This window comes from Vanellus vanellus (assembly GCF_965231255.1).
Source record: "Vanellus vanellus genome assembly, chromosome: 4".
Classification (NCBI taxonomy): Eukaryota; Metazoa; Chordata; class Aves; order Charadriiformes; family Charadriidae; genus Vanellus; species Vanellus vanellus.
Genome location: NC_138909.1, coordinates 26279195 through 26423373, shown reverse-complemented (window position 1 = coordinate 26423373; position 144179 = coordinate 26279195). Strand labels below are relative to the sequence as shown.

General features: G+C 45.2%; 1 protein-coding gene across 1 annotated transcript; it reads right to left on the bottom strand.

The window, feature by feature from the left end:
* Positions 1–40911: 40911 nt before the first annotated feature.
* On the bottom strand, positions 40912–117309 carry ELOVL6 (ELOVL fatty acid elongase 6; the record flags this gene model as incomplete). The annotated part of the gene is made up of 4 exons (XM_082482521.1): positions 40912–42042; positions 44011–44162; positions 66367–66498; positions 117221–117309. 4 exons carry the CDS (start codon positions 117307–117309, stop codon positions 41618–41620), a joined length of 798 nt encoding a protein of 265 aa, XP_082338647.1. The 3' UTR covers positions 40912–41617.
* Positions 117310–144179: the final 26870 nt, after the last annotated feature.

Here is a 144179-nt window from a genome sequence, read left to right as displayed (position 1 = left end):
CTCTAATTAAAAAGGAGGTGGAAAGAAAGGGAGAGGGAGAAAGGCACAAGAATTCTTACCTATATTCTGATAGCTCTCAGTGTGGCGTGGGTTTTGATCTTTGAAAGAAATTCCCACAGAAGGTCTATTCTTATAAACAAAACTAACATTAATATCAATGGACTTGGCATCGGGCTGATTGAGATTTATGTTTCTTGCTGATCCAGAGACAGATTAAGACATGTTTGAAGTGGACACAGCTTTAGCACAGTTGTTAATGTTGACTCTTTTACACCAGATTTGAATCTAACACCATTCACACGTTACTATACACGAAGAGTGGGTTACTGTACACCATAACTCACTCAATATTTTATTTTTGAGTAATATTACTTTATCTTTCTTGGTAAAACTCAGCCCTTTGTCTACAGCCTGTTCACCATAGAGTTCAACTTAAATCCTGAAACGGTTAAACTGTGCTAACGTTTTGTGTAGAAGTGAATTTGCCCTCTGTTTATGCGTGTAATGATAAGCAGATCCAGATCTAAGATTTTAGAAATGCTTTACAGAACAGAGGTGCCGAAGCTCCGCATCAGGGGGCTTCAACAAGCAAAACACAGGTATGTTTGCCTCGGTGTATGTTTTAGGATGAAGGGAGCATTAGAAGCATTTGAACGTATTGGTGCAAGGTCTTCTGATCTGCAGTAACACAAGGCATGCAGTGTGAAGTCTGGTTCAAGAGTCTTTTCAATTAAAGATTTCAGCCAAACCCGTAGCGTGTAAGCTGGGGTATGCGAAAGTGTTGTATACCACCCAGCTTGCTATGAGCAAAGGAGGGAAGGGTGGCTGGGTTCTTTAAACAGTTAGACCTAACAAATGACTCGTTTTGAAGTCTTAGGAAAGAATGTGTGCCAGAGTGCACTAATACTGGCAAAAACAGAAGAGAAACGGATACGGCCAAAAGTTGGCAGATCTTCTCTTGGAATGTAAAAGGGGGGGGAAAAAGAAGCCAAGAATAAAAAGGCTAGGTGTTATTCTTTCCACATGTGTTTATAGAAAAAGGATAGATTTCACGTTTCACCTTTTTCCAGTTTAATGTGTGTTTTTTCTTCTGGTTTGGTTTTTGCTACTTTTTTTCACCATCCATTGTTCTATTACAGGTCATTCGGCCTTATGTTTAGATGGCTTTGTAACCCAGGTAGTATCCCTCTTCTTCCCATCTGCAAAATCAAAGGGTCATATTTAGTACACTACTAAACCTTCGCATTCGTCCTGCATGCTGTGCACAGATAACAAGCATCCACAGTCTGCTTTTTCAAAAACTTAAAAGCCAAATGAGGGCCCAGAAGTACAGGAAACAAAGAACTATGGCTGGCAGGTTTCAAATCTTCCTCATCATAAAAATACGAATGAAATGGGGAGTTTATTTATACTGCAAATGGTCTAGAAGAGGGAGAGGGAATGAAGAAAGAGTGGTTAAAGGCAATGGTTCATCAGAACAGGCCTTCCTGGAGACAAATCTAGATCATCTCTCAAATGACATAAATGAATGTAAACTCTTCTCTATAGACCTCTCCTTCTATTATTTCCATGTGTGAAACTACCACTTCTGGTGCAACATTTTGAGGTTCTTTTGTATGCCTGTTTGTGTGTTTCTGTCTTTACATTAGCACGTAGTGAATTAGTTTAAGGATTTAATAGAGCAGATTATGTTATTGTACTAATGGGCAATGGATCTACCCAAGAAATATCATGAAGCTGAATGTAGCATTCAGAGGAACTAAGCTCTTTCTGAGGGTGCAGAGGCTCACTCTTGCCCCAGCCTGTGGACCAATGCAATCTGTGCTACCACTGTGGGTTCAGTTCAGTAGCTCTGGGCAGGGCAGTAATTGAGCCACTCTGCAACCTTTATTCACGCTGGATTGTGCTTTACACACGTGCCCACTGTTGCACTCAAGCTAACGGAGAGTTTAGATCAAATATCCGCACCCTTTTATTGTTTACCTACCTGAACTGTATCCACTTACCATGTACCGTCTATCTTACTGAGTGACCACCTAGCCCCATTGAAACACACAGATTTATGCAGGAAGACCATTTGTCGTCTTCACCACCATGGCTAAGAAGCAATATCAATCGACGCTTTCTCAAATAGGAACTTTAGATGTTCCCAGAAATGTGTTACTTAATTTACCATTTTCCATCCTATCAGGTGAAAGGGACACAGCAGTGAATTGCTTCAGTGTTTCAGATGTTAGAAGGAAGTGGCATCCATCTACTGATACTCTGAGCTGTAGGATATGTTTTCTTTAAAACTTTAAAAGGTAAATATAATTGTGAGTGTATGATTTGTCATCTTGGCTGCTGGATAGAGAAGTGACACTAAGTTTGCTGTAGCATCTCCCTCTTCCTGAACGTATATAATCAGTGTGGCGAAACCTGAGAGCCCGGGTAAACATATGCAAGATTTCCAGTCACAGCTTCAGTCCTGCGGGGTATAATACTTACAGCTACTTTTTTTTCCTTCAGGACTTTCTGAAAAGTTTTTTCTTGCAGAATGTTGCAAATCACAAAGGGGTTATGGCTAAGCTTCAGAGAAGAGTCATGTGTATGTATAGGATCATATCTGAAAGGAACCTGTCAAGGTTCCCTTTAAGTATCTGGTGAATGCCATTGAAGCCCCTGGTTTTGTGGCTCTCTCAATTGTTTTTTGATTTTAAGAGTGTTTGCATTCATTAAAATTTCTTCCTATGCTTTGAAACTCCATTTATTTTCTTGGTGAGGGTTTTGGGGTCTATTTTTTAATCAAATTCTAGCTGAGGGCATGCCTCAGCCATAGGAGCAGAGAAAAGCCCCCCTCCCCAAGAAAAAGATTGAAATGAATGATTGAATGAGTAGAACACTCATAAAAAAAAACAAAAAAAAAAACCACAAATGAAAATACATTTATTTACTTGCAAAGCTGATCAATTGAAAATTATTAAACATTGTATTCAAAACTGTCTAACATTAATTCAGCCACTTTGTTCATGTGCATTGCATTCATTTATGGATTTTTGCTTCACTCATGAACAAAAAGATTTGGAATAGAAGTATACTAAATCTGTGTGCTTCTATTGGGGCTCAATCCTGATTGTATTTTACCAGCAAAATCCCTGCTATGGTTTTAGAGAAAGGAAGTGTTAAATTCATTTAAACAAAATCTTAGGAAGTATTAAACCATTTTCAGGTAGTGCTTGGGTTTGAAAGTTGAGTTCAAACGTGCCTGCTTCGCAACATTAACGCCATTGTGTAAACTATTAGCAATGGTGTTCTGTGTTGTCTCTTTGTCCTGCTTTACTACCCTTATTCAAGTTGCTCCATCAGGAAGCCTCAAAAAGTGGAACTGCCCCTGATACATCCCCTAATTCCAAACCTGTATGCCTGTTGTGCTTAGCTTTCAGGAGGGGCAGTGAGACTTCTGTAGAACCTGTTCACATCTGAGTTGCAGAAGTTAAACACAATGAGTTTAGGAAAGGATGGAGTTCCAGCTCGAACTGTGAATTTCCTGACTTCTGATTAAAACCAGATGCTCGGTACTGTTATAACACAGAGTTTTATGGGTGAATACAGCAATATTTTATTTCATAAATGTGTGCTTTACAACAAATCTGATGGGAATTGTAAAGTAGTACCTGACAATATCGATGTTTAAATGTCCCAGTGTAGCATATTAAAACAATAGCAATTCTTTGCTCGTGACACAGCTGAGGTGCAAATCCATATGCTGATACCCTCTGTAAAACGTGTCAGATGGAAGAGAGCAACACAGTCTCTCAGGACGATATTTCAGGGCCAAATGCAGTCTCTTATGGGATGTCTTTAGAGATCGATTTCTCGGGGCTATGAAAAATAAATGTAAACATTCTTGCAAAAGTCTGTAAGCGTTTATGGCTTTGCATTATGTATAACTTCTGTCCATGTATGGCAGAAAGAAACACCACAGTGTGTCATACAGACTTTTCTATATTATATGCTATTACATCGGTGTGTCAATGGGATTTCAAAGAAAATCTTGCCTAGCTCAATGTTTGCTTTCTTGGAAAGAATTAATTGCACATCCACATCCTTCTCCAATGGGAAAATCCCATGTAAAGCAATTTTTTCTTTTTTTTCTTTTTTTTCCCCTGCCTCCCTGCTCTGGGAAGGTATCCAGCCGTGTAGCAAGAAAAGAAAAAGCATTGAGAGATGCACTCCCAGCCAAAAAGTGGTGGAGCTGACCTGGCAGCTGTCAGTCCAGTTGCTGTTCCCCCTGCCTGACCTGTTCATTCCGGTATCAGGCCCAGTGGCCCATATAGGAAATAAGAAGGCTTTGGTTGCGTCAAGGCTGCTTGAACTTGGGGCCTCAATTTTTCACCCTATACTGCATTTTACAACAGATGAAACTGATGCCTCTGCGCTAAGGCAAGGGCTGGACCTACTCTACAAATAGGGGTCAGCGTGCCATGAGCTGTGATTTGTGACTGAAACAGCTGTAATGGCAAAAATTCCTCATGTGAATGCATATACACAGATTAAACTTTCCTTTAATTAGGGCTGGTGGTGAGGTGTGGTGCAAAACTGGCTTTCTGTGTCCCCCTTTGCTTTTTCCTCTTTTGCAGGAGCCACTCCCTCTATTTTCATTGATGTTTCTCCAAATCCAGTATGAACATGAGCGTATGAAGGCAGATTTCAAAGCCACAAACAGCGTGCCATGTAAGCAGCAGATTTAAGAGCTATAGTGCTTACTCTATGGTGTTTACTCCAAAATATTAGCGGAAGAGGGCTGATGCAAAGCATCAAACACCATTCTTTAGGAATGGTAGTCAGGACAAAACACCACCGTGCAGTGTCTTCCTCTTATCAGAGTTACAGCGGTCAAAATGTTGCAGTTCTTCACCTGTAAAACTCAATTCCTAAATTTCTCCTTATGCTTTGTTCCACTTTACAGCTGATATGGCTGAGATCGAAATTGCTGGAATGGATTGGTACCTTCAACCTGTCTCCCGATTTCTGTGCCAGTCAGCCTGTATTTCTGTGGGGAGTGCAAATGAAGGCATTATATGGATGAAAGTCTGGATCATCCTGGGCAAGGTCCACCAGTGTAACCTTTTGATCTGTGGGGGGAAAAAATGTCCTCTTATGTTAGATCTATTTGGTGTTTGTGAAGACATATGGAGTGAGAATACTGGAAACCACATGCCCGCATTTATCTGAAGGTTGGGGATTACCTTCCTGACGGGTGAGAAAGAAGTTGTCTCAAATCTCATTCAAATGTTTCCTTTGTTTCAGTAAATCTTGGAAGAGAGACAAATTATAGCAAATATGTAATTTTGACATGAAAAACAGTCCAAAGGGGTTTGAAATGAAACCACAAATTCCCTTCAGCTAGGCACAGAGAGTGAGTGTGGCTCTCTTGCAAATGATCTGCTCTCGCCTGTTGAAATTCCAAAGCTTGGTCTCTCTCCTTTCTTTTCTCTTTTTAATTGGAAAAAAGGATCATTGCTCCCATACTTCATTAACTTTGCCAGTCTCCAGTGGTATTAAATCTCTCTTCCTAGTAGTTAAAAGCAACCCTTTTAAACATATACCAACATGAATTTGTTGTTGTGTCCAGGTGTCAAGCTGCTGGGGTGGTGGTAAGAGCAGAACCTCGAGGAGGGGATCTTCATGTTCTGTCAAACTCTTTCTGGCTTTGACATTAACAGAGAAAATGTGTCTTAAGGGACTGCATGAATCAACATAATCCAGCAACTTTCTGTTCTTGTCCCAGGTTCGCCGCTTAATTGCTCTTTGATGTTGGACACTGTGGTGCTTTATCTGCATCTCTTTTCTTCGCTTTGTCTGTACCTCTTGAGACAGCCACAGCTCTTTGGGTGCACGAGACTGCCCTCCTGTGCAAAGCCTACTTATGCCATGTCCTGCAGTGCTGTGCCCAGAGACTTGCCCAGGTCTACCTGAGCCAGGGCCAGAGCAAGATCACCCTCGTTGGTGGAGCAGGACGAGCACGGGGCTGGGCCACATCATTGCTGGGTTGGGAGCAGACCAGAAGAGTGTGGATGCTACTGCAGCATGGTATGGCTTAAAAATGCCCTAGCTGTTCCACAAATGGTAATAATAAAAATAAGGAGTACTGTGTTGCTGTAGGGTGCGGCACTAGTGTTTATCTAGAAAATAGAATATGGGGGGTTTTGTCCACTTATGTTCCACTGAAAATGGCAGATGTGTTCTTGTTAAGAAAAAAGCATACCACTGAAAGAGCTACAAAAATTACCCATCTGAACAATCATTTGCTCTCTGGTCCTGCTGCAAGTTCTAACGTTAAACATTAATATATTTCAGTGACTGTCAGCTGCCAGCATATTTTTTATTAGTACATAGGCTGTCACATCATTGCTCTCAACACTAGAAAATGACTGCGGACTGAGAAACGGAGAAAGCTGGTTATTTCATCATCCTCTCCTTCCCCACTGAAGGTCCCTTTCCTTTACGTTGTATCATTTGAACTGGAGAGCCGCGTTTTGCCTTGCTGTGGATTTCCTTAGACGTTGGTGTGATAGGAATCAGTGACAGGCATTCTGCTCACAACTGTGGTGCCACAGCAACTTTGTGACCGTTTCACTTCTGTTTTTGACTTCTCTGACATCACCCTTCAGGACGTGCTGGGGAAAAATAAACCAAACCCAACCATAAAGTTCCTATGTAAGCAAAATAGGATGTTAGGTTAAACAGTCTGCTAGAACTGACTGAAAGCTCTGCATTAAGGGGCAAGCCGCTTGTTGAACGGGTTGGAAATGGTGCGAGGAGGAATTTGCAAAACAAGGCGGTACTTCTGTGAGCTTTTTGCAGGCCTCCAGAGGGAGGGAGGTCTCCTCTTTTATTATCTGATGAACATCAGTCCCTTTGGTCAGACTGCTAGGCGCCTCCTGGAGCTTAACCTCAGATTAACATCTGCTTCATTTCAGTGTCTGTCTGATAGTGATATCAATAAACATCATCATCTTACAGTCAAAACTGATAATTAAATCTGTGCCTGCTGACTCACTATCTATTGTGCCCTGGGGAATAATTGCAGATAGTGAAGATGTAATAGATTAAAACCCCATATATTTCACTGAATAATGAATATGAAGTTCTTGTAAGCACGATTAACCACATGTAACGTGTATCTATAGATCACATGAAGTGCAGTCAGAGGCAGGCTGAGTTTCCTTGTGTTGGTTTAGACCGGCTGTAAATGGGTAAGTCCTGTTGACCAAATCAAATTTGGACCTGTTACACCAGGGTCGTACCTGCAGGTCTGACCCCTGCCTCCTTTCTGCTTTGCAAAGATCTGTGGCAACAGAAAAGAGTGTATTGGAGAAAAACCACAGGTGAGCACGGTGTCACGTTGCATATACATTTGCAAGTAAGAGCTCTTGCACTGTCTAGTAGGCAAATCCACTGTCGGGCTTTAGTCGGACAGGCACGCTTTTGAGCTACAAAAATCCATTTTTCATGACTTTCCTCTGGTGCCTGCCCCATGATGCCTGGCAAACAGCCTCTTGAAATGATGGGGCTGCACCTCCCACCAGCGACGAGGAGTGAGAACCGTCCTGAAGGAAAGCGTAAGGCACAAAATGCTTTGCGAAAGGCGAGGGCTGACGAGCACTTACTAGTATTACATGTGAGGCCCTGTTAAGAACCGAGCGTGGTTCAGCGGGGAGACTCCTTGCCGGCAGAAATAGCTCTCCTAGGGCCCTCCGCACGGTAGCGGCCGAGCATCCTGCTGACAGCAGTGCGCAGCCCCCAGCGGAGTGACCGAGCGGTGCTCCTGTCACCCTCCATTCATCACCCGCCCCGTCTCCTACGGTTAGTGCCATGCCGAACCGTAGAAGCCTAGGAGCCAGAGAGGGCTCAGTCCCCAGCCTTGGAGAGGCGTTTGTAGGGTGTTCAACTTTGTGCACTGCCGGCAGTTTCTTGAGTGGTGCCGCAGGCAAGATCAGAGCCTTGAGCTGAGGGGTTTTGGCTGGTTTGTCGAGAAGACAGAATAGGAAAAAGAGAGAGCGAGACAGACATTGAGTATTTCATTTTGCTTTTCTAAACAGCCAGCTTACGTGTTTGTATATTCAGAAAAAGTCACTGTCAGGAAACAAAAACTCAGAGTGAATCGGAATGAAGTACAATAACATAGTTCTGCCATAAGCAAGAGAAAATGAGACTTCTTTCTTGAATTTTATATCAAATTCTGTCCTGCTGGTTTGGGAAAAAAGATACAGTAGGGGAGATAAACTGCTTGCATAAGCCCTGATTATCGTTTTTTTTAATAACTAGAAGTGTAAAAACCAGTTAAAATACTTTAATTGCGTGCACATTTATCTTCTTCAGTCTTCCTGTTCAAGAGGGGTTTGTGCAACTCACCAGACTTCTGGAGATGGACCAAGGGACACAATTTGATCCTCCTGTGACTGGGGCACCACACCGCTGAACCTGCATGAAGATTTGGGTTCGCTTCTGAAATGGTGTGTGCAGGGCATTTGGGGTGCTGTTAGCAAGTGGTGCACACCGGTACACCGAAAATGTACCTTTGAGTTTGGAATCTGCTCTGCAGCCCGGATCACGGAGCCAGAGTCATACCTGGAACTGCCCCTGGAATCTTTCAGGGTTTAATTTGAAGATCTGAATCTGGTGCAGCTTGAATTGCTTATGAGTGAGGATATTTAAATGCCTTTGCTAGACATTCCTAGCTTACACTACGGTTAAAGTTTATCTAGATTTAATTAAAAAACCCGAACACTGACAACCCCCGACCCTAAAACACCTCAGTTCTGCACTACCACTGACCATCATAAGATTAAAGCAGAGGTAGGTGAAATATCACAGTACTCTAACGCGAGAACCCACAAAATAGGGATCTGGGGGCCCATATTTAAGGAATCTTCAGAGATCTGAGATAAGCTGTTCCTACTTTAGCTAATCTCCATCATTAAAACATGTGCGTTTATCATGGATTAATACATATAATGTCGTGAAGGCCTGAGCCTGTTAAAATCAAAGGCAATTTGGCCCTTGACCTTGATGGGCTATCATTTCAGTTATTTAAATAATTTCTTTTTTTTGTGTGTGTGTGTATGCAATGCAGAGACCCAGCCAGAGATTAGTAGCTTGTACCAATATTTTATGTCACGCTTCAAAATAAGGCTCAGTTGGCAGTGAAATGGGGGACTGAGAAAAGACAGTAGGGCACATTCACCAAAGTTTTCATTGACAGGACAAATCTCCTTTGCCGAGGTTTAGGCTAAAAGCTTTTGCTTCATTTTTCCCATGTGGACGGTACCTGCGGTTCAGCCGTGTGCATTAACCCATTTAGCAGCCCAAACGCCTCTGTTGAGAGAAGGGAGAAACCCTCGCTCTTACCCTCTCCCCAGAGGAGAGGAGGGGACACTTGAGCTTTGTTTGGCTTAGCCTGTTTATAATTGTATTTTGCATTAGGAAAAGAAGCTTTATGTTTAGTGGTAGGTAAGAGGGGCAAAGCTTTGGGGAGGCTGTGTGTGGTCTTGGTGGGTCTGAGCTTTGAATTGCGCTTCGCTGCAGATTGAGAGGTCTCCCATCCTGCAGCGATGCCCTGGGCAACTTGGAGGGAACCAGGGGCTCCTCTACTGCTTTGAGCACGTGGGGCACCTTGCAGTTTTGGCTTTCAGGGACATTCTCACCTGTAAACTGAGGATAGGGTACGGTGGGAGGACAAAGCCCATCCTGCCCTACTTGCTGAGTCTGAGGCTCAGACAAGGGTTTGCCCTTTCTCTGGGGCCACATCTCATGAGCTTGCAATGCCACACTATGGCCTCCTCCCTGCTCCAGGGGCTGATAGACCCCGTGAGGGTGTTTATCCGGTCCTGCGAGCTGCTGTCTAGCTTTGGCCAGCACACGAGGCCACAGCGCTGCTTTGCAGCCCGGGGAGGGACAGCTTCTGGTAAGTGGCCATGCATGGAAAAGCTTGCTAGAAGAGGTGGTCTTTGGCTTGACGGAATAACACGGGTGGGCTTGAGGCAGGTGGCCAGCAGGCACAAGGTCGTACCATCCATCTTGCTCCTGGCATGGGGTCCTGGGCCACGCCGGCAGGCACGGAGCTGGCCAGGGCAACAGAGCAGGAGAATCCCAAGCAGCTGGGATTAACTGGGTAATTTGTGCATGTTGCTTTGAACATATGAAAAGATATAAAATACCGATTAATATTATGAGGTGTCTAACCTTTTTAATTTACTGGTGGTGCTTTCTTTAGTGCGCACTTGTAAAGGGCTCCTGGCAAAAGGGACTGTTATTGTTAATGTTCAGAAAGGAAAATTTTGGGTTACGCATCCACTGCTGACTTGGAAAAATTATATCTTATAACTTGCCTGACTAAAGTGAGACCAAAATTAATGGAGCAGGGCTTACATTAGTGGAGCAGAGCCAGCTCATAGCCTTTGCTCTCTGAGCCCTTTTGAAATTGCTGGAAGCATACAGATCCCCCAGAAACCTTTCTACTTCACTAAATGTGTTTCAGTTACGTTTCTTCAAGGAATGGCACCTCAGTGTGCAGTTTTATTGGCCTGTATTTATATTTATAGAGAAAACACTTCCATCTGAGCTCTTAAGTGCTTTACTGATGTTAGTGAATCCTGGCTGGAGAGAAAAACTATTTGTATTTATGAACAGGGCACCTGAGACATGGAAAGAGTGTGTTAATTTTCGTGAGTGCAGAAAGGGACTAGCATCCACCCACACATCATGCTCTTCTTTGTGGCTGCATTGACGAAAGCTGGGTGGCTTCTAAAACATGCCTGTAGCTCAGCAGCGCACTCATGGATCCTATCAGCATTAACCCTCCTCTGTCCTTCTCTCCTTGTCTTCACTTCTCTCATACCTAATGTAAAAATGCCATGCAGGTTTCATGGTGCATTTTCATTGCTTTCAGTGGTGTGTGGTTGGGCTGGAGCTTCCACAAATAGACAAAGTAGAAAAAAAAAAGTCATTCATGATACCAGGAATTGTGTCTAAACTGGGATCGCTCCCCAGCTCCTAGGTCTCCTGCTTGCTTTGGCCAAACCTGTCGCCATTGCTCGATGAGACCTGCCCTCATCCATGCTGCTGGGCAACCTGTTTTCCAAGTGATGCAAACCAAAACCTAAGTGCACAGGAGAGAAAGGAGCTGTGGCAGCTTCCACCAGGGCCCTGCGTGGATCGTCAGGGCGATACGACCCTGGGCCATGCAAGCAGCACCTGTGCCAGAGAGCAGGAGCATAGTCAGAGAGTTGTTCAGCAGCACCTTGCTGAATCTGAGTATGGTCCTCCAGGCTTCTGACTTTTTTTTTTTTCATCCCCCTGAAGTGCATCTGAGGAAGCCCAAGGGACCTGATAAGGGAGGCATGGCAGCATCACAGCCTGCAGGCGACTGTTCAGCAAGGGAATGGTACAGGCTCTCTTCCAGCAGGTGGTTTTCCATGAGCTCGGTGAACCAGAAGAGAAATGGCTTGTAAACCACTGTTATTGAGAAAGTGTCTATTTCTCTTCTAGATCCTGCTTCTAGTTCCTGGGTTACCACTCGGATATTTTTTTGCGTCTGAAACACAGCTTAAGCATAAGAAACATTGCTCTGAGGCAGCAGCGAGGCAGTGGCATCTCAGGTGAGTTTCCTGTTGGCTTTATGCTAACACACCGTTTCCTCCCTTGTTTTCTCTTTCCTTTTCCCCAGGCAATACGTATTCCTGGTATTGACAACTAGCATGTCAAAATGCACAAGTTCAGGTTGCAAAGCCAGGGAACTTACTTTTCCTTTGAAGCTGTAAAATAAGGTATTATAAGTCCAGCCGGTACTGCTGCCAGACAGTGCCATTAAACAAAGAGATGTGAACTAATCCATGTAACTTAAAAACGTATGCAATGTTTCTCCCAAAGCTCATATCAAACCTTTTGGGGATGTGTTGGGAGAATTTGACAACTTGACATATATTTGAGAAAATGCATAGCTACAGCCTCGAGTACGTTTGGGAATTTGTGCGGATTTTTTTTCCTTTTTGGAAGGAAAAAAAGGAGGTATCTACAGCAAGTTTTTTGTGTTACATCCTCCCCAAACTGTCAATTGGGAAGATATGTGGTGAAACGTGCACAAGAGGAATAGAAACTAAAGTTATTGTTTTAATGTGGCAGGTATGGAGGTGAAGAGATGAAGAACCGATTTAATTTCTATACAGAAATGTTTAGCTGGAAGGGGGGAAAAAAGGGATTTAGGGAGCTTGGTTTAGAAAGAAGTTCTTTTTCCTACAGGAAAACTTGATGATTCGTGTTCAAAACATTCAAAAAGTGTCTGGCCACAGACAGTTCTTAATCCTATGGGCTAAAAGGAAATAAATTGGGTAAAGTCAAAACTGATAATACATACCATATAAAATTGGGCTAGTCACAAGTTACATACACTCACCTTTAAAAAGCTTGTGAAGAGATTTTGGTAGATATCAAGAGCCTTTATAAACTGCAAGAGGCAGCAGGGTGACTGACGCAAATGCCGTGCTCAGTGTAGTGGCCAGAGACTTTTTTTGGAAAGCAGAACCCCACGGAGCCACAACCTGGATAAGCTTTCCATGGACAACCAGGAGTTAACTGTAACTCTGATAAAACTAGCTGCTTAGTTTGCCAAGGGGTTCCGTGTCTCTCAAGATTTCAGTGTGAGCGTCTTGCAGGGAGGTGAGGAAATTGGGCTCTAAACTCCGTTGGAGGCACCTAATGTAATTTTTATTTGTAAAAGAATTGTGTACTGGGGTTTGGTTTTGGACATTTGTACTCAGTGCTAACACCTCCTTTCGTTTTTTTTTGGCTAAACACAGATTAAATTAGGATATAACAGCCATTGTTTAGTCCGCCATTCCGAAGTAAGTAGGTTTCAAGAAAAGAAGCTGTAGCATTTAAATAAAGGAGAGCAACAAGCGTACACCCAGAGGGGCTGTCACTGCAGATGAGTGCAAAGGCAAGTTCTGTAGCGTGCTAACACGGAGAGCTGGTTTCTTCATGTGTTAGTTTTGCTCACTACTTGATATAATCAGGAATCCAGGAGCTGTTCAACCTGACCCAGTAGAATAAAAGATATATTGAAGTATAATTCTGATAGGTGCTTGGGATCTAATATATATCCGCTAATATATAGGGAAACAGTGACTCCAGCCTGCGTTCAGCACATAATAGTAAACACAGATCCGTGCTCTAAACACAGACCGTGTTCTAATAGCGTGTATATTCAGTAACAACAAATATGCCTGGATGACTGGGTTAATCTTTTCACCTGGGTTTATGAACCTGCTAACAAGCCTTCCCATTCTCTCTGAAGGAGGCTGGTATAAACACTGTAATTTAATCACGAAGATTTTGGCCTTAGCACCATCGGTGAGAGGCCTTGCTGCTGGCTGAGGATGTACAGCCATACGCTTGAAAGTGGGTATTGCAAAAATACGTTTGCCATGAATTAACATTTGAGTGAGTTTTGGCAACTAGTTTTATGTCTGCTTTTGTTCTCTGGTTAAAAAACTTCGTCGGGGAAATATTTGAGATGAGTTGAATTCCAACTCCAACGCAAAAATATTTGGTGAAACAGAAGTGTGTATAAGCTACACAATTATTTTTGCTCTCGCAGCCAAGGGCTGGAACCAGTCCCAAGCGTGACCAATAATAGCTGAACAAGCCTCAGACTGGAACATTAAGTATTTGTTTACAAGCTGACTTGGTAGATAATTATACATGTATTTATTGAAATAATTGGGAAATTAAACAGTTGCATAGATGTTTGCAGGGTGGTGTTTACAACTACAGCTTTACGGAACAAAATAATTCTCTTGGCAGTGGTAGAACAACAAATACATTTGAGGAAATTAGAACTGGTCTCAAATTTTCTGCAGATGGAAGGAGACTCTTCCATCACGGGATGCATTATTTGTTGAGAATGAGTTGTTCCAGCTCCAGTTGTGGATGAAAGACAGAATCTAAATCGATCACAAATCGCACAGTCGTAACTGTGAGGTTTAAAATCCAAGTAGGCAAAAGCTCAGAAGTGAAAAAGAGCTATTTCCACATGGCTGAATTGAGATAACGACTTAAGATGAGATCTCTTTGACACAGCCTTGGTCAAAGCAAGAAATTGCTTGGAGGGAATGAAAGAGACGAATTTGTAGAGCGCAACAAGGAGGAGACAAAAGGGTAAAGTTAGCTGCGCTCTTTCAGGCTTCAGTGAATGCTTTGGAGGTCAAGGAGTTGAGCTGTGAAAGCTTCGGTCATACCCTCTTCTGCCTGATTTTTCTTTTGTTTCCCGTTTCGAGGAATTTAAAGAAGAACTGGGGACATATCATGTTAGCTAACACTGCTGACCAAGAATTGTGAGGGTTTTTTGGTCACAAAGTCAGTGAGCTTTAAAAGTACGTTTTGAAGTGGGTTTTACTGATCTGTTTGATTTCCACCTGGAAATGCTCTTCTGAGACTGGCCTGCAGGGAGGGATGGCAACTACTACAGCAAAGCGGAAAACAGTGCCTCTTCTTCTGTCTCAGAGGGGTAGGATGTTTATTTTTGGAGCAGAAGGCCTGGTAAAAGTGCTCTGTATTCATTGCTTTCAGGATATCACTGTACCCAAGCCCTCGCAATCTCCGCGTATTTATCCTTGTGAAGGTCTAATAAAGCAGGATAGTACTATTATTCTCATTTCACAGGTGGTGGAGTCAGGAAGAGAAAGAATAAGTACCTTTCGCCCACTGTGACAGAAGCATATTTGAGGCAGAAAGCTGAGTCTTGTTATCTCGCACTTTGCCACGTGGAACACATATTCCAGAAAATAAACCATTTGAGCGCTCAAATTAATATACTGATTTACAGTGTATTTGCCAAAGTAAAGGGGCGTTAATTATTTTCATTGCTTTCCAGGTGTGGTGGTTCACAGTGAATAGTTTGGACAGCTGTATGGACCACTCCTCCTCCAGCACTGTGATGCTCCTCTGTGAAACCATGACACCTCCTCTACACTGATCAGTCTCCCTCTTCTCCTACATCTTGATGTCCCTCTGCCATTTTTACCTGTGCTGAAAATGTTGGTGAAATTTCTTCCTCTACTAATGACTCCGTATGCAAAGTTATAATTGTAAGCCTTTCCTTGAGTACCTTGCCTCACATTTTTTTCCCATAATCCCTCACAAAATTATGGGCCTCCTTTCTCCTCAATCATATGTTTCAGCTCCTTTTTAGTCTCACCTTTCAACGGTTTGTGGACCTTTCTTCTCCAGTTCTTCCCTTTCCTCACTGGGAATGCGTCCTCTTTTGCCTTTGTGAGATGCTGTCACACAGCTCCAGCAAGCCACGTGTAGGAGACATTCATTGCAAATTAACAATAGTCCCCATGTTTATTTGAGTTGCTGTCGTGTTTAGTCTGTATCAAGTCAGAGTGAGTGGCCGCATCCCTGGTTCTCACTTACAGGCTTGTGTTAAATGTCATTTTCAGCATGTGTTATAAAACATTGCATGGTGAAGATAATCCGTTCTGTTGGTTCTGAAACATGAAGCTCCTTTCACCAGCCATCAGGAAGAACCTTGCGTAGGTTGTATAAATGCCTTTGTTATGGCCAGGCTAGATGCTGAACTCATAGATCTGGACCATTGTTAACTGCTTAAGCAGGAAAATTCACGCTGACAGTATAGCATCGCTTGGTTTACTGCAAAGTCAGGTGGTAACAGTGTCCAGTGTTGTCCAGCAAGGACCCACAGGTCTTCCACAGCTACCCCTGCTCTAGACAGTAGCTTGTTGAAAAGAGCTGTATTAACTGATGTCCTAATGCATTATTGAGCTCGTGGACAGGAGTCCTCCCTGGGTGCAGCTTCGATAGTGGGTGGGAGCCCCAGCAAGGAGAAGAGACAATTGGGAAGCTTTCCTGGGAGTCAAGATGCAGCCAAAAGAAGGCAACCTGTAATGGTGGAGCTTGTCTAAAGAATCAGATAGCCACGGGGACCTGTCTGGGGAGGTGTTTTGGCTTCAGAGGCTCTTGAGTAAAGGGGGACATACACAACACTGAGCTAAACCAGAGTGAAGAGGCTGGAGTGCTACAGCTTTATTTCTTAGTATCTCTCTCTGAACAGAGTAAATTATTCTTTTAACCTCATGTTTAGGAAAATAATCATCTTTACTTTTACTCTAGGTCTTCTCTGACACTGAGTGATTTCAAGGTGGCAGAGCAGTGCGCTCAATTCACTGGGACGCATATTCTCCAGCTTCCTGACATCTCACCCAGTTTAGAAGTTCCTCGGTATTTGGAGGATCATCTCCACAAAGATGAAAGGATTGGTACTACAAGACGTCTCTTGGGGAATGTCATCTCCCTCAGCTAGATCAAAACCTTCTTGGCATGCAGTGGGACGTCAGGAAACAGTCTGAAACTTGGGAGTCCTACAAAATTTGGAGAAAAGGCCTTCTGCTTACCTCATGCGTGGGATAGATAAGGTATGTGTTCATCAAAGCATGCTGCATTTTAGAAAACTTGGCCAAGCCCGTGAGTCATATTGCATTGGTCAGGAAAAGAGCTCCCTGCTGAAGGGGCAGCTGATGGAGAATCGCTTCACCGACTTGCCCGTTTTTGGGGGGAGGGGAGATGATCTGTAGTTTCATGTATTGCTTACATGTCAGGCTGGTCCAGCAGAGGGGGCTTTTACACAGAGGAGAGACAGTTTTATGCGCGCAGTTCCTAACACCCAGGTGCAAGTGCTCCTGCAGCAGGAAACAGCAGTCTGACCAGAATTCACTTACAGCACTTAGTACGTAAACACAGTGATGGGTTTATTAGATTAAATTTGTGCTGCAGGAGACACTTGGCATTTCTTATTTGTGCCTGGACCAGTCAGCTCAAGATGACTGATGTAGTATTGTTATGTCTGGTAACAAAACGTTCCCCCGCTGTCACTCCACCTTCCCAATCACAGGATGTTTCGGTAACCGCAATAAAATACGCTCCTGCTGAAATGTAGCAACAGTGCTATGATCTTGGAGGAAGTAATGATCTAAAACCTCAAAAGGTTTTATAATTAAATTTATGCAGCACCTCTAAATTTGTGCAGACCCTCCATAACATAGAATAATCTTTATTTATTGCTCTGAAATGTCTCATTTGATTATTAAGTCTGTTGCCTGCACATGAAAAATTAAAACTCCACAAAATGAAAATTGGTCCTTTGTGCAAGCAGGGCCTGGGTGGATAGGAGAAGCTTATGACCTTGGTTTTGACCACAAAACCCCATTCCTTGCAGCCGGCCCCACTGTGGGTACACTGCCTTCTTCAGATTTCGTTTATACATCCCAAAATCATGCGCCAGACCTGCAAATAGCCATACACGTGCTTACAGCAGCCCCTGGCTGCTCCTCTCGTCAGCCAGTCTCTGTGCAGAGCTATGGGCAAGCGCCTCCTTGGGCATGACTGGCCTTTAAAATTCACCCTCTGCCAAATAAAAAAAAAAGTTGACTGTTTTCTTTCATGCAGAGGCACATCTGAGTTATAATCCAAAAAATTAATATCTTTTCAGATATTCCCAGCGTTATTGAAGGTTTGGTATAGTTCATTTTAGATGCAGAGTGAGAAATGACAGTTCAGCTAAGGTGGCTTCTACTGTGGAGTGACCGTGGCTATTGAAATCCAGATGTGACTCCCACTGGCTTTGTATGTCCCTGTGCAATGTATATTTTAATCTGCTGCTTACAAGCTATTAGTTTTCTAAGATTTCTATATACTGCTGCATATACAGTGGTAAGCATTCTGGGCAGACTAATCTCAACATCTTAATTATGTTAATTTCTTTGTACTTGCTGGTTTGTTTTTTTGTTTGTTTGTTTTTCTTGCTGTAAATCCAGCCTTTTCATTTGAACTGGTTTGCAACCTGCATATTTCTTAGCACTGCCTCCTCAAATAGGGTATTGTCAAATAACATTCAACACGAAAACAGTGTGAAGAAAAATGTATTTTAGCAACAAAGTGAGGGGGAAAGATGGAGAAAGGTGTAGGACATCCTTAAAGCCTTACTGAGAGCGTTGTAGGAAGGCTGTGGTTGCTGCAATGGAGGAGTTGATGGGAAGGTGAAATCTGCATTTCATGAAAAACTCCCCATGCAATTCACTTTCAGAGTGATCATTTTTTTCCCTAAACATTTCTGCGCATTGTATTTATTATCAGTTTGGCAAAAATTTTAATCAGGAAGTCCATATACTCATGGAAAAATCTGGGAAACTATCTGAGACTTTGGACCCAGGATTCTGCAAGGCAGAGAGATTTATACAAGGGAATGCAGATGAAATAGGTTGAGTTTGTGAGCTGCTTCCACAATGGAGAAATAATATGATGTCCAAACTGAGATGGAATGCACTTGCTTGGGAAAAAAACGCTTGAGCAATTTGAGTTTTTTGGCACCCCTTTCTCCCTTTCGAGAGTTTGACTCCTTGTGACAGAGTGGAATCCATATTGCTATGAATTATAGCGCAGCCGCAAAGAATAACAAGGTAGCACAGCATGGTTTGTTCAAGTAATCCAAATCTGACAGTGCTTCTCTCAGCTTCTTCTTTCTGCCTCAGATTTTTTCTTTCTTCTCAGGCACGTTCAACAGCAAGAAGCAAAACTCCTGTGCAAGTAAGTAAGAAAATGAGCTTTACTTATTAAACATGTTATTTTAATATAGCAAGTTTTCAGCAATGCACAAAGATCATGCATTGCAATTTAATATCGGAACTTATTCTTCAGGTGTAGTCCTGCACTATCTAAGTTGTGGTAGTGGTTTAATCCTTTGTCTCCATGCTGAACCTCAGTAGGAAGACAGGAGATCCCGCATTATGTTAAAAATAAAAATAAAAATTGACACCTAATCTTATACCAAGCACGGAATACCTTAATACTTGCTATTGAAAATCCTTATAAATTCTGCCACCATCACTGGCCCAGGATAACTGTTGGAGAAACACCAGTTGCTTTTCAGAGTTTCTGTTTTTCCACTGTAATTTGCTATTGATTTCATATATGACATATAGATTGATTATGCTTTTAATACCATTTTGCCTAGTAGCTGCTTGAGGGTTTCTTTTGGCCATTTCTGCATGTTAAGTACACTTTCTTTGTCATATCTGATCCTCCGGAATGAAACCCATCTGTTCATTTTTAGAAAGTGGACTTTTGCAGCTTTATTACCAAGCATACAACTTGGTAATCATGAGTTTTATGTTTCTTAGCAAATGCTTTGTACAGCTCTAGCTTGGAAAAAAATACCAGGAAAACCCATTGAGGGTTGCAATAAAATTCATAGAAGCACCACCTGGCTGAAAGGCAATCCAATAGTTCGCCCGGTTCTTTCTGCTCCAGCGTAAGGCCAATTACCTTTATAATAATATTGGATTCTGTTATCATATTATATCTTCCTAATACGTTCCTCAATACTTCCAGTGATGGAAACACCACACCGCAGCCTTGCCCTGCAATACACTGCGGTGCTTCTCTCCTCTCCCCACTACCTTATGCCTAACCTTGAAACAGTGTGTGCTATAAATCCTCCACTCATTCTGTGGATGCTTTGAAGTATAATAGCTGAGCCTGAAAAGGTCAAACCACCTGTCTTTTTCAGAACAAAACTTTCTGAATGACCTTCCTCAAAATGGCAGTTTTGCAAAAACAGCATCACTGAAATTGTCGGGGCTTTCTGTTTTATGAATAATCAGGACTATGATCAAGAAACATGATTTCGGTTTAGCAAATGACAATATGACTGAGTAGTGAAAAAAATCCCCAAAGGAAAAGCCTTTGTACATCCTCTGAAATGAAAAACAACATTGCAACTTGCATATATGTGCATGTGTATGTTTGAAAACAGGATTAGTTTCCTATTCATCTCCAGAGAAGGAGCTGCTCTGTGGTTTGCACAATTCAGAAGAAGTTCCATGAGCAATATTTCACAGTTTTGAAATTACTCAACAGCGCAGAACAAGATGTCCCACTGTGTTCAATCATTTTGACTGAAAGCCACTGTGATATATTAAAAACTATCGCTGCCTCTGCAAAATTTCCAGCTATCCCCAGGATGTGTTTATAAAGAATTAAGGTAAAGGAAAAAAAAAATTCAAATCTCAGCTGATACACTAGTAGCTAATGACCGAGTTGCTATCTGTAACTTAGGAATAGCAGCAAACCACTGATCCTTATTTGTTCTTTGTCACACTGAATAGCTGCTGTGTTTGGATAAATGGCAGCGACTTTGCCCAGATTCCCTATGAGCTGTTTTTGTGATTTGATACTCTAAGGGAAAAAATTATACCAGGGTGAATTAACAGAAGAGCTCAGCCTGCGTTACGGCTTGGTACACTGACAAGAGGGGGATATACGTTCAAAACATACCTGCTATACATTTATTAGAACAGCCTAGCATCAAAATTTGTCATAAAAACAGATTGCCTACTTTTGGGCATTGGGCAACTAAAGACCTGCCCATCTTGTGGCAAAGCCCAACCAGCCCTGCAGCTTAGGTGAGGCTTGCAAATGCTAATTCAACACAGAGGTTTACTAGGCAGGTGTGCAGGAGGCATCTTCAGCACCTCAAGGTTTTTTGGGCAGAGCAAGCCTGGGGCCAGAAAGACCCCGACGACAACTCCACCAGCCTGGCACTGAGAGCAAAGAAACTGGAGGAGGAAGAACTTCAACTGCCATATACTTGCTCAGAGCCTACTGGAGCTGGTGCAGTCCTGCTGTGTAGCATTGCTGCGGATGTACTGCCTGGTTGGATCAAAACCGAGGAGAAGCCTCGGTTACCACTGTCCCAGACCACCCACTAAACTCCAACACCAGTGTGCTGCAATATAATACCCCTGCTAGGGGTGTTAGCAGGTTAGTAGATAGGCCTAGGAGTTACATCTCCTCCTCTTCCTCATTCTTTTTCTCTGGATTAAAAATAGAAGGGGGTGAGCAATGCTGGTTTATTCCTGCACAAGGGTTTTGGGGCATAAGCAAACAAACCCTATCTAATTTGCTGTGTTTTACACACAGATATCGTAGTTAATGCTATGGACATAATTCTAGTGATGCTCTTTGATCCTGCTCCATTTGCAAGATCTTTATAGTCTTAACAGTAACTGAGTGATGTCTTAGAATAAGGATTCTTTCCTCATTTTTTAGAATTGTCATTTTAAGCTATTTTTTTGATCAATAGCATAGTTTGTTTTTTTTTTTTTTTAAATGTAGCTGCTGAAGTTCCATGTGGTAGTCAAGCTATTAGGAAAGATATATTTGTTTCAGTATACTTTATGTCAGATTCCCAGAAAATAAATAACTGCATCGTAAGAAAATAAAATAGTGGTTTCTGTTCTTTTTCCAAAACAAGAGCCTGTCTTGTTGAAACCTCTGAGCATCCACTTCACTTTGAGCGCTTATGTTCATTCTTTCTTTGATGACTTCATTAAAGATGGAGAAATGATTGATTTGCTCTACTTTGTTCTGGCCTTAACAACTTTGCAAGGTGTGTGATACAAACAAAGACTCCTCAGAAAGGGGAAAAAAGAAAATGAGAAGGAAAGAAAATGCTGAAAGCTCTCCTGGCACTGTGAATTGAAGCAAAGTAAGTTGATTATGACAGTTCTTCTTGTGATAAAGCATAGACCTGTAGAAACCAAGTGTGTAACGTCTCAGGAGGTTGGTCTCTTGGCTGACGTATTGCCATATGGATTGAGCTGTCCTGACAGCAACGCGTGCCATTCATGCTACCCTGCAGACACTTCACCTGGCTTGTACTGGTCCTTTCTGGGGAGGGAAGGATCAAAGATTGCTCCCTTACTTCAGAAAAAAATGGCTTGATCCTGCTAAAATCCCTTACATCATTACATAACTGCTGGACTCTTCCAATAGCACAATGTATGGGCTCTTCGTAAACTGAAACAAATAACTCTTTTCCTTCCTTCCTTTTTTTTTTTTTTTTGGATTAATCACATGCAATCATGTATTATTTCTTGTTCTTCCTTAACACATTGTATGTTAGTGTTGTAATTTATTTCCCCGGTGACTTCAACTCCTGAATCAAACCCTAACTGCTAGGCCTGTGATCGGAGTTTTTCCTCCTACGTTGTAACTCAAATTAAAAGAGAAAGTAACATCCACAGACTGTGCAGGTATTAGAGCAACCTGCTTCCTCTCTCTCATAGATAAAATGAAAAAACTTGAAACCCATTAGCCTAGAATAGACAAGTGCTGAACAAAAGGATTGGCAAATAGTACACTTTACAGCATCTGAGTCAATTTCCTGTAACAGCTCTGCAGACTAATTTCACCAAAGAACAACTTCTCATCATTCTCAAACACATTTACAATTGTTGTTAGGTTTTTTTTTTTCAATATTTCTGAAAAAAAAAAAGAAAGGAAAAAGAATAATAATAAAAAAGGAATACCCCTCCCTCCTTCCCTAGGAAGCCCTGTTAGCAATTTCCCACTGCTTTAGAAGGAAAAGGGAAGAAGACAGGAGAGGTGCGATGCGGAAAGGGATGTGAAGCACTGGAGAGCAATTTGTGGTAGGTGGTCCCATGCTGTGAGATGAACTCCTCCTCAATTTTAAGTAGAGCCTCTGTTTGCTCTTCGTGCCACCCTTCTGCAGAGTTATTCCAGTCTCAGTGCCTCTGTCTTGACACTGGGTGAGCAGCGTTACACTCCCAGAGGATTAGCCCCACTTCTGCCTTTACCATTTCCTAAGGGCTGGTCTGTCCCCTTGAGCTGCTGGCTTTCTGGGTAGCTCCTTCAAGGACAAATTTTCACGAGACATTATTAATGGCAGTATGTTATACTAATCTATGAAATATCCAGAAGTCTTGCTTGAAGGGCAAAAACTTTTAAGAGGAAAAGTGACACTGGAGCTTTTAATCCCTAGTGAATGGGAAGAAACTCTGGTCTGGGAACCTTTTTGCCCCAGTAAAATTTTCTGAATCTTCTGAGGGGGATGCTGTCATCTTTGCCAATTTACACTGGGTGCGTGGTTCCCCGCTGACTCACCTGCTGACCTGTATTATTTATGCAGCATGAGCAAAAATTTGCCAGCCTTGCCTTCTCTCTTTTGGCTTAGCAGCTGGCCCTAGCTACAGGGATGCTATTAGCAGGTTGCACTGACTTGCTAAATTACAAGCTTACATGAGTGCCTCCTACTCTGTTATACACTTCCTCAAATCACATATACACCACATTTAGCATAGAGAAACCCCTGCGGCTAGCTCAGACTTGTTTGTATTTCGCAGGTGTTGAGGACTAACCCAAAAGCATGACTGATGTCTGAGACCTGAAATGTTGTTTTGTGCATCGGATGAGAGAAGAGAACCACTGGGTTGACCCATCTACCATGTATGTGCAATCTCCTCCTGGCCTGCTTGCCTGGGGCAGTGGGCAGGAGGAGTGAAAAGGGAGCTGCCATGAAAGGGACAACAGGTGGGAGCAAGGACATGCACCTTAAATGCAGTCTTAGTAGGAGTCATTGAGGGACGTGACCCCAACACACCAGCATATCAGGTAAGGGCATTCCACCATGCTGTCAGCTCTAAGCTCATACAAGTTTCCCTGGCTTGCAGTTTTTCTTCTGGTGCTCTGAATGCTGCCAAAGAAATCGTAGAGCCATGACCATCTTTGGAGAAAGGTTTTGTCCATCCCCTTACGTACAATCAGCCAACACTTGTGTCCACGTCTTACTGTCCTTTTCCTTAGTGGAAGGATGCCGGCAGGTGGCACTAGGGACACTTCACCAGAGCCCTGCTGGGTGATCCAGCCTCTCAGGGGCACCAGCAGGGAGAAATTCCCAGTACTCCAGCCTGTCTGCTCCACCTGCCAAAGGCAACACGGGGCTGCTAGATGTGACTGAGTAGGAGGAGAGCAGGAGCGAGACAGCAGGGCTGTCGGGCAGGGATTTCCCAGAGGTGTGGGAAACACCGCTGCCAGACCCCACTCGGCTTGATTCATATCAGACTTGGTCAAAAATGGTGTTACTCATCAATCAGCCAAACCTCCAGGCTACTAATTGAAAAGTGAGCAGGGCAGGATTTCTTCGCAGCTTCTTCATACACAGTCCTTCCCTTTTATATACAAAATATATTTATGGCAGCAGGAACGTGAACTATGGTCATTTACACAGGAAAACCAGATCCACCAGGCCCTCGAATGAGCTGCTCCATTGCAAACTCTCTCTGCTCTCCCACGTAACAAATTTTAACTGTCCAGCAGGAAGCGGCTATTTAATGCCTGTAAAAAAATGGAACCGAAAAGTGCTGAAAGAAGCTGTGGGGCAAGCGGCACTGAGCCAGCACTTACTCAGTTCCCTTTCTCTGGATTTGTTGAGTTTAGTGCCTGTCACCTTGTCCTGCTGTGTGAGGATTTAGAGAGGAAAATCAGTTTTGCTAACCTTTCTTCCAACTGAATTTCTGAGAACTCCATTGAGAAAAGTCTGCAGGCAGGAGGAGAAACATGACTTCTTTTTTTTTCTTTTTAATTTGAAGGCCTTAAATTTTCATTCAAGAGACCGGCGTTTTACTAGCTAGTGAAGTAGGCCGATTAGCAAATTCAGGAATTTTGCTTTCAGTCATGCAAAAGAAAAACAGGGCAGCTGTCGCTTTCCAGGCCCACGTTGCTTTTAGCAAGGTCTCTGCACTCAGGTTGGTGTCCCACAGAGCATCCAAATTACTGCTGAGATGTCTTTCACATTTTGCAGTGTTAGATGGCAGGACTGACCACGCTGCTGTGAAAGAGCAGGGCTGGGGCCCAGCTTCATCCAGCCGCCGGCTGGGCAGGCGCCATGGCTGTCTCCATGGCAGGTCATGTTTCTGCAGCGGGGCTGTGGCAGCTCTGCCTGTGAGTGCCCGTGTTGGTATGGAGGTGGGTGTTGTGCCCTGCAACCGCCTGCCTTCCTTCTGAAGGGGCGAGCCTTTGGGTGCTCAAAGCAATTCCCTCCATCACCACTTGCCTAACCCTTTTCAAGGGATAATAGGAAAGCAAGGGGGCCTGTGGGCTTTTACTCACACAAGTATACAGGGAGTGTAGCGATAGGACCGAGGGGTAATGGTTTTAAACTGGAGAGGGTAGATTTAGATTAGATATTAGGAAGAAATTCTTTACTGTGAGGGTGGTGAGGCACTGGCACAGGTTGCCCAGAGAAGCTGTGGAGGCCCCATCCCTGGAGGTGTTCAAGGCCAGGATGGGGCTTTGAGCAACCTGGTCTGGTGGGAGGTGTCTCTGCCCATGGCAGCGGGGTGGAACTCGATGATCTTTAAGGTGCCTTCCAACCTAAAGCATCCTATGATATGTTTTAAGGCCTGCCTATTACTAGTGCTTCACAGCCCACGGCTGTCTGCTCTGCACTGCCTGGCAGACAACGTTAAGGGAGGAGTGCAGAATTGTAGCACACAGCATCCACTGGTTTTCATTTTTAATTTCCAGAGCAAAATAAAATAAGGATTCCTTCCCCCTCAAAATGTCTGATGTCCTCCTTTTAAGGGCTATATATCTGGATGCTCAAAGAAAGCCACAGAGACATTCACTTTCTTGAGACGATACATGTGTTGTCACAAATATTTGTTATGTGCTCATTTGCAGTCACTGCCTAACTCCCACCTGATTTCAGCTCTTTTGTCTAGAATGCAGGAATTTTGGGGAATGGGAGGTTTTTCACCTTATTAGACTGCCTGAGATGGTTGTCAAATAGGTATTTTTCCTCTGGAAGCTATGCAGCTTTTAGCAGTCAGGTACTCTCCCAGTCACTTTCTCTCCCAGCTTTTGCACATTACTTAACTGTAGGCTTTGCTCATGGATCACAGAGTACCATGCTGCATGGTGGAAGCGTGCCCAGAATTACATCTCATCCACACCCTCCGCTGTACAGGTTCACTATAACACAGTGCTCCTGGTGGAAACTTGCGTCTTTTTCTTTCCAGAAAACTGTTTTTTCTGTCCGGAAAACTTCAAATAGGCTTATGTGGGAAGGAAGAAAAGGAATATATAAGGGAAAATACTCCTTCCTCCCTGCCATGTCCCTGCTGAGTCTCCACGCGTTTCCTTCCATCAGTGCTAACTTTCCACAGGAATATCCCTTTACAGACTTGAAATATCCTACAAAGGCAAACATACAACAATCCCTCTCCAGAGCCCGAGGAAGTATCACTTCCTCCGTCCTGTAACTGAGTATCATGAGACAGAGTATGAAATAACATCAGGGCAGGCAAATTAAAGCCCTTTTGATACCTACTCGTGCACTGGCTTGCTTGGTCTCCTTTTGTAGGCTGAGCTGCCTAAGCTATTAATTTCCCCCTGTAGTAGCGACCCTGGGCCCCCCGGCTCCTCCAAAATAACTGCCTCGGGAGTTTGGCTGGAGCGCCTGCTTCCTCTCCTCCTGGGCTGCAATAGCGAAACCCTAGGCACACTGTGATTTTAGGATCGGCGCCTTCCGCTTTTAGCCAAAATTGTAGTAAAGAAATGTATTTCTAGGAAGAAAAAGCACCGGCTGCTGAAACCGAGGGCTTCTTTTCCAGCCCACAGCGGTCCTCGGTGCTACGAGCTGCCGGGGCTCTTTGCTCAGGTACTCAGAGACACGGGCTCTGCTTGCAGGCAATGGACGCTTCCCCCAGCACGCGTTGCCTTGGCAGTGAGAAGCAAGGCTTTTCAAAACGCCAAGGCACGGATTTGTGTTGACCTGCTCGTGCCCGTGCTGCTGGCAGGGGATGGGAGGCTGGCACTGAGGCTGCACCTCCACGCCGTGTGGTGAAAAGGAAGCTGACGCTGGAACGGGCATGGTATTTCTCAGTTGGAAAGTGTTTCAGAAAAAGGGTCTTGGAGGTCAACTTCTTCCACACGCCGTATGTCTGAAGTAAACACCTTTGTCAACAGGTCTGTCACCCCACTTGCTAGCTTCTCACCCAGTCATGCTCTCTTTTGGCAAGAAAATCCTAGCAGCTATCTGATTACTTCCCCCATGGGAATAAAACTTGTCCCAAGCATGAATAGAGATTGTTTTCCCTTCAATCTTAAAAAAAAGAAAAAAAGAAAATTTTTTCAAAGTTTCCTTTAAATCCTGGAGCTGAAGAAATGGCAAGAGGAGTTAGCACAAGAACAAAACTAAGCTTCCCCCAAAGTTCAGTCCCAGAAAGTTGAAAACCTAGTAGCTTAGGATCCAAGCTTGTGATAAAAGCTGTGAAGTATTTTTCCTGAAATGGCAGATTCTAGAAAGTTTTAAGTGGGAAAACATGCTTTTACATTTTCCAGGTTCAGCTGGCAGAAGGAAGTTTCCCAAAATACCATCTGTGGAGAGAAGGAACTTGTGAAGAGCAACAGTCACTAGTCGGTCAGGTGCAATCCAGGTGTAGGACTGCAGGCCACTGCAGAGCCCACGCTCCCTTTTGCTCAGCGCATGAACACACAGATTCCAACCTATCCAGTGCCTCTGCCTCTCAAATCCCATTTTTGGAAAGACTGGATGGAATAGAGAAAGGCAGGTCAGTAGAAAGCTTGTGGAAAGCACCATGCATCTGCAGTGATTTTGCATTTCAGAGCAGAGACTGGTAATACCAGTATGGTCTCTCATAAACCAGGAGAGGTTCTTCGAGGCATTTCTCGTGCACATCTTCTAGGTGACCTCTAAGGGGAGAGCTGTCAGGCTGAGTGAGGACAGCCATGTTCAAGTGAAACATGAGTTTCACTGGCGTACAAGTATCTAAAGGGTGGGTTGAAGGAGGATGGAGCCAGGCTCTTTTCAATGGTTCCCAGTGACAGGCCGAGAGGCAATGGGCACAAGTTAGAACATAGGAAGTTCCGTTCAAATACACGGAAACACTTCTTTACGGTGAGGGTGACAGAGCACTGGAACAGGCTGCCCAGGGAGGTTGTGGAGTCCCCTTCCCTGGAGATTTTCAAGACCCTCCTGGATGCAGTCCTGAGTAACGTGCTCTGGGCAATCCTGCTTTAGCAGGGGAGTTGGACTAGATGATCTCTAGAGGTCCCTTCCAACTCTGATAATTCTTTGATTCTGTGATTCTGTGAGTTAAGTAATGAGTGGCAAAAACTATGTTAGAAGAGGGTTCATGCTTAGAGAGTAGGTCACATAAATGCTGTAATTATGTCCTATCCTCTAATTACAACATCAGATTTTCACTTTATGTCTTTGAAAACAAGTTGAAGAAGTGCTGATGCAATAGTTACTCCAAAGTTTAGGATTCATAAATAAGTCACGCTGGTGAAATATCTTTTTTTAAGGAAAACATTGGCTCCCATTCCACCATTTACATGACCAATGGAGAGATTAGCCTTAGTTAAAATACCAAAATATTTTCTTCTGGGTCTGTCTATATATTGGCTTTGGAAGTCTTCCCAGTTAATAATAATTATAACAGTACCTGGCTCAAGCTGCACTTGAGGAAGATGCTTAAAGAACGAACTGATGAGTCCCTCTTTAATGAATGTTACTTTCTAAATTTAAAGTTTTAAAGTTTAACTTGACTTTGTTATTCTAACTATTCCTCCCTCTACAGAGTTATAATCCCCATAAGGTATATATTACTTATCAGGATAAACAGTCTCTATGAATTCATGAAGGACTATTTGTACTACTCTTGCACAATTTATGACTACTGCCATGGACGTCAGTAGGTACAGGGAAGTGTGACCTGGAATAGCTCAACCAAACAGCAAGCAGGATTGGAAGTTTCACGCTTGCAGCTCTTGTAAAGAATTATGAAAGTCAGTGGATAATATTAGCTAACTTTTTGGAACCAGTAAAAGACATTAAATGGAGCATGCCAACAAAAGGAGTAACAAATGATGACATAAAGAGGTAGCTTGTAGATACCTGAGCAGAACTTTGAGGGAGAAGTTACATAAATAGTTTAACCTCTGGAGACCCATAGAATTACAGCCATTCCCTTACTGAGATGATGTCTGTCTTATCTAGGCAACTTCAGTAAAAACTAAAGTCTGAAAAGTTTAACCTGTCTAATTAACACCAATTATGAGGGGAAAGGTAACTGCATTTGGTACACTGACATAAATGGGGCCATCAGTGTTGAGACCTCATCAGTAACTGCACTTGAGCCCAGTGTTATCAGGAGGAAAAAAAAAAAAAAAGAAAAAATAATCTATTAACAAACATATTGTGGCTAACAGCAGGTTCACAACTGACCAGCTACATGTGCTTATAATCACGTCACTAAGCCATGGATATAAATAATCCTACATCCAGGGTTTGGGAAATGAACTAGTTCAGTACATTGCAATGCCATTGTTATTCTTCATACTTTCATTTCTGTGTTTTGTTTCAGGATGTGCCTCAGACTCACTTTTTCTAACTTATCAGAGCAGAGAGGATACAAGTGCCCAGCCAGCCTGGGCCTTTGGGAGCCCAGGCACCTGCTTTGAAGACGTGGATGCCCCATTTCAGAACCCCCGGTGGCAATGAAGTGACCGTGAGCAGCCTCCACACCTGCATCTCCTTGGACGCATGAAGCAACTTCAGGTGACGACCCTTTTGCTATTTCATCAGGCAGCAAGTAAGTTCTGAAAAACAACTCATTTCCTCTCCCCTCTTTTCCCTTTTTTTAGACCTTGCCAGTATGTTACAGAGGAACTGGACTGGGAGAAGCATTTGCCTAAAGTAATAGACACAAAGCCAGATGTAACCTGTGTGCTTCACTCCTCTTCAGCAGGGGATGACTCAGGAGCAGGAGGACATGTGTAGTAGAATTACACTGTAGAATTACAGCGAATAAGAGATTACATAGAAAGGTCTACATAAATACAATGCAGATCTTAAACCTGGGGTGCCTGCCATACTGCAGCATTAAGCTTATCAGTAGGAGTGAAGAACAGTTTACTTGAAGCGATAGTCAGCACTTTTTCTATTAAACTGCCATTATTGTTTAATTTTAAAAAAAGAAAAGTGACAGCTGCAAAAAGCCCCAAGTTGCTCATGTCTGATGAGCACCCTTCCCTCTGCAGGCAGCTGACCAGCACCGTGGGGTTTTAACTGCTGAGACCTTTCCCGCTGCGAGAGCGCATTCAGAGAGGAGTGGTAAGTGCACGCTGCACGCCGAGTTACGCAAACCCTTTTTGAAGGCAGCATCAAGAGCGTTACCTTATACTTTGGTTGCCATTTCACAGCTCTGCTTGCAACACTGCAAATTCAAATTTTGCATAGGGTACTCTCAAGCTGTCATTAAAATGAGTCTTATATTCCTTTAAAAATATCCTGATTTTAAGAAAAAGCTCCATTGCTACCTTTAAAGAAAATAACTCCAGAAACTTCTATACATCAAATGTTCATGTATGAGACCTTTTTGGTTAAAATATTGGTATTTTTATATATAAATGCACACATACTTTTGATGAGTTTTCTAGATTTCTACAGAAGCGGAGCAGTAAAGTTAGTTCCTGGTGCCTCATACTGTCACTATCTTACACAGAGGAGGATGAGAAAATAACAAAAAAAAAAAAAAAAAGAAAATTAAAAAAACCAAACAGGCAGTTGAGAGCAATTGAGAGCATCTCCTAGAGACCCTTGTACAGCTTGGACTTACTGAAGCTGTGCCCATTTGAAGTTCACTCCTTTAAAAGATGGGAAGAGTCTCCCCATTGAGGAGCGATGCTTGCCGGCGCTCCGTGGCGGGCAGCAGCCCTGGGCAGCCGGAAAGCCGGGCACTGGCACTGCTCAGCCTCCCCGGACGCGCGGGCGAGCAGGTGGCTCTGGATGTACTGACATACAGTACCGGAGATGCTGCAGCATGTGCTGGTTTTCCAAGCCGTGACAGAGATTTTTGGTCAGATTTGCAGTTATAAAAAAGCAGGCTTAGGAAAGACTGCCTGGGTAATAACAACTTGTTTGTCCTCTTAATATCAGCAACTTTTTTTTTTTCTTTTTTACACCTGAAGTTGTTTAATTTTTTCAGTAATTTGGTGCTTTTATTTCCCAGAGTAAGACCCTCAAGATCACTAGCATTGCTCTGCTGAGGGAGGTGGAAGGGAAAGGAGCCTTTTCCTTGCCCGTATTTTGATGGCTCCTTCACTAGATCCTCCCTAAGGTCTTGTATGATGCCAGAAAACAAAGATGTCTTTGTTTCTAAGGCTTCTGTGCAGTATTTCCTTGCCAAGCTTGCTTTCTCTGAGACGTGCCGTTTCATGCAGGTGGCCTGGAGCCCCTAGCAGTCCCACAGGCAGCGCACAGGACCTGCCACCAGCACTGCTGCTGCTTTCCGGGACAGTACACAGCTGTAACACAGCAGCCACCTCCTTCACTGCTACAAAAGAATAATTTCTTCTGCTTAGAGCAAAGCCCTTTGCCTTACTCAGCAATGCGCAGAGAGAGGCCACATCTTGAGGCTGCACAGCAGGGAGCAAGCAATATTTTGTCAAGGCGGCGCAAGAAGCGAGCAGCCCCTGGGTGCTCGAGTGCGACCACATGTTGCCCACCAGCTCTTACAACAGCAGGGATGGGCGATTTAGCAAAGGAAGGCTGACGCTGCTTACAGCTGCAGGGAAGAAAGCAACCTGGCGCCAAGGCTGTGCGGGTCCTTGGTAGTTGTCTACCAGGGAGTTCTACCTGATCTGCTCACACTGAGCAAGTCAGGTGTTCCCAGCCTCTGTATGCAAATCTGTACGAGCCACCGATATCATACTCGGCATGCAATGACCCTGGCCAACTGCCACATCTCATTTCCTGGGTTCTTCTTTCGCTTGAAGGAACAGGTTTTGCCTGATTTAATTCAAACAAGTCTAGGATCAAGCAGAGAAAATACCAGCTCGAAGGTGTCCTCTTGAAGATACACATATTGCACAGGAACAGATATTCTGGAAGTTTGTTCCCCGTGTGTAGTCATACTTAACTGTGTTCAACTCACGCAAATTTTTCTCCTGCCCCACAAGATGTATCGCCCTAGATGGTTTTGTACTGACAAGGCCGGCTGCAGTGGTGAAGAGTGGGGTGGGAGTTCACGGAGGATCTCAGCTGGAACCGAGACCTTAGGCTGGAGCCTTTGCAATTTTTGCAGTTTTCTCTTGAATGCCCCATCAGCTAAAACCAGCAGATGTTTCCGAGCAGCCAAGTTGCCTGTATGCACCCTCCTTTTCTGCTTTATGTAAGCCCTGTGAAGAATATGACCATCTAGACCACCCTCAACATACTACCAGCATTAGCAGCCGCACACTTGAATTGCATCTGACATCTTGCAGTCACTCTGCATGGGTGGGTGAAGATCCTCTACTGCCAACCTAAAAAAACAGTTGCATGGCACAAACCAAAGGGGAGAAGTCTCACCAAGAGCAGCTCCCATAATGCACCTCGTGGTCAGCCTACTCGACAAGGTGGGCTAGGTCTTCTCCAGGCTCCCTGGGAGAATCTGTGTCCCCCTCTGCAGTGGAGATGCTGCCAGGGACTGCCTGGAATGGGTATTTCTCACAACTGCGGGGTGCTAGGCCCAGCACATCTCCTGCAGGCACGCTCTCTCTAGCTTTTGTGTGTGGCTCCAGGCCCCACGCCAGTAGCATGCTGGTTGCCAGATGTGGGGCTCATGAGGTGATGTTTACTTGAGGCTTGCAAAAGTTCTACCTGAAGCAACAGTTCCATGAGCGATGCTTGAAGTGATGTAACGTCCTTCCAGCCTAAAAGTCTACAGGCGCCAGTAGTCATGAATTAAACTCCGAAACGGCACAGAGTTGCATTCATGAAATGTATAACCCTCTAAAATGATAACAGGCCTGAATTGCTTTTATGTCCCTAGACCTAACCTCTATTATACAACAGAAAAAATATTCCCAAGCAAACCGTGCTCCCCCAAACAGCTGTGACCTTACCTATCTTGCAGACAGATACCCTGAATGGTCATCAGCTGACATGTGTTCAGTTTATCTCATACAGATAAAGCCACGTTGAAAGAAAAGCTTTAGTGAGAAAGCAGAAGAGGTGAACAGCAAAGTCTTTGTTAACTGTATCGAGCCGTCTGTCTACTGAATACTTGGGAAAAAGGATTTAAATGCCCTCAGCAGTTCCAGTGCCACCATTTGGGTGTACGTGCCAGCATTGTACTGACCAAACCTAGGATCCCTGGTATTTCTAGTAAAATTTAAAAGGACTGACCCCCAAAAATCCTTTATGTGTGACCTTTAAGGTTCTTTAAACCAAAATAAATTATTCAATATAACACATTCCAAAATTGATATTTTCTATTACTTTTTCCTTTATTATAACTTTACCCACTACCATTTCTATGGTTAGGTGAGTTAGACGTCAAACACACAAGAAACCACATGGCTCATTCTTAATGGGTAAAACCAAATTTCTGCATTGTTTGACACTGCAGCTGACACTGTTAAGTGTTGGTACTTCATTAATAATTTTGCATGGAAATGCACTATATCTTTTAATGGTGAATCCCATTAACATCCCTAAACCAGCATGACCTGAACAAGCGACATCACGCTTTGCAATCTCATTCCTATTGGAAGAGCAACACAGGTTGGGGAGAAGCTTAGTGCAATTTTCTTTGTCACCTGCCCTGTAGGCTGGTGGAGGTGCCAGCGGCGCCGGGTGGAAGCAGCTGAGGTGCATTGGTGGCATGTGAAGAATTACAGTGCCTGCAGTGGCAGAAAGGATTCCAGCAATGAATCACAAATGCAATTCAAGGGGCTGCAGCTGGTGATAGTGGGATGAGGACTAAAGCCAGTAGTCTCACAGGTGGACGGAAAAGTCCTCCTTCACATCTAGCCCAGGGCAGCTCAGGAATGAGGAGGAATCTTTTGAGCAAAGCAGTGGAATTCAGCCTGGGCTGACCAGGCAGACCACCAAAATCCACAAACCGGCAGAGCCCGGCGCTGTCTTCACAGTCATTGCGTAGAGCAGAGAGGAAAGCTGAAGAGCGGTGCAGATGAGAGGCAAGACAGAGCACCATGCCCCAGCAGAGTTCATCTGGCTCCACCTCTGTTGCCCAGATCAGTAATTTAGGCAATGCAGCCTATTCCTTTGCCCTGAGAGATGTTATAACTAACTCCTTTTTAAGCTTGTCTGGTGAGCTTGTCACAGAGCAGCAGAAGGCTTTGCTCCCTGCCAAACCCTCAGGCCTCCGAAGGGCTGGATGGTGGCAGAGCAGGCGCAGCTGAAGAAGTTTATGTGGCTTTTTCCAGAAGGGATTTTTGTGGGCACATCACTCTGAGGGAGCACAGAGGGCACCAAGCTGCTTGGAGGGGAACGGACAAAGAATGTTTATTTGGCATTTTCACATTAAGCAATGTGGCAAAGCCTCAAGAAACTCCTCAGTCAAGCCCAGCATCACCGTGAAATCTGTGTTTGCTTGCATGGACTTACCGTCAGCCTAGAGAAAGGCTTCAGCTTTGTGTCGGAGGCAATCGCTACGCGTGAGGTGCAGAGCATAGCTGAAGGTAAGGCCGTGCAGTGCTCCTGGACAAGCAGGCAGGAGAGCAGCCGCTACGGCCCCGTGGCTCCCCTCCGCTGTGGTTGGGCTTCTGCATGGGGTCAGCTTCAGTCTTTCGTGCCTGGCACCTGCTCTGGGCCAGAAAATGTTTTTTCTCGGGATGGTGACAAGCAGAGCTCTGCTAGAGCCAAGTGGTGATGGATACCTACTCGGCTACGCAGTGCTAAAGGACAAGCACGACACAATTTCTTTTGTCCCAGTACCATCTTTCTGGGTAAGCGGCAGCCCATGTTTGGTGGGACGTCAGGATGACCGATTCTGCTGGGGACTTTCAGCACAAGGTCATTGCAAATCATGGCAGCTTGACAGAGGAAACTAGAGAGGGGAGCTCATTTCTGCTTGGGCTATAAAGGATGACCCTCCCTACCCACAGCCTTGCCAAGGGGACTGGCAGAGTGTGTAGTACGTCCACAAAAGCTGTACCCCATTGCTTTCCACAGATTCTTACTAAAAGAAGGATTTACATGCTTCATTTCCACTCCTATCTCGAACACAGCTGTAATCCAGCCTGGGTCACAGGTAGCTGTCAGAAGCATAGAGAGCTGGGTAGTGAAGCCAAGGAAATGTATATTCTGCCATAAGCCTGAAACAATCCTATACTGCCTACATCCTAATGTTTTTCTCCCCAGTTCTTGAGTTCTTCCCAACAGCAGAGCTGCACCTACCTTGGAAATCCCCCTCTGCTTTGCTACTTTGGTCCTTCCACTCTCTTCTCTTCCACTGTGATAATATTGAAGATGGTAGGCAGCACTTCCCGGTCCGTATAGCCAATTCCCTCTTCTTGCTGCTCCACTTCCCAGCTGTTCCTCGGGCTGGTTCCCAAACCAGTCATCAGGTAGGTCACCAGGGTTTCTCACAGCCCCATGCGTGCCCATTGTGGGTTCCCACTCTGCTTTACTCTCCCCGTTCCACCTCCGGCTCATGCTGCCCTTGCTCAGAAACCTGTTGTGGGGCTGGACACCATCATGGGAAGGGATTTTGGTTCTTACCAGAGATGCAGAGATTAGGATTTCCAAGCTGTAAGCATGTAGAAACAGGGCATTCAAGCACTGATTATCTGTGTGATATGCAGTCATATCATACAGATGCACGTGCACACATGCACACAAAGAAAAAAAACCCACTTCTATGTGGTACACAAAAAATATGAACTTTATGATAGAAACTTGCTGGGAGGTGAAAGACAGAGTACCCACGCTGTAGTCTCATAGCTGGAGAACCACTTCTCTCAATAGCTGGGCTTGGTGGCAGTATAGAGAACGAAATGGATGCTACAGATCAATAAAACACAGAGACAGATTTTATTTTGAACCAAAAGTTAAAATTTTATTTGGAATATCAATATACCCCAAAAAATAAAAATAAAAACTTCCTTTTATGTAGTGAAATAGCCATTTGAAAATGGTAAAATAAAGATATTTCTCATACTATTCTCTCCTAGTTACTGTACACATATTTAAGGTTGTTTTTTTTCTGAATATAAATCTAGCTTGAGCTTTAAGGCTTCAAAAAGCCCAAAGCAAGTAGTGGCTCTTTTGAGAAAGCAGATAAGTCAATCAGAGCTGTGTTTTTTCAGCAGACAGGCCTGTTTGAAGCTGTCCAGGACTGGACAGAAGTGAGACTTCTCAGGAAGGTCACTGTTTCAGGGGAGTATTATTTTATACCCATTGGGAAACGCACTCTAACCCCACTTCATGCAGCATTTTATTGAGCTTTATGATGTACTGGGGAGGGCCCTGGTTCCCCTTAGCTGTCGACTTCTTGTGCAGATCCTACCTTATTTGTGTTGGTACCATCGGTTTAATTTAAGAAATCAAATCCTACCCTGTGGTGTTTGCTCTGATAGAAATTAAGTCTGTAACAAGGCACTGATCCTGCCTTTAGCCCCGTGAGCAAAAGGTTTCTGCGCCCATGTATAGCTGCGCTGACCGCAACAGGGCGTTTATGATAGTAGGATCACGGACTTGTTCATTAGCTTGCTTTTAATAAAATAAATGGAATGGAAAACGTCTTGAAACAAACCAGTAGAAACCCACAAGCAATTCTTCCCTTTTAGAGGGCTCATTGACTCTAAGGCTGGAAAATATGACTGAAGGGCCGTGTCAGGGCCCGAGTGATGCCCCGCGTGGTTCACGTCACCCCTAAGCAAACAAGAAGGGGATTTAGGTCTTGCATCGCCCTCTGCAACTGGGCTGCAGCGGGCTGAAGCAAAGCTCACTGAAGTCACTGGACACCTCACCAACAATCTCACTTTCAGTAAGCATTGGACCAAGTCCTGAACTTATGCGGTATGGTGTGCAATTTGCTCTGATTCCTTCTTTGATCAAAGTGATGTTTATTACTTTAGGTACGTTTGTATTTATGATTTGTATATAAACATGTTATACTTCTGTTACTGGTTCTGAAGTCCAGGATAGACTACAACTACTAGAGATATTACTGCACTACTGTATTGTATCTGGCACTGCTTACAAAGGCTGCTGTTTCATGGTCACAATAATTGGTGTTTTATGCTCTTTGTTGCCTGAAAACCACCTGAATATTGATCCCTGAGGTACCATTGCTCGCAACTAAAATGTTGCCCCGGGTTTTTACTTTCAGGAGAGAAAAACGAAATACACCCAGGCCTTGAAGTTCAGAAGTTGTTAGACCATGGATGTTCCTCCAAACAAATCCGCAGACCAACGCGTGCACTCGGGGAGCCACTGCGTAATTAACTTCCACAGGAAGCCTTATTCCAGCAGCCACCCCATGCTGGCTGCCTGGCACTACGCAGCCCAGCTCCTCCCGCTTCGCCCTTCCTCATCTTCGGAACGAGTAAGTGTTCAGCCTGGAAATACTTTCTCCCAGGATACGGAATAGATCTTCCCCCTCCTTGTCTCTCCTGCAACTCGTGCTCAACACTTTCATTCCTACTACCCAGCTTGGCTCTTTCGAGTGATTCCTTTTGCATGCTTTGGCCCTTATCTTGTAAGTAAAAGCTTGTATTAGTTTACTGTGAGATTCTGGTGAGAAGTCTCTTTTGGAGCCAGCCACAGTTAGTCGAGTGTTATCAGTGAGCCCAGACATAAACCATTTGTGACTCTGAGTTACAGAAGGTCTCTGAGCACGAGGGGCTGCCTTCTCATCATAGGCACAATTTAAAGAGACTCCAAAATTACCCAAGTTTTTCTTCTTCCACTAACTAGCTGAAAATATTTTCCTTAAAGTATTCACTACACAGAAGTAGTGTTCAGGAAGAGCCAAATTCTGCTCGCAGCTGCCTAAGCCTAAATCCATACCAACCTTTCTGGTTTTATTTCAGTACATTGGATTAATGCATCAAAACATAAAACACAGACTTCAACCCTGGCAGACTGACCTTATCAGCAGTGTAACTTTCCTGACTTTAATAGTGAATCCCATAAGAGCATTTCAAGTATCTCTGGTGGTTGTCACAGGTCCCATAGTGCTTGATAATTTCTATAAAGTTTGAGTTCCCCATGGCATGTGTGAATGCAACACAACTACAGCTTTATTTAAAATAAGTAGGGAAAAAAGGGTTCTGCAAGTGGACAGGAAAATCTAAAAGTGTGACCCCAAGGTTCAAAAAAAAGGGACATAAATAGGACCCAATTAGTTGTGTTTATATCTTGTAGCTCACAGGTTGGAACAGCTGGAGTATTGTTGAGGTGTCATTACATTAGGGTTGACTGGCTCAGTGTTTAAGTACATGTGAGTGGGTTAAATGTGATGTCTAAATATCATGTGTGTATGTTTTAGGAAGAAAAAAAAAAAGTAACAGTCTAAGTTGGTTTTGGCCTTATCCTCAATTTCTTTAATGCCGGTTACCACGTTTGACTCCGGTGGAAAACCTCAGAGGAAAAGCCCAATGGTATAGTAGGGCCATTGGACCTGTGTAAATGCGTGTGTGATGTGTCACCTCCTGAAGCAAACGGCAGCGTGACAGCTAATTTCCAGCGTAAACGTACCCTAATTTACCACTGTCCCTTACGTGCCTGACCTTGCCGCCCCTTCCCTACACATACGCTTGCCTGCAGCCTAAGTCACCCACCAGGACGCCCACTGAATTCAGTGCCGTGTTCCCCCTGCACGCCAGCGGTACACATGCACCGCGTTTTGAGGGGGTCGCTCAGGCTGGTTTCTGCCCTGGTGCTGCTTCCCAGGCAGTAAGGAAGGTGGCCCTCACCTGCCCGGCCCTGGCTGGTGGGGTGGTGGGCATGTTGGGAGCAGGTCCTGGGAAGGGTGCAGAGGTACCAGCGAGGGCTTTGGGAGGATAGGGTAAGAGCAGGTGAAATTCTTGCTCTGCTGAAGTCAGTGTCGGCGCTGCCATCGTTGCCGTCCAGCATGCACAGATGTGGGTTTGTTTCTCTTAGGCAATTAAGGAAAACTGTGTATGAAACACGGTAGGTTGTTTGCAACCCACCCTGTTTTCTGCCTGTCTTAATACATGTCTCTACGCTGCTGTGGTGTGGTGTCACTTCTTATTGATGAAGTTCATGGGGCCTTTAAGTCATTAGCCATCAGCCTCGAATTAGCAGGGGACGTGTGCAGTTCCTTCCCCTCTGCTCAGATAAAAGGCAGTCGGACACACCGGCTCTGTTCAAAGCAGAGCAAAGCCTCCACTGACTTCACAGGGTCCAAGATTTCTGCTCCAGCTTCAGCTCCAGACACCGGACCACTTCCACCCCTCTTGCTTTATTTGAGAGACCTCAGACACACAGGACCGAGGGTCTAAATGGCACGATGGTGGGCTTCTACCAATGCTTCTCGCCTAATGGCAGTCAACTCTAATTTAGCCTTTTCCACTCTTAACCGGACTTCTTAACCTGCTTCTTAGCCAGGGCAAAATTAAGCATGAGGAAAAAGGCTTATTCAGCGTTATAATTATCTACTCCCAAGCTGTATAACAAAATGGTTTACACATTTAATTGGTTTTGTCTAATATTTCCACGTATACAGTAGTCCTATTAATGAATATCATAGCTTCATTACTGCATATCACATTTTGCTATTTGTTGTGTAGCATAAAATAACGTCAGCACATCAATAACTTAAATAACACAAATGTAAACTTTTTTTCTGCTTGTTATAATTATGATTTTAGCCTGAAAAGGCTTTTTGATTTGTAAGACCATTGACATAACATGGAATGTAACTTTATTTGATTTTCTGTTGTATATAATGAGACACCGAAAGCCCTTGTCATCTTTTAACAGGATACTAAAGCAGCTCTGTTTCATGAATGACAGCACAATTAAAGCTAAAAATCAAAATAAAAAAAAACCCAAACCCTTTGTACTGTACAATCTCAAATTAAAGCAAGAAAGATAATGACAATCTTTTGCATTAGCCAGGAAACGTGATTCTCTGCCACTGGGCTTTTTTTTTCTTGTTGACAAATCACAGAATGTGTATATGGGTGTAGTTATAGGTGTGTGTATATCCTATGCAGAACAGCAGTCCCTATTTTGTTGATCTAGTTCTTCTAATTGTTTAGTTAAACTACCTAACTGATACAATTTAGAATACTACATTAACACATTTAACATCAAGTTTACATACTTGCGTCTTTGAAATACTAGGAACTTTTACACATTGTATTTGGCTTTGTAAGGACTGGAATATCACAGATAATGCAATCTACTTGTCTTTGAAAGAATATGGCTGTTCTCAACTAACTCTCTAAGGTTCAGAGTGAAATACGTTTCTCCTTATATCTGTAGCTGACTTCAGAGAAGAAAGTGTCTTCTTAAGTGGTCAGTCTGATGTTACAGTACAGATTCTGCAGAGAGATATATATTTAATGCAGGATAATTCTCTCTGGACTTTAGAGTTAAGCTGTTGCAGCAAAATTACTCCATTTAGACTAATTTTTTCTATACAAATCTCAAGAAAAACCTATTCCAAGTATGTTTTGTAGTAGTATCTCCACATGACCAGAGGAGGGCACTTTGAACATCTTTGCACTGCCCAGGAGGCAGATGCAGAAGCACAGTGTTACCCAATGTCGCGCAGTCCTGCCACCTCTTCCCACCCAGGCAGGTATCCTTATTTCCACAAAAACGCAGAATCTGTATTGTACCACAGGGCTCTGTTCTGAAAACAGTGGGCAGATACATCACTCTCTTCTCGCTAACTAGGATTTCCTCCGATTTCCCCCAATTAATTCAGTGTCGCTGCAGGTTAAATTGAGACTGATGGATAATTCCTAAAAATCACGCAAGGGGAGTTGTCTCCCTCTTCTTCCTGAACATCCCTCTGCTATTAGCCCCTGGTAATTTAGCAAGTATTGATTGATTTAACCCTCTATGACTTATCCTGCTGCAGAAATTCCTTGCCTTTAACTGAAAAATGCACTTGGAAAATGCACTCTCTGAGATATGTATTGCAACAGTGCATCTTTTCACATTAAACTCTTGTAAAAGTACTGCTCCTTTCAGCCTTCTGAGGGAGGTGACTCTGCGTCCCAGATCTGCTCCCCCAGCAGAGTACATAGCAGAGAAATCAATCTCTTCTCTTTTCCATTCGTGACCACAGTGTGGAGTTCAGCCACTTCCCATGCAGGAAACATCCTTCTGGGTTTCGTTTTGGCTAAAGGTATCAACCTTCTATGGAAAAAGATTTTAATTTTTCAATCTTACTGTTATCATAGACAGATTTTTTTGTCACCTCTCTGCTTTGCTTTGTTCAAGTTTAATGCTGAAAAATCATCAGAAATTATTTAGAAATTCCTATTATTTTTTTTTTTAAATAAAAGTCCCTTCTCCACCCAGGGGAAACACACTGCTTATTTAATGTACTTCTTTTTCCCTCAATATTATTCCTTTTCTCTTTTCTTTTCTTCTCTTTTTTCTTTCCTGTTTTCTTTTCTTTTTTCTCTTCTTTCTTTTCTCCTTTCTTTTCTAGAGCAGACAGGTACAAGAAGGAAGTTGTCTTTCATCAGCAGTCCTTTGAGATAGAGTAGAATTCAGTGAGTCCTCACCATGATAGGATCATAAACTTACTGGGTTAAACCAAGCTAACTTTCCCTAAGCTGCCAAGTTTTAGCTGCACCATACATATATATGTGTTTCCTTGTGCCATTTTCTTTTCTTATAATTTTGTTTTTCTGGATGACCCTGAGCTATGGCTTCTCCTTTCTATCACTAGTCAACCTTCCTTTCTTTTCTGGTTTTGCCGATATAGGCCTCAAAGAAAAAATGGCAGAAGAGCACAAAGTAGCTGAGGTACATGAGAGAGGACCAGATGATGTTCTGCACGTGGGAATGGCACTGGCCCTGCTGCATCCAGGAGAAGACCAGGTAATTGATCACGCAACCGATCAACATCTGAGTGATCTGTGACAAGGTGATGAACATGGCAAACTTGCGTGAGACTCTGAAGCCAGCAGCCCGCAAGGCATAGTAAGAGTACATAACGGCGTGTACTCCATAGTTCATGGTCATGAACCAGCCACCGCCAGCCACCATGTCCTTGTAGGAATACCAAGAATAAAGTAACACAGTAATGTGATGGTACCAGTGTAAGAAGATGAGCTTCTGTTTCCTAAGAATAATGAATATTGTATCACCTGTAAAAAAAAAAAAAAAAAAAAAAAAAGGGGAGGGGGAGGAAATGAGAAACATACTGAACAATTCCATAATTACCGCAGCGCTCTCTTCCCTTTGCTGATGCTGCTGGACTATACATTATTTTTGAGCACGAAAAAACACCTCAGCTCTGGATCTGAGAGCCTGTCTGATCTGAAAGCCAGCTTGGCCCCTAATCTCTATGCAATCTTTGGAAAACCAACATATCCCCATTTTCCTGTGTATATAGTCCCCGTTTGAAAACTCCATTGGTTTACTTGGTAACCCATTGCTGCAAACATCATCCATGAAAGTCTGAGGTGAGTTAGGTGGATGTACGTGTGTCATCTCTGTGAGGTTGTCCATTATATACTGTGACCAGAAGAGAGATGTAGCTTGACAGAGAACAGAAAACCTGAAAAGGATGCAGCAGTGTCCTCCAATTCAAATGCCTACTCGCAAACTGAACCGAGTTAAACTCAGTACAGCCTTTTGAGCTACTATGCAAAAAGCTACTGCATATGCAACCTACAATACTGAAAGGTATGTAACTGCCAGAAAAAAAAGGCTTCTAGAAAGAAATTTGGTTTATGTTGAAATGCACATCCTTTGCGTGTTGCTATTGTAGAAAAGTAAATTTTATTACTCTTTCCTGCTTTTTTCTTCCTTCTGCTTCTCATGATTGCACTGAGCATCTCAGCTAGAGAGAAATACATATACACGTATGCTACTTGTCTTCTATTGTTATAGACACAGTGTTTCCAAAAAGATCCCTGAGATTTGCACCTGGGGACTTAGTTCTACATATATGTACCCCAGGAAATCCAAATCATGAATATTAGTGATGGGTGGAACCAAAACGGCACTATCTGCACAAGGTCAGTAATAAGCCGTAATGCTTAGCTGCAAGATGTTCACTCACATTTTAATAAGCAGTCATATGTTCAATTTATTGTTGCTGTGCAGTTCTAGCTGATGTTTTCCAATTTTAACAACTAAATTTCTGTGGGTTTGAAGTAATTTAAGCAGCAGGAAACCAATGGATTCTGACACAGCAAGGCAACTGGTGTCTGTCTCTTTCCAGTTTTTATGCTGACAAATTGCTGTCCTGTAATTTGCTGAATCAAATTCTCTGCTGAAAGGTAAAGACTTATTTTTGCTGTATGGCTGAACACAGTGAGTGCTGCAGCCCTTTGAGGTTTACTAAGGGCATCCTCCGAAATGAAAGCTGGAGGGCTGCTAAATCTCTGCCTCCTCCTTCCTGTTAAAACAATCCTTTCTTACACTAATAAGCCGCGGGATGAGGACACGTGCAGACTGGCCATTAAGTTGGCTTTGTCATGTATATCACAAGTATCCTTACCAAAAAAATTGCTGGAGAGACAGGAGTTTATAAGAATCAGGGCTGGAAAAGCTACGGATATGATGGGAAATTGGTTTGTATTTGGAGGAAGCAGACAGCCACAGCTTTCAATGTTTAGGGAGGAAGCACGTTGCTGTTCATAATCGTACGCCTACATGTGTATTTAAGGACGAATGCTTCAGAATCGAGGCAGAACCTGACTCAAAACTTGTTGCTGACACAGCTGCTGTAACCCACCCTTCAATTCTGTACCCACAGGGCGAGCGACTGCTTGATTACGCTATTCGTATTTGCCTACGAGTAGCTACGGAAGAGGTATGGACCAGACTGCTCTTACCTCTAGACCGCCCTGCTGTGTATCATCATTGCGGTTTATTCCTGGGCTGGGAATGGTCTTGTTCAACTGCACATTACTCTGACTTCAACCAAGCTAGACTTAATCACTAGAGACTGAAACGTGCCGAGTTTTGGGTTGGTTTTGTTTACTCAGTTTTTTCTAAGACTAAAACAAGGTTTCACCAGCACTGAGGCCCTTCTTGTGCTTCCCGCACAGACATTTCTGCTCTAAATGTGTGCATAGTGAGAGAAAGGGAGAGAGGGTACTCACCTAGTTCGGGCGCTTTGCTTAGCACAAATGCATATGCCCAGAATTTGCTGACAGGTCCAATGTAAAAACTCTGGTCACACACTGACTGCTTCAGGCCTTTGGTCATCAAAATGTAGAGCATATAAGCACCAGTTCGAACAGCACCGAATATACTTTAAAACAAAAAGAGAAAATTAAGAAAGTTGAGTGGACACTTGAAATCTACATGCCATCACTTCAAACAATTATGAGAAGGCAGCCATAAATGTGCTGAAATACTAAGTTTGAGACAGCCTTAAAGCTGGGGCAACTCTGCTGGCTTCTAGGAAGTCATTCTGAACTCAGATTTGTAAAATGGACTGCAGCCGTATCTCCCGGTGAAAGTCTGGAACAGTAATGTCAATGGTTTTTATTTCACTACTACGGGAATGATCCTTCAGCTTTCAGGAGCAGTGGAAGACACCTACGTCAGCTGAAAACAACATGCAGAGTTTTGATGCTGAGAGCTGGGAGACAACAAGAAATGAGTTGATAAAGGGCTGTCATCAACATCATCAAGACCAATTCCCTCTTCTGATTTCCTCCGAGTTCTCTCTCGTCTTGTTTGTTACACCCACGGGAGCTCTGCGCACAGACAAACCCAGGCAGGGCAAACAGATTTTGATGGGGGGGTCTCAGTCAGGGCTGGTGTTTTGGTGCACATTGCTGACTTCACACGTCAGCTCTTAACAGGTCATTGCTAACAGACGAATTGACTAGTTGAATGGAGTCGTAAACAGCAGATTCACCCTCACCTTGTCAAAGTGAGATGCAAGGTAACAGTGCTCCGTAAATGAGAAACATCAAGAGATTTGCACCGGTATTAATTACTGCAATTACAGAGGGGATAGGTTAAGATAACAAAAGCTGATGTAGGAAACAAAGGCTTCTGTCTCCGCATCAAGGAGCTCCGCAGACGGAATTGCCTTGCTGTTTTATGGCAAGAACATGCTTGCACGTTTTCTGCCATTGTAGCTTGTCGGCCCTTAAAAAGTTGTGATGAATACTGGGTGAAACGAGCAGCTTTCAGAAAAATGGAGCAAAGAAAGACCCTATCTCCTCTGAGGTTGAGTATATCTCACTTCATGCCTACATCATTATGTCCCTGTGCCTCTACCCAGCTCCATCTTATCTCCCGTCACAACTTTTCTTCTCCTCCACAACTTCTTTGTGACCTTGTCCAAGTCATGAATCATTTGGTTCCTGCTCGGCCTTGGTGTCCTTCGTGATTATCACATGGCAGCAAGCAGACCAAGCCACCTAAAACTGATGTGTAGACACATGTGGGCAATGCAAGCTACCATTTCTGCAAAGTGTGTGAAATAAGGAACAGTTAATCTGAAGTTCTAGATTCTCTGTAACTTGTCCTTGTCTTGTGAAGTCAGTATTCTTTAAAATCATCAAGGCAGCCTCAAAAGTTGAGGTCTACAGCAGTTCTTACAGCACTTGGTCAGACTAGATGGTTCAAGTAAGCCTGCCGAGCGTGAAAACTGTTGACCGAAATTTTGATATTTTTTGCCCAAAGTATTTAGATTTCCAAATCTGCAGCATCGATATACCCAGTCAAACCTGCTTGCTGCTAAGGAGCAATGCACCTTGCTCTCCCCCGTCTACTGCATGCACTCCGCAACTGAGTGGAGTACCACAGTGCCTGGTGTTCTTCGGGCTCTGTCAGTGGCATCACAGATGGGGCTCTACAGCCAGGTCACACCCGGGGAGAAGTGCTACATCTTGGCTTCTGCACCATTACATTTTGATGCCGGAGGTTTCACTGGGCCATCAGGAAATTCAGAGAACAGCGAGCGCTTAAGAAACTACTGTTATTATCTGCTACTTGTATGGTGGCATTTGCTCATGTGCGCTGCTGCCACATGAGGCCTCTTGTGCTCTGTGCAAATAAAAAACCATCCTGCGGTGGTACAGGTGTACCAAAGCAGTTCAGCTGAGTCCGGGTTTCCCATCAGCACTGACCAAGGCAATGCACATATTCCCAGGCTGAGGCGAGACAGCCGTCGCAGTCTCTCACGTTCATCCACCCCTGCGTGCAGAAGAGATAGTGTGCAGTATTCTTAGCATCTACGCAGCCCGTAGTGCATTCTCTCCGGGTAGGATTGCTGCCTCCCAGAAATGCTCTCTCAGCATGCTTTTCTCATGCCTCTTTCAGGGATGGGTCCTTTTAATTCGGCAGAGAGTGCCAAAGCCTGCAGGAGGAGTTTTGAAACAAGGTGCAACTCGTTCTGTGTCTTCTCTCTGGCATTTAACACGTTCTTTTTTTTTTTTTTTTTTTCTCAGGAGCTGCATTTCTCATTCCCAAGAAGACAAGATATCCCGACAGAGATGTGATCCAATCGCTTTCTGAGGCAGTGCACTCCTCAAGCTAGCCAGGGCAGGCTGCTGCTTGCACTTACGTTTTGGGTGGTGGCAAAACTGGGTGGAGAAAGATTAGGCAGAATATCTAATGATATGCTGGTGATCCCATTAGCAAATACCTCAGTGGTGACATTAAAATGGGGGAAAAAAAGGAAATTTTAAATTATGAAATCAAATAGCTGCAAGCAATACGCCTTTCCTTGTACAGAAGCTGTATTGCTTTTCTAAAATATCATTTATTATTAAAGTTTTTAAACTAGAGAGAATTCTGTGCCACGAGCACAAACTCATATGAGAAGAGCGCCTGTTTGAGCAGCAGGCAAACGTTGACTTAACTGTAAGCGATTGAGTATGGACCCCCAGGGATTTAATCGGGACTGATAACAGAGGCAAAGAGTATTTGCCCTGTGGGGATTACAGAGTTTCACTTTGCTGTCCTTGAGACTATAATGATGTAATTCTTCCCGTCTTTCTGTTTAGCAACTACTGCAGAGCTCTCCCTGGAGTGCACGCGCACACGCACTCACGCTCACACACACTTACTTTTCTATAATTACGCAGCACGCTGTCTTCCTTTAGTTCCATGACTCTAGAAGAAGTGACTCCAGATACCACTCTATATAGTGTGAGTCAGACTAATCTGAATTTTTTTATCAGTAAAAAACAACTTACATTTTCACATAGCTCAACAAGGGAAGACTTTATAAATAAGGAGGATGGCAAAATGGAAGTAACCGATTCAATCACCTAAACAGACGCCATGAGCAGGTAGCTGTTTATGAGATGTGCTGCGTGCCAAAACACTACCGTGCCAACAAGCACAGGCCACCACAGACAGAAAAAGATCTAACGCACGCCTGCAAACGTGCCTTGGACCCACAGAGCCAGGACTGCTTTTTGTGCCTCTGCCACTTAATCTTGTTTGTTCTGTAAGGTAAGATCAACCAGCAAATTTCTATCTTGCAAAGACGTGATGTGCAGCAGAGTGATGACATTGCTTGCTCAGTAAATCACTTCTGCTTCGTTTTGTCCTCGCCCTGCTCTCTGCTGTAGCTTTTGTGAGGCATTGAAATGAACTGCTTACCAAAGCAGTCTGTCTGGTGGGAATCATCTGCAGGGATTTTAGAAATAAGGTAGCAGTGAATTACTGTACAATTACAGCCTTTTTACAACTAGAGAGACTGATCAGAAACAAACCGCACTGGCTAATGCAGCCTTCTCATCTATTCAGGCTCAAAATGTCCTACATTCTCCTCCCTTCAGGCAGTGACTTCTCTGGTAGATTAACAAATGCTCAATTGATATTTTACTGTCCGTAACATGACCAAAACGTATCCATGAGTAAAATAAAAACGAACACTTCTTCTTCACAAACTTGTTTTCAGACGAGGGCCTCAAAACATGTCCCATGCATGGGTCAGATGCCGCATGAAGGAGGGAAACTGAGGGCTGGGGTTCTAGCTGGTGGGAAGACAAAGCCAGAGTTAGTGGCCAAAGCCTATTGCTGCCTTCTGTTCCCTCCATCCTACTTACCAGGAGGGAGTGAAGTACTTGTTTGCCCATTTTTGCTAGGGCTGCTTTCTATGCAGACGCATCACTGCATTTGGCTCCTGACACCTCTGGACCTCCCAGTCCAGGATCAACACTGCAGAATTAAGCGGGGAATGTGCCTTCCACGTAAAAAAATAAAAATAAAAATTAACAGTTCAGCACAGAATATAGCAACATTTCCTAAAGGATTTTAGTGCTGTGATAATCACAGAGTGGAAATTCTCTGCTCTGGTTTGTGTCTTAAAAAAACACTTTAGCTTACCAAACACACCATGCAAACTGTATCTGCAGAACTAGGTCAAGATGGCATCGAAGGGTATAACATTCTCCACTACAGCTAAGGTGAGTGCAAAGTACGTTCGCTACAAGCTATATGTCAAAAGTGAAATATCTTTATTTTGAAAAGCATGCCATCCTGTGTACACAGCACCAGCAGAGAGCAGCAGGGAGCCTGAAGCCAGCAAGACCCAGCAGTGCTGCGCAAAATTAAGGGCTGGTAGGGACTTCAAGCAGAGCTCTCCATACCCAGGCCCACAGGCTCTTCAACACTGGCCCAAACCACCGGCGCCCAGCTGGTTTGACCAGTCTCTGAGGTGCCATGGGTGTGCTGGGCTGGTCCGGCAGCAGCTGGCCGGACACACAGCCGGAGCTCCCATGGGTTCAGCTCCAGCTCCCAGCCTGGGGCCTTGGCTGCAGAAGAGAAGAAATCTTAATTCTGCCCTGACCTGCTTACATGGCGACTCACGGGAGTCCCAGCAGGTGAGTCTGTGCCCCGGGAGCACAGGGAGGTGGTGGAGAGCACATGGTCCTCCTCCACAAAAGGCATATTGAACAGAGGGCGGTCCTGGGAGAGCAGCCAAGATCCCATTACATGTGGAGTCACAGCCCTCAGACTGCAGCCTGCTTGCATCGGAACGGCAAGAAAAAAGGGGAGCAGGTTCTTTGATTGGGTTTTTTTGGTGCGTTTGTTTTTTTTTTTTTTTTTTTTTTTTTTTTTCATTTTAGCATGCAAAATATTTCCAGAGGAAGCACTCTGAATTAGAAAGAACTGTTTCAAGGTCAGCAGGTGAAGAACATGGAGCTTCCTACACCTTCCTTCGTGACAAATCAAACCGCATTCACCTTTCCGTTCTGTTCAGCAGGAGCAATTCAGCGGTCAGCTCAAGTTTCCCTTCTGCTGCTGAAGAGCTGGTCTCTTAACACAACCAAGCGGCCTTTCGGTGTCCTGCTGATTTAAAACCCGAGGTTCCTCAGACAAGAGGAACAAGTTGTGGTGCTACTGCTGTGGCACAGGAGTGCGGGATGCACAGGGAGCCCTCGGTCAGACAGGTCGGAGCGACAGGGTAGTCCGAGAGCAGGCCTAGAGAAAGCACTTACTGTGAAAAGAGCAGCAGAGTATTTCTGTGCTCAGCCAAGCAACAGAAAACACGTAAAATGCGACCCGATACTGGGAAAATGCACAAAGAAAGCATCTGTAAGAGAAACAACTCTCTGAACTGAGTTTTGTGAAAAGAAATGCAGCTGAAGCCACCTTCATCAGACAGCTCTGAACTTCCCAACAGGGCAGTTACCCTCAAATCAGTAAAGAAACTCAGAAACTCCTGTGATGATCAAGCAGCATGTACCGAGGTGGGTGCATCTCTGTGTGAAGGGATGTCTCACATCTTTCAGCCATTTGCTTGCTGTGCTCTTTGATTAATTCCTAAAAATAAGTTTGCAACAAAGCAACATTGCATCATGACTGGCAGGCTTGTTTTACAGTTCTTTGGAAGTATTTATAGAGCTTTTTTTCTCCACCTGGTAATGGTAAGCTTCTTTCCGATCGCTCTTACCTTCTGCAGTCTCATGAGACGTGCTGCCAGAGTACCAGTCCATCAATGATATGCACCAAGCGGATGACACAGCAGGGACAGGGCTAGGTGACAGCTTTCTTAAGAAACGGATGGATCTTGTTATCAGAAATTAAACTGTCCGCAGGAGATCTCTATCTGTCTCCCACAAAACTCTGCTTTGGCCATATGAGTAATCTCTGGCCATGTGAGACGTCTCTGGAGGATGCATGCGTTGAAGGGGCCGCTTGCCTTGCAAACCAGCAGAAGGAAGAGTTTTTTTCCAAGCTTGCCACAGAATTATTTTTTTCCTGGTGACTTCAGATAAAGTTGGCAGACCAGCGTTGGGAAATGGCCCTTTCCGGGGAGGAAGCACACGAGGATAGGTCCTGCCTAGCAAACAGGGCAGGAGTTCTGGGAACACGCATTTGTATGGTGACCGCACACTATATATACAGCACTATTATAAGAACACACACCTAAACTGTTATCTGTGTAGACAGGTGAGATAGTCAGATCACAGTGTGCTTGCTGCTTTGCTATTGCTGCGGTGATTATACTATCAAACCAGTGGAAGAGTGAAGGGCAACGAAACTGGTGAAGGGCCTAGCAGACAAATCTTATGAAGAGCGGTTGAAGGAGCTGGGACTGTTTAGTTTGAGGAGGAGGAGGCTGAGGGGAGACCTCATCACTCTCTACAACTATTTGAAAGGACACTGTAGAGAGGTTGGTGCTGGTCTCTTCTCACAGGTAATTAATGACAGAACAAGAGGGAATGGCTTCAAGCTCCAACAGGGTAGATTTAAACTGAACATTAGGAAAGAATTTTTCACAGAAAGAGTGGTCGGGCATTGGAATAGACTGCCCAGGGAGGTGGTTGAGTCACCATCCTTGGATGTGTTTAAGAGACGTTTAGATGTGGTGTTGGGGGATATGGTGTAGGGGAGAACTTTGTAGAGTAGGGTAGATGGTTGGACTCGATGATCCCAAGGGTCTCTTCCAACCTAGACAATTCTATGATTCTAAGATTTAATAAACTGTTGGCCTGCTCCCCACCTAAAATCTGTGCTTACATTTTGCGGTGGCTTCAGGCCCCCCCACAGGAGCAGAGTACTCTGGGAAATTGCTAACCTTTGTGTCAAAAAGAGAAGAGCATCAAACAAAATTTTAGTAGCTAAAGTGGGAGGTTTATGGGAGTCTGCCCTCATAATCTGTAAAAAAAAACAAACAAACTGCATTTTTCCCAATTATCCTAAGGTATAGCTGTAGTGAGGGTAGTTTGTTTTTAAAGTTGAGCCAAAATGAAAGGTAATGTCCAGGTTAAAGCGATTATCTGGGTGGTGTCAAACAAGGAAAGGATATTAGGGTCTGGTTTGGGCCGACCAGAATTACGGACCAGCAGCCTACTGACTTTTACTGGTGCCTGGGTGCTTATTTAAAGCCTATTGTTCCTAAATCGTTTTGCAGGTAGACACGCCAGACTGTTTCAAGGCTGGGAGAAGAATTAAGACCATGAGCGTAGCCTCCCCAGGAGCCTGCCTGACTCAGAGGGCATTCATTCCACCGTGGGGAGGGGACTGGCAAGACCTGCCGTCACACACCAACCTTCCAGCATACGGAAGCAAAGGGCGAGTGGGAAGTACGTTTCCTGGCTAATTAAGTTTCCTTAAACTTAAGGAGTCCACGGGCACACATTCACAAGGTACCACAGAGAGCCAACATGGACCCTGCAGGACCCCCTTTCTGGGGGGGTGGATGTGTGCAGAAATGTAGCAAAGGAGCAGCAGAACCCACCAGAATTTGCATTTGCTTTACTCCGCTTTCTGACACCCAAGCTGCTCTTGGGTGTTTGTGGACTGGCTAGATTTCATTGCAGCTGTTCCCCCTCCCCCCCCCGCTTTTTTTTTTTTTAATGAATCACCTCTTAACTCTTTTCATGGTTTGTTTTTTTTTTTTTTTTTTCCCAACGATGCGCACATTCATCCACATCGGGCCAGCTTTGCAGGGTAAGAGACAGGCAGTATTACCTTCACTGGGCAATGTGCAATACATGATGGTGTAATATTAAAAAAAAAAAGTTGGATTTTCCAGATGGAATAAATTCTCCAAAAGAGAGGAGGAATTAATTAAGCCTATGACAATTTAAATATATGGTTTCACTAAAAGGTTGTCAGACTACCGTAATCTTATCTCAGATGTGACTCCTGTCTTAGTTTGCCTTGATTGCATTCGAATGCAGTTTCATAAAATCCCGGATCTTCTTGTATTTAAACAGGTGTAGAAACTATAAGGCTGCTTTAGGCTCATCTTCGATTGCAAAATCATGATATTTTTACTGTACAGTGAGAAACCATACACTAAGAAACTGATCATTAAGTACAAATGAAATGCAGGCAATGACTGAAAGATATCATTTGGCTGTTGTTCAGTGACCTACGTGGAATTAATAGCTCTTATTTTGATCTCAAGGAGTTAATGAGAGCTGTGGCTAAGTCAGTGCAATATGACATGTCCTCTAATCTCACAGAAAAGCAGCCTAGAAAAGGACCTGGCACCCAACATCCTAAATGGTCAATGTGACACAAGGACAGCCTAGATGAAATATTCATATATATTAATAACTGACTAGAAGAACCAGCTTTGTAAGTCTACACCTGGTTATTAAAAATATTTTGCTAGGCTTGTGGAACTGAGGGTTACACTTTCCAAACTAAATGTACCAGTCTCTTGGTCAATGAAGGATACACAGTGACACGGTATTCATCTAAGTGATAAAAAAGTTTGAAAAAGAATAGTACTGATGACAGATTTGGTCTCTCTTAACTCTAAATGTAATATTTATGAAGCATTTTACAAGCATTTAAAAGAGAGGACTTCTTAATAGTGAGTTACCTTGAAATCCTAGAGAGACACTTGTTCAAATTACAGCTGATGAACTTAGCCCAACTGTTATTTTTATAAGAAATGGCACAGAAAATTAATGCCATTAGGCTGTTGTTTCATCTTCCTTCAACCTTTCTGAACAAAGCCAAGGTTAGCGATGGAGAGAGGGAGACACCATCCTGCAGAAAGACTGTTCTTACGAAACACTTGTAAAGCACTTCCCTGTTTTACCTCCCAGAACTGATTCAGGTATCTCCCCAGAAGCGCCCATCTCCTCATCAAATCCCCCTGTGACATCTCCATTCTCTCCACAGAGCAGACGTTCTTGTTGCCATAGCAAAATTTTGGTCTTGTCTGCTTTCCAACAGCCAAGTGCCCTACCACCTCCAGTTTGGGTTGTCCCAGAATTACCAACGCCTCAACAATATTCAGACCAGCAACTGGTTAGGTCAGTTGTTCCTGTGTGAAGAACTGCTAAGTACAAAGCTGTTCATAAGCTGGGGTCTCTTCAGGTTCAGACCTAACTTCCTTCAGACTTCTTTTGCCCGTACTGGCATCTCCAATGGCATCTCCAAGGCCCTTAGCATCGTATTTGTGAATACTTCACAGTCCTTAACGGCCTTTACTCTTGTGACAGCCTTGTAAAGTATCGAAGCGTAAGACCCACTTCAAAGACAGAGAGGTGAGGCAAATTGAAATTTAAATGTCCTGTCAAAAATCTGTGTCTGAGCCAGGATGAGAAATGACATGCAACATCACGAGTTCTGGTTCAGCGACCTACCCATGAGGTCCATTTGATGTAAGCAGAAAGAAGTCTGAACTCTCTCTGTATCGGTGAAAACAGTATTATTGAGTTAACAGTAAACACACTCCAGTAGGAGGAATTTTCTTCAGAGACCTTTGACCTACTATAGATTTTCTTTTCACTTTTTAAAGTTACTCTCTAAACCTTCAAGTCCCAAACCCTCCATCTTAATTACCCAAGGTACACCTATATCTGTAAAGATAAATAGTTAATAGACATAAAAGCTGTTGTTACACCTCTTAACGTCACATTTTTGTCGTCTGCACATCTGATATTTTGGCAGTAGGCTTTCAAGACCTAAAAATACAGAGTGACGCCCAGAGAGATAGAGTGCAAGTTTACAAAGCTGTGCTGTCCTAGAAACACCAGCAGCTGCAAACTTCCCGACCCAGCCAAAGACCAGATAAGAGTAGTACGTGCCTTCCACAGACTCAGGCAGACTCTTGCTTTTCCGTCTGTTTTCCCTTGACGTATTAGTCAAATATCAGTGTGGATTTGACTTGACACAGATGGACACAAGCCACAGAGAACGTGAACTTCCATAGTGAGTTTTAAGAGCATCCCTGCTTCTATCTCCCCTCCGCCGTCCCACTCCCTGAATTTGTGTAGGGCCAGACCCCAGCAGCTGACCCTGCCATAGGAGAAAATATTTGGATTCCTCTCCCTCATGGAATTTTTGCAGTTGTTCTAACTATTGTGGCTGGTTTGTATTCATGCTCCCTGCTGATCCCCTTACTCGCACCAGTGAACTCCAGAAGAAAATCAGGTATGGAACCCATGGTGGGGGGTGGCTTTCAATGCCTAACTCCTCACAACATGGGGCAAGTACAAAAAACCACACTCGTGAGGTGGAAAATTCAATGGCAATATACTTTCCTGATTTCCCTTACCAATTCCCTCAGTTGATAAAACTACGAAAGTGCAGGTGTCTAATCCCATTCAGCAGCAACTGATTCTGCAGGAAGTTCACTTTAAAGGACTTCTTCTATCTATCCAAGTTTATGATGAAGAAGCCTGAAGACATAACCAGGGAGTCAACCATGGACAAAACCAGAAACCTAAACTCTCACTGTAAAAAGAAAAAATCTCATTATTTCGAAGTCAATCTTGCAGAGGACTGCAATGCTTGGGTTTTGTATGTTTGGGATTTAGGACTATCATGACGCCACTGTGCACCTTTCCCATATTTTCCTTTAACAAAACTAACTTTGGGCACAGATAATATGAAAACACATTGCTGAGTCTTCCCCGATGCTGATGAACTATGGTAACTATTTATGTGCTTATTCTGCCTATGGCAATTGTAGTGTAAAACTATGTTTTAGTGTAAAACTGTAATATCAGAGAAGGAGGTTAGCGCTGCCGTATTTTACCCCTTTGTAACCGTGTTTAGACAACCACGTGCTCAGTTACCACAATTCAGTCGCTAGCAGATAACTGAAAGCACAGTAACTCCCTTGTGCACCTGTGTCCTCCAAGGCCTACCCTATTGAGAAAATTATTTGGGACCAGTATTTTTTCTCTCACAATGAGGAGGAGCAAGAACACATTATGGAAAAAGCACCTTGGTCCCATGATGTACCTTTTTCCTATGGTAACTGAACACCTTTAAAAGCACATTTTCAAAAATTCATAAAACAGTCTTTTAAGAGCACCTAATGTTAATCTCCTTCTTTAAAAAGAACACAGCCTATGTGTCTGAAAGGCCGCAAGGTATCTATGTTCTTCATAATGACTAAACTATTGTAATTAAGAGCACAATTTTCACAAATGTTTTAGACTAAGAAATGTTTTTAGCCTCCCAACTCCATGAAAGCTTGAAATGACTAACGTTTTTGTTCCCACTTGCAATTTTACCTCTCCAGCTGAGGGTACGCGTTACTTGAAATCGTTCATTTTCTTCGAGGAAGCATACGTGATAACTAGCGATGGGCAATCTCTGTGGCTCCTCTGCTTTGAAGGTCCCGTACCTGCGCGCCCCATGAGGAGCTCCGCTGGTCCTCCCGCACTGCAGCTACTCACTCTGCCGGCAGGCTGCTGCCTCCGCCTCCCCAGCTGTGCCGATTTGACTGGGTGCATGGCTGTGCTGTTTAACTGGACTGGTGAACGGTGCAGCTGAAAGCGTGTCTCCTCCACTTGTTTTTTACACAAGACAGTTGTGTTGCTGTCAGTCACAGCGGGGAAAATGAAGACCAGGGAAGGCAGGAGTCTTTCCAGCCAGCCTTGGCATTACAGAGCTCAAAATGTGGCACCGTACTCAGAGCAGCTACTCTGCTCTGGGAAGCCATTGAAAAGGCATTTAAGACACTGGTTTGCATCTCTCTGCCGGATGTTGTTTCAAATATGGTTCCTTTAGAGGGTGACAGAAAATCAAAGAATCATAGAATGGTTTAGGCTGGAAGGGACCTTAAAGATCATCTCGTTCCAACCCCCCTGCCATGGGCAGGGACACCTCCCACCAGACCAGGTTTCTCAAAGCCCCATCCAGCCTGGCCTTGAACACCTCCGGGGATGGGGCCTCCACAGCTTCTCTGGGCAACCTGTTCCAGTGTCTCACCACTCTCACAGCAAAGAATTTCTTCCTAATATTTAATCTAAATCTACCTTGTTGCAGCTTGAAGCCGTTACCCCTCGTCCTATCACTGCATGCCCTTGTAAAAAGTCCCTCTCCAGCTTTCTTGTAGGCCCCCTTTAAGTACTGGAAGGCTGCTATAAGGTCTCCCTGGAGCCTTCTCTTCTCCAGGCTGAACAACCCCAACTCTCTCAGCCTGTCTTCATAGGAGAGGTGCTCCAGCCCTCTGATCATCTTCGTGGTCCCCCTCTGGACTCAGTCCAACAGGTCCATGTCCTTCTTATGTTGGGGGCCCCAGAGCTGGATGCAGTACTCCAGGTGGGTTCTCATGAGAGTGGAGAGGGGTAGAATCACCTTCCTAGTGAAAATTCCAGGACTGATTCAAAGCTCGGAAATACACGTAGGATATGGTTGAGAATGGAGCAGGAACCACACCAATGCTGTATTAAGTACCATTCCTATTACATAGGCTTGTTACATATTCTCTCTATGTAATCCACTGCTCTGAATAACACAATTAGAGGTCTCCAAAATATACTTACTCAAATAGTTACTACCTCTGCAAGTGCATGAGAACACCAAGAATTTAACAAGCCCCGACAGCAAAACTTTCCTTCTAACGTCTTGCTGCCCAGCTGCTCCTCAGCCTCTCCCCCTGCCCATCTCCTGAAGGAGAACAGATGGGTCCTGCAGCTCACCCGTAGAGTCCTCCCTTGCTCTCTTTGAAGGTGATGGAGTTCCATTCAGGGTGGAGTCCAAGCCACAGTATTGTAAAGAAAAAGGTAAGAACAGGGGGAGATAAGGAATAACATATGCTTCTCTCAGGGTGGCACTCACTTACCCTAAAACCTGGTGGTCAGCAGTACTGGAAGTGTTTTATAATGGGGTGCTCTAGGTCTCCGTACCATGTGTGTGAGCAAAAGTTGTGCTGATCTTTGCAGTTTTTGTCACTCTTTTTGGCAGAAGGCTTTTCTTTGCGTAAGTTCCCTCATACTTTGAGGTTTGGGTTCAGTCCTATCAAAATCCCAAAGCAAAATTAGAGCGAATTCCCCTTCCACCTCTAAAAAAACCTCCCATCGCCGAACCAAACACACGCCCTGCTTTTCAGACCTTTCTACTGTATCTGATCCAGATGTCTCTCTAGCAAGCTTTTCAATGCAAATCATTTCAGTTTTCAGTTGGGACCAAAACCTGAAGCCAGGCCAGCTCAGAGCGATTTCAAAATTGTGCAAATATTTTACATGGCTCTAAGAAATAATATATCATTTGTGTAGGTTTATATACCCATAAGCATATGCATACACGTCTGGGTGGTTATTTCTTTCCCGTGTGATAAATTTTGGGGAGGGAAATGAGGTATATTAAAGTGACAGCTCGCTCTGTGGTTTTCAAGTGAGGGCAGATACTGTGCTCGTTGCATCAGTCTTTTTTTCCTCCTCGGCAATAAATCCCTTGATGTGGGGCCACTCCCTTCAGCCCTTCCCTCTCGTCGGCAGATTTCCTAGTCACAACTCACCTGGCTCCCCAAACCACTTCTTTGTCCTTTTTATTGACAAAACTGGAAAGAAAACCAGGCTTAACTGATTTCCTTCCCTCTCCAGGGACCTCATTAAGCATACCCGAGCAGTGACATCTCTGCAGGGCTCCGAATCAATGGACACTGTCATCTGAAGATTTTAATCACATTAACACCACAGCAGAGTCAAATCCATCTGATTCTGCCTTGCAGAAGCGGCAAGCTCAACACTTCTGCCAATTGCTGCAACTACTACTCGGGAGGCTTATTTATGTGTGTGGAGAAAAATCAATCTACCACTGCTACCGTCTTCCAGTCCCTCCTCACGGAGCCTGAATTCCCTCTCCACGAAATGCAGTTTGATCCCCCCGACCTGCCTTCTTTACGATTGCGATTAGCTATATTCAGGCAATGCTGAGGAGCAGAGTACAGAAATAATCAATAAAGCGAAGCTCCGGGAGCCGGTGGAAGAACCCGCGCCGCTTACAAAGCACAGCAGAAAAACAAATGCCAGGGCTAGAGTCCTGCAAGTAGTCTTTGCAACAGAGGAGATGATAACTGGTGGAGGTAGAAAGGGTCACGCTCGCATGGAGAGTCTTACACAGAGCACTCGGTGGCTATACGAGGCCCGCTGGGCTTTGGTAGAGATAAACAAGGAGCAATGGTCAGGCTGAAGGGCAGTTGCAGTCCATCATTGCCCCAGGAACCTGAGAGAATAGCCCGAGTTGCTTGCAGGGACACCCGTGCAACCATACACTGCTGAAAAACATGTAACTGTTTTCTTTCAACGAACGAAAACCAATTTTTCAGCATCCCTGCATCTCATCTAACTTCCAAAGAGTCAGTTACAGACTAATCAATAGTAATTACATATCATCTGGTCTTGCCCTCCTCGATGTGCTGGTACCTGATGCTGCTCCCTGATTATCTGGCACATGGAGGGGAGGAACTTTCAGGAACAATATTTCTTGATGAAAGCTGTTATTTCCTGAGCAATAACTCACTTCCATCACTAAATAATGATTTAACTTTTGTTGCAGCTGAAGATCCCCGGCAGCCCGTGAGGACTGTGTACTCGGTGAGATACTTTTCTGTCAAGGAACATTTCCTAGTTCTTAGATATTTATCTCAGCAAGTTTGGACTGTGACGAAATTACTAAAAAGAAAAAAAAAAAATCAACTTAAGCCCTGTTTTTGGTGCAAAATCTCATAAGAATTAAGGAATCCATCTAAGAATTTCTAAAGTAGCCCATGAGGATTCATAAGCACAGTGTAACTCTTAAGCAATCCTTAATGAATGCTTCAGGGGCATTTGCACTTGTTCCCGTGTCGTTACTGAAATTATTCTCAGCATCCAACGTTATCTCAAGAAAATTTTAGAGTAACTGTAACATCGCAGTGATTTAAATGATAAGCAAACAAAAAGTGTCATATCTATTTCTGCGAGATAAGTTAAAGATACTTACAGGATCAAATGTATCAAGTTTGTAGAGTAACTGTCATGTACAGCATTGAAATGTATGTATCAGGAATTTAAAATTATCCTAGGCAAATAAAGCCAAAAAGTAATAAAGTAAAAGATTTAGCAAGTAATCAAGCTGGCCAATGGCACTAGCCATCACTAAAGCTGTAAAACAGGCAGATAACAAAGTAAGCAAAAGCTAAGTTACAGGAAAAGACTAGCATTTGACAGAATAAAGAAGGCTTAAAGAAGCTAAAAGTTATAATACAGCTGGAATGAGCTGCTCAAATCCATAAATTTAATGATAATGACAAGGCTGGAGCCCCTACCTATCTTCCTTTTTCACCCTCTCCTCCCCAGGGCAGTACTCCTGCAAGCTGCCAGAGGAGTGCCGATCTCAGGGCTTCGCTTACAGTTGGTAAATGATAAATATATTTGCTTTATTCAGCAATCTAGGTAAGATGCTGAATGGTACAGGCACGAGGATGCACATTTGTTTAGAAGGAGTTAAACTCATCACACACCGGTGACTTTGCTAAACCACAGCCCGACACCCGCATGCGACCCTGCGTGCGAACGCTGCTCGGTTTGGCAGTGTTTATTAACACGCTCGTCCACACATGCACTGTTGGATTCAATAGGTCACGCAAGTTAACACCTCTCAGTGTTTTATTCCCACTGCCTCCGACAAGCACAAGCTGTTGGGGACTTAGAAGAAAATACATAGAGATTTCTGTTCCCCAGGGATTTCTGCATGGGGGAGGACCTTTTACCAAGTACGTGAACCAAGTACCGAGGCTGAGTAAAATGCCAAAGTGCCACCACAGGGGGACAGATGGGAGGTTTTATTTCTTTTGAATGAATCATCTTTTTTTTTTTTTTTTTTTTTTTCCTCCCTCTAGTACAGTTCCCTTCTTAAGCCCCCAGACAGATGTTCTTTATTCCTCAAATACACTTTTCAGTCTGCTTCCCATTTAAAACGGAGAGGAAAAGTCTCGCTCCCAGGGGCTCTGCTTTGAGCATGACGTTCATGCTCAGCACTGGCCTGTGAGGGCTCCCGTGGGCTGGGACAGGGCGACCTCAGGAGAAAGGTATAACTCAAGGTGACAAACTGAGTGTCAACACTCTCACTGACTGTGAGAGCGGGGAGGGAAGAGGGGCAAAACAAGCGCAACAGCTGCTTTCCAAATAATGTATTCAATGCGCTTTGCTAAGACGTTCAGTTTTCCAGCAATAAAGACAAAAAAGCAAACGGTCAGAGAAAAAACAAAAAAAGTTGTTTTTGAAGAAAGGAGCCCCATCTTAGCACCGAAAAAAGAGGGTTTTTTCAGGAATTTTTAGCCAGTCCTAGCCACATCTCCTGTAAAGTAGCATCAGCCAGGTCTCACAGTGAATCCTTGGTTTACTTTTAATTAGGTCTAATTAGGTAAAAAACAGTAAAACCAGTTTACGTTAAAAATTACTTTGATGGGCACAACAGCAGTAGCAGTAGAGGTGAGATTTCAGAAGAGGATGGGCACAGCGTTTCATCACGTGGCCTCAATTACAATTCTGGGAATAAAGGTATTTGTTATGGGATGCTCTTCTTAGAATACATAAGGTACATATTGGAGATACATCTTCTTGACAATACTTTATTGCTCTTAGTCTATATATTTTTATCACCTCTACACTGGTTTCTTTAATGCCAGCTAGCATTTGTTTTGCAATATATAAATTCACCCTACATAGCACTGGTTGTATTTCCCTATTGGGATTACAGTTCAGCTTACAGAAAAGAAATTTTTCTTCTTAAACTGTTAAGTCTCACTGAAGGGATTTTTGTCTTCTCTACAATCATTTTGAATTCCTACTGTTTCCCCAACTTCCAACTTTTGCTCCAAAATGGTAATTAAAAAGATGTTTCTAATACCTATTATGAAAGAAAATCAGCTAAGTACATAAAGATGAACATGGTCCTACGGAAATAAATTAAGTAGGTATATATTAAGCATTTTACTAATTTGCATTCTGAGAAATGTCCCACTGAGAATATGCATTAATGCTTTACAAATATAGGGAATGTATCACATGGAATTCGCTTGCTTTTAAAAGTTTATAAAAGAGAAGATTAGTAATTCACCTTAAATGCTGCTTATTAATTTTAATGTTATTTGGCAAATATTGCTCCTTTCAGTAATTCATTTTCTCTTTAAATGTACTGTCAGGAACTTTATAAAATTTTGGAGTATTTTAAAATTTTGATGGGTTGCTCAGCAACATATGAAATTAAGTTTTGTTTTAATCTCCGTGGCAAATATCTGTGATTGGCAGGTCTTGAGATGGGATGTAAATTTGAATCATTTCGCATCAATTTTCCTGCTTGTAAGCATGGTAATTAGAATATATTTGAGAGTCACAAATCCAAGCCGTTGAAATCCTTTCTTCAAACTTATGCTCAGTCTTTTCCATTCCGTTCAGCTCAGGACTGAGTTCCTCACATAAAGACGTATTTCGGACTGCCTTGTCAGGAGCCCTCTGCAGAACAAGCGCAAACCCTCCTATGAAGTGCTGCTGTGCTTGCAGTAACGAATCAATTACACCCGGTCTCATAAAAGCAAAGTGAGTCACCTTCTTCCAGTCAGCCTTTTTTGCTTTTCTCTTTCAAATATAAGACCTGTTGCTGTTGGGATACTTCGGTTTTGAGGCTCCAGTTAGCCTTGTGGCAAGCAGCTGGTGACCTCTCAGTTACGTTTGATACCATTTCGACCACTTCGAGAGAAAGCGTCTCCCAGGATAAAGGACATTTGGAAACCCTTGTATTGACATCAACTGATTTCCACCACTGCTACAAAACATACCTGAATTTGGATTAGAATCTAAGCGATCTCAGGTGATGATAATTGCATTATGGTTGTGTGGTTTGGCTAGACAAAGAGAAATCCCTCCTTTCACTGCACCGGTCACAGTCAGGCTTAGCCTCTGCCTGCAAAATGATTGCATCACGTTGGATGCTTTAGTTTCTTCATCTCCCGTACTGATGTGACAGTATTCCCTAGGGAAGACACCCTTTTACTGTTATTAGGTAGTGCCTTGACCCTGAGGGTTCTGGTGGCAGCACCTTAAGGATGGAGAGCAAGCGAAAACGGCGCCGTGCTGCTGTCTTGTGTGAAGATAAGGTGATCAAATACATGTTTAAGCTCCTTGATAGTGATGCTACCCATACACAGACTCTACAGCCTATAAAAGGAATTACAAAATTCCAGCTGAGATGTAATGAAAACGTGAATTAATGACTTTGTATCCTTCTGAGAGAGTCCTGGTCTCAGCTTTGCTGATTCCTAGAGATGCCAGCATGACAGGTTTAATACAGTCCAAGTAAAAAATTCAACGAATGACCCTAACCTTATGTTCAAAGTGGAATAAATGTAAAACTGGCAACTCAGATTTGATGTGTTTTTGCAGATTTTTAACCCCAGGAAGTAGTCAGAAATACAAGGCTGACTGTCACTTTGACGTGTAGGTGAATCAGCAACAGCTTCTTTGGGGTCTTATGAGACTGAAAAACGAACTTTTGTGTCAGCTTCCTAACAGTGGGCTCCCGTTGACACGGAGCAGCAGAGAGCTGCTCCCCCAGGACCTCAGTACATAACTAGGCTGGGTGAAAACACTTAATTAAAGTATAGAAAACAAAACAAAAGACTGAAAACATTTCAGACAACAATAAGACTTCAATGCTTGAAAGAAGTCAACAAACCTGCTAGGGAGAAAAAAAAACAAAAAAAAACAAACAAAAAACCAACAACAACCCAAGAAAAATATCCCAAACCAATTTCTCAGCAAAAGGTTTCCAAAGATCATGTTTCCACAGTGGTTTCCAAGTGAAAAGCAAGATTTACTGTCATTGCTCCTACAGAAGTTTTCACTGAAGATGTGGTAACCTTATTCCAGAGACAAAATGTTCAAAACTAGTCGATGCTTCCAAAGGGAAATAAAGCTGCTTTTCTGCCTCAGAAATCCTGCTGGCTGCCAGTGTTGACACAAAACCCCTTCTTGACCGAGCTCCTCAACGCTCAGCAAGCTCAGTAGGGTGGTGTAGTTGTTTTGTTTATTTATAAGCGTGGCAAGTTTCCTACTGTAGCTGCTACCACATTTAAATGATCTTGGCAAGAGCGAGCCGTACGGGATACATTCTGAAGAAGGACCATGTCATTGCCTGGCAGGCAATTTCCTTTTTTTTAAAGCCCAAAATACATCTTTCCAGCCTCTGCTAAGTGCTACTATTTCTGAGGATATTTGAAGCAGGTAAAATGGTAGGAGTGCTAGAAGGGAGACAAACGAGGACTCCAGAAAAAAGCTTCACGCTGACTTTGAGGCAGAATACTGAGGGCTCTCCCGGCAGGTTTTTGTTCCTCAGTACAACCACTCACGGCAGACGAATACATTACTTAGAATTTCTACAAGGTATTGTAAAAGTCATAGCATTTTAGCGTCCCAGAAAGCCAAAGAGGAAGTCTGTTTAAAGTTAAGGAGCCATTTTCCTGGATCCATAGCAAGTCTACACAGGCAGAACACTGGCATCTAAATCTATCTGAACTGACCTTCAGAGGAAGCAGAAATGTCTCTCAGGCCAAGCATATGTAAATGGAACACCTAGTTATGCGAGGAGCCAGGAAAAAAAAAAATCTGAGTTACTCGGAAAGTTTACAGCATTCAAAGTCTTAGTGCAGCTTGCTAAGAGAGTCAATAGGGCTGGGAGTGACGATGGCCCTAGAAGGACAGTGGTGCTGAAACATCAGGAAAAGGACGCTCCAGTTAACGCCGTTTATAAGAAGTCTTCATCGGAGGTTATAATGAATATTCTGTGTATCCCCAGTTTTCCATGCAAGAAGTCAGGTGATTTTGTGTTTGGGTTGGTTTTGTATGGGATTGTATGTTACCACGGAAGATACAGAGGTTTCGTGCTCCGTCTTAATGCAAACATTTTGGGCCATTTTTCCCCTTCCCTACTTCACTCTTCTGCATACTACTCAGCGAAGTATGAAGCTCTCATACCAGAAGTATGAGCTCTCATACAAGAGCAAAGCTTTCTAAGCATAGCCATACAATTTTCATGATCAACTGGTCCCCACTAGAAAATCCAGCAGCTTAAATGCTCGGTGCTTCTGTGTAGTCCAAACATCCCACACTCCTCTTCATCCCTCCCCTCCCTCCTGCTGCCTCATTTCCCGATGAGCAGAGGAAAGGGCGAGTTCTGCAGTGCTTGGGGACAGGTATTCCTGAATGGTGCTATTTGAGCTGATGGAGGAAGAAAACCCTGCAGTGACGAATCTCTCTCAAACTGCGCCCTCCTGGCCACCACTTCTCATCTGCACAAGCAGAGCTCACCTCAAGTACCCGCGCCGTGGGGCACAGCGAGAGGTGGTCTCTCTGGCAGGCTCATCCTGGCAACTCGTAGCTTCAAAACCATGAAATCCAGATTTTAGATTTCACCCAGCATCACTCAGCAGCTCATGCTGGCCATGTGTTAGCTATTTCATGTGATTATGATGGGAAACTCCAATAAACAAGTCGGGAACGTGTTGATGTCAAAGCCCACCTAGACAGCACTTTCACAGTGTAGTGTACATTCTTGCCATTTGTTGACCGGTGCGTGGCTTATGATTTTGGGAGGAAATTAATTAGCGAGATTGCTTAAAAGCTTAATGTAATTTTAAAATTCATCCTAGATACTTTCTGCGAAGGATGGTTCTGAAATCATACTTCCTCACCTCAGACTGGGAATTAAACTACAAATGCTTTGCCCAAGTCAGGTAGTTTCTAGTGGCTACATTCAGTAAGAAAGTGTAATTGGAACATGCATTTTGGGACCCTGCTGGCTACAAATCACTTTACAAAAACTGAGCCACAAACGACACGCCATCTAGGAACCAATTCAACAGCTGCTGAAATTCAGCCATTTCTAGATCAAATGATGGCAATTGCTTATAGGACCCTAACACCAAAACTTTGTTAGGCACATAGCCAGAAGTACAGCGCCAAATGCGACCAGATGAAAACTATAAATTTCCACAGTGTCAGAATTTGCCCTCAAAGTTATCCAGACTGCTCCAAGCTTTGTCTGCACTAGGGTATTTTTAAAGGTATCGACGAACTCTTAAAATCAAGCCAACATAAAGTTCTTTTGTTAGCACATCCTAGCTGGATCAGACAACTTAGAAATACAATTTCTTTTCCCCTGCAAGAGTTTTAGAAAGTGTCAATGTGATAGAATAATTTTGGAGGAAAAAGGGAAAAGCCGTGAAAGAAAGCAAACTTCTCCGTTTCTGCTTTATTCTACTCTGTCGAAACTCTCAGCTCAAACTATTCCCATCCTGTGAAAAATTAGGCACCATTCACAGCTGCTCAGTAAGCAAACCTGTTTTAGGTACTTGTGAACTAATATAAGCAGTGATTATTACATCAACATTAGAAAAAAATACAGGTATTGGTGTTTGATAATGGTTCGCAAATGGTTTCTATGCTGTTGAGTGAACTATAACTTACACCGCCAATAGGCACTGAAATGAAGGATAATCCTCAGGTCTTCTGTGTACAGTTGTTAATAAACTGCAGCAAAAGTTTCTGTGTTTGTAAGGGCTATTTTTATAAGCATTTGTTCATTTATCTTCAGCCTCATTAAAAATTAGCTTATTAAGCAGATAAAGCGGAATGCAGGGTGGTCAGTTTTACTCCTGACTTCAGCAGCTAGCAAGAATCTGAGCCTGACGTTCCCCATACTCGATGATACAGAGCCAACGCACAGCTACAGAGACGTGCATCACTGAAAAACCGCCTTTCCCTGTGGAGCCGCCCTTTTGCAACATTCACAAGCTCTTTGCGATGGAATAACCAGAAACCAGATTCTGATTTCAGTTACAGTGGCCTAATTTACCTCTTGTCAATGCAGTGACTTTTGGTTTACCTCACTGTAACGGAGATCGGCATTGACTAAATATTCCATACATGCACCCATATAAACGTAACACTAAGTGAGAACAAGACTAAAATCCTCATGTGTTTATTTCCAGTGTAGCTTGCATGGTAAATTTATTGCAATACGGTAAGCGTTTTTTCTCGTGTCCTCACTTTATTTTCACCTTTGTTCTTCAAGAGGGTTATTGATTTCTCTCTTCTTCAAACGCCGTATGATCTGGCAAGCCAAAGGGGATCATTTCAATGGTGAGGAGTGGATCGGGCCATAACCCTGAACAGCAGAACTAAAGAAACGCCATTTCTGGGCGAGCTTGTTGTTGCGCTAGCAGTGCTGTTGTACCCCAAACCCTCTTCATGGACTACTGTCAAAGGCAGTTGGTGTGAAGAAATGCCTACCTGAAGACGGCAAGGCTCAGGGACCAGAGCACTAGTGGTTTCCTCAGTTCAAATTTTGCTCGTTTGTTCATGAGGTGCCGACCACCAAATATAAAGGCAGCATACAGAGCTGAAAATAGGAATGATTTCTTCCTGCAAAACAAAACAAAACAAAACAAAACAAAAAAAAAAAAAAACAAAAAACAACCCGTCAAGTATTAAATTAGTATTAGATACACAGCAGAGTCACATCTGGACGTAACTGCCAAGGGCTTGTGTGCTTCCTTGAAAGGAAACTCTTTTGAAGACATTCCTGCAGCCCAGCTGAGACTATCGTTCGTTTATGAACCCACATGCCTGCACCCGGGGCCAGGGCCGGGTGCCGGCAAAACTGACCCCAAGGAATTTCGGAAAAAGGACAGCTAAATTTGGCTCCCGTTCTTCCCCAGTTCCTGAAGGCTGAACTTGTGTGAGGAAAAGAACAGATATTGCGGAGCCCAGACATACTTCTGCAAGCACAACGCGGTGGATACTTGAACCAGCTGACCACGTTTCGTGGCTCGTTTTATCTTTTTGATATCAACTTCTGTTTCCTGCGGGGCTCCTCGCTATCTGGCAATTTACTTTCCCATTGTTTCCTCCAAGAAGACACTCAAAGATCTTGAGCGATGCAGCACAACACAAAGAGCCTCGCGGAAAGGGGAGAAGCAGCAAGGAGAGGTCAATGGCCCCATCAAGCAGAGAACAGGCTGGGTGGCATCGCCCTGCTGCACCAGCCCTGCCTGCAAGCGCCAGTTCAGGAAATCCAGTGAATTTGCTGAAAGGTCAAACAGGGCTCTGTTACGGAATTCCAACGATACTCTTAGAATTGCAAGTTTTATTTTTAAAACTGTCTGATAGTAGTCCAGCTCAGCAATAATCAGCAAACATTTGAACTCTGCTACTATAACTCATTGTAAATCAACCAGTAGAGGTCAAAAATAGATTCAGCCTGGGATTCCTTCCCACACAGCACAATATTACACTAAGACTTAATGATGTACAGCCCCATCCCTGGAGGTGTTCAAGGCCAGTCAACCTGATCTAGTGGGAGGTGTCCCTGCCTATGGCAGCGGGGTTGGAACTCGATGATCTTCAAGGTCCTTTCCAACCCTAAACCATTCTATGATTCTACGATTAATCGTGGCCTAACTGGATGGGCGTATATTTAGGAACAGATTTTTCTCTACAAAATCTGTAATTATATTCACAACTATCAGTGGACCATGGTTTTGCACCAAGAGGTGCTGGTTCTTTTTGGACTGCAATAAAAGACAGGCAAACACTCTCAAGAAAGGTAACTACTTCGTTAATATCCCAGAAAAGGCGGCACCAAGCTACAAGATCTTATGTTCCTTCTGGCGCTGGAACCCTGAGATGATACAGCGTCAGACAGACCTAGCATCAGGGCACGGCACGCTGCCCAGACTTCCCATCGGGGGTAAGGTTCACCCGCATTACAGTCTTTAGAGTTTTTATAGGATTTTCAATTGGATGTTTATATGAAAGTATGTTGCTTCACCTCAAGATAAAGCCAAGGATGTGCTCACGGTGTCACTACTGGTGCCAAGTAGGTGCCACCTTCAGGCTCTCCCATTACGATTAGCCGGCTGAGGGTACCCCATGGCAAGGGATATGTGCAGCACAGCACGGTCCTGAAGGCCAAGCAATACGTGCAGCACCGTACAGCACAGCACATGTCTGCACCTGCTCAACTGGCACGTGGATCACGAGCTCCTCGATGGACCTCCTCCCGTGAGGTCCACAAAAACTAAGAACAGCTGTAGCATCACACCTGATCAGAAGTATGAAGAAAGCATGTGTAGCCTTCACTGGAGATAAATGAGTTTTATTTGAGTTTGAAAGCTAAGTAAAAGCGAAGTCCAAAGAGACAGGGGCACATCAGTATGCGTGCAGCAGCACCCTGTTTTCTGCCCACTTAGAAACTCCTTTGTTTCTATTAACACGTTTACAGCTCTCTGTTGCAAAACAAAGGTAACCGCATGAAAACCTAACTGTTGCTCTGCACTGAGAAGGCAGGATTCAGTGCCTGCAGTCCGCTGGGTGAGCTTTAGCATCAGTGCTAGCAACAAGCCCCAGGAAGACCAAGATGACCACAGAGCCAGCACCCTCTCACCTCGCACATTGAGATGGTGTAATTGCCATGGCAGTGTTTATCACAACAGGGTTTTGAAAACCACAAAGCCTCAGCCCGTATTCAACTCATAATAAAGAAAAAAGCATTCATTTTCACTTCTATGGTCTTGAATTTCACAGTAAGGCAGAATGACCACATTTGCACGCATGACCACTGCGCGATGGCAGTTTAGCTTGGCCGGAGGCCAGTAAATATTTGTTAACCAGTCTGGGTAGTGACGAACCACCTCAAACTTGCTCACAGCGAACTGCCTAACTGTTAAGACAAGATTTATGGGTTCTGGGACAGGAGCAGACTCTCAGTGTGAGGTTGGACCATGTTCCCATCTCCTTCCCTCTGCAGCCTCTTCAGCAGCGGTGTGCAGAGCAGCCCATCGCCAACCTGGGCACGGGCGAGGGAAGGCAGAGGGAGTGTGATGGGCTGTACCACAGCCCCCAGGGCATCAGGAGAGACGTCCGCTCTGCATGTTTCTGCCCCTTCAGTCCCACAAACGTCTGGGCTTACAGCGCTCAGCGCAGACATCTAGCAATGCACGCAACGAGGTACGGAGATAGGCATACACACGTACGGCCACTCGAGCCAGGCCACACGCAGGGGTCCCACAGGAGGGACCCCGCAAGCCCCATGTCACGAGGGAGGTGCAAACCCCCCACCGCATGGCACGGCAGCGGGGGTCCCTCACGCCAGAGGCAGGAAAGGTCTGCCTTGCACTGGTCCGTGTATGGACCTCCAAAGCAACCGAGAGGAGTGCAGGATGACATCTCCGTGCAGTGGAAAAGACTGCAACCCGGTGCTGCCACGCAGCTGCCAACAGGACGCAGACTACGTGGGCTGGCGTGAGAGGAGGACAGGATTTAAGAGCAGTAGCTAGAGATACTGCGCGGGAAGGCAGGCAGGCAGGGAGCACTTCAGTTCTGGATCAAATTCAGCCAAGACCTGAAAGTAATGGTTCGACTTCAGTTCCAATTCAAGAAAAAAAGACCAGTCTGAATCAGTTAGAAGCTCAGGTCTGTGCTCTGTTTGACTCCCTTCCTCCTGGGCAAGATACTCTATATATTTACACCACGTAACATATCATTTTGCTTCTTATTACTGAAACTATTTTTTGTGAGTCCAATCAGTCTATTGAGGTCAACAGCTACATTATACTAATTAGAACAGATAAATTTTAGGTCAATTTTAACAGCTTTGCAATGAGTTCAGCGTTATTTGCAGTGACAGTGAATGGTATTCCTGCAGTATATAGCTTTGTATTGGCAGCGGCAGACACGAGAAGATTTGACTGCATGCATGATGTGAACTGCAGAGAGCAGCTGTAAGCAGTTTCAGACAAGGAGGGACGCAGTACTATTATCTCCTATCAGAGATAAGCACAATACTGAATAATGATTAGGCTGATTTTGAAATCATCTCTCTGTTTTGATAACTTTTTGCATCCAAAGGACTTTGAATTTTCCCCTCTTTGCAGCATAATACTGGTTAAAAGGACCGGGTAGTCCAGGTGATATAGTTATAAAGGAGTTGCAGAGGTATGTACTCTTAAGATAATCTGTTTAACTGCATTAGACTGGTATTAACCAGCTTCCTACCAGTGTTTTTATGATGGATTTTCCTGAAAGGTTCATGACTACAGTCTAGTTCCTGGGCTGGCGACACAAAGCAATGGCAATCTGACAGCATTCAGCGATATCTGATACGGTTTCAGCCAAAGGAGGCTAACATCAAATGAGCATTTTTAAAGACAGAGTTTTGGAATTGTTCTGGAGTGCTGTAACTTTTCATCACTATTTTCTGAAGAGAAACTAAATAGAGCAGAACAATGACAAAAAAAAATAACCTGGAAACTACAAGAAATAAAAAAATCCCCCAAAGTAATTCAGTAGCAGATACGCATCTGATAACTTCAACGTTAGCGCATTCATATGTTTGTCACCAATTCTGTTCTGCAGGGTAACACAGTAGACATAAAGACAGAGCTGCCAAATCCTCCACATTTTTCTGGCATTTCTGTTTCTCACAGTTGTCTCCCACCTTCCTACATTTTCAGACTTCAGGGACTAAGTACTATCTCTACCGAATACAACTCCATGTTTCCCTGACACAAGTTGCCAGCTCTTTCCCCCAAAAGGGAGACGGGATTTTTCTAAAGAACCTATAAAATGCTCTTCTCAGGCCGTGGGTGACTACGAGAAATGGAGGCAAGAGTTTGGGGCTACAAGCTAAAGATGTGAGGCAGATCCTCTGGGACGCCAGCACAGAGCTGAGGCAAGGGAACAGGCAGAAGCAGCTGACACGATGGGAGAAGGATGCACGGTAAGCATGGCAGCAAATGAGGGGACCTGGCGGCCAAGAGATGAACGTGAAGCTGGGACAGCATGGAAGCGGAGGAGTCCTTTCTCTGCTTAAGCCCCTGGAGGGATGCTTCTTGCACCCGCGGGCACACCAAGGGGCTCAGGCTATGCGTGCCGAACACAGAGCTTTGGTCACTCTCCTGCAAAAACCCTACAGCGGGGACAGGGTCCCTCTGCACGGTGTAAGCCGAAGAGAGGTGATGTGTTTTATCAGGGATGGATGAAGGTTTGTGCACCGATGTGCTTTCCAGAAGCTGAAATCCTTTTATTAGGTCTGCCCTACGGCAGAGGAATGGAGGCAGAAAAGGAGAAAAGGAAAAGAAGTATAACTGAGAAGGGGGAGCCAAAAGCTGGGGCGGATAGAGGAAGACAGAGGAAACCCACCCCACCAGGAGGGTCACAGCCAGGGAGTCCCACCCAGGGAAGCCCACTCAGGCACCAAGGGGCGGCAGGGAGAGATTAGTCATCCAGCCCAGGCAGGACAACACAACGCGGAAAGGGGCAGCAAATAAACCAAAGAGGAAAGCTATGGTAAACAGATGGCTAAGGAGTAAGAAATCCTGACTCCCCCAGAGGTACAGCATTTATAAAATACTGAAAGTATAGAAATTACCGCAGCAACCTGAAATAAGGGGCCGAAGCCTGCGGGTGAACCTCATGCACAGCAGCGCGAGACATCCCGGCGTCCGTGATGCAAAGTGAAATAGCCCTGAATACTGCAGTGCCGCTGAAGGAGGTGCTTTCAGCCCAGATGCACCGTTACCATTTTTTTCCCCTGAAAATAGCAGCCTGAGTCATTATTGTAGAGTTCTCTGATGTTAATGAGTAAACTGAAACAGATACAGATATAGGCTGTAAAATTTAGTATTTCCATGGAAATAATTTCTTATAGAAATGCACAAATGCACAAAGGACAACCTTATCGTAGATCTTTTAACCATCCTCTATCATGTAACAGAGGATTATCCCCATAACAGCATCCAGTAGAGGAATAGTAAAGTGAAGCAGCATTATCCCCTTCTATTTGCATTCTATAGAGTTTTAAAAACTTTTTTTTAATCAACATGTATTTACTTTGCTCAGGCAGAGCTCATTCTTAAATTCGTTACTGCTTCTGCACATGCTGTAAAGGGAGCACAACAGGTAAAAAAAAAAAAAACAAAAACACTGCAGTTGCCAGAGCAGAGTGCTTCTGGCAAGTGAACAGGCAATTTCAGGTTCCCGGTGTTTTTCTTCTGGCCTTCTTCATCACCATTTTATTGACTTTAAAAACTAGATTTTACCGAAAGAAAAAAAATTTTAAAAAAATCCCAGGATGCTCAGTAAGATGAAAGATAAGGCACTTTTCTTACTCGTTTCTCCCATCTTTCAACAGAAAACAGCAACTGCTTGTGTTTATAATTGAAACTCCTAACTTGAGAGTATAATTAAAGTGCTTTAACCTGAACCAGTGTCAATCACACAGCATACCCGTGCCCGCGGCTCACAAGCAGTGGCTGGTAGCCTTGACAAAGTTGCTTTCTCTCTGGTGCTTACTTAAAAATCACACATTCTGTATGTATAAAAAACGGTGTGAAAACGCTTCTCAGTCTCTCAGTGTTTCTACCTCAGAAATACTGTCAAAGCAAACCTTTCTCTCTCTTTTCCCAGATATAATTTTGACAGAACCAGCAAGAAGAGCTCCAATGTGTGGATATGCCAGATCTGCATATGAAAATATAACCTGTACTCCTGGCTTTGATTTGGGTTTCTGCAGCTGTCTGCTGTTGACCGTACCAGCCTTAATAACGGAGAGAGAAGGACACGCAGGAAGAGGAAGACCTGTCTGATACACACATGCTAACACAGTCTGATGTATTCCTACAGCTCAATAGCCTTTGACATTTATCTTTAGAGCAGCAACGATGACAGACACACACGGGTGGGTGACTCACTGATGATGGTCTTTGACGTAACAGGCTATCAGAGAGTAAACAGGGATGTATCTCACAACAATCATCTGATCCCTTGATGTCTAAAGCCTGCCACTCGAAAGACCATTTCAGCCTCCTTGAGACAGGCACTGCCGGATACGCAGGTCCGTGCTCCCCCCAGGGCCAGGGCAGCTCCCCCGGCACCCCTCTCCCGGCTGGGAGCAAGCGAGGAGCAGTCAGAGCCCCGGCAACAAAACCCCAGCCAGGGACTGCTATTCCCTCACATCTGCCTCTCCTCTGGGATCCCGTTCCCATCACCCGATTCATGTCACTACTGACAGTACCTGTGTCATTGCCCCAACTCCTTTACCCACCGAAAAGAAGGAAACACGGCGCTGGGGGGCTGCCAGAGGGACTGCTGCCGGAACCGTCCCAAGCTCGACTCAGCCAAAAAGGATGGTGGAGGAGAAGGACTTGCGTGTGCACTCCTTGCTCCGTGAGTGCTAACAGCTGAGATGAGGCACGGCCTGAAGCCCACGTCCCCCGTTGCCCAGGTCGGAGCGGGAAGGGTGAGAGCTGCAGGGACACCTCCTACCTCTGAAGTGTAGAGCAACTATTTTTTTTGCGGTGTATCACTAGGCCGCTGCCCACTGTGGTCCAACTGGAAGGCCTGGCTGGAGACAGCCAACCTTCATGGGCAACTTCCCTGGGGAGCAAGGGGCTGTTGCCCGCCGGAGCCTCCCCCCACATCGCATTCAATCAGATCCGGGAGCAGGAAAGCACTCCCGGGTCATGCCGTTGGCAGGACAGGCAACAGCCCTAAAATTAGAGAGAGGAGAAACAAGGGCACGGCAGCGGGGAGGCACGGGGGAAGGTGGCTCATGCCCTGCACCTCCCTGATGGTTGCATTTGTTCTGTTGAAAGGTGTTTGCCAGTAGTTTGCCACACTCATGCTTGTAGATTATACATGTTACAGACCATTAGCCGTGAACTAAAACGTGTGCAGCTAGGGATGAAAACAGCAGCAGCAAATTTTTCTTGCCTTCCCTTTGTAGTGGAAAAACGTCAGAGAAGCGTAAGGGTGAAAAAATGAAGTTAAAATTCAGGGACAATTCTTTTCTCAGATGGAAGAGGCAAACTCAGCTCTGAAGTACATGAAGTCCCTTGGTCTTTACAAGCCTCATATAGGTTTAATGGAACAAACCGTAACCCCTTGAAAACCTGTAAGCTACAATGCCAAATATAAGCAACATCACAAGAGACAATTACCCCTCAAGTGGAAACCGCTTCAGAAAAAAAAAAAAAAAACAAAATAACCTCCAAAACTTTGGGTTTTGAAACCCGCTTGCCAGAATTTTGTTATCACTGAAGGCAAAACAGCTCCACCTCTGGCTCTGCCCCAGATTTCATCCACTTTTAAATTATGCTTTGAATGGGGACCCACCCAGTGGAGATGGCAGGTAGACAGCGTGCTCGCCATGACGACCTTCATCCCTGAATTCCCACCTCACATGGACAGCTGTGGAAGTTGTAGCCCAGTGGGCTGGATTACCAGGGTGAGCCTCATCGTACCCTCCTACCCAGCTGGTACCCTGGGTGACACTGTTCAGCCTGTGCCAAAGCCCGCGTCACCCCATCTCCAATACCTCCGCTTCTCCCCAGGGATGGGCCAGCATCTGACCTCACTGTTACTGACACTGATCATACGTAACAACCATTTTTGCACAAACCTCCCAAGATTTACATCACCAGAGCGAAGAACTGAATCTAGCCCCAGAAGTGCCACAGGAGCATACCGGAAAAATGATGACCATCCTTGTCCCTGTTAATGGTCTTCACAGCAGGTCAGTGTAGTCAGAGAAACCTCTTCTCTACCGGTAGCCTCTGCTAAATCCATCTGTATCACTCTGACAACATACTTAGTTCGTAATACAAAGACTTGGGGTTATAACAGGCGACAAGAGTGTCCTGGTGTCCCCTTGGACCCACCATGGGTTTCTCCAGGCTTCGTTGGGGCTTTCAGGCAGTCGGTGGAGAGACAGCGGAGAGCAGGGAAGCTAATGTAGGTCACGGGCACTGCAGTTCTGATGAAAAGCTACAGAACTTTCACTTTTAATTTCATCAATGTAAATTTAAACCTCAGGCCTCCACAGTAAAATCCTGGAGCTAGTAAACACAACAGCAATTGAACTTGGGGACTACTAACCTACATCCCTCGCAGCTGAAGTCATTCTGTTTGTACCCACGTCTCACCTGAAAGCGGTTAATGAAGATGCTAGTGGAGGTAAGTCATATAGGCATAGCATGAAAATAACTAATCTCCATGCTGCCTTACTCACTTAATCTGCTTTAAATCTGATTAAATCAATCAATGGTTATGACATATAATAAGTTTACACTTAAAGGAGTACATCAACGTAAGGCCTTCAGATCCGGGAAGTTCCCTGAAGCAACTCACAAATGTTATTTATATAGACAAGTGCTGCTTTCTTCACTGCTTTGGGGATAGATATTTATTTATTTAACTGGACGCGACACAAGACTACAAGCCAATAAGAATACTTTACTAAAGCTACCTTGGCCCCTGCGTCTGCAGGAAAGCCTACGCACCACAGTGGCATGGTGAGGTCTCTCTACCATTGCAAATGCAATGTGTAAACCATCTTGGAAATAATGGCTGTTGGATCCCCCAAAAATATTTAAGTAGAAAAAAAGCAGTCATTCAAAAGGAAACACGGAAAATGCAGGGATTGCAAGCAAGCACGGTGTTGTTTTTCTATCTATCTGCCCTAAAAGACATTCCAGCAGACGTTGCTCCCTTCCAGCCTTCTGCAATACACCTCAGAAAATGATGTTGCTACAACCGCCAGTGGATTGCAAAACACAAACAAACAAAAACTGTTCTGATTTTCCTGAGAGCGCTCCAAACCAAAAAAGACATGCAAGATCCTCCAGTGGAGCAGAGCAGGGCAGCCCTTACAGCTCGGGCTTGGTGACCACCTGATGGAAAGGATCACTTCATAACTCTTTCAAAGTGCCAGAAAAAAAATTAAATTATTCTGGAGGAAACCAAACTCAGGGGATGCCTGAAAACCGTAATAAATTAGAATATACACTTACCACCCTTCTTCTTGCCATCTAAAGCCCTAAAACCATATAGACAGATTGGAGCAAGCCAGCAACACCACTCTGTGGCCTAGGTCTGATTGTAAGAGGGTACTGGTACCAGTGACACTGCAGTAACGGAAGCGCAGAATAAAATATCTTGCTTTCAAACCCTGTAAATGCTCACATGCCCCGTGGAAGAGAAGGAAGTGAATGGAGCTCATAAAAAAGGACATTTCGGTAGAGAAGCAAATGAAAGAATATTTTCTGGCATCCCTTAGTGAAGAAGAATCAGGTCCTCTGGAGAGCAACTGCCTGCTCTGACCGGTCCCACAGCCCTTTTTGATACATGATGTCAAGGACTGCTTGATGTATCTAATAAAATCTTCAAGGACATCTGACCTTTGTCTAGTGCAGAGAGATCAAGTGACAAAGGATGCTAATGGAAATGCCGCAGCGAAGCTGGACCTAACTCTTGACGGATGGGAAACTAGCAAAATCCAGAAAAAAAATTGGGCAATCTTGCCATAATCTTTTCAACCACCTCTCTAAAACAAAGAGCCCTGCCAAACAGCCATTTCCCGCCTTAATCAACTAGGAAGCAGGTCAGGGCAAATACAAAGGTGTTTCAGCAGCGCTCGGAACTGACGGCGGGGAGCAGTTCGGAGAGACTAAGGAGGCAGGTTTACGTGTTGCTCCTTCCTTACAGCACGATGCTCTGCAGCTTGCCCACCGTGTCCACCAGCAGAGCAGGCAGCCCTGTGCCTTAGCCGGCCACGTTATCATTACCCAACGGCGTTTTCATGAGCTAAACCTCGCCGCTACTCACGTAAGAATTTTACGCTTTTCATTCCCAGCGGAGGCTTCAGTCCCCAGACTAATCTGCTAAGAAATTTCCCGGTACTCTCAAGCCCTCGCGAGTCCCAGTGTCATTGACAATGACCTATAGCTTCTTCGTTAAATCCAGAATCGCTCTACTTGAAATCAGTCACGGCGGTACCTTTAAAGCAGACCCTTTCAAAGATAAAGGAAGAGGCAATCTGGCCTGAATCCAGCTAAAATTATTTGAGGAGAGAACATAAAACACCGTGAGAAATACTGCGAGCGATAAACCAGCAGAAGTAATTTTCTAATCACTGTCAGAGTTTTCAGGAGCCGCTGCAGACAAAATTTAAGGGGCAGGATGACATTCCTAAAGCTGTAGCGGAAGCGAAGATGGGACAGAGGAACGTGGCAAACGCCGCACAACCACCAGCAGCCGCTCCTCAACTAAATGTCACAGCCCGGCTTTTTTTCAGGCGTTTCCTGCAGACGTCCCACTTGCAGTCCTGAACCAGCCTGAAACAATAGGAACAAACCAGCAGGAGCGGCACACGGCAGTACAAAGTACGCGGCATTAATGTAGCTTATCTCTGTGCTGTCAGCAATATGTTTATGACAGCTTGTTCCGGCTTTCCACCTCTGCCTACAGCTTCACGCCTGGGACCGGCACCCTCGTCTCGCTCTCGAGAGGTGGCAGGACCCGTCAGCTCTCCCGAACTGAAGAATCTGGGTCTTTCTTTTTGCTTCCAGTCGCAAAGGGCTCGGCCGACCGCCTCCTGGCCTTAGCCACCCCCTCGCCTAATTAGACGGGATACTAAACTGCTTAGCACTATTTCACTTTCCATCGCGGCATAAAGAGCCCGGGTTACTAAAGGATTAGCAAGTGTAACGCTGAAGTGCTACATACACCCAGAGAGCTGGTTGCCTGTCCCCGTCTCTGCTAAATCCTGGTCACAGGGGACCCGTTAAAAGGTAGGAGATGCCAAAAGGAAAGAAACCGCGGACAAAAAAGGCAATGAATGTGGGCTCTGGTGGAAGCGGCGACATACGCAACAGAAGGAAAAGGAGCGTTACCAGAAGCGAGCAGTAATTGACATTCAGCTGTTCTGGACAGGCAGATGAACGGATATGTTTTTAAGCAATTCAAATACAACAACAGTCAGAATTTAATGACCATGGTTGTTAAGGGGTAAAAGGGAGAACCAGCTTACTGCAAATGCACCGGAAAGCCTATTAGCACGTCAGGGATACCGTTTCAGACTTCTTTTAAAGTAGCCTCCCATGGAGGCAGAGAAATTAAATAAATGATCTGACCTTTGTTTTTTCCCAAAGGTCACAAAACCAAAATTTGTTTTGCATCTCCAAACATATTCTTTTTGCTATTCTTCTTCTTAATTGGATTGTCCACCACTGATTACCTCCATAACTTCTGGATTTTGCTTAAACTTCTCTCCATGGCAGGTTTGCTAACTTACGGCTGGCCTATGAAGAGATAAAAAGTCTGTTCTAGTAAAAAGCCAGGCTACTCCTAAATTAATTTCCATATCACACAGCTAGTATGGTAGAATACCCTCTACTCTCATCACCTACTCTTACCACTTTCTTTCATGCAGCTGTTGGAAGAGCACCCATACATCTGCCTCCTGCATCTCTCTGCCGTCTCTGTCATGTTATGACCAGATGTGGTACCTACACACGAACCCATTTATGTCAGTATCTCATTCAAGGATGCTCTGTTGCTCTGTTTCTTCTCTCATTTGCAAAGGGAACATGAGAGTCCCTTGGCACCTGTGTGCAGGATCTGGTGGGCAACAGAGAGGGGAAAGAAAGTGATCTCCCCAAAGATACTGTTTTCCCAGAAGATGTTCCAGTGCTTTGCGGCGCTCCCACCACAGCCTGTGCCAGCAGCTGAACCAAAAAACTGCCCAGGCACCGGTCACCCTTGCTGCCCCTGCACCCGGCGGCCCCACCACAAAACTCACAAGCTGGGACTGGGCTTCCCGACGCCACCTTGCTAAAACCAGTGAGATCCAAGCATCTACTACAGTGTCCACGGGCTGGGAACTCCAGTTTCTGTGCATTAAGTACACATTAACAATAGCTTGCTTTTACAAGCCTCTCCTCGCGAAAGGTAAATGCTATCTCTTTGAGATTGGTAATGATCAACACAACTGCATATTTGCCACCCAGCTAACCTAAGTGCCCAGCGAAAAAGTTGTAACACTGTGTATTCAACAAGTTTTTCCACTTTCATGATACCCTAGAGCAAACAGGAGTTTGCTAATGTTTACTGCTTTCGGTTTTGCCTTTTTTTTTTTTTTTCCCCCCTCTAGCTGCAGCCTGGGTTGAGATTCATGAGTGTAAGCACGCTATAAATGCGGAGCAGAGGGTTTCACAATCACTCTGTGTCTGGACCGAGATTTCACTCCAGCATGTTGTACAAAAGACAGACAGTCTTGAATTCAGAATGCCAAGGGAAAAGAGTTTACTTGTGTTTTAGGGACTTATGCCAGTGATTCGCCTCCCTCCCCACTCCAAGGTTTTTTCCTATTTTATTTTAATGTCTCTGGCTCACTGAAAACAAAAATATTTTGGAGACCTTGACCTGTACCAACCACGACTTACAAACACAGACATGTGCCCCTGTGTTCGTCTGCATCCTGGCGGCGGTACCGCTGCGCTGGAGCCAACCCGTACCTGTGCGGAGAGCCAGCGGTGATGGGCTTGGGCACCACCTCTGCTTTGCCGCTTTGGGGCTCCGAGCTGCCACCTCCACACGGTCAGCACAGGGCGCAGGGGTGCACCGGCTCACCCCGAAATCTCCAACACTTCATTTTGCTCCTTCTCACTATCCTGCTCCACTGAGGTGACTGCATGTGCGGGAGAAGTGGCAGAGAAAGGTCTCTGATGCAAAACGTTCGAGTCCTCTCTCTTTAACTGAAAAGGCACAAAGTCCACGTTCAAAGCGCCTTTCAGTTCGGCAGCTTCAGCCCCGTCGGCAGCGCAGCGACCAGTCGGTGCAGAGCCCCTCCGGAGCGGGCAGAGCCCAGCGTGCCGCCCCAGCGCCCCGACCAGCAATCCCAGCAGAGCTCCCGAGTTCCTCGCCCGAGCAGAGGCTAGCGAGAAAAAAACACATTCAGTTTTGTGATTCATTCAAAATTATTTGTTTTCAGCCTGCAGTTTATGTTTTAGTCCCGCTAGCCACCAAGCGTATCGGCAAAAAGAATCAACATCTCCCCCCCTTAGATAGTGTGACATTGGTGACTTGTTCAAAGATGTATCAGACCTACATTTAGAGAATTTTGTTCTTTTGGGGGTTGAATTCTTATAAATACAGCTTTGAGCTTCTCACCTACATTTCAGGAAAATGCTGGATCCATGCTATGGCCTCCACTCCACCCATCCCGCCCCAACTGTGGCAGCTTTTGCCCTAAATAAAGGGCTTTTGCCCTAAAAAAAGGGTGTAATGTGGCTACAAAACAAATGATGGACTTAACTAGACTTCAGTCACAACAGTACCAGTCGTTATTACTTAAATCAGCTTGTGTTTCTTTCTTCTGTCTATTTAAATATTGTGCTGATATACACCGAACTCCCTATAGCGCTGTAACACGTTTTAGCCACGTCTCAGAAGTGCTCTTGTTTGCTTAGATGGCGGGAAGAATAAATCCCACTTCTACATCCCACTCACTCCTGTTAAATAATACCAACAGTACTGATAAAACCCCCAAAATACTGATACTACTACTACTGGTAACACGCTAAATGATCCTGTTAAATAATAATTACAGAAAATGGGTTCACTCACCAAACAGGAAAGTATGCGAGAATGGAGCCTCGTGTAGTTGAAACAACCCAACAGCACTGCTACATTTGCATTCACGGAAAGACTGTAAACTTTGAATAAAACTATATTCAAATGATTTGGCTAAATTTGGTGCTCGCAGCCTGCGCTAGGCTGACACCTTTCTCAGAAGGCTCAAGAAAACGAACTGGTTCTACCAGACGTCCCAAAACTTACGGATGACTTGAGGTGTCAATGAGAAAGAGTTTGGGAGCTCCTTGGGACCAAGAAATTTCTATTTTAATAATAAAAAAAAGGTGCCAATGATGGGCCTCTGAATTTAGTGGCTCTGGTTACCCAACAGAGCAATGGAGAAACACTCTTCAGCTGCCTTACACAAGCCATTTCCATTTTTAAGACCGGGAAAAGGCTTTGCTGCCTCTGCTTAAACAGTCTTACTTTTCAGCCTTGTATAATTTGGGAGGGAGAGGGGGAACGAGTGAATGTCTTAAATAATTGAGGATTTCTGTGTTCATATTAAATGATAAACACTAACAAAATAAGAGCGAGAAACAGTCTCTAGCATGCAGGCTGGGGCAAATCTATCACAACAAACACAGCGGGTGGCTGATCTCGCAAGGTCTGAAAGACTATCTTGATGTGTGCTAACCACATATGCTTTAAATTTTTTTTAAAAAAAAAAAGATCTCTTGATGCCTTATATAGTCTTGCACAACTCTTCCCTGCTACACGTCTATTAAAAAAACCTGGCAGGTTGAGTTTGCTCTCACGCAAGGGGGAAGGTGAAGAAGGTATATAATCTCTCCACTTTTCTTGGCACCAGAACAAACCCACAGACGCCAGCCACCACCACTACGCGTAGGCAGGAAGAGAACTGGCAACCATTAGGACATCCAAACTCTGGGAGACTCTGCTTTCCAAGTGCAAAAAGGTTTGCCTGCTTCAAAGATGGGGCTTGGCAAGTTTGGGGGAAAAAAAAAAAAAATTAAAGACCAGGTGAGGGGCTGCATGACCCTGCAGGTCCCTTACAAAACCAAACTGGGCTTGGGCACTTCTGCCTGTAGCCCATCACTTCCAGGATGACTGTACTGAAAGTGGCCATTGGGAACACAGACCCAGGAGAGGAAAGGCTCCGTGGTGCTTCGTATGGCTGGGTGTGATGCACGGAGGTGGTGGAGAAGTCTCACCTCTAGCCTACCACAGAGCAGAACAAGCACGCAAACCTGGCAACTTTAATTTGCAAAAGCTTCTCCCTCGTGTTCTGGCACTTGCGGTGCCAACGCAAATCCCCCCCAGGCTGCAAGGCTGGGGCTTGTTGAGCAAGAAGTACACAGTGAAACTCTGACTGAGACTCCGGCGCAGCACAGCAGCAGAGAAACCACAATATACAGTCACAGCCGTCCTCTGCACAGGCACCTTCCTACGAACCGCATCCTGAGGAGAGCTGCAGAGTTATCAGCAAGGAAGAGAAATTCAGAGGAGTAAAGAAGGACAGGAAAAGTAAGTTTGCAAGCATTAAGGGACAGAGAGATTAAGTCTGCCTTAAGTGACCGTCAGCCCAGCCCAGTCACTATATCCTCTTCTGCATCCCTTCCAGACCCCTGTAGCCCCAGTGGCAAAGGCTGGTCTCCGTCCCCAGGGACCCTGAGGACCAGGGCTGTCTAAACCACCCCAACACAGTGCCCAGGAGCTGGGAGGAGGCCTGGGACACGTATCATTCCTCTGGCTGCTGAGATGGGCTGGAGCGGCTGCAGGGGCTCTGGCAGCAGGGGCAGCGGGGATGCCAAAGCGGTCCCTGGCGAGGTACCGAGCCTGCCTCTGGCACAGCGCTCTGTAGACCCAGGGGGTTTGGCTGCACCGATAAACGCCAGTAGCTCAACTCAAAACAAATAAATTAAAATTAGCATTCCTTTGGGGCTGACTCATAGCAGAAGTGTAGTCTTTTTACTGGTCTGTGCTTCCCTTCCCCCATGCGCTCCTCTCCTTCACCGGCAGAACGAGGAAGCCCCGCAGCTTCCCCGAGACCAGGCTCCCGCACCGCCCCAAGCCAAGCCTGGCTTTGCTCAGCACTCCGCATCCCCGTAGGGGTTTAAAGTGCTCCATTTCAGGAGGCAACTCAGAGCGTAATGTTGAAACACCTCACTTGGAAAACCTCACCGAGCTGTGCCCCTGCGCGAATTCCTCTTCTTTCTCTCCACTTATTTCGCTGAAATGCTTTGCTGCATCAGTGCATTGATTTGGCTGACAACAGTGTATTTCTGGAAACTGAACAGTAACCTATTTGCTAGCCCATTTCTAGTAAATATGTCACTTGTAATATGAGGACGTTTTTGTTTGGCTTGGTTTGGACCAGTGGCATTCATTATGCATCACCCCAGAAGAAAGTAAAGATTTCAGGGTTTGGTCCTACACTGTGTGTGCAGAAAGGAAAGAGAAAGGGAGCCTGGCTCTTAGAGAGAACAGTATTTATCTGAGCTGGAGGTCTTGGTAACTAAAAGTTTTTACCAGCTGATGCTGACAAGTCTTTGGTAGTCTCAACCCCCTTCCCAAGGAACCTCCTAAAGGACAGCAGCGCACTGATGGCACTCGGCAGCCTCAGCCATCGTCGCAGCTGCCGTCAAAAGGGCTGAAAGGGAATTAACTGAGTCACCCTCTCACTCCAGGTCAGGTCAGCCCAGGTCATGGCTGAGGTGGCGCGGAGAGAACTGCACCGATCAACCCGCACGTGCGAGGGAAGCCAACAGGGCTCCCAAGCTGGTGTTTGCTCCCAGCCGTAAATTCACACATAGAAGACGCACACTCTGTGCTCTTCCACATAATTGTCCACCTGTGAGCTTACATGTATCAGCAGTAGCACAGGTTACTGCAATTCACCGGGCAGGGAGGGGAGGGAACAACCCTTGCTTAGGGCATAAGCTGGGCAGAAAGCATCTATTTCTACAGCTGGGAAATACAGCTCGGCAACTCCAAGCCAAACATAAATGCTGCAGGCAAAGCTGCTCTACTGCCTGTCAAATAACAGACATATTTGTATCCTGTCCTCTTTATCTGCACAGGCCCAGTGGGAAATAACAGAGCGAGGCGGCCAAACGCTGCCAAAATACGTGGTGAAACTGCACAGGAGCTAGGAGAGATTGCACCGCTCTCTTGCTGCCAGAGAAGTGCTTAGGTCTGGTCCACAGCTCAGGGGCATTAATGGAAAATTCCCTACAATTTCAGGGAAATTGGGAAAAGTTGCACATTAGTTGGTGAAAATTGTTTTTGTCATTTGCCATCCCTAACTCAGCAAAACTCGACAGCTTTAACAATCTTATTTCTTACTCCTCCAAGTCCCTCTCCCAATATTTTTTCTTGATTAAGCAATTTTTCTTACAGGACAGATCAGCTTTCAGAGATCTCTCCTCCTGTGTGACCTCTTCACGGGCAGAGGTGGGTTGGACAAGTCTGTTCCACTCCCCGGGGGCTCCCTGCAGTACCTCTAAAGTGTTCAGTTCTGCTCTTTGCTGACTTGGTTGGCAAGACTGCCGCTTCCTATGTGAGCATGTTGACTATATCTATATTGCTTACAAAGTGAAAAACAAACATTTGAAAAAGCTATTCCTCGTCTAAAACAATCACATGGCCCAGCTTCCAAGAGTGAGTTAAACAAAGGTATCTGAAGAGGGGAACTACATATTCTGACCACGTTCCTGCTTTGGTCAACCGCAGGAGGCAATTCCAGCCATTTACAACCTCTGCATTCTTATGACAGTCATTAGCAGGGAGCAAGAAGGGGACAGATATCACTGCCTTCCCGCTTCCTGGAAATCACATCTGTGTGACTCCCACTCGCTGTATGTGAGTGGTGTCACCCCTGGTCCCACTAAGGCCTAGCTTCCCCTCGAGGCAAGCTGCTGAGGAACGTTCCACACGAAGTAAAAGCAAGGCGCTCTCTACTAAAGAAAAAAACCCAATTTGTCTCTTTCTATTAATTTTTGGCCTGTCTGACGTATCTGAGCCCATTAGAGTTCATTTCATTGGCATCTGTGAGAGTACTACAAGACCATATTTGCGCTGGTGCCAGGTTGTCTGCGTCGTGAATCTGCACTGAGTAACTCCTTCATTATAGTTACTCTGGCCCAGGTTTCCCTTGCAACAAGACTCTAGAGTATGTCTGAAGAACAGAAATAAAACCAGAACTTACTTGGAGCAAAAGTAACCAAGCTTCATCTTTGGTTTGCAACAACAGCTTGTTGGATACGGCACGTATGTATGCTACATATCTAAGTACCACCTCGTTAACTTCACTGTAGGTCACTTGAAGTATCTCAGTGTTGGCCAAATGTAAAACAAATACATAAGGGTATTTTCAATGTCTGCCTTGGCTTCTTAAACTTTGGAGACGCTCTCTCCTGCCACGTGTCTGTAACACAACTGTGTTTGCTAGAGTCTGTTAACAACGCAAAAAATAACAGATAGCAAACCCAAGAGGAAAAACTATCTTTTCCCCCAACTTCTCATATCACAGCATTATGAAACACATAAAGACATGTTAAGACGGACAGATTCACAGTCATAACTAGCAGTTACTTTTACTATGTACTTATATACAGTACTTTTCCTAACAGCGGGCTGTTTGTAAATGCAGCTGACTTCAGGCCATAATTACTATACAAACTGGTTCATCTACCTTAAATATCTGTGTAATCATGTTACCGTTCACACTCTCTAATGTTTTCACTTCTCTCCAGAAAACAACAGTGCCATTTTACAGACAGGAGACTGTGGTACACCAATAAAGCTGGCCACGTTCCCATCTTTGCTTTTGTCCCTTCTGTGAAGGAATGCTGTCCAATGGCGAGAATTAGCAGAAACTGATTTATGACTTCTTCCCCTTTTTCTCTCCTCCTCCACTCACTCAGCCCAGAAAGAGGTAAACAGACTGTAGAGCAATTGCTCACAGTGTCCAGATTATAAATATGGTACTCTTGGATGATCCTTAGCAAAGAATTCTCTCTTTGGGGTCAATCCAGCCGACTCTCAAGCTGTGACAGTAAGAGAACAGCTTACTGGTTTGGAAACCCTTGAGACTTGTCTACAAACCGCTTTTAGCTTACACCTATTCCTGGGTCTTGCGTGGAGCTGCTCCCCCAGTTACCTGCACACAAGTAGAGGAACAGGCTGTTTCACTGGCCCCACCAAACACCTCTTGGACCATCAATGACCAGATGATAGGAATGACTTTGTTTTTCATTCTTAAAGGCAGCAGGTACCTCCAAGCATGTGCCTCCACAGCGTCTTGCGGAGCACATACAGGTTCAGGAAGACATGGGAAAGGAGGGATGACAGCAACAGCAAATAACAGTCCTCGTGGTGGCAGTGGGACCAGACCTGACCTGACATGCTTATACTGGGCACAGGAGCGATGTGGTAGACAAATTCACACACTCGCAGCAAACCGGAGCCATTGCAGTGTGGGGCTGCCAGATTAGCGCTCGGGAAACTGGAGCTGCTTCATCACAAACTTTCCTGCGATCTTAAGCAAAGAAAAGTTGACCATGTCCTTAGTCATAATCAGATGCCAAATTCTCATGGAAGTCTCTTGAATAGATACCCTCTGTGCTCTGGTCAGATCTCCTCAGTATACTCATGTTTCATTTTTACATATCCAAATTAATCCTGATACTCCGTTGAGTTTGATTTTATCCAAGTCAATGACAACCCTCCTGCCCCCCAACCTTACTTATCTTGCAGACTTTTCAGTGTCTGAGGGAGGAAATAAGACACAAAATATTGCCCAAGACCCTTCCTTTACTCAAACACACTTCTGATTATTCATTTCATTAATTGATTGCATTAGGGAACTGCAGCATCAAGCACATCACATTTAGGATACATCTGCATTCTCCTCTTTAATACCTCTTCATGATTTGCAATGTATTTCTCTCATTTAGAGGCCGAATAACATTTCCTAATGCAGACTGAATTTATTCAGAAGCACAGAAGTCAGTTGCCTTTACTACTGACAGATGCACTTCAATGTAATTAGTTTCATGACTATTAATGAAATTACTCATTTGAACTTTTGCCACTAAAATGTTAATGAGTAAGACCGGATAGTGGTTTGGTAATGGGATATAGATCCTTTTACAGTTTGTTAGCTCAGATCTGGCCCATGTCCACCATGACCAAAGGTCATTACTACCTGAAGACCATTTGATAATCTGTGCGAGACGAGTTGGTAGCATTAAGCCCATACTTAGCAAGAAACAGTCTTAAAATTTGCTCTCAGCAGAAAAGCAAAGCGGAGAAAGGTCACTGCGGTGTGCTAATTTTACACAGCTATGGTCAGAAAATTTCAGTCGTTAGGACTGTTCACCCAGCACCTTTCACCAGCAATGAATTCAATGAAGGTAGAGGAGAAATAATGTAGGTTGTGGATTTTTTTGTGCCGAGATACAATTAGCCTCTCTGACTCACTGCCACAGACTGTTTGCTTTTAGAACACTTCTAAAGAGAACTGGAAAAATAAATAAATACCAAACCCCATAAAAGATCATGCTTAGTGCTTCTATGTTTTAGCCAGTCACTCATTAGGTTCAGAAAAGCATTTCAGAGGTGAACCACGTTATTCCTGGTATATTGTTCACTATCATCACTCCAGCAAACCAAAAGGTTACACGTGACCTTCAGTAGCAGCCAATGCATACTGCATCCACTCTTCTGAAAAATGATGCTCTTCTGTTTGGGTAGTGATATAACTCAGCCCATACACAAGCACATGCCCAAATTAATAAATTCACCTTGACGGCACACCAGTGCAAGCCGTAAAAATTATTGCTACCTCTTCACAGACAGTAAAATGGCACATGCAACAAAATTATTTGGTCAAGGACTTAGAGGAACTGGGACCTATTAAGTTTGCATGGGGAACTTTAGGAAGCGTAGGCACAACATAATAACTCAAATAGAAATTCAAACACTGCACTCAAGCTGGTAACCCTTCTCTTATGACTGCACATCGGCTCGACTGAGGTTACGTGTCTCACTAACAGGATGATACCTCCAGCACCATATTCTTTCGCATCACCATCTACCTCCTGCCTTTACATTGAGCCACAACACAGCCACGTAACGAATCCCGAATAAACTGCCCCCTGAAGCATTGATTTTGAAACAAATAGGCAACATACACAATAAATGCAATAAATACAGGCGAAATATGCAGTAAATGTAATTTCTAGCTTACCTTAGCTTTCCCCTTCTTTCCCCTCCTAAGAATATAGCTTTATTTGGACTAGCCTAACTTCTGCAAAAGATCATTGGCGAGAGATCCCACAAACACTCACCACTATTCCTGGCCATGGAAAATGAAATGAGAACTGCTGAGTGGCACCCAGGCCTGTGTGGATTTGACACTACGATGGGAGCACTCTTTCAAACGTAGTTATGGGCTACGGTCTTCCAATGTCCGTGTACGCAGATGCAGGATAAATGAAATGCTTGTAGGGAGTTGGTATTCCATGAAATTTTTAAAATAACAATCAAGACTTAGGTTTCAGTTTTGCGCCCATTTTTTGGAAGGTCACATCATGTAAGATAGTAATTCCAGTTTATTCTTTTTTTTTTTTTAAAAAGTGTCCTAGCTTGGACAAAAGTCAATCACTCATCTAACTGGGCAGTTGTCATATATTTACGTATACATATACATACATATACGAGTGGGTTTGCACCAGCAATTGATAATACTTGAAACAGCCAAGAAGATTTTATTGACCAGCGCTGTCTTAGATTTCCCAGTGGACAGTGACTGTACATGCCTGCGTTTGTGAGATGCCAAGACCTTTGCGGCGAGTCCGTTTTTTAGAGTGGAGCTGCTCAGTACCTTTTGCAAACCAGACTCTCATAAGGTGTTTCAGACTAGGAACCTCCTGGGGAGGTATTATAACCACTAGTCACTTTTGAAAACTTGAGACAGCAGTAGATACGTGAGGTTAAGCATCTTCATGCATGTTTCAAAGGGAAACTTTCACTTTACATCCCGTAGCCTTAACGCCACAGTTACTTGCCCACTCAGAAGCAGCCTTTTTCCTCCATTTCCAGCTTTCACACAAACACATGCCGCTGAGTAATGAATGTCGCACATAAATTCCAAACAAACAATTCATTAATTAGTCAAGAACCCTCCAAACCTCACACCAACGCAAACAAACGTGGGGTTCCCCGTATTATGCGTGCACCCTTCAGTAACCACCCAGCTGCTCCGTGCTCTCACTCGACCATCTCCAGTTGGGAGATGGAGTCACCCCTGGGGTCCTTGAGTAAGTCCCCAATTGCACCCAGTCTGGGACAGCCTCTCCTCATTAAATCCTCAACGCTGAAGAAGGCCCAAACAAAAAACCCTTTGACTAACTACTGCCTCTTGATGAGTGGCTAGTAGTTTTGTCTAAGAAGCCACGCTGTCGGTCAGTGTTGTCATCTTAAATCCAACTGCGTTCAAATTATTCGCTTATCAACTTTAATACTTAATCCAAACCGCCCGGATGGCAGCTTTCGAAACACGTTGATATTACAAGGCAAAAGTAACACAAGGATTGTGAAGGTGACAGAAGGCAAAACTGAATCTGTCTGAATTCAGAGGCTCAACAGGAAAAAAGTGCACTTTTAATAGCACTGCTTGAATACTACACTTTGATTCACTAGAAATGGGGCATCTTATTCTATAATTACATTTTTTCCTCAAACAGCAAGCTATGGCACCATTTTCCTATTGACAGATCTTGTTGCTGTTTGCAGTGATAATTTCTTTTCTTTTCTTTTTTTTTTTAGTATTTGGGATTCTTCTAAAGTGCGATGTTCTGCACTTCACAGTGACGTTCCTGAAATAACTTTGAAGAAATAATGAGCCTCCCCTTACTTTACAGGTTCTCTAATACAACATAAGCAGCTTTACAAGGCTTAGCTAGTCTCTGCTGACCTAACTGCATATTTTACTCCTACAATAAACTAAAATAAGCAGCCTGCTTCCACAACAATTGACTAATTAGCATAGTGATTCCGTTAATTTCTTATTAAAAAAAAAAAATCCTAGTCTTTAAAAAAATCAGACATATCAAATAACAGTGGATTAGATTACTAGAAAGAGAGACAAACAGACGTCATCTCAATGAGCAAATCAAAGTTGTGCTGAGGTGGCTGTGTGGGTTTTGTTTTTTGGGGTTTTGTTTGCTTTTTCTTATTTTTTTTTTAATTTGCAGCAATTTAGGGTTTGTTTTTTTTCTTCGCCTCTGATTCATTTTCTCAAGAGCAGACGCTGCGTTCAAATCCCTGCTGGCTGCTGTGTTTGACCGCTCGCCAATCAGCACTACGGTGTTTATACGGGATCTGTCTGCTACTGAGTCACCGCGTCCCTGCAGAGAGCATGAGGTCACTCGCTGCGAGATCACAGCACCAGCGGGGACGGCCCGGAGCTGAGCTGGACTGGCAACATCTTTTACATAAGAAGCAGGCTCCTCGCCTCGGCCTGCCATATGCTTTCCTGCCTTTGCTCCACAAGAGGCCAAGAATGGGCTTTTTATTAACAGACCTATTTAGGTAAGCCCGCAGAATTTACTATCTGAACCACCTACGTCTCTCGCGCTGTGCGAAAGGGATACATACACCGTATATACACACTGCACATATACTGATATTGGGAAGCACTGGGAGGAGAGGGCATTTAACTGGAAAAAAAACCCAAACTATTTTCAGATTCAGCTCATCACGCCTGTGATGGCAGACGGCCGTCAGACGTGATGCCCCCAGCTTACTTCTTTTGTGTTTGCCCACAACGGAATCAGCAAATACGCCTTTAAATTGCTATCATTAAACTTCAGAACTGGTGCCTTATGGAGAAGAAACTAGGAAGCACTCAATTCAGTTCAAGCTATCGGGCAGAAAATTGCATGTTGATGCAAACTTACTTCACAAGGGTTTAATCATTTTCTTTTCAAGGATTCAGTTCTATCTTATCTGAAAATTTGGCTTCTGAAACCCAAGTGGCAGCTCTGAGCAGCAGTATTTGATCAAAAACATGTCAGCCTTTGGCTTTAGCCCCTGCCATCACTTCTTGCTTTCAGAAAAAAAACGGTTTGCTATCCATAACCAAAGCTCAATGGCCACAGTATTTTTCGGTTCCTCATTTTCAGAGCTTTACCTTATAGCTGATTAATTTGGGCAAAGGTCTAAGCAAATGGACATGACAATGCAGTGGGAAATGCAGAGCAATGATATCCATAAGTATTGCTACATCCATAGCATGTAATAAAACTACATAGGTAACAGATTAAACATACACTTAAGCTGATCCCATAAACAGTGAGCAAGAGCAAGTAAAGAGATGCTGCTTGTCTCCAGCAGCTGTTTATGCGGCAACAAGCCTTACCTCCCAGAGATGCCACCATCAACACTGATAATGCATAACACGCTATTAATGAAAAACTGTATATGGCAGTTAGATTAATACAATTTTTTTTTACCTCGTGTCATTCAAGGAATGCCGGAAACTCAACATTAAAAGGACTTAGATGAATACATGTTTTTTCTAAAGATGTGTCCATCTCAAGAAGAACTGACAGGAAACACTTCTGAAAAGGGTTCTTCCAAGGTGCCAAAACATTTTACAGTGCTTGCATTATGTAGCCTTCCACGTGTTTACTAAACTCATTGTTGTGTGTAAATATTAAGAGTGATCAAGACAACACTTTTGAGTTCAAAACCAGTCATTTATTCACAGCTTAAAGGCTGAAAGGGACCATCATCTCATCTGACCTCCTGAGTATCTCAAGTCCTCACATTTACTCTAGGAACCCCTACACTGAGCTCAAGAAGCCGGGTTTAGCTAAAGCGTATCTTCCAGGGAGACATCTGCTCTTGAGAGGAAGATATCCAGTGATATAAATGCACCAATTCCCTTACTAATTTGCTCCAAAGTATAATCAGACTTACTACTAGTCATAATTGCTGTGCGTAGGGCTTCACCTCTCAGGCACAGACCCTTGTTCACAGTTCCATTTTCAAGACGGAACAGCTCTTTCGTGCTCAGGATTTTCTTTCCTTTCTGATGCGAACATGCTGATTTTGGATAAAATCACCAGATAAACACTTAAATTTTTCCTCAGAGCGCATCTTCAGTGGCCCTTGAATAACCTGTGAGCTTTTTCACAACTTCTCCAATCTTCCCGGTAACACTGTCAATGCTGGAAATATGCACAGCTTTTTTTTCAATACCCGAAACAATCTTTCGCCTTTCTTCCATGTTTGTCTCTTTGGACATCAACTCGAGCATGTTCTGTGGAAGGAAAAACCTGACCTGCCTAAAATAGTAACATCCAACGCACAGGCACACCCTCAAAAAAAGCTGTTTGAAATCACAGGACCTCCAAGCACCCCTGTATGTACCAATAAAGCCCATAAACACTGGCTGTATGTTCTTGTTTTCCCTACAAGGCACTTTACCAAAGATTAAAAACATGTAGAAAAGCTGGGATTTCTTCCTTCTTGGCTATAAAAAACAAATACCAAAGCACTCGCCAGCTGAGCGGCACAAGACAAACTGAAAAAAGGTTAAGCGGCCCACAAATGTTTGATGGGAGGTCATTCTCAGCCCCCACAAATGTTTGATGGGAGGTCATTCTCAGCCCCCACAAATGTTTGACAGGAGGTCATTCTCAGCCCCCACAAAATGTTTGACAGGAGGTCATTCTCAGCCCCCTGGGAAGAAATATCAAAGAAGAACTTTGGATGGCTACGACTAAAAGCGCAGCCTAAGACCTTAACCACCGCCTCATCAGAAGTAAGCACCAAGGCCCAGAAGGGCTCCCAACAAAATTGCAGCTCAGCTCCTGCTTAACACATCTTTTACATATCCTTCTTGGGGTTAGATGGCTGAAGAATCAAAGGAAATGCTGTGCAAACAACTCACTACGCAATTTCGAGGTGAAATTTTAATTGCACAAAAATAAAGGCCTTTGGCTTTATCATTACAAAACCAATTTTATCTTTGTCCTCTTGCATGTTTGAATTGCTCTTGATTGTGCAAGTGAACACATCACCCAGTTGTGCAAGTTCCGGCAAGGTGACATTTATTCAGCAAATATACGTAAGAAACTGAACTTCTAAAATGTTAAGATGCATAAATGTAATTGTTTGCTTTCCTGTAATTATTCTAGGCTGTAATTTAAATACCATCCCTCCAATACAACTATGTAAAAAAATGAACTCTGCACCACACACGTAGATTTGAAAGGCATCCTTTTCTGTAGCTGTGGATATATTATCAATCCAATTTCATATTTCAAGTTGGATGATCATAAAATGCTTTTTAATGACAATTCATGGGGCAGAGGCAACATGGCACTTCACACAGAAACTTCTAAGCCCAACCACGTATCTTCACACACGTATCTCAATAATACTGAGACGACTCACCTTGCCAAAGAGCGCACATATCACTGGCCAAAGAAGAAAAAGAAATTGATTTTTAATTAGAACATGGCATTTATTTGTTCTTTCCCTTTCTGTGGCTTACAAAGCATTTTTGGCAGTAGTCCCCTTACTGTGTTATTTCATTGTTTCTCCATAAAAATTGCCTTTCAGACGTCTACACGTATGCATCCATCCATCCATACGTCACAGCTACATATGCTGAATAATCCAGATGAATAATCCAGCAAGTATGACAAAACCCTACAGTTTTTAATTGCAGGCTTACAGGGGGACTTAGGGAACCATGCAGTCAAATTCCTCTAGCACATGCCTCAGAGTTAATGCATCTCTGAGGCCAAATGAAAGTACGATGCAATTCTCAACTCCTCACCAGGGATAAAACTTACCAGTGGCACTTTGAGTAGAGTTTGATGGCATTTAAACCTGCCTCTGGTCTCACTTCTTTTCAGTCAAGAAAAAGGACATAACAAGTAGTTGCCAGAAGAAAGCCGAGACTGATGTTCACCTGTGGCTCTGCTTTGGTTACTGATATTAACTATGCACAAATTCCTTGAACTTTTAAGGGTTTATGACTATCTTGATGTCCTAGTTTCATTTCAGTGGCACTTACTAAACTTTCAAAGGACTTGCCTGCCTCAGGTGGTCTTTTCTTCTCCTGCTTTGGAGCTACATCATTACTACCGCGACACAGCAAAAAACAGGGAGCCCCGAGGCAAGCTCCCGCATTGCTCAGAGGATCATACGTGATAATGTTTATTTGTGCAACACACACAACATCCTGTATGACCAAAGGGTCGGGGCGGGCAGCTCGGGTTCCCCAACCACACAGTGTGACTACCTGCAGCCAGCACAAGCCGTAATCACGCCGATCCTTCTCTGGGAATGCCTGCAAGGAGGACCATCCCACCTCCCTCCTGCAGCTGGCAAGACGGACACAATCTCTCTGCAACTCCTCTTGCGTAACCAAGGGCTGAATCCAGCCCTCAGTAGTTGTAGATGGCAAACCGAGCTGAAATACCTCTCATTACACGAGGCGGGTTGCCTGAATGAGTTCCAAGCAGGTGTGGGGGGGGGGGGGCATCAGGTGAAGTCGATCAACACGCCTCACACAACCAAGGGTGCAATTAAGGGGGAAATTCCCAAATGACTCAGCCCACAGTTTTGCACAGGAAATGCAATGGAAACAGAGCACCACATTTCTTCTCTAATTGTTTCCTGTTTACGTGAAACCCAGCATTGAAGAGACCCTGTAAAGGCAAACACCATAATTGCTAAGTGGATCCGGCCTGCAAAGAGGGGTCCAGTCGATGCCTCAAAGACTGTCCTCTTCTTCTCCCTCAAATTCTCTCTGCCCTGGACTCTGAGGAAGAGGTTTCAATATACAAGGCCCTTTTCTACTGATGATTAAATACATTTAGGTTTAACCATCTTTACACCTGGGAGTCACCAGGAGTGATCCAAAAAGATTAGACAGAATACAGCAAATTCCTCCTGACTTTGCAGCAAATGGCAGCCCGAAGTCCCTTGCAAAGAAGCTAATTTTCTAAGCCTTTGAGATGTTGTCCAGGCAGTTTTGGTATTATTTTTTTTCCTGGATTCATTCTTAAGTCCTCCTGCTTATTTCCCAGCTTTTTTAACAGCCTAAACTCTATTGAATTGAACTAAATCTAATATGTAGAAATATGTAATCGTCTTAACAACAATTAAAAAGTACAGACCCGGCCGATTCATTCATTATAATCTTCAAAAGTGGCTTCAAAATTTGCCTTCTGTGAAAACCGTGATTGACCCTAAAAACATGATAAACCTGTGAGTCTTCTCTCCCCACGTAGACACTGAAGTGCAGAGAACAGATGGATCTCTGCGCAGTTCTGCAGGCATGGGACTGGGGAAGAGCACCCAGCGTCTACGAGTTTGCAGTTGGGGCTGTCCATTGTTCTTCTATTGATAGACAGTAAAGAACAGAGTTATTGTATATATTTGGGTAGTCCATTCTGGTCACACCAACCTGTGCAGGTTACTGCATCGCCTGTTGTTACTGAGGAATAGCTTATGTAAAAGCTAAGATGTGATTTTATCACCTTCTAAAAGGTTACCATTAAAACACAGAGCTAAGTTTGTATCACTTAACTCTCATGCAAAGTCCCAGGCAGAGCATCCAGAATCCGACGTGTCATGTGTTGAAGTTTCAATGCTCTCAGGACGTGGCTATCTGATATTACCCTATTCAATCTGTAGGAAAACCTTTACTTTGGGAAAAGAGTACTGCACCTATATTTGGTCTGCTGTGTCTATTGTACAGTTAGGACAGCTACTATGGTCCCATCCCTGGAGAACTAAATAAGAGAAGAAAGCCTCGATGTCTCAAGTAAAATGGTTATTTTATAACTGAACAGTAATTGTATGAGAGATGAGTTGTTAGTAGAGAAAGTACCACTATACCCACAGAATAACCTAAAGACAAAGGTGATCTTTCTTTGGAGAGCTTTTTCTGCAAGGTGAGAACATTTCACATCTCATTAAAACCTGAAATGATCTTGTGCTTTTTGCTTCTGGAAGTCTGTACTTTATGCTTCACTTCCCACTTATTTGACTTAAAACTTGGTTCTGACTTATGAATCTACCTGCACGAAAGCATTAAAGTGAAATGCTGAAAACTTTGCTACTATATTCCAGCCCACATTGCTACAATGGCACAGGTTTTAGAATTGGTGTAGGTCCCCCAAATTAACATATTATCAGACTTAGGATGGTTACTCAAGTAACACCAAAAACGTACTGTCCTACCGTATTGCTGGAGAAGTTACAGAATAAAATTATATAGAAAAGAACAGTAACAGTGGTTGTTCTACATATCACTTGGAAAATGTAACCTTGAAAGGTTTGAAACCTTCTCTGAGTTCAGTGAAATGAACTTATCTGAACTTTAAAATGTACAGCATGTTGGGATTTTAGATCTAGTTCACATTCACTGTAAGAGATGAATGAGAATCAAAATCAAAGATTTTCAATATTCAAAAACTCTAACGTAGTTGAAACCTGGGCCTCAATCTTTCACTTTGTGCATGCAGATTTGCTTGATCTTCATCCTGAAGTGAACTGGAAGCAGCTCCCGGCAGTCAGAGAAAGGGTACCACCTCAAACAGGACCACAGTTCAGGTCTCTGGCATCAAATAAAATGAGATGCTGTAAAACAGAGAGTATACACAATGCATAGCGAAGTGGAAACGGGGGTTTATCCCTATGTGTCAGTGACTGCAGGCGAGGTAAGCCTCCGCAAAGCAATGGTCCTTACATTTGCTTTTGAGCAGTGCCATAAAATTGAGACAATGCACGGTGCTACTCAAGGACAGTACTATTTTCTACTGAAGAGTGATAAAACAATGTTTGCCACTGGTGTGACTGCAGCCTACTGGATAAGGCACTAACCTTCGGTGAGGGGTCCAAACGCAAACATAGTTATTTACCTAACTTGGGTTAGAAATAGGATTACCATTTAAAGACATTTCAACGTCTACTGGGATAAGCTATTTCATAAAACAGTTACCTAATGGCACAACTGGAGACCTCTCTCCACAAAGCCCTGGAGACTTCACAGAAGTGATTATTGCTTTTGTTTATAAGCCAAAGATCAAAAGATGTTTGAAGCTAAACAGATCATAACCCCAAAAAAGCAAGGAGCAAGCCAAGAAAGTCATAGGGATGGAGCACCGACAGCAGGAACCAAAGACTTCAGCTTTGGTTAGACAGGTTTCATCACATATGCCTTAACCACTGAAAATGTTGTAGCCCTTCATGAACTAATAAACTGCCAGGAAGAATTTAGAAGCATAATAATTATGGTATACTTGTAAAAATACAAAATTCTGTTAATATTTGCAGAAGAACAGGTTTAGTGCAACTTCTGCAAAAACTGCACCGATCTGATGGCAAATACTCGAACTGGTGCTTCCGCCTGGTGCAAAAGTATTTTGTCATAGTTGGGGAAGAGTTAATGAACAAAATCTGTCATGTGCAAGTACCTGCAATATGACTGCAATACATCTGTGGAGCATCCACACAGCATCTCTATAGACTCAAGCAGATTTAAACAGAGACTGAGAGGTATTTACTCATAAACCAGTCAAATATGTAAAGTCCAGGATTTGCACACATCACCTCACGTTATTAGACGATGAAAGCTGACCCAAGGAAGGTCTGCAGGCATTTAGTGCCAACGTACACTTAAGAAAACAAGAGACAGAAAAAACGGACAAAATATTTAGGAAAATCGCTTAAGGATTATCTCTGTAAGAGAATGAAGTTTTTATATGGCTTTGAATCTCTTCTCTTTTTAAGTTAGCGTTCTTTTATGGCTGCTCACGGTAAAGAAGCAAACCTGTCCTGTGGTATTAGTGGAAGCTTTCCCTCAGCAAAGCATGGCCGGGCCGGGTTTGCTTCCTGAAGCACAATAGCAAAAACGTAGCAGCCACAGGTAAAGACTTCAAAGCTCCTTTTGTACACGTTTCTGATACCAACCACAAAAGGTATCCCCTCCAAAGAGATGAACAATCAATTGAGAGATGCTCTCTGATTATTTAGCTGCTGTGATACACCTGCGATTCTGAACAAACCGGGAAATCGTGAATAATCTTTACTCTAAAGATGAAACGCTGATTCTATTTTTTAAATAAAGCAGATGTACTTGTAATGTGCATTTAGTTTAAAACCTGACTTACAAGATCAAAATGCCTGAATCCTGGAGTACAACCAAATCCTAGCTAGATTAATTTTTAATCACTGCAAATCAGGATAGAAATTGCCAGCTAGTAGAGGGCAGATTAAACGTTAATGTAGTCCAGAAACTTTGAAACTTAAAATTGAATTGCTGGAGAAGCACTCTTACGCCAAAAGAAAAGACGCTCAAACACCACCGCAAAAAGCGGTGGCTGATATTTACTCTGTTGTGCTGTACCCAAGCAGGATGTTTCTCCCCGGGAATCTGCAGAGGGCTGGAAGCATCCAGAGCTAGGCTTCATTTCGGTGAACAAGGTCGTACGGTCTGTTGGGCAGCTTCTCAGACCTCCTTGGCTGGCACGACGTTTTATGCCTCATTTGAACCAAACCGAATCTGTTTCTGTCTCTCGCCATCAGCCTTCCACCCCAGGCCTCCGCCTGGCAGATCCGTATGGGGACCCTTTTCAAAGTCAGACAGTGATGCTGCTTACAACTACAGCGTCGGGCTCCCTTCTGCAGATGGCTTTAAATTTTAGTCCAAATGCAGAGCTGAAGTCTACGCTGGTTAACAACAGCAGAAAGAAATTCATCCAAGTGTCTGGGAAATAACAAGTACTTTCTTTCAGAGAGCTGCCAAGTCTGAAGCTTTAAAAAGTATCAACGTACCGTGTAGGCCAATAAGTAGTACTGGATTAAACATGAATGCTAAAGGTCTATTAAAGTCATTAAAATTAACTTAGCAACTTAGGCTTAATAACCTCTGACTGCATTAAGATGTCTCAACATGCTTGTAAAATAAACAGCTGGAAAATCTGGCCTAACTATCCGTACAACTAATATATGGACATTTCCTTGACTCTGCCCACAGCCCAAAGCATCTTCTAGAGGTACAAATCTCCTCCCTTATCTTAAAAAGCCAAGTGGCCAGCTTTGGGCCAGGGAGGGGATATGGCATGAAGCTGTAGGGCCAGCAGTTTGGGGGCCAGCCAGGGTGGGAGCAGACTTAGGGTTTCCAGCCCAGAAGGGTACTCTGGTAAGGCAACAAAGCCTCCTCCTTGACTGTCTAAAAGAGAGGATTTGAAATTTGGGTGGCAGAGTCCTGGTTTCCATTTTAAACTCTGCACTGAAGCAGCTACTCATCCCAGAAATTCATCATGCAGCTGCTCAAGGGGACATAAAAATTTTACTGGGAGCAGGTGCCGCAGTCTGGAGGTTGAGAAGAGTTCACCTGCTCCAGTACTACTGCTCACCCCCTCCTGTGACAGAGTGCCACGCTGAAGAAAAAGCTTACTGCTCACCTTAGGTGACAGAAATGAAGAAATATTTTAGTAGAGCAGATCTCAACAGAGTATGCGCTACCACTTACTGATAAGGCATCTTTTTTAAAGCTCTCGTATTATTGTCTGTTCCGGGACTGGTTTCTGTTTACTTGGGTAAAATAAATCTAAATTTATGATTTACAAATAGATGACGCCAGATGCTCTTTGACAGTAAATATAACAGAAATTCGGAGGGATAGAGAGCTGGGATAGAGAATACGAACTGATTTAATGGGAAACAGCAGCTCTGCTCTTCGTTTAGTCCTCACAGCATGGATGCAAGGTGCAAGGCACTGCTTTTGAGAATCAGTAAAAATAAGTGGGGACAGTACAAGCACACACCCTCCTGATACTGTTTGCATATATATTTGGTCCAATATGTATTCAGAACCAATGACAAAAATGTAAATCCAAAAGTGAGCAAAGCTGGTCACAAGTCCTTAGTATTGCCATTGAAATGCCTGGAGGGCTTTCAGAGCTTGGTTGAAGACGCTGACAGTCATTTCCACTACGAAGAAACAGCTAACAGGAGAAGACACCAGAAAAGCTGCACGCTTAATGCCCTCCAGCAATTACAAAAGTCACAATCAAAAACGCCAAGATTTTCAAACGCAGCATTTCTGTTTGCAAATGCTAAATATCACTGATCTCACTGAACCTGCAATACTGAAACCTGCAATAAGAAATGCCAGAAATATTGTTTAGCCTGAGAAAAAAAAAAAAAAAAAAAAAAATCAATCATGCCTAAAAGGAACCAAAAAGGCAGCCCTTTCCAGGCTGAAGTTTCTTAAAGCAAAGCTACCATGCCCAGGCACTCAGAAGGCTGCCTCTCTTCAGCTGCCATCGCTGCCGTAGTTTCAACACAGGGAGGGTTTCGAAGGCACCAGCGGTGCTGGATTCTGCTTGGTGACATCGGGGAGCGCTGTCTGTCTGCTCCCAGTCTGACACAAAACTGATGAGGTGGAAAAGGCACGGAGGGGAAAAGCCCGCTTCATTCACAGCAATGCTGCTGCAAGGTGATGCTGTGTGGTACGATCTCCTGGGAACGCGTACGTAACGCTCTCTGAACCATGAGGGAAGAAGTTGTCTGCTAATTAGTTCCCTGGTAATTGGCCATGCAATGTCATTCCTTGCATGAGGACTGCTGGGAAAACATTGGACACCATCTGATTAAAAAAAGAGAAAAGAGCGTTATGTGATGGCAACTTAATGAGATGGGCTTCAAACTAGCCCTTAAGCAAGACGGGCAAGAAAAATAAATGGTGATCTGTTCAAAAGGGATTGAGAAGACAAGATAGGGGCAACCCACTGGGATACCCACAGACAAAATCGAGGAGCCTGGGCTGTAAAGGGAAAAAAACCTGAAGCCGTAACAGTCCTTGCATACCAACCTGGATCCTCAAAGATTTTAGAAGCGTCGCTCAAGACCAGCGTACCACTGGTATTTGGGAAGACACGCAGGAAATGAGCCCTACCTCCAGAAGTACAGGAGCATTGCACATCAAGAACAAGACACCCTTTGAAGTGGCAAGAGACACAGACGCTTGATGGCTGCGGGTGAAAGATCAAAGAGGGAAAGCGAGCAGGGCTGCGAGGGCGCGGGGCTGCTGCAGCTCACCCGGAGAGGAGGAGCCGGATGAAGCCCTTCCAGGAGCATCCCAGGACCGGGGCGGGTGGTAAGCGGGGCCTTTGATCACTCGCACGCCTCCTGGGAAAGCGGGACAGCGGGGGCCCCAGCAGCTCCCCAGTGGATGTCAGCAACGTCACGTACGGCTCCCGCCCCGAAACCGCTGTCAGACGCAGGCTGCCGGCGTCGGTGTCTTCTACAGGTGAAAGCACGAGGCTGAATTTAAATCAATCGGTCAAAACAGCACTGGGGGGGTGGGCAGGACCTGAACAGACAGTACGACCGAATGCAGGTGGTGGTGCCAAGTCCCAGGCAGTGGCGCTGGGGGTGGCCCTGCCCCGAGAGCAGCGTTTCACAGCCCTCCCTCCCACCCTGGGAGGGGGTCAGGCCCCTCTGTTTTGTCGCTATTATTCACTTGGGGGTGAATTATATTAACGCTTGTATCCAAATGTAGGTACCTCCCACCGCCACGGGAGCCAAACACAAACACGCTGATTATACAGTGTCTGGGGCACAGCCCTAGTAACAGAGATAAAAATCAACACATCCAGGGAACAAGAAAGAAAAAGGCAGTGCAAGAATGAGTCAGCAAGCGCAAGCAATATGTTAGTCAGGCGAGCGCTTCCAAACGTGGTTGCGAGGTTGTTCGTGCTGCCGACAAAGTCGCAGCCCCAAGAAACGGGACGACGCATCACCCCGGTGCGAGGGCCCCCTCCCTTCTGCGAGAGGGGCTCTGCATGTTCCCACGGCTCTGGGGAAGGCTTTAATGCAGATTTCTTCCGTCGCCCCTCCCCTTAAGCCCGGGAAAGAAAAAAAAAAAAAAAAAACCTGTGCCGTGTTTGGAAAGATGGAGACGTGAGCGTGGAGATCTGCTAAAGCAGAGGACGCCAGCCCTGCCGCTGTGTCAGGTGTCATGATAAAGGCTGCGGGTTTCCAGGATTAGCCCGGTCGCTTTACAGGCCACGAAACGCTCCGCCGAGCCTGTTTACAAATTAGCCCGTGGCCTGGCTCATCCTCCCGCCAGCCCGCGTTTCTCGGCAAAACAAGTGACTTGGTGCCTCGGAGTACCACGGCGATGTGCCCCCAGCGGCAGGCGGACCTGCCCCTCCGCAAACAGCCATCAGACGGCAGGTCTCAACCTCTCCTCTCTCAGGTCACGCAAATCACGAACGACCACGCTGAGTTCAATGGACACAGCTGCAGAAAGCAATGGGAAGAAAAAGCAAGGTACCAGGCCAGGAAGTTTTACAAAAGTCACCCAGATTTCAAGTCACCGGCAGATTTATGTGCAGTTTTTTCTGATCTAAATCCTGTTTTTCTGCCACTTTGAAAACGCAGGCTCTAATTAACTCATATTCTTATACACTCCAGCGCCCTGAAGAGGATACTTGCTTTTGTAGATGATATTTATAAAGCAAGAGCTATTTAATACCTGCTTAACACATATCCATAACCTTCAAAATGTCTTCTATGAGTCAACACACCCTGAATCGAACTGACATTTCTTTCCCCGTTCTGTTCTGTAAGGCTTTCTCCAGCATACAGCCACTGCCCCAGAGCACGGCAGAAGGCAGCCAAAGCCCCTGCCCACATTAACTGGTTCACCACTGGAGACAGGTAGTTTTATTCTTGAAGAGAAGCACTTGCACAGGGAGGATCGCACATAAGCCAATCTCCGGGAAACAAGCCCTTTTCAGTTTAATCTTCATGCTTTCTTGTGATCCCCCCCACATATTACCATTTACTCCATAGCCACATCGTGCATTTACGTCCTCTTTATTGATATTCCTGCAATGGGATAAGCCCATGGGATGGTGGCTTATTCCGCCTTCAGCAGCACTCATATCTCTGCCTGAATCAAAGCTACAGCTAATGCTGGAGCCACCTCGTGTACTCATGCACAAAAATTTACATCCTCTTCCCATTCAAGTCACAGGCATGTCTCCCACTGACGTGGACAAATCCCAGACGCCAGTTTGAATAGTGATGGCCCTTGAAAGTCTGTAGTTCTCCAGACGGGTGCCTTACCCACTCTTTGAATGAAGCAGGTTGAGCAGGAGAGTCTAGGGACCAGACCGCAGGGCGTTTTCATAGCAGACTGCGAGTTCCAGTTAGAGGGAAATGTTTGTCTAATTCACAGTTTAGCGTATTTGTCCCCACTCACGCAGCTAGAAGGGAACTTCTCAGACCGCACGGGGGCAACATTTTGGGCAAACGAGCCACGAGCACCTCAGCACGCATGCTCTCGTGGGTAGTAAACACCAAAGGACGCATCATCTCCACGCCATGCTGTCTCTGGGACTGCTTTCAGGTCGGCCACGCAGGCAGCCTCCAAGAAAAGCAGCTGGAGCAGTTTGATGATTTACTGCCTCCGTCGGTCCCCTCCACTACGCCGCGGGAGGTCACAGCCCCGGCAGAAGTCATGAGAGGCAGCCCTGGAACAGACGGCCGGGTTCACCTAACTGCAGCGGTGGTTGCATCTGCGTGGCACGGGGCAAAAGTTCAGCCCTGCGAAGCTACTCCAGTGCCAGCAAACCCAAGGCGACCCACCTTGACACCACACCCTTGTGCAACCCGGGTGACAGGCAGGCTGTCCCTGTTGCCTCACAGGCTGGCTGACGCTCAAGGGGCAGAATTTCATCCAGCAGCCAAGGAAAACACATGATGGTACCAAGTGTATGTCTGATGTCCTTTGGCTTACTGTACGTGCAATGGGAGGCTCTGAAAAGTGCCGGGAACCAGTCTCGCTTTCTTTTAATGTCATATAGGACATGGGAGCTAAGAAGACAGACCTCAGCTGAAAGTTGGTGGAATTGGTCGTTCCAATCTGGCAAGACCTGCAGTTGCAACAACTTCAGGCAGCTCTCAGAGCAGCCTTGGTAGCTGTGCAGATCCACCACTTTCAAGGCATCCCTCCTGTTGCTAGAAATGCTACATTATAGATCTTCCTATCATTAAAGCATCTAACTCACCAAGAATGTGACTGTGGGATACAGTCTAGACCTTAACAAAGGGCAAAAAGACACTAAAATACTGTAACTCTCCATGGTAATACAGTGAACACAAGTGTCCCTCTTTCAAGATATACAGCTATTTTAACAAAACAATAGCTACCTGAAATTCCACCAAGTCCAGACTCATTCTTGAAAAGTTAAACAAGGCAATGGGTTAAAGATGTCTGAAGCCAAACTCATGTCCCCTGTAAACAGACACAACACGATCTAGTTTAATGGAAAGAGGCCTGCCCTCTGCCAGCAATAAATATGGATCGTAACTAAGGTCATCAGGACACGGCCTATGAAGACAAAATGCTGGAACACAATCGTAAAAGAAGACTGTAAGGAAGATACCTGTGGTCTGTCAAAAGCCTCCCTCAATTGTATATGCCATTTTAATTGAAGCAATTCAAAACTGCTCACCGTACTCGCAGGAGTTCATCAAGATAAACCAAAGGACCACCCTCAGTATCTTACATACTGTGCGTGCCTATCCCGAAGCCACCAGCATTTCATTCGGGAAGATGCTCCGTGACACCACAACAGCTGAAGTCATGGGGACTGCTAAGGCGAGAAGAGCATTTGGAAAGCCTGAGGTCAAAATCTGCGTTCCCAGCTTTACCGCAATACCTGAGAGGTGCTAACAGATCTCTTTTTGTTATCCTGATCCATTTTTTGTCTTGATCGAGGGCATGCTACTACAGAAAGCACAGGGAGGAGCTCTGCTCGTTCAGCACACAGTAAGAAGCTGTGGTGGCTCTTACAATTACTATTTGTCCCTAATCTCTCAATTGCCCATATTATCAGCCTGGCGTGTATTTTTTCCTGAATGTAGATACAATCTCTTTTCTCTTCGTATTCTTGTAGCATCTTTTCCAATTATTCCATTTACAGTAATGACCGTTTCAAAATATGTGAATTGTCATAATCATTTTACATACCAGATGCTACATTACGCTTAGCCAACACATATAAGTTTAGGAACTAAATCTCTTACATTGAAGCCAAACGGCAGTTTTACTGTAGACTTTAGGATTTTTCCAGCTAGTGACTGGAAAATGACTTTTAAAAGCGAGGCCGCTTTGATACCAGGATACGAGGGGGGCTGAGGAAAGCTACAAGCAAGCACTCTTCTTCTTTTGTTACTGCCCTATTCCAGAAAGCAAGGACCACCCGAATTCATCAGAAGGCGGCAGCGGGACTACCCCGGTGCAGTACTTTTCCCGTTCATCCAGAGGCAGCTCAGGGCCAGGCCTGCGCCGCGCGGCTCCATCAGCCCAGCACCGAAACACGGCGCCAGCCGCTTCCCCCTGGGCAGGCTGTTCTACGCAAGCGTACGGGGCTTCCCCCGCCACCCGCGCTGCCGGCTTGACCGTTCCTAAATGGGAAAAAGATATACAGAAAATGAAAGAGGGAGGGGGAAAGGGTGATAAAAAGGAAAAATCAAGTCGATATGCGGAAAAAAAAAAGAAAATGCATGGTGGGAGAGAAAGGAAGGATGGTTGGTAATAACTACGGTCCAATTAGCTCCCTGGAGTCTCTCTCTATTCAGTACAGAGAAGGGAGTGGTTTTAGGATGCAACTTATCTCTCTCGGCTCCCTATTTCAGGATGAGATGACTCAGACACCTTACGTAGCAGGCGGCTATGTGTGGTCAGACAAATCCCATCACCGGTGCCTGCAGGGTGCTCAGAGGACTAAACAGTAATATAAACTGTCTAATCACCAGGTACCAAAAGACTTACGTGGAGGGATCTGGGAAAGGCATGCACCCTAACTACAAGCTTTATACGGGTGTACCATTACACAACGACCACCTCTCATGAACATCTAGGGCCAAAACGTTTCTTTATCGGTAAAGTGTTTCCTTTCATTTCCAAACAAGCACGAGCATACTGGGTACAATGGCCTCGTGACAGGCTGGCTCTAAGCGTTCCGAGAGAATACCTGCTGTAGATCGCATCTTTCAAACTAAATTTTGAAATTTGTCCATGATGTAAGTATTGATCTAGGAGGGGAGCTCTTGGAAAGTGCTGGAAAGCTTATGGGAAATTGTTAAAAATTAAAAAAAAAAATACATTGCAGACAGGATATTAGCAGTCAGGGAACAAGGACACATTAACTGAGGATTCCTTTCAGTGCCATAACATTATTTTTACTCATGGTGTTTGGCTGTCTGGAGCCGTCCTCCCTCCGCTGGGACAGATGCAAAACACCACTGGGTCACAGCGATGGTGGCAATGTGGCTGCACAGATCTGGCTTTCACAGTCCAAGCAATAATTCATCTAAACCTTTTCAAAAATACGAACGAGTTTTGTCTGCCTGGGTTTCTACTGGTCTTAAACTAAACCCACAAGCTGTTAAGGGCACGACAGAGTTTTTCATAGCTCCCATGGGCACCGCCTTGCACAGGGGCCATCTCGCCTAGCACCAGACCCCCAGAAACGCTGCAGTACGTAGGATTGCTGGGCATTTTCAGCACGAACTGCCCATCCAAGTAAGACTTAAAAATAATGGATTTAACCCCACAATATTTACAGAGTTCTGAAACAACAAATAATGATTTAACAAAACAAACTGACGGTCTGTGTACACAGAACCACTGCAAGAGGGAATGTCACTTTCAGACAGTTCTGGCATGACTGGTACCAAAAATAGTATTTCCTTTATCAGGCATGTGATCAAAAAAGGGTATTCAAGCACACAGGAGCAATCAGATCAGATCAAAGGTTGAAGTAGGTCAGTATCTGGTGTCAGACAGTGGCCAACAGCAATATCTTATGAAAAAAAGTGTAACAGGGCAATGCCCTCACCAAATTATGTAAAGAAAACATTACGCATCTCGAAATACTTCTATAAAATTATGTAAAGAAAACATTGTGCATCTCGAAATACTTCTATCTTTTAAACAACCTGTTTCATCGGGGGTCTGCAGTCAATGCTGTGGACTCTTATCAGCGGTTCCACCTAGCGCACCCTCACAGCTTCAGCTTCTGCCTAGGAAACACAATGAAATCGCCATCGGGTTTTGCTGGGTTTGGATCAGCCGCCCACGAGCACGGGGATGTCCCCGCACAAGGGCCAGGACCCGTCCACACCTGGGAGAGGGGACCCCGCAAGCCCCCCTGATGATGGGACCTTGCGGTCTAACATGGGCTGGAGCAGCCATCAGCCCCAGAGCTACGGTGTCAACAGGGCAAAAGTCGTTGTGAAAGTGAAGGCAGCTAATGAAGACAAGAGGATCTAGACATCATCGCGGAGTATAAAATAGTTTGGAGTTTTCTGCTTGGCTGTCAAGCCAAGGAGGATGAAGAAACAAGAACTAAGGAACTGAAATGTAAGGCATCCACAGAATTTCTTGCTAGGAACCAATGCCTCCCTTGGTTGTGACCTGCAAAGACGTAAAGAAGTTGGACAGCCAGCCCCTCCAGGGAGAACAAAAAGGAAGAAAATCCAGGACTTTCAGCTGCCTGGAGATTTTGTATGTTGGAAAGCACGAAATTGCCATTAGTGTTTACAGAGCACTTGCATTCAGCAGATGCACAACAGGAGACCTAAAGAGAAAATTCCCAATTAAAGCTAAAAGGAAAATTACATAAGGAAAAAGCCAGACTTTGTAAAGATTTGTTAATAAACCCACTATCTGAATGGGACAGCACAACAACTTTGGCATCCTGCTTTTGTTTATACTTAGGGGATTTTACTATCATCTTAAGTACCTCTTAATGGTTTAAAAAAAAAAAATAAAAGAAAGAAAAAACAGAAAAACAAAACCAGACAATTTTATTAGCCAGAAGATCAGACTCCTCAATAACATCATTCTGATGTTTTTACTGAGATAAACTTGGCCCTTCATTTCTTCCCCTTAAAACATTAATTGGCACTCGCTGGGATTGCGCTTTCCAGGTGTAGTTACACTACTACTGATGGTTCAAGACATATAGGGCAGATATTTGTCCTTAATAATGCTCTTGATGAACCTTAAGTTTTATGTCCAGGGGTAACTGAGGCCATCAGATACCAAAAAAAATGCATTCAATTTGAGGAGCTCATAATCACAGATGATGTCCAATTCATTTTTCACGCAGTTTGCAGGCTTCACACGCTGAAACTAACTACCAACAAATTCTTAAAATTCTATTTAAAAGTTATCATCAGATGATGTTGAATAAAGTTTTTTTGGACTATTTGAAAGGCAGTTCCTTCCATAAATTTGCAATTAAGAATGGTCTGGACTTCTGCAGTTTAACCCCATGATACCAACAATAAAACACCTTGCCTCCAATATCACAGCAGCTTTTCTTACTCCTCAGTTACCACAATCAAGGAGACAAACTTTGCCCACAATCCTTGGCAAGAACAGAGTATTCTTCAGTGCTAGTACAAGTGTAAAAACTGCATAGTAATACTGTACGACCATTAGGTTTTCTGTATTGTTTTAACGTAGTTACTCATACAGGTCTTACCACCTCAGGATCACCTTTGTGACATGGTAAAAAAACAACTCTGAATACTCTCAGAAAGGAATCGGTCCCCATTTTACAGTTGCGGAACTGAGGCACAAAGAGCAATTTTCAGAGATGACACAGGCCCCTCATTCCCATTGAAACTGTGGGACTCAGGTACTTTCTGAAGAACTGTGCCTGACTGACCGATACCCAACTTGTACAAGGTGGCTGTGGCTGCATTCAGTTTGCAGTGAGGCTCCCCACGTCCTCGGAGACGCACTGATCATCATTCCCCTGCACGCTGTGCGGTGCACAAACCACCACGTGTACCCCGCAAAGCCCCAAGTCCCCGGGCAGGAGGTAAATCGTTAACTTGCATCATCCTCTCTTCTTCCCCACTCAATACCAGCTCTTCTCTCGACAGAAGGTCAAGGACTGCTAGATCTGCCCCATTATTTCATCATTTCGTGGCATGTCTGCTCTGCAGGATCTGGGTCCCTTCTCTAGCCAAACTGAGGTCATGTTGGTTTTGGAGTCCTTCCACCTTGCTTCTGGTCCATAAGTAAGACTCGTGGCAATCAAAGGGTAAGATGTCCTCACAAAAGTCAACAAGACTTGCAACCAAAGGTTTGCAATGGGGCACATCGTACGAGGCACACAGCGAAAGGCAGCATCAGGAACTTTTGCTACTTTGGATCTGAAAGCAGTAACAATCACATTGGCAAACCCCGCACATGAAGTGACGCTATTTTCCCCTTGAATTAGCCCGGGTGCAACCACAAACAGCCCCGCTGTTTGCCGTTCTTCTGCCAGGCTTGCATAACGCTACCCTGGGTGCCCCTGCAGAGCACCCCACCGGGCGGCACCAGCCTCCCCCAGCAAACCCAGCTCCAGCAGATGTGACACTGCGACACGAACGGGAACAGCGTGGCCTGGAGTAGCAGCAGTTCTGGGACGCTCTGGTCAGGGACGGGGCAGCACTGTGCTAGGTGCTGCATGGACACATACTAAATGCAAAACCCTTCCACTCCAACCCAGGACAAGGCTCAAGTGGGCTGACAAAACAGTTGGCAAGAAAAAAAAGTGTTGGGTAGCAATACGCGGGTAACGTGGTTACCCAAACAGCTCACATGTTGATATAGTCTGAGCCCGTGAAAAGTTTATTTTACGTTTTAGCCGATGCTAATTTACATTTAAAAAGAATATGTTTTAACCTCTATTTCCATTAAAAGAAAAAGCATCTAAACTCTCTCGATTAAGCTTTCCAAAAAGTGTTTTATGTGATCTTGCCTTGTGCAGTCCCAGTGGACCCTGTACTACAAAATCGTTCTCAAAGCTACGGAAAGCTCCGTAAACACTAATAAAAGTTTACCCTCAAAGGAAAAAAAGAAACCCCGGCTCTGTACCCTCCAACATCTCCAGCTCTGTACTGACAATACCTCTGCAGAGAAGGGTCTCTGCACTCCCCGTCAGTCTGTCCGCCCTCCCTGGACCTCCAAAGGCACCAGAGGTACCAGCCTGCCGGTGCTAATACAGTCATGAAGGCAGAAATACTACAGCCTTTCCATGAAAAATGTTTCCCCCTTTTTATCTCTATATTTATCGCTAGGAACCAGCAGATCAAAGCCAGCTGAAAAGGGCTTGGGATAGACTCTTGAGCAAGGGGCAGAGACTGCGCAGTGACATAAAGGAAGAAAAAAAGTACAGAACGTCCTTTTATTCCCAGTACCGCTATAGATGGCTGTGGAGAGGAGACTGACGGCAAACGCAGAGCATAAATTTGAGAGTTAAATACTCAGCTGGACCTTTTTCTGCTGAGACCAATGGGAACGTGACCACGTTTGACTTTTTTAGGAGAAGTAGACATACCGGCCATGAACGCTTGCTGCATTTTCAGCAGGGGGGTTGGGGAAAAGGCCACTTATTTTAGGTGCTGCAGAAAATGGAGTAATCGAGACCCCCTAATCACACAATGAGTTACATGCAGCGATCTCCTGCTTACCCCGAGCCCCACTAAAAGGCAACGTCTACCAGCACAGAATCCATTAAAAGACCAGGATATAACAAATTATTGTAGCCTGTCTACGGTGCTTCTCAGATTATGAACAAGCAGACTGTGCCCGTTTGAGAGAGGAGGAGAATATGGAAGCTGCCCCCACATAAATTTTATTCACTGCTTTTAAAGAAGAAAAATTTTAAAGATGTCTAGGTTGCAAGGGACACCCACACATAGTGTCCATCCAGACAAGCTAGCAGGAGGAAAAAACGCACCAACCTAAATAACTGTGGCTCATCATCAAGGTATGACCAAAAACTGGCAATTGGGAAAGGAATGCCGCCGAGGTGCCGAGGAAGAGCCCGGAAGCGTGTGCAACCTGACAGCAAGACAGCCAACAGCAACTCACATGCCGTCATACAAACTGCTGTCTTCTCAACACGAGGCAATGACCTTGGCCAAAGACGTCCTTCACGCTCGGGCTGCCTTCACCCAGGGTGCAGAAGTTGATTTCAGGTTGCATTTTTGCCAGGACTAATCAAGTAGAGACGCTACCATGTCACCGAAAGGATCTCTGCCTCATGCCACCCCAAGAGCCCTAAAGCCACATCCTTGTGAAGCTACGGCTTGGCAAACTGGAAAGTTGGACCAGTGCGCAGGGTGCCTCCTCCCACCGACTCCGCATGGATTTAACCAGTGAAGGATAAAGGTCGGTCTGTCTGTCTGTCTCTACATGGGTGCCTGTATCCACAAGCTAGCAGAAATAGCTGCAGAGGTGAAAATCCCATCTTCCAGTGGAAAAGTTCCCTGCGATTCAACGGAGGCAGGGTGTTGAGAAGGAAGGAGATAGCTGGGCACTCCGCACCCCAATCCCAGGGGAAATCAACTTCTTCCCATTGCTCCTTTGCCTATGCACAAAAAGCACCCGGAGTCTGGGGCTTCATGCCACCACTTGCAACTCAACCTGTGCTTGCACAAACACCCCTCTGCTTTCACAGCGTATGCCTAGTTGAAGATATGAGCCACTTTTTCAAAAGTGCCAAAATAATTCAGCATCCTACATCTCAGCCCCAACCAAAATGCTCCGGAATGCCCATATTCGCTTTTGAAAATGATGGCAAGCTGCTAAATTACTTCTTGCTCCGTTCTTACAAGTTTATTATTCCCACAAGCACATGGTGTTTCACAAAGTAGAAGAGATGTCTTCACTCTCAGAAGATTAAACATTAATGAAGCAACATGATAAGAGATGCGTTCATGCTCTAGGGATAGGGTGAGCAAAAGGCCAGTGCCTATGTTTCAGTGGCAGGTTGAATCCAGAAGACACTGATGTATTTATCTTTATGACGACATTTTTGTGCCACCTCTTCCCCCTTCCCTGCCTCCCCCCGCCCAGCACACACACAGACAGAAAACACCCGAACTCCGAAAGGACATGCACTGCTATTCTCCATAGACTCCATCCTTGTATTTTCAAGGAGCCAAAGCTCTGTGATACTCCGATACATCGGCCTTTTGCTCAGAAAGGCCTGTGGGATGGAGGAAAGGCAAAGGAGCAGGTACCCTCTCATCTCTGCAGCACCAAAGCTGCCGTGCACTGGTGGCCCCGTCAACTCTATGGCCAGTTTGCACAGGAGAGGAGCGAAAAGCCCCTCTGAGGGACGAAATGTGGAAGTAGGCTAAGTTCTTGGGCTGACCAAATTTTGCTCAAGTAAAACTGGCTTTCTGTGGTAAAGAGCAACTCATACATCTTCCCTTTGAGTCCTTGCTGCGGCACAGACAGAAGGACGGGGTGACTGCAGCATCCCCTCCACATCCTTCGCTGGCATTTAGCAAGAGCTCAAGGGAAAATAAAAAAAAAACAAACAAACAAACAAAAACAAACCAGAAAAGAAGTAATTTACATCGGTTTTTGGCTGCCACACACGTATGCCCGGAGAGATCTGCACACAGCCTCTCACTCTTGATTTCTGCATGAGCTAAGAGTTGCTTAAGTGGATGAGGGAAGCTTGTTCTGCATTTAGGAAACAAACCTGTCTAGGACGACGGTGCTTGTGTGAATTATTAAAAGGCAAGCGCATTTTCAAATCCAAACGAGTTGACCCTCTGCCCTTCCACATCTATCTCCAGTTTTGACCAGAAAGAGAATTACGTAGGATAAATTTCCCTCAGCATCAGCTGCGCATTGTCTCTCACCACATAAAAGTTTCAGGTAACAAAAGGTTAAAAATAACTTCCTGCACCAGGATGTTTTTTCAAATATACGAACATTTATACTCATCTGAGGTTTACAAAATTAATTTCAGAGTCCCATTTGAGTTGCCAGCGCCCCTTAAAGCCAAAAAATGCCCAGCTGCCCTTTACACAGTGCTTCTCTCTTTACTGAAAGCTCATTAAGGAAAACGGCCGCTGTCTGCAGCGGAGCCCCGCAGCATCTTTGGGGAATAACCGGCTCCCCTTTCATCCCGCTCATCCTCCTCCGCTCCGACTCGGCTCCCGCTATTACCTGCCGGCTGCCAAGGGTTAAACCTTGGCTTTCGGGGAGAAAAACAGGAGAGGCGATAGCCAGGAGAGGTAAAAGAGAGGGAAGGAGGGGAGCCTGCCAGGGCAGCAGCCGGCAGCAGGCTGGCGGGGGCAGGGGCAGGGATGGCCGGAGCTCTGCAGCAGCCAGCGGAGCAGCAGAGGAAAAGTTTCTGTGATTTTAGGCAAGCCCTCGCGTGACGTCATCTCGCCCAGATTATCTCGGCGCAGTCAGCACAGGCCTCCTGCCTCCCCATTGGCGAGCCCCTCGTCAGCAGACATCTGAAGATAATTATTATTGGCCAGACAATTATAACAGGAACAACTGTCACTTCGTGCTGATGCCCGAACCTGGTGCTCTGCAGCACGATGGAGAAGGACCCCGGCGGTCACCGCTCCGTCCACGCGTTTCTGTCACTTCTGCTTTCCTAAGCACCGGCCGGTTTTTGCTACCTCACTGGCTGCAGCCGGGAGTCGGGATCTCAGCGCCGCAACCCTTTTGCTGTATGTCTGACTGAACTGCGAATTCTCTGCAAAAATAGTAATGTATTTATTGGCAAGAAACATAGGACTAGAGCTGCATTAATTCTCATGCGGCAGTTTAAAGAAAAAAAAAAATCCTCAGCAGATTATTTACTTCATCCCTCTTCCCTCTTTGAATAAGTTTGGGAGGAGGTGCTGGGAGAGTTTCATCTGAGAGATGATTTTAAGCAATTATTTTAATAAACATTTGACTTAATCCCGATCTTACTCAAATCAAACCTCACGCAGTCCAAGCACGATAAGATCAAAGCGATATTGCATCTTATATCAAAAGCTACCTACCTGATGGCACTATACATAAACGTCTATCAAGAGCTTTCCCACAGCATAAAGCATAAAGAGTTTCATGAGAGCAAATGGACCCATTGGTTCTTTAACCTTCCCCAAAACCTGCCATCGCTTTTTTGGGGAAGGCAACTAACTGGCGGCTCTCGCCCCCAGAGACCAGCAGGCTGCAGGTGTGCCTTTGCAGCCCACAACCTCGCTCTGCCCTCCCTGCAGGAGAACCGGGCAGCCCGGGGGCTTGTACCATAAGGGTGCGCATACACATAAAGCCAAGCATTCGGGGAGGCACGAAACCCATCAGCTTGGAACAGACTCTTCATTTCTCCTCTGTGTCAAAACAGTAGCCTCTTTACAGCGCTGCTAATCTAGGCTCTAAAGCGGTCCCAGCGCAATGCCCATTGCAGGATGGGGGCCTCCCTGAAGTGAAGCAGGAACATCTGGAATGAAGCAAGAAGGACCTCGTGTGCTGCCATCAGACCAATTCGCCATCAGACGGGTTCCGTTCATGCCAGCCTCAGAGGGGTGATTTCCAGGGGCGGACGGCAGTAAGGAAACGAGCCCTAGGATGGGGGTGTACTGAAGAAAAGCCCGGGTGCCAGCGATCAGGGACTGCAGAGAACACACACTTGCCCCAGGGAGCGATGAAGCTTGGGAACGATGAAGCTCGGAGCAGGCTCGGGGGACAGAGGCAAAGGAGGGGCGAGCCCTGGCTGAGCAGAACCAGCCACTTCATTCCTTGCACCGTGATCCATCCAGACCAACCATACCAGTACCTAGGGGTATGCCACTACCCCTAGGCTTCACATTCAAGCTTTTCCAGCTTTAGGCTTACACAGCTGTAATTAAAAGGGCTTGTCAGTGCCTTAACCAGCTCGGAACCCAGAGGGTATGTAAAGGGATTCATGTCCTGCCTCAAACTGGGCTACGTCTTTATATGCGACCTACTCAGACTCCAAAGACGCTTCTCAAAATCCCAAAGACAGGGTCAACTCCTTGGAGCCGCTTCATGCCCCCTAACACCCTACAGCCTTTTTCTTTTTTTTTTTGGCCTTGTAAGGTATGAAGAAATATTTCTAAGGTGGAAGTAAAATAATAAATGCCACACCTACAGAATTTGTTTACCTCCATGTTAGGCATTGTAATAGTATTGCATCCTAATTTAAATGGCGATTGCAGTATAAAATCCTGCCATGGTCTTTCCTGAAGCAAGTCCACTTAGTCCATCTTCCTGCCCAAAGAACGAACAACCGTGTTTATCCCTACAAACTACTATTTAACCACCTCACCTTAGGAGGCTCTTACATTAATAATGTGTACATTAAGGCTACGCCTACAAAGTTGAGAAGCCACGTACTGCCATTGATGTCTGCGTAAGCAAACCTATCACGTAATCCTGATATGAAGTTTAGAAGCCTTCTTGTATGGCCCTTAGCTGCTATATTTTACCAGTTAAGCTCCCCTGCAAAATTCAAGTGCTGGAACAGAACCTGTTTGACGGAGTGAATTTCCAGAAGATAAAAACACACAATTTAACCTGAAACTCGGAATAGTCTTCAGCAGCATTTTCAGGAAAAGCCTGCCATGACAGAGATCTCAGCCCCGTTTTGTTTCCAGAAATGTTCCCGGCCCCCAAGCAGATTGCTCTCCTCCTTTACTTTCATGTGAATCAAAAGTATTAATTCATCAGTTCCCTTAGAGAAGGCGAAACTAGACCCAAAAGTGCGTGCGCACGGATCATCGTGTCTCTTTAGCTGTACAGCAGCAGCGTCAAACTCATGGTCTCCTCCTTTGAACCTGGGAAGCAGGAGCCTGGTGTTACAGAAGTCCTAGCTGGTGACCTCTGCAGCACATGAGACCGGCGGGGAGATTTTAGTAACACTGCTTAGCGTTTATATAGTACCTGATGTCTTAGAGGCACTCAGAAAACATTACCTAAGTCGTCAAAGCGCCTCACGAGGGCATTTCAGCGTTATTACCCCCCACCCCATCGGTCCTTCCTCGCTGGGGAAACTGAGGCCTAGGAGAAGTTATGTAATGTTCCCAAGGTCACGTCACAAAGCGCAGGAGAGCCAAGAAGACGCAGGAGTCCTGGTTCCTAGTCATGTTCTTTAATCTAAACTGCACCTCTCCTGGGTTATTTGGCTATTATATACATTCAGCTATCACCCTCTCCATCCTCTTTTACCAGTTTGTCCTACTCCGATGCCAATTTTCTTCTGGAACACGGACAAAATGAAAAGTATCCAACACTCCCAGCTCAAGAATATCTATGTGGTCTCCTTTCTCCTGAAACATGAGTGACACTAGGCACCCCACAAGAGCTAATGAGCTCACCTGCAGAAGAACGGAGAGAGCCATTCACACACTTAAATGGTCATTTCAATCATACTGCCCTTAAAAGTCCCCAGACAAGTCAATGGAGGATTCTAGCAAGTCCCTGGCCGAGATCCACCTAGCATCTGGGACCATTCTGCCTTGCAAATGCAGGCACCAAAGCCTGGACCTATCTGTCAGTCCTATCCTGTCATCGTCACTCGAGGGTGGCCTGGGGAAAGGACCCCACTCAGGAGACAGGAGGATGAGGGAGCCTGAGAGGGCAGGCGGCACTGCCGAGGGAGGGCACGCAGGCAACGGGAAAGTCAGGGGCAAGCTGGGGAGACAGACCATGGGAGCAGCAGCATGGGCAAGACTGGGCACTGGGCGAGGGCGGCCGGGGACGGTGCAGCAGAGGCGGGGGTGAGCACGGGCAAGGGGCGAGCACAAGGCCCGTGCAGGTAGATGAAGCCAGGCCGAGCACCCGGAGGCAGGCGTGGGCGGGCGGGCAGACGTGATGGAGAGGGGGATCCCGGCCCTGAGGGCAGCCCGGGGGACCCACGGGAGGGGGCAGGGGCAGCTGGGGCGCTCCCTCCCCCTCGCCTCCACGCTGCCGCGGATCGTGCCCGGGACCGGGGGATGCCCTCGGGGCAGTGCGGGGCAGCGAGCGGGCTGCCGGCACAGCGCTCCCCTCCGGCGGGCCCGGCTACGTGTGCCCGTGTCCCTGTGCGTGTCCGTGAGGCTCCGTCTCGCCGCGGCGCGGGAAGACCCGCCGGTTCCCTGCGCAGCCTCCCCCCCCCGCCCCCCCCCCCCCCCCCGCCGCCCCGGTACGGCGGGTCCCGCCGCGCCGTTCGGCTCGGCTCGGCTCGGCTCGCCCCGGCCGCACGCACACGCCGGGAAAGTTAATAGCCGCATGGCTGCAAATGAAGTTTTATTAGGAGCTGGGGGAAGGGGGGGAGGGGTGGAGGAGGAGAAGGGGCTCCGCGGGGAGCGCAGGCACACGCGCAACTTGTTTTACCGGGCGTGCTACGCGGGGAGCGGGAGGGACGGGCGGGGATGGAGGCAGGGGATGGAGGCAGGGGATGGAGGCAGGGGATGGAGGCCGAGGGCAGAGCCGGGGCACGTGTGCGGCTCTGCGCCGCCGGGCCAGCCGGAGGGACGGGGCACGCCGGGAGGAGGGGGCGACGGCGGAGCTCAGGGCCCGCACCGCACCGCACCGCACCGCGCCGGCGGCGGGATGCCCCGGCCTTGCGTAAGCCGGCGGCGGCGGGGCCGGCCCGGACGCGCAGGTAACGCCGGCGGCAGCTCCCCTGTGCCCGCGCACGGGCGGCGCAGATCACCGCACCGCACCGCGCAGCGCAGCGCAGCGCCGCGCAGCGCGCACCCGGATGGGCTGAGCGCCTCCCCGCCGATGCGGGGCGGGCGGGCGGCGGGGCCCGGGGGCGGCACTCACCAGTTCTCCTGCATCCACTGGATGGCCGCATGCTCGTTGAACTGCTTCTCGAATTCGTATTCCTGCAAAGTCAACACTGACATGTTCATTGGCCCGGTGGCTGCGGAGCCGCTCCCCGCGCCGAAATGCTGCCTGCCGCCGCCGCCGCCGCCGCCGCCTCGGGAGCCGGGCCCCTGCGCGCCCGCCGCCGGAGAGCCCCCGCCTTTGGCCTGGCCCGCCCCGCCTCAGCGGTACCCCGGGTTTAGCATAGCTCCGCTCCCCTCCGCGCCTCTCCTCCCGGGCCCGCCGGTCTCCTCCTCTTCTGCGGCCGCCGCGCAGCGCCCGGGGGCGGCGCGGTCTTAGTGCCCGCCCGCCGCCGCCGCCGCCGCCGCCGCCGCCGCCGCCGCCCGGGACACCCGCCCCCCCGCCGCCGCCCCTCGCAACACCTCCCTCCCGCCGCGCCCCGGCGGGCGGCGCCGATCCGCACCGGAGCTGCGTTTCGGCCTGGCACCCAGGACCCCCCTCCGTCCCCCCCGTCCCCCATCCCTCGTCCCCTCTCCAGGTCGTCAAAAATAACTACAAAAATAGGAAGCCCCCACCCCTGTGTTGCATCGCCCACCCCCCCCCAGCGCCCTGCGCGCCCTTCCCGGCCACCCGGCAAAGAAAGAAGCACAAGCTGAGGTTTAGCCAGAAAAGCAAACGCATACACTACCCCCCCCTAAAAAAAAAAAAACCAAAAAAAAAAAAAAACCACAAAACCCTACAAACACACACCCACCCACACCGGTCCTTTTTTGCATTTAAATTCAATACGCGCCTGCTGCGACTGCCCCGGTGTGCTGCAAGGGCGCGGGGCGGCAGCGGGGTGTCCCCATGCGGGGGGCACTCGCCCCGCAGGCAGGCAGCCCCGGGTCCCCCGCTGGGCACAGACACCCTTTTGGATGTTACCGTCTGGATGGGGCCGGTGGAGCACGGGGAGGGGGGGGGGGGCAGAGACCCCGGGGGTGACTTATCTCCTCCCGCCGCTGGGGCGCACGGGGTTTACGTGTCCTTAATTTTGCCTTCCCGTCTCATCTGCCACATGCCGTTGTCTCCAGCTGAGTTTCTCCGACTCCGGCAGCACCCTGGACGTGCTTGACAGTACGAGCTGGGCTAAAACAGCCCTCCCAGCCCCCACTGAGCTCGCAGGCTGAAGGCAGGAGGAGAAGAGCTTTCGTGTCAAGAAAGCCAGCCCTGAGCGAGCAGATCCGGCACAGCTCGGCATGCTCCTCGCTCTCGTGGGCTTCAGTTCTCATTGACATGGAAGTGTTTAATATCATTAAACCCAAGTACCGAGGAAAAAAAAAAAAAAAGAAAGAGAGACCTCAAGTAGTGGGACATCACCAGCTAACCAGGCGGATGTTCCTGCTTGCATTTTGGCTATCGTGCCTTTCAGAGTCACGTTTTCCAGCTTTTCTCTTCCTTTTTCCTGACAGACAATCAGAACTTTTCTTTTTTTTTTTTTTTTTTCCTAATGAGGGCTGAGTTTCTCGCATTGTCATCTGACCGGGGGTTTCAAGCAAAACGTCAAACATCACGCGGCTCACACTGAAACTGCAAGGCAGTGCTAAATTATTATTTATTACTATTGTACCAAGAGGCCCTCAGCAAATCAAGGTCCCATAGTCCTTTTCTCTGTATAGACAAGACGAAGGGCAATAGAAATGGTCCTAGCCTTGCTTTCCAGGTGGAGAAGCTGCAGGGGTTTTCAAAATTGCTTTGCATCAGTTCTCCATGGCCACAGAACTGGCTGGGGCAGTGGTGTTTGGGCAAAGCTGACTTCGTTTGCACTCTTGCTCCGAAAGATCTGCCCCTAAAGGTGCGTGTTAGTCCTCCAAATCTCCATCCGCAGGCAGTTTCAGCAGCCAGAGAGCTGAGGGCAGATGGAGTAAGATGGATGGGGAAATCTCCAGCCCAGCCACGGATGACATTGTGCGGCTGGATGAAGGACGGGATGAAGGGCTCCTCGCAGCTGCAGGTGCTTGGGCTCTGAGCCACAGGACTGCTCCTTGCCATCATGCTGGAGGACAAATGCTGTCCCACAGCAGATATCGGCCTACGTCCTCTGCTCCTCTGCCAGACGCGCTTCCTGTAGGACTATACATGGATGTGCCACCTCCAGCTAAAATATCTCCTCGTGGTGCCTTCACCATAGCATGTGTTAGCATTTTCTCCATTAAAGGCTTCAGGTGATATTGCTCATCCATCTGAACAATATCTTTAACACGGAGATGTGGAGAAATTAATGTGTGATGCAACAAATGCTGGTGTATGTCAATGCTCTTTGGTTGTAAATGAGTAGGAAATAAGGAAATCTGAGCCCCAGTTTTGAGAACATATTTGTGTGTCTGGTACATTTACTCCCATGACTGGTAAAATATTTTTCCTGTCTTAAAAGTGGAGTTGTTACAGAGAGACAGTTACCACAAATTTTAAATTTTTTGGGGAAAAAAAATATCAATATCCCTTTTTCTTCAACTCCAAACTCTTTCAGATTAGAAACTAGGCTGGCTGAACGGCTAATCCCATCTGATTATTTCATGATTATCTGGTGGGTTGAAATTTATGGTCTGGGAGTTTCTTCCCCCCAAAAAACAGTTGCTCAGAACAGAATTGCCCCAAATGTAAAGTTTCCAGAGCAGAGTGTGTGGATGGACTTTAGAAATCCTGAAGTAGCAGAGTAGACAGAAGGTCTGAGACCTGCTCCTTCACGCTGGTGGATTCCTAAAGTCAGTGCCAGAGCTGGCAAGGTGCACAGGATGAAGCTGAAGGTTATAAAATGCCGTGGCAAGGGCTCCTCTAGGCTTAGGGTGGCCACGGGGCTTCGGATGAGGTTGGCTATTGCCCCTGGGGTTTCCGTCTGGAGACACCTACCCCAGGAGCTCAGCTGCCATCCAGACTTGCAAAGCATCCGTGTGGCGTTTGGCTCTCGTTCAGGAGTGCTGACCGTGCAAGGCATCACAGCAAAGTTAAGGCCCAGCAACACTTGAAAATCAGCTGTAACAGTTTCAGGAAATACAGTAACAGCCTCGAAACGCTCAACCCTACTGGGATTCGTGTGAGTCTCAAAAGCTCACCAGAGGCTTCTCCAGGTTTTCTATAGCTCACAGGACTTCTACGTAGGTTAAACAGTCCACAATCAATTCTTCTTCCCTTCCTGTCCCAGTCCCATGGGGACTACCTGAAAATTCTGCCTAGCACGTGACTATCTGCCAGTTAATACCGAAGCTTGGGGTCACTTACAAAATCTGCGTGGACAGTGGAAGGACACGTAAAATCTTCTTGGCCTTGAGGAGTTTGTAAGCCCTGCTTCTAATTGCTTATATCAGTTGCAGTCAAGAACAGCAAACAAAAACATATAGTCCATTTCAAGGGGAAATAGCTTTTATGTAACCATTTTTGAAGTAATTTAATTCTCACATAAAAGCAGGAACTGGAAGTGAAAGTTGTAAATACCTTTCAGGAGAAAGGATGTGGGGAGAAGGGTGTGGTTTCAAGAGGCGGGGAATACAACCTCAGTCCCTCCGCACGCATTCACGCGCGTACCTTCATGTATTTCTTTCTACGGGGTGCCCATCTTGTTCAGTAAGTGGATAGTTATTGAGCATTACTTTTTATTCCCCTTATTTAGTGTGTCTCCTAAGGCTGTACGGAAGGCGTAGCAGCTAAACCCTGCATTTTTTACCAGATAGACATTAATGCCATTTCCACTTTACCCAAGACCCTTTGGTTGAATAATGCAAGCAGGTTCATTCAGGATTTACAAAGAACTGTCTAATCAGGTTGGGCACCTTACCATTATCATTCCTGTTACTAAGCAAATACTTTTTCCTCCCCGTCACAGTGTTAATTTATTGCAAAAACCATTAGGCTTCTATTGCTGTAAGGAGTAATTTTGAATAGTTTGTCGTACTGATGTATAGCTAAGTCTCTACTAAACTCTTAGCAGCTGCTGGGAAATGAGATGCTGTATTGCTGACAAGTCAACATAAGGTATAGTAAGTGGCAATGAGAGTTGACATTGTGATTTAAACATAACATCAATTACTAAAACAAATGAAAACTTGAAGGAGGCCTGTGTGCTTGAAAGCTTTTTTCCCAGCTGTATCAATTAATGCATTAAGGGATTTAATCTCTTATCTGCCATTTTGCCATACTTGAAAGCAAAGTGACATACAAACTAATGGAAGCCGTGGAAAACTGGGGTCTCCTATATACCCCATAATCTAGAAACATTTAGGTGGTGCCCTTGGACAAAATAATGGGAGTTGGTATCAAGAATGAATAAGGGACCTCCCTAGGACTACTAGTCGGTCCTAATTGGTCCTAACAAAAAGGAAGGTTTCATCAAGTGCCAGGGAATAAACAAAAACTGGCCAAGGGATGTTGATGGTCAGCCCAAGTCTACCTGACGAGTCAGGACTGCAAATCTGGTTAGTCTGTGCTGCAGCATTATGCCTGGACTCAACCACAGGCAGCCGGGAAGCTGCTGGGACGGATGCCGTGGTAAGCCTAAGCAAACCCCATGAAGAAATCGTTGTACTCAGGAAGTGTCAGCTCATAATAAATCAATAGTAATCACTAATCAGAATTAAAATGTTATGAGGGAATTTAAAACAGAATTATTGTGTAATCTTTCAGGTCTATAAAATAACCTGTGTCTCACCATCCTCCCGTTCCGTTGTGCTGCGGTACCCAAGGACTTCAGCTTGACCACCCACTTAAAAATCACCTGTGTGCTCCGAAACCACCTAGATCTAAGCTCTCCTGCAATATCTTTACTGCAGCCCATGCCAGTTAGAACAGCATCGGCGATGGGCAGGAGCAAGCTGCAGAGCGCACCGCAGGGGCCGGGCAGGAACTCCAGGGGGCAGCCCCTGTGGGTAGCTGGGACGGAAATCTGCCCCTCCTCATTGTCGGGGCTATGGCTTAGACTGGCTCGATAAAAGCTCACTGCGGTTGTTAAGTGGGACAATTATATCTTTGTCTTCGCACGGTTCACCTCCTCAGCCCCTCTCAGTATGTTCTTCACAGCCATAAGAAAAAGGAGCGTTTTTCAATTCATGCTGAAGCTCTGGGCCATGGTTTGCGGCAAGAAGTGGAAATGCTCTGCGGTTTCGAAGCACATGAAGTCTTGTGCATAAAATGCAATCCAACAGCAAGACCTCCTTCATTATAACCACTTCCATATAAATCACAAAATTTGAATTTTCCGTCTTTGTGTACACTAGTAGCAGTTCTAAGCATATCCCAGATGGTATTCATTCATAGGCAAAAGACACAAGTTTTTTTCTGTGTTATCTGCCAGTACATCTGCAGATCTGTGGAGTGCTTCATCTCTACAAGCTGGGGACAGCACACCAACAGCACACTTCCTTCCCTACAACCTTGGGTTGGACAGTATCAGTAAATCTGAGAGAAAATACATTGACTTTCATTACTGAGAGGTCAACAAATATAATCTGTTTTTTAAGGGAAGGGGGAGAGACAGAGAAGCAAAGGGCAGAAAGTTCCAACACGGGCACATCAGTTTGGAGCTGGGTGCCTACACTGAACCACCCAAGTCTGCACACTGAGGTTATGCTAAAAGTCTACGGTAGAGGTTGGAATAGGGACCTACTTCTATGGGGTTTGATGTCAATCCATATATCTGTTCGACATTCCTACCTATTACTTTTGAATTGAATTAGGTTAAAAATGGAAAAGATGGTTGAAATACCGGGGTCTGTGCAATCACGTTCTAAAGTCTAATTTAATTTTATGTTGCAGCACAAAAGAGCCACAGAAGCAGAACGCATTGCTTCAAGTGATTAGTGCTGATATTACAGGTGGCTGTTTATGGGTGGGTATGTGTATATTTTGGATGATGAGCGGAGAGATGCAAAGATAAGTGTGTGTGCTTCATCCTTAGCTTTCCGCCCTTTTTTTGTACTTTGAATTACTTGAAAGCCTGTTTCTGCATATTTCATGATCTTGGAAAGCAAGCAAAAAGCCGACAGGCATTTCAATGCAGTGGCCACAGAGCAAAACACTGGGCACCCTGAAAATCTTGTAGTCGGGTTTTTCTCTTCATGGTTTCAGCCTCTAGCGTGAAGCTTGCCTGCCAACTGCAATTAGGAAAGTGTCATCAAGCAGGCCTTGACTTTTCACCTGCTTCTGCTCTGCGCAGGTTTAGTTGCTTCCAGAGCCAGCACAACTGATATTGCTACCTCTCGGGAACAAATCAGTTCACTCCCTTCCTTAAAAAAAACCTGCTAATGCAACGGAGGTATTGCCAAATGCCTGATAGGCTCCATCCCAACTGCCACAGCTTGCAGGACACACAGATCAGGATTCTGCTGGAGGGTTTTGTGCTGTATCTTGCAGTGACCCTGGAAAGTCCTGTTGCCCTCAGCAGGGACGAGATGCGGTGGCACGCTTGCTGTCTGAGGCAATGGAGTCAGCGGTGGGATTTGGAAATAGTGCTCAGCCCACTCGCTGCCCAGTTGAAGATGAAAGCCATCACTTGGGCTCCTTCAGCAGGAAGGCAATAACAGGATTAATTCCAGTTAATTATTGCTTAACTATTACGGTTAAGATTACTATTACTTACCACTGTTATTAAATCAAATCTGAATGTGCTACACAAATTCCATGCAGAGACTATTAAAATGAAGGACAGGACTCAGTCATAAGTTATGCTGTACAATCTCCCTGCTGCTGACGAGACCATACAGGTATGCACAAAGGCTCACTGATTAGAAAGCGGAAAAAGGTCTCGCGCTTCCATGTAACAATGTGCCATTTAACCGTACAAATATTGATTGTATTCTATTTTAGGGATTTACAAAAAAAACCCAAAACGATGCCTAGACTCATTCTTCCAAACTGAAAATGGGAAGTGATTGCTGAGCTTTTCTCTTGTTCTTTCACTTCATCAGTTGGACTAATCCTGCAGTCAGTGATGAAGGGGGTACAAAAGCGGAGTAAATCTTTAGAGTCACCTCCTCTAAAATCTTTAGCTTTACACAGCAAAGTCACTTGCTCTGTGCCATCTGGAATCTGTGCAAAAATAGTCTATAAAAGAACTTTACTTTGCAATTTAGGGCTGCGTGCACTTCAGAGTACAAGGAAGAAAAGTCGTACAGAAAAGTAGTTGCACAGTTGCACAGAGAATCTGTTTTTAAAGGGCTGCCTTTAATTTTTAAACACATCTTTGAACATCTTCTGGACCACACAGGTATTTTTTGGCTGCAGAAGTGCTTTTTGTTGGAAAAAAAAAAGTGCTCTATGTGCTCTATGTTAGTATTAGATGGATTACGTGAAGAAATAAGAACAAATTAAGGTGATACTAAAACTGCCAGGATTTTTGTAGGAAGTCAGTAGGGTCAAGGGGAAGCTTTTGTACTCAGCTGTGTATTCAATCCGCTGTTACTATTTCAGGGGTACGGAGAAGTCTGTGGGGAGGCTCTGCCACTGCTACTCAAGCCTGGGAGTACCCCATCTCCCAGGCAGTTTTAGCAGTGTAGCTGGGGCTCTATTGTGTCATTGCTGAGGACCCTAACGTTAGTCACTTCAGTCTCAACTCATTTTCAGAGAGACGGGTGTCTGGTACTGCCATTTGAAATGTCCACCAGTATTCTTCCTGGGCTCCAGCAGCTGCTCCCCTAACTCCCGTGTCCTATCTGCTGGCCCCAGGGATGTTTGGGACACCCTAGCCCACCTGCCTGTGGAGGCAGACACCTGCAGTTGGGTACGTGGCCATGCCTGTGTGCCACAAGCTGTTTGCATTCCAACAGAGGAGCCACAGGAATGACTCTTCTGGAGGTTGCTGGTCATTTGGAAGATGAACGCTGTTTGGGGAGTGTTCCAAAATAACAGGTCATCCTGCTCCCTGTGCTCCAACCGATTGCCACACTGCCAGGCAGAGACTGCTTGGGTGGAAGGGCTGAGCCAGCCTGGTTGCCACAGAAGGGGAGTTTTCTGCTCCCCGCTCTCCTGTTGGTCGTGGACTCCCACTGCTTCCCCACCCCTGGTACTCCCCTGACCCCTCTGTCAGCTGATTCAGCTCGCTACAGTGGGTGGGTAAGTCACCTAAAAATACAAAAAAAAAAAAAAAAAAAAAAGAGAGAAAGTAAATAGTTTGTGTAGTGAATCGCATTGGGTCCCAGAGAGGTCAGGTCTGGCTCATGGAGGGGGTGAGTAGCGTGGCTGGTGGTAGAGCTGGAGCTGGGATGTCCCCTTGCGCTCTCTCAAAGGGGGCAAGCGAGCCAGCGGGTTGCAGCAGCCACTTGTCCCAAGGGCTGCGGGACGGGCAGGGGGAGAAAGACCACCTGCTAAGTACGGCAAGGGTGCCAAAACGTGAAGCGTTAATTCTCTTTGGGTTTTATCTGTTCCCGAGCAGACAGGTTGTTTCTCAGTTTCAGCTATCTGCTTGTTTTTATCTTGTTTTACTGCTTCAGTGGTCATCTATCTACCGATCTGTAAGTTGGGAAAGGTGTATTCTACAGCCAGGTGTTGTCCAAGGAAAAGCCCGCAGCAGTGCAAGCTTACAGCAGAAACAACTTCTCGCTAATAGAAGCAGAGAGCTTGAAACAGATTAGCCCTAGGCCAACTATTCTGACCAGAAAGAGGCAAGTCCAGCTTTGCTTGGCTTGATTGACTTGCACTCGATGTGGGAGAAGGCTCCATTTGAAGCGAGCCCGGTTTGGAAATCAGGGGGTTCGGAGTCATGGTACTAGGGGTTAAGCCGTAAGTCGTCACATGGGCATAAGGTAGGATGTGAATATATCTGTTTAAGTATTATTGAATATGAAAAAAAAGGGTGATAAAATCTGGAACTATTATTTTTTCAGCATTTTTTAAAAGTGCAGGTATTGGGAAAGTTCTTTCCAGGGATAAGAATTGCCTTCCCATATGAAGAAATCTACCACTGTCTTTGATCCCACACTGCTTTTCCCAGTCATTTCCCTCTCCCTTTTCCAGGACAATCCAATGAAGAGAGATGAGTTTTCCAGCATGCTCATATGATTATCGAATGAAGGTTTGAATACGCAGAGGCCAGTTATGACCACCGGTCACCATGAGGACCTGACCAAAGGAAGATTCTTTGCATTTCCATGCAGGGCTTCCTTAGGAAGTACAGTGAATCAAAGCATTTCTTATCTGTGCACCTCATCTGTTCAAACCAACACCCAGGAGACAGGAAATTTCATCACTTGCTTCATATGTGTATAACCTGTATCACCAGAAATTCATGGCTTGAGCTCCAAAGGTCAAAGTGCCTAGTCTTAATTACAGGAATCAACAGAATATTTGTTGGACTTCAGTCAGGCCCCAGAAGCAGACATGCACAAACACAATTTCTGGTTATACCACAAAACAGTAGACATTAAATTATCCATGAGCCAGCAATGTGCCCTTGTTGCCAATGGAATCCTGGGTTGCATAGGGAAGAGTGTGGCCAGTAGGTCGAAGGAGACCATTCTCCCCTTCTACTCTGCACTGGTGAGGCCACAACTGGAATACTGTGTCCAGTTTTGGGCTCCCCAGTTCAAGAGGGACAGGGAACCGCTGGAGCGAGTCCAGCGAAGAGCAACTAAGATGATTAAGGGATTGGAGCATCTCCCTTATGAGGAAAGGCTGAGAGAGCTGGGACTCTTTAGCCTGGAGAAGAGAAGGCTGAGGGGAGACCTCATTATGGCGTACAAGTATCTCAAGGGTGGGTTGAAGGAGGATGGAGCCAGGCTCTTTTCAATGGTTCCCAGTGACAGGACGAGGGGTAATGGGCACAAGTTAGAACACAGGAAGTTCCGTTCAAATACACGGAAACACTTCTTTACGGTGAGGGTGACAGAGCACTGGCACAGGCTGCCCAGGGAGGTTGTGGAGTCCCCTGCTCTGGAGATTGTCAAGACCCGCCTGGATGCAGTCCTGAGTAATGTGCTCTGGGCAATCCTGCTTTAGCAGGGGAGTTGGACTAGATGATCTCTAGAGGTCCCTTCCAACTCTGAAAACTCCATGATTCTGTGACTCCGTGAAAACTGTGAACTTAGAAGATTTTTATTCATTGAGCCTAAATGGGTCCATGGCAGAGTTTCCAAGATGCTTCCAACAACTCACTTCTCTGCTTTAGTTTTCCCATGAAAAGCAAAAAGATCAGCTCTCCCATCACAGCTGATACAGCGAGACTAAATTCATTATTGGATGTTAAAAGTTTGGAGAGCCTTAAAAGGAAAGTTAATTTTACGTACAAAGCATAATTATTATGTTGCTTATCTGCTTATGCATAAAATAAAAATGTGTCATATTCATACTGTTAATAGTATGAATGCTTGTCTGTGATTTATGGTCAGCAGTGAGGAAAGATCTATATGTCAAAGCGCTGTAGCTAGGTGTTAATTACCGTTAATATACTGTTGTATAATACGAGGATTGCACTTACTTGTCATGATGATCTACTGAGACAAAGAGAGAAAACTCAAGCGTGTTTTTAATTATGCCACAGGGGGAGAGCCCTGACTGGGGAGAATGTAGAGCTAAAATGAGCAATGGGAGCTCTCCCTTGCACAGGGAAGGTGCATCTGATTTGTACCTCCCTGAAGGCTGTGTATCAGTTTCCCTGCACATGATGGCTCAAAAGGAGGGCTGCCCTTCCTCTGCTTTGGCCCCTTTGAAATGCTGCACAGGCTAATGGAGGGGAAAGGGGGCAGAGCTGTCGCAGGCCAGAGAGAGTAGGTCTCCGTGTCCCCCCTCTCAGCCCCATGGCTCATGGGCAGACTAGGCACAACAGCTACAAAAAATTATCGTCTTCCAGGTTAGAGCTGGTGGGTTTTCTGTTTCTTGCAACTCAAGAATATTAATCGTTGAAGCGTACTGGTCACCAGGTAACTTGCCAATTAGTGGGAGTTTTTTGCAAATAAAGAACAACGGCCGAATTCTGATTTCAGTCATAAATCCTGACTTCGTACCCGTTACCCCTGGATCTTGTGCCATATCAGTGGGAAGAAATAGTAGCCCTCAGCTGCTACCTCAGGAAGCTTGCCTGATGCACATATCCAAAATAAGATCCAACATAACAGCAAAAAAAGCATCGTTCTGCCTACACTGGCCTTCTTTCACCTGCTCAGACCAGGCGATCGTGTGCTCCGATGCCGAAAGCAGACGCTGCACCTCTTTTGAAAGGGGCAGTGAGCAGCGCGTTTTTAAAGGAGAACCCCAGGTCCCTTTGGGATGCAGCTGGGGTGGGCAGCAGCCAGCCCTGCCAACCGCTGGGGGACCTCTCCTCCCGGGAGCATCCTGCTGCTGCTGCCGCCTCTGAGGCTGCCCCAGCTCCCCACTTCTGCTGGGTGGCTGTGCCCTCTGGTGGAGCCTGCGTTTTGGACGCTCTTGGGTGAGGACCAGACCCGAAAACCAGGCTTGGGCAAAGCTGCCAGTCAGTGCTGGAAGCCAGGTAAGCCATCCGCAGCCCCCCTCACCTCCCACCAGCGCCTGCCCCGTAGGGCCGGGTAGGCTGCGCTTCCCCAGGCTGCTGCTTCAGGGATGGGGCCGGTAGCGGCTCTGCCACGCGGGTTTTAAGTCCCCGTAGGTTGCAATGGTGTCACTGTTGGATGTGGGACGGTCACTGGATAAACCCCCCCAGCAGCCCCAGGGACGGGCACCTGAGTACCGGTGCCCTCCTCCCAGGTGAGTTTTAGGCAGAGAGTGCAGAAATGCTCTGTTGGTCCCTCTCTGCTCTAGTGGGGGTTTAATTAGTTCCTGCAGCCTGTGCAGCGATTTCCAGCCTGCTTGCCTGCTTTCTTCCCTGGTGACCACTCCATCTCTCTCCAGCACTGGATAGAGGAATGGCAAGCGCCAGCCTTGGGACTGGGAAACCCCAATAAGTGGGTCCTGCTGCCGAGCCAGCTCGTAGTGTTGCTTCCTCCTCAATTTGGCAGGGAGAGTCAAGACTGTTGCACCAAGAAGTAATCTGAAGCCTTGCTCGGTAAGAGGCAGACTGTGGGAGGCTTTTGTCAAGGCCTCAGTGGATGTTTGAGCTGTGCTGAGTTCATTACTCAGTACCGTCTTTTGTAGTGTCCTGAGTATTGTTAGGTACTTGCAATCTATTTCCTTCTGCGCGGGGAAACCCAGCTCGTACAGAGTTAAATGAAGCAGATACAGCAAACGTGATGCTCTGCCTATATGTGGCTTATTATTTATAAACCTTAGGGGAATGAACCTAGTGAAGCGTATTCTACCAAAGGATGTCCTACTCTGGAAAACGGTTAGGTAGGAAGAGGGGCACAAGCTGGATGAAGGTACTCCATGAAACTCATTTGCTAATAAAAGACAGATTTGGTAGGGGCCAAAATTACTGTGGCAGATTTTTACTGAGGGTCAACCACTTTTGCTGTGTGAAAGTCAGTGGAAGTAGGGCAGTTTACACCAGCTGGTCCAAGTCTACTATGAACTCCGCCGCAGCTTTTTCCTCTGCTGACAGCAATGTAGGGAAGGACTCTGTTTCACCTTCACATCCAGTGCAAACATCCCAAATCACCTTTTCATTAAATGGTTTTGCAACCTCCTAGAGACCAAAATGAATAATAACACATGTGTTACTGGCTTATTCTCTCTGAGATGCCTTTATTGATGCACGTGATCTACCTTTTGGGGATAGTTTCTGCTCTCGCATACGAGAAGGAGTGTGGGATAACCTTGAATTTACCTTAGAATAGTTAAGCATTTTCAAGGGGAGACTCCTTAGTAGGGAAATTGTGCTCCATGAAAGTTAATATTCTTGCACACACACAATTACTATGGTCTACACATAGCGATGGGAGAGATTTCGATCCAATCGCAGAGTGATACTGGAAGATCCTCCCATATTAACAGCCTTCTGGCATCCATAAATGAAAGCCTCCAGACTGACTTGCCGTCGACAGTCTAAAGCGTCCCCTCAGGAGCCCTGAAGCCAGTGCTATATGTGCCCATGCTGTGGTTGGTGCCTAAACAGACCTTGCAGTGTATCAGGCCCACAGCTTACGTAGGTCACAGACACTGTTTCACTCAGATAAATAGGAAACACAGACATATTTTTTCCATATTTGTTCTTCAGTCCTCCGATAATAGCAGTCTTTTAGGATTTTTTTTTTTTTTTCTGATGGTTTTCTTCCACGGACTTCCCAGTTTTGTTTCATTTCCTGATTTAGTAACCTGAAACCTGTCACCTCTCAGTTCACCCAAAACTAGTAAGCCTTGGTTTTGGAATAGTTGAGGGAATAAAGATGACAAACAGCACTACGCACTGCATAGAAGAAATTACTACTCAAAAAATTTAATAAAATATATATATAAAAAAAAAAACAAATAACAAACAGAGCAGAAAGAAATCACATCTTTCTACCCATCTGCACACACATGCCCCAGAACCTTTCAACCGCGCTTGGCATTTTGTACTTCTACACCACAAATTTTTCTAAGCACATTGGCCTAAATACATCCTTGCTGTAACTCCAGCGACATTAATGACTGGCTTTCACAAGGGCTACATTTAACCTCAAAGCCCTGATGCACTTGTCGGGAGCAGCACTGCTCGAAGGAAATCCTCATGGTTTTCAGGCTCAGGCAAAGTGGTCAGAGTGGCTGTGAGACTGTGCTTTTGATTTGTGTCGCCTGGCTGGACCCTTGGAAATTTCCCGTGAAATGCTGCACCCAACTGCATTTAGAATAAAACCCTGAATTTCCATAAAAGCTCCTAGACTTTGTCTTTTGGCCCTTACTCTTGTATTGTGATGGCCAGGGAGATGATCTGGAGTCAAATCAAGCTCCTTTTGAAATCAATGGCAAAACTCTTCTCATCCATGTTTTCTCCGCAGGGGAGCCTATGCTCCGAACTAGAAGACAAAGACCAGGGACAAAAACTACTGAGGAACCACGAAGAGAGGACAGAAAGGAAACCAAAGGGAAAGGGGAATTATTCTCGGAGAGTGTTAAACAATTATATTCATTCAACTTTGTCACCACTGATTTTTTGTATAGAAATACTTACTGAAAAGATAAATTTATTTTCTGTTCCTGTATTTTAAACAACCATGCTCCATACTTTACCATACACCTTATTAAAGGTAAACATTTGCCTTTAATGTAGAATATCTCCTACCTATTTTGTAAAAAACAACGTAACATGCAATAAAATGGTATTTTGTATATTGTAACCTGTTTGTAACAGTGAGATGAAGTACGACCAGAGATTGATTCAGCGCTGTATATACCTACATATATCATGACTGCCATAGACGCGCCTTTTATTTTCGACAGCTGAAACTAAGTACATTTTACCTGCTGCCTTTCGAAAGGCATTCATCTGCAGCTTCAGCCTGGAAGGTCACCACCCCCTTTTTGTAACAGGACAATCCGTTGCTACAAAAACCTATGCTGTAGCTCAAGCCACAGGGGACACTGAGTCAAAGTACAGTATGATGATGGGAAGCAGGCTCCGGATTTTTATAGTGTATCTGTAGTCCCTGTCCTCCTGCTGGCCATAATAATCACTGCCTCACTCCAGCATCTGTTTTTTCACTCTCTTCATATTTTCAGAGCCTGGCTGAAAAATGACAACCTCAGTCAGATGTTAAAGAACTGAAACCATCATCTGTTGGTTGATATCTCATTTATTCAAATAATTCATAAATAGAAGTGGCACAAGAACCTTAACTGTGGAAGACACTTCAAGAGCAAACCCTGCTCTACAGATTATAGGCATCCCTCACCCCCTGGGTAGAAATATTTCACGGATCTTCTGGTAAGATTTGTCTAATTTGACCAAAGCAACTGCTAACACTTTCTAAACCCATCTGTCTTTACCAAAATCAAATCTTCAAACATGCAATATGTCATTTTTATAACACCTTTTCTTCAACATCTAAAAAGATTTAAGATCAGAAATAATTTTCATTTAAATAGAAAGAAATAAAAAACAAAGAGGAGTGCAAATTTATGAGAAGTAATATTAGAGCCAGGCATAGACATATGGGATCTATCTAGACTACAGCATGAGCACAGTTGTACCATAAAATTTAATTATTTAAAAAAAAAAAAAAAAAGCAAGACCGGATGAAATTTTCTTACCAAATGCAGCTAAGTGTAATAGTGTAATAGAGAATTCAATCTCGGGTGATCACACATGAATTCAGCTGAATTAGTTTGGATCCTGTGGGTTGGATCCTGTGCTCCCCTGACCCCAATAACGTCTTTGAGGATAATCCAAAATTTCACCTCAACACCTTTGAAACCTAAAGGTTCAAATTTTCATTCTGAAAAGGTTTTTCTTTTCGCTTTTCAGCTCAAGGGTAAAAAAGAAGAAAAAGGCCATTATAGACCAGCTTCGAGCTCATCGCTTCTGTTCCCATCCCCTCTCTGCCCCCGCGCACCTGCCCTGGGTTCCCCACGCTGCCGCTGGCACTCCTCTCCTGCCTTCCCCATCGCCTGTGCACGTCTCGGGCTCCTGCTGCTACCCTGGATCTTTCAGCCTGCATTGTAAACATTATAATGGGAAGCGCCGACCAGCTTTAACCGTAGGTTCCTTTCTTGCTCTTCTGCTCTCTCGCGCGAAAAAGAGTCCTTTTCCTCTTTCTTTTCACGTCAGAGTGCTGGGAATAGGTGGCCAGAGCCAGCACTGAAATGTTTCAGCCTCCCTGTACTCGAATGTACCTAATTAAACCCGCGTGCAGGTACAGCTATAATTTGTGAGGTGTGCACTGAAGCGTGCCGGCAATGATCCCGGCATCGTATTTGACAAGCAGAACAATAAGGTGCTCTCCTGTGCTGCTTGGCTGCTGACAACTTGCTCAGCTCCGCCAGGAAAACAGCAACCCAGATTTTACAAAGCAGGGTTTTGCTGCCGAAGGTGCCGGGCTTTTAAGAGCGACGCGAAAGCACCTGGGAACTGGCGGAGTTGAGGTGCTGCTATATTCCTACTGCATTATTATGGGCTACTCAGTCTGTACGGGTTACGGTTGTGAGGAGCCACAGCATTAAAAGGTCGTGGGGGAAACCGTGTTTTTCTCCACTGAATGTAGGGGCTGAAGCAAGCAATAGCTTTAATGGGCGCCTAAATTCCTCATAAGTGTGGAGGGAAGCAAACACATTTTCCGTTTTATTTAATAATAGTTGGACCCTGTTGACATCGGTCAGTATTTCCTGATTTTCAACTTTTAAGAAAAAAATGCTAACTGGCACTTGAATTTTGGCACAGAAAGTGTGTTATTACACATTCTGCAAAGGTCTGTGGGTATTATTTTTTACAGCCGGATTTCTTGCACGCTTGCAAATGAAATGGGCTCCTTCCTCTCACTTCTATTGCACCAGCAAATCCCTTTTCAGCAAGGCAGTTATATGTCCTTGAGAGCCTCAGACTTCGGGACCGAAGGCCAAGCATCTGTCTCCGGAAAAGAAATACTCTGAGCAGTATGCACGATCATACCAGCATCCAGAAGTGGACAGGCAGGTCAGTTTCCAGCTACAACCCTCCCTTGAAAGCGTGAGTAAAGCCGGTCACAGGGATCTCTGGGATCTGGATGTTCACCTCATCAGAGGTGGGCCGCCAGCGTTGGCTGTGTGCGCCAGCGGGAGGTTGTCAAACAGTGATGCGTTGTGGTCGCTAGCGACTGGGATTATATTTTAACTGATGACGTATAATGGAAAGGTTTTTCCCTTCTGCTGTCTCCTAAAATGACCTGAGAAACCTGAAGTATCATGAGAAACTCCGTTGATGTTATCAGGGCTCATCAATGGTGAAGTGGAGGCAAACACCTTCAGCCGTTAGTTTTTTATGCCATAATGGAAGCTGGTCACTGTCGTAAGCCCTCCCTCCTCCTGTACTTTGCACTGTGCACTAACTGTTGTGTGTGACTTTGTAAAGGATGATCAGTGTGTTGCCGAAACGCTTATTTTGTTTATAATTTCATTAAGGTATTCTGGGAACCCTTCCAATCCATTTTCTGTATCTTTTATCTTTGCATTCCCTTGTAATATAGTTAGTTACAGCAATGTCACTAAGAAGAGAAAGATCAGCCATTTGATCCCAGTTTCTTTTATCAGGCTCAGAAATACATATTCTTTCTAATCTACCTCTAAGCACAAATAGTAGCAATTAAAGGCCTTGGTAGAAATCACAGTCCAAAATACCCTCCGTCCCACCTTTGGCTCAATGGGGAGAGGGGAGGTCTACACACCACAGTTGCTATGTCAGTACAAATCACACTATTATGTACTGGTTTTAGCAACAGCAACAAAACAAAACCCATAGTATTCCTTATTATACAAACACAGTATCCGCGTAACTTTGGCGATAAAATGATCAAGCCCAGCATGTACCCCTTACGCTAACTATGGCTGATCCCTGATAAACAACCTAAGTTGAAATCTGCTGCCTCATAGGTATAAGATATTATTCTTCTGAGGGAGGATTTTGTATTTTTTAACATACCTAAGTCTCATCATTTGAGCGCCTACTGCGTCTACCTGACTGTGCAAGCAAGAAATCAGGTCTGCGCTCTTAGGCGAAACCGGGATTTTGCTGCTTCTTGAATTCAGTCTGTCCCAGGACTAGTAAACAGCTGAATGGAAATGATTGGCAAAGGAGGATATCCACCAAGAAATGTGGAGGACGGCAGCACCGTTAAGATTGTAAAAGTCCATGTTCTTGTTTCAATAGCTCTGGATCTTGCTTAATCTGCACTTACGCCTTTAATTATTACACTTAAAAAGCAAGCTAGCATGATGCACGGTGCTTCTCCGGGAGCACCGGTAGCTGTAATCGCGCAGACACAATTTATGCACTTATGTATTTGCAGAAACCTTCCAGTGACTCTGACAAGAGACAGGCGCTTGGATTCCGTAACGAGATGGAGGCTGACGAATATTTATTTTTTCCTTCGGTACCTATCTTGTCTGCTTTAATTGGCTGCTTGGGAGTGCACTTGGAAACCGGGCAGCAGAGCACTGAACACTCCGCCTCCTTCACTGTGGTGCTCTGGGGCACATGTGTATGCCGTCAAAAACATTTGCTTTTTAAACTTGAGTGGCAGTGGGGGAAAGTTGGCAGATGACTGGTAAGAACCAGTAAGGCCTATACACATGATCCTATGCAAGGACTTCCATTTCCCATCCTCACCTCTCCCTTCCTCTCCTTTCTCTGCTCTTGTCTGCTTTGGATCTACCTTCTTAGATGTAAGGGGTAGTGTTTCTTAGGTGCTTTTATATTACCTAGCATCTAGTCATGTAGTCCATGTGGGACTGCCACACAGAAATAATAATAATAATAATAATAATAATAATAATAATAATAATAATAATAATAATAATAACAACGACACAAGGCTGTCCTGGAAAAAAACACTGACCTCCCATGAACCCGACTTCTTCTGCAATAAATACAGTTGCTTCCTCCAGAGCTGAATTCAGACTATTTTTAAAGATACTGAAACAGGAAAATAACCTAATTTCTTGGGGTATGAGCATTCCAGTGGGAAAGTTTGTAGTCATTACCTTTTAAAAATTAGGCTATGAATTTTTCTCTTTGACATTTTCTAATGAAAGTTCATAATCAGTAATTTTAGCCATCTTCTGGCAAGATTAGAACTGCTGGGGGGAGGGAAGAGCAGAGGAAACTCTTTTCACTACAAGTTTCTGAATTAACTGAACCTGAAATGCTCTGCAAATGTGTGCCCATGCCAGGGAAATTTAGAAGGAAAGCAAGCAACAACTCTTCGGCAGGTTTCTTGCCTGTCCCACTTCCCTGTCACTTGGCAGCTCTCTTCCCCAAGGGAAAAGATGCCAGGGAAGCTACTGTGCCTGGCATACAGATCCCTGGCAGGCAAAAATTTTGGGGACTTCCGGAACTGAAGGCTGTAGCAGAGTCTGCTATGCAGACGATGTTAGTCAAGGGTGAGGATGTCTTTCACTGCTGACATGTTTTGGTTTTCCACTCAAATTAGGGCAAAACCAAGCTGTGAAAGCTCCAAATCCTCAAAGGCATAGAATTACATTTCTCTGCACAGATTTTTGGTTTTGGACAAGTCACCGATTACATTAGTATGGGATTTCTTAATGATGGTCAGAAAGGCAATTAGAAATATTGTCCAATGGTGAAAGCTTGGCTTTCAGTGTGAAAGGCTCCCCTGCTTGTCAGCAAACCCCTACACTGAGCATATTGTATTTAAAAACACAGGGGGCTTGTATAGGCCTGATTTTTTCGTAGAATCATAGAATCATTTAGGTTGGAAAAGACCTTTAAAAAGTCCAACCGTTAACATAACACTGCCAAGTCCACCACTAAACCACGTCCCTAAGTACCACATCCATGTGTCTTTTAAATAATTCCAGGGATGGCGACTCCACCACTTCCCTGGGCAGCCTGTTCCAATGCTTGAGAACCCTTTCAGTGAAGAAATTTTTCCTAACATCCATCCTAAACCTCCCATGGAGCAACTTGAGGCCGTTTCCTCTTGTTCTCTTGCTTGTTACTTGGGAGAAGAGCCCGACACCCACATTGCTACAACCTCCTCTCAGGTAGTTGTAGAGAGTGACAAGGTGTCCCTTCAGTTTCTCTTTCTCCAGGCTAAACAACCCCAGTTCTCTCAGCCACTCCTCATAAGACTTGTTCTCTAGACCCCTCACCAACTTTGTTGCCCTTCTTTGGACACCCTCCAGCACCTTAATGTCAGTCTTATAGTGAGGGGCCCAAAACTGAACACAGTGTTCGAGGTGGGACCTCACCAGTGCCGAGTACAGGGGGATGATCACTTCCCTAGTCCTGCTGACCACAGTTTCTGATACTGGCCACCTGGGCACACTGCTGGCTTATAGTCAGCTGGCTGTCAACCAACATCACCACCCATGTCCTCTTCTGCCGGGCAGCTTTCCAGTCACTCTTCCCCAAGCCTGTAGCACTGCATGGGGTGGTTGTGATGCAACTGCAGGACCCAGCACTTGGCCTCGTTGAACCTCATACCATTGGCCTCGGCCCATCTGTCCAGCCTGTCCAGATCCCTCTGGAGAGCCTTCTTACCCTTAAGCAGATCAACACACCTGCCCAGCTTGGTGTCATCTTCAAACTTACTGAGGGTGCACTTGATCCCCTCGTCCAGATCATTGATATATATTAAACAGAACTGGCCCCAATACTGAGCCCTGGGGAACACCACTTGCCACCGACCGCCAACTGGATTTAACTCCATTCACCACAACTCTTTGGGCCCATCCAGACGGCCAGTTTTTTACCCAGCAAAGACTACACCTATCCAAGCCATGAGCAGCCAGTTTCTCCAGAAGAATGCTGTGAGAAACAGTGTCAAAGGCTTTACTAAAGTCTAGGTAGACAACATCCACAGCCTTTCCCTCATCCACTAAGCAGGTCACCTTGTCATAGAAGGAGATCCAGTTTGTCAAGCAAGACCTGCCTTTCATGAACCCATGCTGACTGGGCCTGATCACCTGGTTGTCCAGTATGTACTGCATGACGGAATTTAAGAGGATGTGCTCCATAATCTTCCCTGGCACCGAAATCACACTGACAGGCCTGTAGTTCCCCGGATCCTCCTTTCGGCCTTTCTTGTAGATAGGCATCACATTTGCTAACTTCCAGTCAACTGGGACCTCCCCAGTTAGCCAGGATTGCTGATTAATGATGGGAAGTGGCTTGGTAAGCACTTCCTCCAGCTCCCACAGTACCCTCGGGTGGATCCAATCTGGGCCCATAGACTTGTGTGTGTCTAAGTGGTGTAGCAGGTCACTAACCATTTCCCCTTGGATTATGGGGGCTTCATTCTGCTCCCTGTCCCTGTCTTCCAGCTCAGGGGGCTGGGTACCCCAAGAACAACTGGTCTTAGTGTTAAAGACTGAGGCAAAGAAGGCATTAAGTACCTCAGCCTTTTCCTCATCCTTTGTTACTATGTTTCCCACCACATCCAATAAAGGATGGAGATTCTCCTTAGCTCTTCTTTTGTTGTTAATGTACTCAAAGAAACATTTTTTATTGTCCTTTAAAGCAGTAGCCAGATTAAGTTGTAGCTAGGCTTTGGCTCTTCTAATTTTCTCCCTGCGTAACTTCATGATCTCCTTGTAGTCCTCCTGAGTTTCCTGCCCTTTCTTCCAAAGATCATAAACTCTCTTTTTTCTTTGGGCAAGCAGAGTGTGGCACACAATTTCCACAATTTAAAGGTCAATCAACCATAGCAAAACACAATTTCACCTCCATAAGAATGGCAACAAGATGACAAAATTTTCCCTTGTTATTTTCTTCCAGTGGCAAAGCTGTTAGCTCTGCCTAGACAATAAAATATCAGGATTTATTACACTAATACTAATAAAACCCAATAGTTACAGGAAAATTGCTGTATGAATAGCAAGACCATGCAAATATTACTTTTAATGTAATACTCTCTAGCTGCTACAGAATTTGAGAAAAAAGAGGTACGATGGCTTTATACTGCCCCTGGGCAACTGCTAATTGCACGTGATAGTTATAAGCATGTTTCCTTAGCGAGTCAAGAGGGTGGGTACATAAAGAGAGTGAACTGTAATGTTAACTCGGTGCAACAAGTATGCCACGTCTATTTATTTCAAGGACTCTTGCATGTTGCAGGTGTCCAGTCGATGGCTGCGTAAACTGTCTGCTACTGGTTCGGCGCCAGTGCGGATGCGTCCGTCTGCTGCAGCAGCTGCAAACGATCTGGGAGCAGCACAGAAGCCTGTGTAGCTATGGATATTACTGTGCTGTGGCTGAATCTGTGAATAATACATACCATAACTGTTTGTGGCAGATCTGAAAACTGATGAAATTGTGACTGATGATGCGATAGAAGTTACTGCTATGGAGGGAGCAGCAATTCGACACTGTGGTCCCATGACAAGTTTGTGGCCTCATCAGTATGTAGGGCAAAGCAGCTGCTGTAATTGCAAATGACGGCTCGGGGTTCCTGGGCTCCTGAGGTCTCCGAGAAGACTTGCGATTCACGGGCTGGCCTAGTTTCCCACTCTACCAGAAAGGAGGAGCTCATACGCCAATGTTTGCCTCAGCAGTGATGGGGAGTATCAATCCTGAAGCCCCTTAAGTGATGATGAAGCTCCTCCCAATCACTGCTTTCCCCAAACAGGAGGCAGCAGGGTGATACATTAGTGATGTTTGAAAAAGTGAGGAAGAGCCTGGGCTGTGCACTGCGCTGATAGGGGTCACATTTGTACCAAATCAGCACAGGAGGGCTGTCTGCAGCCTCTTACAGGAGGAAACAATGCATCTCCATGCAATTACCATCAACCTCATATCACATATTCTCCTGCTTTTCCCTTCCTGAATCAATTTCAGTATCATATAATTTTTTTTTAACTATGAAACATTGTGAATAGTTTGAAAATATCTACTTTTTTTTTTTTCAAAGCACCTGCTGCATTTTCCCACATATATTAGACAGGCATTAGGTGGCAGTATGGACTGGAGACTTCAGCATGGGGCAATGGGCAAGATATTCATCTTCCTGATCCCAGTTGTAACATGGAAAGATACTCTAAACTTTCTTTTCTGTCTGAAAAATGGAGGTATAAATAATGATCTACTGACGTCCTGTGAGGATTAATTAGCTAATGTCTTGACAGAGCTCTGCGCATGAAAAATGCACTCCGTGGGTAGAGAAATAGTCAAGTAGAGAATTTTTCTTTGACATCAGTTTAATGTCACACATTTTGTCCTTGGTTCCTGCAGTGACACATTTGATCCATAATTCAGTCCATACATTCTCAACTATTCTATTTTTAGATTTCAGAGAGACTCAGTTAGGAATTTATAGCTAAATCTAACTTCCCAAACCATAGTCTGACAGGAATGATCAGAGCTAAGTACACAGTAGTTAGTGAAGAGCTGACAAAGTGCTTTTATAAAGTCATCGCAAGTCAAAGATGGAAAAAGCCTAGTGGGTCATCTAATCCATCTCCTTTCCTCCGAAAGGTTTTTCTTTATTGCACCATTTTGCTAGTGCTGTATCTAAGCTGGTGAAAATGTCGTTAGAAGTTTTCTAGGGAAATCCCCTGTCTGACATCCAAGGAAAGCCCAGATTTCCAGATCAGTTTCAGCCTCATCTTCCCCAGTTTCAGCCCATAACTTCCATCAATGTGCCTCAATCCAATCCTCAGCACTTTTCAATGTGCAAAGGGGAGTTTGGCTAAAGCCAGTCAAATATCAAAATACCCCAGCTAAATTCCGATCCAAACGTACTTCAACCCACATCTGGGTCCTGCTCATACTCATTTCAGTGACTCAAAAAATGCCTTGTATTATTGATATTTCAGCTCGCAGAGGGGTATTTCTGTTCCCAGGAAAGCAGAACATTAGGAAGTCAACTTGACCTGACGCTGCGCCTGGGAACTGGCAGCAGACCTTCCTACAGGTAGAGCCTAGACTCCGAGCTTGTGTTTTTACATCTGAAATCCAGAACTAATGCCATCTTTTATGCCACCATATCACACTACTGACTCATTTCACTGGCTCACAGAATCACAGAATCACAGAATCATCAGAGTTGGAAGGGACCTCTAGAGATCATCTAGTCCAACTCCCCTGCTAAAGCAGCATTGCCCAGAGCACATTACTCAGGACTGCATCCAGGCGGGTCTTGAAAATCTCCAGGGAAGGGGACTCCACAACCTCCCTGGGCAGCCTGTGCCAGTGCTCTGTCACCCTCACCGTAAAGAACTGTTTCCGTGTATTTGAACGGAACTTCCTGTGTTCTAACTTGTGCCCATTGCCCCTCGTCCTGTCACTTGGAACCAATGAAAAGAGCCTGGCTCCATCCTTCTTCAACCCACCCTTTAGATACTTGTATGCCATAATAAGGTCTCCCCTCAGCCTTCTCTTCTCCAGGCTAAAGAGTCCCAGCTCTCTCAGCCTTTCCTCATAAGGGAGGTGCTCCAAGCCCTTAATCATCTTAGTTGCCCTTCGCTGGACTCGCTCCAGCAGTTCCCTGTCCCTCTTGAACTGGGGAGCCCAAAACTGGACACAGTATTCCAGTTGTGGCCTCACCAGTGCCGAGTAGAGGGGGAGAATGACCTCCCTCGACCTACTGGCCACACTCTTCCCTATGCAGCCCAGGATTCCATTGGCCTTTTTGGCGACAAGGGCACATTGCTGGGCCATGGATAATTTACTGTCTACCACAACCCCCAGATCCTTCTCCTCCAAGCTATCTCCCAGCAGGTCCGCCCCTAACCTGTACTGGTGCCTAGCATTCTTCCTCCCCAGGTGCAGGACTTTGCACTTGGTTTTGTTGAACCTCATTAGGTTCTTCTCTGCCCAGCTCTCCAGCCTGTCCAGGTCACGCTGGATGGCAGCACGGCCCTCTGGGGTGTCAGCCACCCCACCCAGTTTGGTATCATCAGCAAACTTGCTGAGGATACACTCTGTCCCCTCATCCAGGTCATTAATGAATATATTAAACAAAATAGGACCAAGTATTGACCCCTGGGGGACACCACTGGTTACAGGCCTCCAACTAGACTCTGTGCCGCTGATCACAACCCTCTGAGTCCTGTCCCGCAGCCAACTCTCAATCCACCTCACTGTCACCTCATCTAGCCCATACTTCCTCAGCTTCCTAATGAGGATGTCATGGGAGACAGTGTCAAAAGCCTTGCTAAAGTCAAGGTAGATGACATCCACGACTTTCCCCTCATCCAGCCAACCAGTTATAACATCATAGAAAGCTATCAGATTGGTCAAGCACGATTTACCCTTGGTAAATCCATGTTGACCACTTCCAATAACTTCCTGTTCCTCAACGTGATTGGAGATGACATCCAGAATGAGTCGCTCCAATACCTTCCCAGGGACAGAGGTGAGACTAACCGGTCTGTAGTTCCCTGGGTCCTCCTTCTTGCCTTTTTTGAAGATTGGAGTGATGTCGGCCTTCCTCCAGTCCTCAGGCACCTCTCCTGTTCTCCATGACCGTTCAAAGACAATGGAGAGTGGTCTAGCAATAACATCTGCCAGCTCTCTCAGCACTCGCGGATGCATGCCATCAGGGCCCATGGACTTGTGAATGTCCAGCTTGGCCAAGTGGTCTCTGACCCAGTCCTCCTCAACTGAGGGAAAATCTTCCACTCTCCAGACCTCCCCCTTTGCCTTCAGAGGGTGGGATTCATGAGGGACAGCTTTAGCAGTGAAGACCGAAGAAAAGAAGGCATTCAGTAACTCTGCCTTCTCTGCGTCCTCCACCACTAGGGCACCTGTCTCGTTCACCAGCGGGCCTACATTTTCCCTAGTCTTCCTTTTTCTATTGATATATTCAAAGAACCTTTTCTTATTGTCTTTGACTGCAGTGGCCAAGCTGAGTTCTGATTGAGCTTTGGCCCTTCTCATTTTCCCCCTACAAAGCTTTGTTATATCTTGATAATCCTCCTAAGTTGCCAACCCCCTTTTCCAGAGAATGTAAACTTTTCTTTTTTTCCTGAGGTCCAGCCAAAGTTCTCTATTTAGCCAGGCTGGTCGTCTTCCCCGTCTGCTCGTTTTTCGAGACAAGGGGATGGCCTTCTCCTGAGCTTTTAAGAGCACCTGCTTGAAGTATGCCCAGCCTTCCTGGGCACCTTTGCTCTTCAAAACTGCCTCCCAAGGGACACTCTCGACCATGCTCCTAAACAGGCTAAAGTCTGCCCTTCGGAAATCCAAGGTGGCAGTTCTGCTGGCTCCCCGCCTTACGTGATCAAGAATTGAAAATTCTATCATTTCGTGATCACTGTGCCCAAGGCGACCTCCAACCTTTACATCCTCCACAAGACCTTCTCTGTTAACAAACAGTAGGTCCAGTAGGGCACTTCCCCTAGTTGGTTCCTTCACCAGCTGTGTTAGGAAGTTGTCTTCCACACACTCCAGGAACCTCCATGACTGTTCCCTCTCTGCTGCATTGTATTTCCAGCAGACGTCTGGGAAGTTGAAGTCCCCCACAAGAACAAGGGCAGATGATGTGAGCCAGAGATGGGCTCTGTGCTCCCATCTTTGCACATTTCTTATCTTGCAGCATAGCTGCTCTGTATGCTTTTCCTTCCTTTGGATTATTTCCGTCATTTCCTCTGCCTCAACGAGTTATTTTACATATTTTCATCCCAAGTCTCACATTGTTGTTCTATGCCATGTTGTTATCTTCTGCAGCTTTTTTTGGCTCTTCTTTTCTATTTCCTCCAGGGCAGATACTTTCACATCATCTGCAGTTTTCCTTACTCTCACATTAATGAGGACACCTGCGTAAAAAGCGAGCCTAACACAAATCCCTACCTCCTCCTTTTTCCTTTTAGGATTCGTTTCACCTCATGTTTGTGCACAACCCCATTCTTCTCAGTCCTCCTTGCATGGCAGGAAGTTACTTGGCTTCTTGGTCACTCTCATTGCTCCATGCCTTACCCATGTTAAAGCCCAACCTGCCCTTTTCATTTCCAATATTGGATTCCTTTTTCATTTTAGCTTCAAACACTGGAACCTTCTTATATCTCTCATGACAGCCAGTGTGCTGTTTTTTATGTACATGTGAGCAGTCTAGAACAATTTTCTCAACATTCAAAGCAGTGTAAAGAATTGCTTTTAAGTACGACCTTGACCCCATGCCTATATTTATGAGTATGTGAATGATCCTGCAATTTTAACTCATATATTTTTTGAGATACTCTCATTAGTTTTCTCAGATTCATAGCTCCTGAGGTGAACTGGGATGACTCTTGAACAGCACTTCCCCATGTTAAGTCTCATTTAAGTGTTGCTGTAAGAAAAAAAAAAAAAAAACGACAAAAAAAACCCAAAAAAATAGTTTTACAAATTACTACAATAAATTTTAATGAGAGCCTCACTGTTAAATCCTGTGTCTTATTTCTAGCCCCATTTCTCTGGCTTCAAGACTACAGAGAGTCATCACCAAAACTTTTTTCCCTTGTAAGCTCTTATGGACTGCAA